The sequence below is a fragment of the Pituophis catenifer genome, unplaced genomic scaffold, assembly GCF_029215685.1.
Source record: "Pituophis catenifer annectens isolate HBS135680 unplaced genomic scaffold, rPitCat1.0.hap2 SCAF_15, whole genome shotgun sequence".
Classification (NCBI taxonomy): Eukaryota; Metazoa; Chordata; class Lepidosauria; order Squamata; family Colubridae; genus Pituophis; species Pituophis catenifer.
The window spans coordinates 15,429,700-15,555,963 of record NW_027256895.1 but is presented as its reverse complement, the minus strand read 5'-3'; the positions used below and the strand labels follow the sequence as shown (position 1 = coordinate 15,555,963).

At 39.1% G+C, this 126,264-nt stretch overlaps 4 protein-coding genes and 1 pseudogene across 4 annotated transcripts; 3 read left to right on the top strand and 2 right to left on the bottom strand.

Moving 5' to 3' along the window:
• Positions 1 to 16,673: 16,673 nt before the first annotated feature.
• LOC139324424 (vomeronasal type-2 receptor 26-like) lies at positions 16,674 to 21,423 on the bottom strand. The gene is made up of 4 exons (XM_070954137.1): positions 21,004 to 21,423; positions 19,067 to 19,294; positions 17,807 to 17,933; positions 16,674 to 17,572 (listed from the first exon to the last, which is right to left on the bottom strand). Exons 1-4 carry the CDS (start codon positions 21,421 to 21,423, stop codon positions 16,674 to 16,676), a joined length of 1,674 nt encoding a protein of 557 aa, XP_070810238.1.
• An 11,970-nt stretch (positions 21,424 to 33,393) lies between these two features.
• On the bottom strand, positions 33,394 to 38,203 carry LOC139324671 (vomeronasal type-2 receptor 26-like). Its single transcript, XM_070954402.1, has 4 exons — positions 37,784 to 38,203; positions 36,670 to 36,897; positions 35,008 to 35,134; positions 33,394 to 34,289 (listed from the first exon to the last, which is right to left on the bottom strand). Exons 1-4 carry the CDS (start codon positions 38,201 to 38,203, stop codon positions 33,394 to 33,396), a joined length of 1,671 nt encoding a protein of 556 aa, XP_070810503.1.
• Positions 38,204 to 53,700: 15,497 nt separating this feature from the next.
• On the top strand, positions 53,701 to 60,949 carry LOC139324423 (vomeronasal type-2 receptor 26-like). Its single transcript, XM_070954136.1, has 4 exons — positions 53,701 to 54,120; positions 55,364 to 55,591; positions 59,635 to 59,761; positions 60,048 to 60,949. The coding sequence occupies exons 1-4, from the start codon at positions 53,701 to 53,703 to the stop codon at positions 60,947 to 60,949; spliced, it is 1,677 nt and encodes a 558-aa protein (XP_070810237.1).
• Positions 60,950 to 68,466: 7,517 nt separating this feature from the next.
• Positions 68,467 to 77,030, top strand: LOC139324422 (vomeronasal type-2 receptor 26-like; annotated as a pseudogene).
• Positions 77,031 to 100,145: 23,115 nt separating this feature from the next.
• Positions 100,146 to 105,153, top strand: LOC139324421 (vomeronasal type-2 receptor 26-like). Its single transcript, XM_070954135.1, has 4 exons — positions 100,146 to 100,565; positions 102,124 to 102,351; positions 103,447 to 103,573; positions 104,255 to 105,153. The coding sequence occupies exons 1-4, from the start codon at positions 100,146 to 100,148 to the stop codon at positions 105,151 to 105,153; spliced, it is 1,674 nt and encodes a 557-aa protein (XP_070810236.1).
• The last annotated feature ends 21,111 nt before the right edge of the window (positions 105,154 to 126,264 follow it).

Genomic DNA, 126,264 nt, shown 5'->3' with positions numbered 1-126,264 from the left:
AAAATTTGGGACTTACATTTGGATATATTTTTGCTAATCTCACGGGCGCTAGGTGCCATCTGTATAGCATTTTATATTGGTTTTCTTTGTATGTTGCCACTTTTGTTAATTTGTAGTTTCTATTTGAAATCATCTCCCATTCATCCAAATTTATATTATGTCCAATATTTTTGGCCCACGCTATCATTGGCTCTTTTACTACCTCTTCTGCCCTATCAAATGGTAATAAATAGTTATATAATCTAGATAGTACTTTTTTTTCTGGGCCTATCAGTAATTTGTCTAATCTGTTTGTTTCTTCTTCCTTATCTTTTTTGTACCTAGATTGAATTTGCAAGTATGGCCACCAGTCTATGTGTATTCCCTGCTCGCCTAGGGATTGATTACTTATGAGGTTTCCTTGGCTGTCTAGAAGCTCTTTATAACTAATCATTTTTTTAATCTCTAATGTATTTGGGTATATCATGGGTTCCATTGTCGATAGCCAGTTCGGGATTTTCATGTATTGTTTTCTTCTAATTTCCTCCCATACTTGTATTAATACTTCTCTTATCCTTTGTCTATGGAAATACGTTTTGGTCTTTTTCTTTTTGTCCCACAAGAAGGCGTGCCACCCTTTTTGTAGGTCATGCCCTTCCAAATTTAGGATTCTTTTGTTTCTTAAATTAACCCATTCTCTTATCCATACTAGGATGGCTGCTTTATAATATACTTTCCATGCTGGGAGTCTGAAACCTCCCCTACTTCTGTTGTCTTGTAATGATCGCAAATTAATTCTTGGTTTTTTCCTGGCCCAAATGAATTTCTTAATAATTTTGTTAATTTCTGTGAACAATTTTTTGTCTAAGATGACGGGTATTGTTTGGAATAGATATAATAATTTGGGCAGGATATTCATCTTTATCGAAGCTGTCCTGCTCAAAAGTGATAGTTGCAATTTCTCCCATTTTTCCATATCTAGTTTTATTCTTTTAACCAAAGGTGTATAGTTATCTTCTTTCAGAGCTGAGCATCTAGCTGATATTCATATTCCTAATTATTATTATTTTTTACTAGTTATAGGTCTAATTCCTTTTCTAATTCTTTCTTTTGCGTTTCTGTTAAGTTTTTGACCAACAATTTAGTTTCCCCTTTATTCAATTTAAGTCTGGTTACCTCTCCATACCTTCCTATTTCCTCCAAAATTCTCAGGCCCAATTCTAACAGTTTCTCTAAGATGAATACTACGTCATCCGCAAAGGCCTGAGTCTTATACTCCTCTCTCCTAATCTTTAATCCTTTTATTCCGCTGTTTTTCCTAATTCTATTTAATAGGGTTTCTAGTGTCAAGATGAATAGCAAAGGTGATAACGGGCACCCTTGTCTTACACCTTTCTTAATTTGAAATGAATTTGTCATATCCCCATTTATTATTACTCTTGCCCTTTGTAATTTATAAATTATTTCTATCATTTTCTCAAAATTGGTTCCGAATTTCATAATTTTAATTTGTTCAATCAAGATTAAGATTATCAAAAGCTTTTTGGGCATCTAAAAATACAAGAGCCATTTGCTTCTCCGGGTGGGCTTCATAATATTCGAGGGCATCCACAACTATTCTTATGTTATTCCTTATTTGTCTATTTGGTAAGAAGACATTCTGATCCGGGTGTATAATAGAATTTAATATTCTTTTCAGTCTTTCCGCAATTATGTTCATGAAAATTTTATAGTCTGTGTTTAAAAGGGAGATCGGTCTGTGATTTTTAATTTGTTTTTGGTCTGTACCTTCTTTCGGAAGTAGTGTGATATATGCTTCCCTCCACAATTCTGGTATTTTTGCTTCCAATAAAGTCTCATTGCATATCTCCAATAGTTTTGGTGTTATTATTTCATCAAATTTTTTGTAGATTTCTCCTGGGAGACCATCCGGGCGTGGTGTTTTGTTATTTTTAAGTTTTGAAATTGCCACTCTTAGTTCTTCGATTGTAATTTCTTTGTTTAGCCTTTTTCTCTCCTCCTCTCTGGTGGGGACTCTTCCTCCTGTAAATATTCTTCAATCTTTTCTATTAATACATCCTCCTTATTATAAAGCTCTGTGTAGTATTCTTGAGCAATTTTGATTTTGTCCTCTTCTTTATTTTGTAAGTTTCCTTTCTTGTCTTCCAGTTGTTGGATGATCTGCCTTTCATATTCTTTCTTTAATTTATAGGCCAACCATCTGCCCGTCTTATTTGCGTTCTCGAAATAATATTGTTTGGATTATCTGAGTTTATTTGCCATTTCCTCCTGGTCTAATATATTCATTTTATGCCTCAGTACTGTCAATTTCTCTTTGACCATTTTGTCTCCTGGGCTTAGATGGAGTTTCTTTTCCATGTTTCCAATTTCTTCTTGGAGAGTGTTCTTGGAGAGTGTATCTTCCATTTTTCTTTGTTTTTATGTGCATTATAAATTATTGTTACCCCCCTTAGGTAAGCTTTCATCGTATCCCATAGGTTAGTTAGGGAGGTTTGTTGCTTTTTATTTTCTTTGAAAAATAATCTCAGTTCTCCCATTATCTTTTCAATATATTCCTTCTTCTTCCTTTACGATACTTGTAAATTTAGTCTCCATCTCCTAATCTTCTTTCTTTTTGGGGCCCTCCATTTTGCTTCCAAGGGATTATGATCTGTCCATATATTGGGATTAATTTCTACTGTTTCCAATTCCAATCCTAGTTCTTTATTTGCCCATAACATGTCTATTCTGGACCATGATATTTGGGGGTTGGAGTAAAAAGTGTACTTTCCCTCATTTGGCTGTAGGGTCCACCAAATATCTATCAAATTTAATTCTTCTATCATGTTGAAGAAGGTTTTAGGTAATTTGTCCCTTTTTTAAATTGTCTTTGCCACATTTATAATCTTTTTCTGTATCTGGACAGGATTTTGGAGAGACTTAGTGCGGCCACATGTTTATTGGACCCGTGTCCCTCCTGGTTGGTACTGGCTTTCCGGGAGGTTACACGAGGCTGGCTCCAGGGCATCATTAATGCTTCGTTGAGTGAGGGTCACTTCCCCACTGCCCTGAAAGAGGCGGTGGTGAGGCCTCTCCTCAAGAAGCCATCCCTGGATCCGGCAATATTGGCTAACTATCGTCCTGTCTCCAACCTTCGCTTCATTGTGAAGGTTGTTGACAGTGTGGTCGGGCAACAGTTTCCGCAATTCCTGGAGGAAACATCCTATCTAGATCCGTTCCAGTTGGGTTTCAGGTCTGGGCACAGCACAGAAACGGCATTGGTCGCGTTGGTGGATGATCTCTGGAGGGCTCGGGACAGGGGTTGTTCCTCTGTTCTGGTCCTATTAGATCTCTCAGCGGCTTTTGATACCATCGACCATGGTATCATGTTGCACCGGCTGGAAGAGTTGGGGGTGGGAGGCACCGTGTTGCGGTGGTTCTCCTCCTTTCTCTCCGACCGGTCGCAGTTTGTGTTGGCAGGGGGGCAGAGGTCGACCTCGAGGCCTCTCATCTGTGGAGTGCCGCAGGGATCGGTCCTCTCGCCCCTTCTGTTCAACATTTATGTGAAGCCACTGGGTGAGATCATCCGTGGCTTTGGGGTGAGATACTATCAGTACGCTGATGACACCCAGCTGTACATCTCCACCCCAGGCCACACCAACGATGCCCTTGAAGTGATGTCCCAGTGCCTGGAGGCTGTGCGGATCTGGATGGGGAGGAACAGGCTCAAGCTCAAGCTCAACCCTTCCAAGACTGAGTGGCTGTGGCTCCCGGCATCCCGATATAGTCAGTTGACTCCATCACTGACTATTGGGGGCGAGTCTTTGGCCCCCACTGAAAGGGCTCGCAATCTGGGAGTCCTCCTGGATAGGCAGCTGTCTTTGGAGGAACATCTGACGGCTGTTACCAGGGGGACCTTTTATCAGGTTTGCCTGATTTGCCAGTTGCGGCCCTTTCTCGATCGGGATTCCTTGTGCACAGTCACTCATGCTGTGACTCTGTGGTTTCTTCCCCAAACCCCCGAAACTTTAACCTTAGATTGTCTATTGTTGACCTCATCCCATTTCTAAGAGATCTGTAAGAGGCATGCATAAGCGCACCAGCGTGCCTACCATCCCTGTCCTACAGTCTCCATTTATTTGTATCCATTTCATGTATTCATAGTTATGTTTATACTTATATCTGTTATCTAATACATGCTTGACAAAAATAAATAAATAAAAATAAATAAAATAAATCTGAATGTCTTACAAAGGAAATCCAGGTTCTTCATCTGTGGGCGGGATTTCAAATCCAAACAATTCAGAATGCATGAATGTTTGAAATGTTATGACACCAAGGTTCAGTTGTCCAGTCTTTAAGTATCTAGGAATGGGAAGAGGTTCACTGACCTGACATCGAACAAGAGCAAAGCTGTACATTATCTGAGACTGCAACAGTACCAGCACTGGAATCTTAAGCGTCATTTCAAGAAGCTGCCTGCTCAACTCTTCTTGTAATTTAAATATCCCTGAGCAACTTTTCTCTGAGATGACAGAGCATAAAGTATCAGGAAAAGATCTGATGAAAATTGGGCTTTCTGCTGTAGCAGCTCACCAAGATATAGGGAAGATTCTTTGTGTTATTTAGTCTTAGTAGTCTTGCCAGTAGCAAACAGAATTCCACTGAGAACTCAGAGAAGAATTTGATAATGTTAGGAGAGTAATAGGCTAGGATATGGCATGATAGGATAATAGGATGTGGCAGATAATTTCCTATTCAGAGCTGCATTTATCCTGGCCCAACAATTATAGATTAACAGGAGGCATCTGTCATCCATTAGGAGTAGTAAAACATGCAAATCCTAACACTGATTTCAATACTGATTTCAACTAATGGCCAGGAAGTGGATAGTAATGTCATATCCAGGTCACCCCAATTTTTAAAAAAAATTCAAATCCCATTTTTTATATCTGCCACTACTTTGCTCTTCCACTACTATTTCCACTATGCTCCTTGTATGTACTGCCACTGCTTTTAATCAAACATGTTATCACACTTCTTTTCAAAGCCTTTTTTTTTTAATTAAGGCTCCAATGATGTCATTTGTCAATTAGAAGGCATTCTTTGCATCAGTTAAGGCAGGCAATGATGCATGCAGTGAGGGATCTCTGCACTTTTACTTCCAAGATGCTTAAATTTAGAAGAAATCCATTTCTTCTAATGTAAAATTGGCTATGTCCTCCTGTCAAAATGCTTTCTAGCCACAATCCTTTGCAGGACAGGAAGGAAGTACAAGGGCTGACATTGTAGCGTAATGAAAATAATCTCACACTTAACACCACAAAAACTAAAAAACTTATAATTGACTTCAGGAGGAAGAGAGATGTACATTTACCATTGTACATAAATGGTGAGGAGGTGGAGAGGGTGGGTAGTTTTAAATTTCTGGGCATTTATATCTCGAAGGACCTCTCATGGACTATGAATGCTAACATGCTTGTGAAGAATGCTAACATGCTTGTGAAGGCACCGTGTTACGGTGGTTCTCCTCCTTTCTCTCCGACTGGTCGCAGTTTGTGTTGGCAGGGGGGCAGAGGTCGACCTCGAGGCCTCTCATTTGTGGAGTGCCGCAGGGATCGGTCCTCTCGCCCCTTCTGTTCAACATTTATGTGAAGCCGTTGGGCGAGATCATCCGTGGCTTTGGGGTGAGATACCACCAGTACGCTGATGACACCCAGCTATACATCTCCACCCCAGGCCACCCCAACGATGCCCTTGAAGTGATGTCCCAGTGCCTGGAGGCTGAGCGGATCTGGATGGGGAGGAACAGGCTCAAACTCAACCCTTCCAAGACTGAATGGCTGTGGCTCCCGGCATCCCGATATAGTCAGTTGACTCCATCACTGACTATTGGGGGCAAGTCTTTGGCCCCCACTGAAAGGGCTCGCAATCTGGGAGTCCTCCTGAATAGGCAGCTGTCTTTGGAGGAACATCTGACGGCTGTTACCAGGGGGACCTTTTATCAGGTTTGCCTGATTCGCCAGTTGCGGCCCTTTCTCGATCGGGATTCCTTGTGCACAGTCACTCACGCCCTCGTCACCTCTTGCCTTGACTACTGCAATGCTCTCTACATGGGGCTCCCCTTGAAGAGCACCCGGAGGCTCCAGCTGGTCCAGAATGCAGCAGCACGGGTAGTGATGGGAGCAACATGGCGCTCCCATGTAACACCGCTCCTGCGCGAGCTGCACTGGCTCCCGGTGGTCTTCCAGGTGCGCTTCAAGGTGTTGGTTATCACCTTTAAAGCGCTCCATGGCATAGGGCCTAGCTATCTGCGAGACCGCCTGCTGCTACCGACGACCTCCCATCGACCCGTGCGCTCCCACAGAGAGGGCCTCCTCAGGGTGCCATCAGACAAACAATGTAGGCTGGTGACCGCCAGGGGGAGGGCCTTCTCGGTGGGGGCTTCCACCCTCTGGAATCAGCTGCCCCCAGAGATAAGGAGAATCCAAGACCTCAGTGCCTTCCGTCGTGCCCTTAAAACCCATTTTTTCAAGCAAGTCAGGCTGGCTTAAGAAGAAATTTTTAAATGTTTTAATTGGTAGTGAGTTTTAATTGGGCCAAATTTATATATCTTTTAATTGTTTTTTTAATATTTGTACTGCATGTTTTTTTTAATTTTGGCTGTACACCGCCCTGAGTCCTCAGGGAGAAGGGCGGTATAGAAATTTAATAATAAATAAATAAATAAATAAATAAATAAATAAATAAATAAATAAATAAATAAATAAATAAATAAATAAATAAAAAAAGTCACAGAAGAGGCTGTACTTCCTGAGAATGCTCAGGAAGCTAAATCTATCTCAGCATCTACTTCTGTCCTACTATCGCAGCACCATTGATAGTGTCCTGACATACGGTTTTCTTGCATGGTATGGGAGCAGCTCTGTAGAGGACAAAAAAGCTCTACAGAGAATCATTAAAACTTCCCAGAATATTATCGGAGTCCAGCTACCAGCCCTATTGATAAGTGGGATGAGGATGAAATAAGAATAATAGCAACTGGTTAGTTGTGAGGGGAAATAGGAGGTAATAGTATTAGGTATGTTCACCACTTTAAATTATAAAAATAATGAAGGTAGATTTTTTTTAAAGGTAAAGGTAAAAGGTAAAGGTTCCCCTTGCACATATGTGCTAGTTGTTCCCGACTCTAGGGGGCAGTGCTCATCTCTGTTTCAAAGCCGAAGAGCCAGCGCTGTCCAAAGACATCTCCGTGGTCATGTGGCCTGCATGACTAAACACCAAAGGCTCATGGAACGCTGTTACCTTCCCACCAAAGGTGGTCCCTATTATTCTACTTGCATTTTTTAATGTGCTTTCAAACTGCTAGGTTGGCAGAAGCCGGGATAAGTAAGGGGAGCTCACCCCATTATGCAGCACTAGGGATTTGAACCACTGAACTGCCAATCTTTGGATCGACAAACTCAGCATCTTAGCCACTGAGCCACTCTATCCCCAAAAGCCCAAAGTAAATAAATAAGATCCATGTATTAAATATAGATGCATTTTAAATAAATCCACTGAAAACTGTGTCTTTTTACTGTATGGAATCTTTTCTTCTGGACACTGACCTTACCAAAGATGAGTAAAGTCCTTCATTAGTTTTCTATTTTTGCTTTAAAATAAACTTAAGATACAGATAATACTACAGACTAGTTACCTGTCCAAAACAATAGGGGTAGGGTAATTATAATACATGAGGAGACTTTCCTTAGCAGATTCAGAGCACTGTATCACTTAACCATGCTTTAAGAAGTAAATTGAACTAAATTGACTAAACAAATTATTTTGACTGATGAAGTTACTTGGATGAGTAACAAAATATCTCAGATGAACAAACTTTGGCCCAGTTGCCATGATTTAACCTATTTTAGATATTTTTGGCCTGGATGATTGAGTTTTCATTAACATATTGCAGTACATTTTGGGGAGAAACCCCTGCAATTAATGTGAGAAGAGTTGGTACATTCCAACAATTCTCTGGTACTTTGCCCAGTGGTGAAATTCATTTTTTTTTACTACCGGTTCTGTGGGCGTGGCTTGATGGGCGTGGTATGGCTTGGTGGGCGTGGCTCAGTGGGCCTGGCAGGGGAAGGATACTGCAAAATTTCCATTCCCACCCCACTCCAGGGGAAGGATACTGCAAAATCCCCATTCCCTCCCCAACCTGGGGGAAGGATATTGCAAAATCTCCATTCCCACCCCACTCTGGGGCCAGCCAGAGGTGGTATTTGCCGGTTCTTTGAACTACTCAAAATTTCTGCTACCGGTTCTCCAGAACCTGTTAAAACCTGCTGGATTTCACCCCTTACTCTGCCTAACTATTTTTTTTTATTATTCTGACTAGCAAAGTTACTTTGATGAGTACCAAAACATCTCATATTAACAAAGTTTGGTCCAGTTGCCATGATCCAACTTAGATACTTTTGGCTTGGATGATTGTGTTTTCATTGACAATACATTTTGGGGAGAAACCCCTGCAGTTGATGTGACAAAAGGTGGTACAATCCAATGACTCTCTGTGTCATGGCTGACTCACTATGCAGCCTGTTTGCAATCAGAAAATAATAATGGGAGAGAAGAAGGAAAAGATTAGAATGTGAGGATGGTCTGGGAAGGAAACTCTGGAATGCAAGCATGCCATCTGGAGGCCTAAGCCTGTTTCACCTCAAGGTCTCCAACTTCTGAGAATGTCCCAGGCAGACAGATTATTCTCAAAACAACCCAAGAGCAACTAATTGGTGGACAAAGGACCATGGGAGTAGGGGAGGCAAAAGGGGGTTTATTTTATGCTTTTCATGTGTGAAATCTTTAAACTGGCTTTTCTACTTCAGTACCCAAATGGTTTTTCGGTAAAGCATGGGTGTCAAATTTGCTGTGTCATGTTGCCATCACATGACATATCATGGCGTTATTTCTCTTTGTGGTATGAGTAACAAAATGTTCTATTCTCGAACAAGGCGGGTGAGAACGGAGCGAGGCCTGGTAACAGTTCAACAACTGTGTTGCAATATTTTCAGGATCAGACTCAATAAATTATATAAGAGTTAAGCGTTCAAATATATTTTCTTTTATTTACATAAGGCATTCTATATTCACTGAATATTCACAGATAGAAGCAAAGAAGAGAGTGTGTGCAGCTCCTTATATATACAATGGGCGGAGCTAGGTATGGGAGTGGTGAAACATGAATACATTAATAAGTGAAGAATAAATTAACCCCTGATATCCCGTTCATATACTACTTACATATTAGAGAATAAGGCATTTACATGTGACAAATCCCCCTCTAAATGCCGATTCGATATGCTACATCTATTACATTCAGATTCAGAACAATATAATACATATAACTTAGAAGTCAAGTATTTATGTTGTTTAGATGGCAAAGGCTTTGTCAATATGTCAGCTAATTGTTCTGATGTCTCACAATGCACTGCTTTAATAAATCCATCTTGAGATAATTGTCTCACATGTTTAAATTTTATGTCTATATGTCTAGATCTCTGTCCAATAGCGTCAGATCTAGACATTTCAATGGCTGCTTTATTGTCTTCATGCATGACAAAAGGTAGAGCAGGTTTTTTCCAAACATCAGAAATTAGATCATTAAACCATACAAGGTTATTTGCTGCTTTAGATAAACAAACATATTCCGCTTCTGTCGTTGAAGTGGCCACTAAATCTTGTTTGCCAGTGTACCAGTAAACTGGACAACCGTTTAGGAGAAATAAGTAACCAGATGTACTTTTTCTGCATGAAATGTCTCCAGCCCAATCTGCATCTGCGTAACATGTGAGTTTCGGTTCCTTGACATTATTAGGTTCTAACATTAAGCAGAAATCTAAAGTATTTTTTAAATATCTTAATATTCTTTTAACAGCTTCCCAATGATACATCGTTGGTTTGCTGACATGCCTGGACAATAAATTGAGGGGTAAAGCGATATCAGGTCTTGTCCAATTAGAAATGTAAAGAAGTGAACCTATGATTGATCTATAGAACGTGTTATCTTTGAATTCAGGGGATGATTCATCAGCATTTCTTAGGAAATCAGTTTGCATTGGAGTGTCACAAGGTTTTGCGTCATTTAGATTACATTTGTTCAAAAGTTCTATGATCTTATCTTTCTGAGAAAGCTTGAATCCCCTTCTAGTTTTACTAATTTGAACACCAAGATACTTATTTACTTTACCTAAAGATTTCAATGAGAAATGTTCATTTAACTTAGTTACAAATGTTTCTCTTCTTTCTTTATGTTTACCTATATATAAAATGTCGTCCACATAGATTAATACAAATTCTATGTAATCATTACCCTTTTTAACAAAGAAACAATTATCAGCAGTAGTAGCATTGAATTCCATGGTTTTAAGTACTTTCACTAAACAATCATACCATCGTTTACAAGATTGTTTTAACCCATATAGACTTTTGTTTAATAACCAAATCTCATCCTTATTTGTGTATTGACTGTGAGGTGCTCTTACATAGATTTCCTTATCTAATTTTGCGTGTAAATACGCAGTCTGTATGTCATACTGGAATACATCGAGATTGAGTGCTGATGCTACAACTAGAGCCGTTTTGACACTTTCAGTTCTTACTGTGGGGGAGTATGTGTCAGTATAGGCCTCTGGATATTTCTGTGCATAACCTTGTGCAACTAATCTAGCCTTGTATAGAGTATTGCCTCCCTCTAAATTTTTAATTTTATATATCCACCTAGTGCCAATAATTGTTTTGTCCTTTGGTGCAATTGCAGGTGTAAATACATTTAATCCTTGTAAACTTTCCATCTCTTTTGCCATTGCTAATTCCCACTTTTCTTTTTCTTTAGGAGGAAGTTTTAACACTTCCTCATATGTGTTAGGTGTCGTAGATTCTCCATCCATATGCATTATATAATCTTTGTATTTGTTTGGTATTTGGTTTCTAGTGTTTCTAATTGTTTTCTCAGGTTTACTATTATTGTCATGCAAATATCTTGCTTCCTTTTTTGTTAATGTATCTGTCTTTATTTTGTGTTGACTGTTTGTCCAAGTTTTAGTTTTGTTTCTATATTTGTGGTCATTTTGCTTTTCTACAGATTTTTTCTCTTGGGATTTTGTATCTGTGTTGTTGCTTGGGAATATTTCATTAAGATGTATTTTAGACCAGTTGGCCTGTTCATGAAACACAGCTGTTCTGGAAACTATAAATTTGTTATTATTATCAATGAATCTGTATCCTTTTGTACCTGTCTCATATCCCATAAATCTAAGTCTTCTAGACACATTTTCTCCCTTTCTTCTCAATTGTTTAGGTATGTGTACGTCTGCGGTGACTCCAAATATATGCATGTGTGCTAATTTTGGTTTCCTACTATACATCACTTCATATGGTGTCTTATTTACAATGCTGGACCAAGTTCTATTTTGTGTGTAATTGGAATATTGTAGGGCTTCTGACCAGAATTGTTTGCTCAAGCCAGCATCTTCCAATGTGCATCTAATCATGGTTTGTAATGTTGAGTTCTTCCTCTCTGCAATTCCGTTCTGGAACGCGGAAAATGGGCTAGATGTGTAATGTAACATTCCTCTGTCCTTCAGCCATTGGGAGAATTCCTTAGACATGAATTCACATCCCCTATCTGTCATTATTTGTTTTATTCTGATATTGTGTTGTGTTTCTACGCGTTTGTAAAACTCTTTAAATTTCTGAAAGGTTTCATCCTTGTGTTTTAATGTGTAAACAAATCCATAGCGACTATAGTCATCCACAATAGTTAAGAAGTAACGTTTTTTGTAAATGATTGAAGGAGTTAGTGGACCAACCAGGTCCATGTGTACTAAATCAAAAATTTTGTTAGTTGACCTTGTTGATTTTCTAGGCCTGGGACTAGTTTTTAGTTTTGTAGATTTACATACTGAGCATTCCAAATAGTTTTCACAATTTTTTATTTTAACACCTTCTGCGTGTTCAGTCATTTTCTGTACTACAGGAAAACTGGCATGTCCTAATTTCCTATGTAAGACATGAGCACACTCATCATGAATTGGCTTACCTATTTTTGGTTTTTTCTCATTATGTGTGTCCTTGTTATCGTGAGCTATTTTACATTCATCATTGTCACTGTTGCTAATGTTTCCATTATCTGGTTCAATACAATCCTCCATATTTGAATCAATGTTGTGTAACCATTTCTCCTTAGTTATTAAATAAGGTAGGCCTCCTTTAATCATTACTGTACCTATATCTGTTTTATTTTTCTCCAAAGTTGCTTTTCCTTTTGAAAACACAATATTAATATCTGAATCTCTGCTTAGTTTTATGGCACTTAATATGTTATGAGGTATCTCAGGTATCAGTAATACCCCCTCTATTTTTCCTAGACCAGGTAAGGTTACATTCCCTCTACCTAATACTTGGACCTTTTCTTGGTTAGCTACCTTTATTACAAATTTATCTTCTATAAATGAAGATAATATATTTTTATTATTAGTGGTATGGTTGGTTGCTCCAGAATCAATAAGCCAATTATTATCCTCAGTTTGCTGTATGTTAGTGTTGTCTTGCTTGTTTAGTCCATTTAGTGAACCAGATTTTCTGTCCTTTGAATTATCTCTACCCCCTCTATACTCTTTGTAATTTGGTGGGCTTCTATATCTATGTCTATCAATGGAAGACTGTCTATAGGTGTATTTGTTTCTGTGTTCTGACCTATGTCTTTCTTTTGTAATTTTGGGACAATCTCTTCTATTGTGTTCCCTGGATCCACAGTTGTGGCATCTGAATGTTTCATTATATCTTTCTTGGAAAGCTACTTTTCTATATGGTTTGTGTTCTATGTGATTGTTAGAGCGACTCTTCCTTGAATTGTCTTCAGCTATTAACTTATTGGATAGACTTTCTATGGATAAGTATCCTAGATTGATTGTGTCTAAATGTGACATATAATTGTTCCATGATGGGTCAAGTGAGTTGATGATAACACTTTTCATTGTTTGGTCTGAAATCACCTCCCCCCTTAAATGCAGTTCAGCTCTTATTTTGTTTAAAGATATTAAATGTTCACTTATGGAAACCCCTGGTTTTATCCTAGAAGAAAAGAAATCTTTAGACATTCTTGTGGTGGTAGCTACACTATCACTGTGAAACAAATTGAACATGCATTGAATAATTTCTGAGACAGTCAGATTTTGCTTAATGCGGTGATACATGGCAGGAGATACACTAGAAATTAATAAGAAAAATGCTCTATGGTGTAAGCAGTCTAACTTTAAAGTCCAAGGTCTTTTTGGGGGATTAGTGATGAAAAACAGTAAGTTTTCTTTCATAAAGACAACCTGGAGCTGCTGATACCATTCTTGTAAATTAATGCCATCTATTCTCAACTTTGGGAAGTCACTGGGCAAGTTTCCGACATTATTAGGTCCATTACTTACAACCGGAGGTAGTCCGTGGTCTTGTAAATGGTGGAAATTACAAAACGGTGTGGGAATGCTCACGATGAGTCTGCAGGGTCCTTTCGGCAACTCAAGTCTTCCTGGGCCGTCTGCGTAGTCTCGCGCATGCGCGTTGCTCATTTCGTTCCTGGAGTCGTCGTGAGAGGTTCTCGTCGTTGCGGCTCGCTCGTTCAGCTCCTCTTCAGATGAATCGGTCTCTGGCTCGACCTTAGGGGTTCTGACGATGGCGGTTGTTCTTTTTCTTCTCTTGAGAGAGTTAGTGCTTGCATCGGTCTGCGGTGTGGGACGATATTTGCAGGGCTCCCTTGGTTCAGGCGTCGGTGTTCTCGTCGTCAGGATGGGAGTGGGTAGATTTTGAGACGTTGGCTTGCTCGTCCGTTTTCTGGTTGACTTTTTGGTAATTTTTAGTTTTGGTCCAAATGCAGCAAAAAGCGTCTTCATTGCTGACTTTATTTGAGTATCTGTTGAATCACCTTCACTTTCTGATTCTGATTCTTCTGAGGTGTTTGATTTTTCTTTTTCGTTTTCATTATCTAGTAGTGCCTTTCGCGCCAGAAGTTTTGAATCAAATTTTCTGATTGGCTCTGCTTCGTTCACTCTGGAGGTCTGTTGAAACCAAGATGGCTGCCATTCAAAATTTTGCGCGGGATCACCGTTTTTCTTCTTTATAGCGTTCTTTTCTGTAGTCGTATCACTTACTATTTTTGAGTCTTTTGATTTTTCGGTAGTGATGTGCTTCTCTCTCGCTGCTCCGCTGTTTTTCAACATGTCTTGGAGGTTCGCGATGAGGCTTTCATCGTTTTTCTGGCTCTTTAACAGTTTTAATATTTCTGACCTGAGTTCGTTGTTTTCTATTTTAATTTCCTCTCGGTCATCATCTTCATCTATTATTTCTTCTTCTTCAGTCGTGTATTCTTCAGATTCTCTCGAAATTGCATTTGTGGACTCATCTATTATTTCTTGATCCGTTTCCATTTCTTTGCTGTATGCCCTGGTGTTGGGCCTATCTCTCTTAGACATATTTAAGTTTTTATTGAGTCAATTCAACCATCCTCTGCTACCAGCTTGTTGCAATATTTTCAGGATCAGATTCAATAAATTATATAAGAGTTAAGAGTTCAAATATATTTTCTTTTATTTACATAAGGCATTCTATATTCACTGAATATTCACAGATAGAAGCAAAGAAGAGAGTGTGTGCAGCTCCTTATATATACAATGGGCGGAGCTAGGTATGGGAGTGGTGAAACATGAATACATTAATAAGTGAAGAATAAATTAACCCCTGATATCCCGTTCATATACTATTTACATATTAGAGAATAAGGCATTTACATGTGACAAACTGTTTATTAGCTAACAATAACCAGCTAAGAGTGACTCGCTCTTATGCTAACAGCCTGAGTGAGCGAGTGGCTTTTCCCGTTCTGACAGCTCTTTTATATCCGAGTTGCCAAGTGGCTTAGCCAATCGCATAACGTCTTTCTCCTGCCGGCTGGTTGCATCTGCAATCAGATGTCCATCTTCTGCCATGTGTTCCACATCGAACGTAACACAAAACATCTCATATTAACAAACTTTGGTCCAGTTGCCATGATTTCACCTTTTTAAAAGATATTTAAATGGTAAAGACTTTGATAATATGAGCTCAAATCCCGTCTACTTTTTCTTGATCAGAGACAGGAGTGAATTATTATTCCCATCCTTCAGGATATTATTTCATTTTCCAATTTAGTCTGATTTCTGGAAATTCCTGGATTTCAATTTCAATTTAAAGGACCTTGGCGTCCTAGTGAACAATAACTTAAAAATGAGTTAGCAGTGTGCGGCAGCAGGCAAAAAAGCTAGTACAAGTCTTGGTTGTATAAACAGAGGCATAGCATCAAAATCATGTGAAGTATTAGTACTGCTTTGTAAAACCTTAGTAAGACCACATCTCGAATACTGCATCCAGTTTTGATCATTACATTACAAAAAAGACGTTGAGACTTTGGAAAAAGTGCAAAGAAGAGTAACTAAGATGATTAAAGGCCTGGAGACAAAAACATATGAAGAATGGCTGCAAGATTCGGGTTTGGCTAGTCTAGAGAAAAGAAGGACTAGGGGGAACATGATAGCAGTATTCCAGTATTTGAGGGGCTGCCACAAAAAGGAAGGGGTCAATTTATTTTTCAAAGCACTAAAGGGCAGGACAAGAAACAATGGATGAAAACTGATCAAGGAGAGAAGCAAACTGGAATTAAGGAGAAACTTAAGTGAGGACAATTAATCAGTGGAACAACTTGCCTCCAGAAGTTGTGAATGCTCCAACACTGGAAGTTTTTAAGAAGATGTTGGATAACCATTTGTTTGAAGTGGTGAAGGTTTTCCTGCCTAAGCAGGGGGTTGGACTAGAAAACCTCCACTCTGTTATTCTATTCTATTCTATTCTATTCTATTCTATTCTATTCTATTCTATTCTATTCTATTCTATTCTATTCTATTCTATTCTATTCTATTCCATTCCATTCCATTCCATTCCACTCCACTCCACTCCACTGTATTCTACTCTGGATTCCCTGGAGAGTTCTAGAAGTTGCTGGCAAGACTGCAAACACTGGAGGATATGGTTAATCATCTTCTAGATAATAGTAGTATACAGATAGCAAAAAAAAAAAAAAAAAATCTTCCAGATATGTCTGTGATATGTCAAATGATGAAAAGAACAGAATGGGAGGTCAAAATTAATATTTGGAACTAATTTCTGTCTTTCAGAGAAAAACATCATTGAACAAATAAACATAAAGGAAATTAGGAGAATAAGTTCTCTTTTTTTTAGAAGAAGCATAAACACTTCCATTAGTAGTTTAATAATACTGTATGCTTTCACGTAAGACTAGGATGTTTCTAAATTGTAAGAACTTTCTTTCTCTCTTTATTCTTTCTTTCTTTCTTTCTTTCTTTCTTTCTTTCTTTCTTTATTTATTTATTTATTTATTTATTTATTTATTTATTTATTTATTATATTTCTATACCGCCTTTCTCCCGTAGGACTCAAGGCAGTGTACAGTAAAGAAAAATATAGATACACAAACATCATAAAATTGCTAATTAAAATTTTTATTATAATATTAGATGGAGATATTTTCATAATCTTTATTTTCAAATTTAAACATAGTGCTTATCACGTAGAATTTTCAGCAATGTTCATTAAACAACTTGGAGATACTATTTCCTCCTCACTAGCTGTTCTCTTTTATTTAGTTCAGGACGTAAAATAATAATGTAACATTTGGGTAAAAAAATGCAAGCCAGTAACCCTGCGCTGGAGCCAAAGATGGAGAAGATTTCCACAGCCACCATGTGTTTGCCCTTGGTGCTCAGATAGGCTGGGAAAAAGGACAACCACACACTGCAGAAGATCAGCATGCTGAAGGTGATGAATTTGGCTTCATTAAATGTGTCAGGCAAGTTCCTAGCTAGGTATGCAACCATGAAACTGACTAGGGCAAGAATGTTCATGAAACCCAAAACACAGTAAAACATGTAAGTTGACCCTTCATTACATTCTAGTATAATTTCTTTATGCAGGGAATACATGTCAAAATTTGGAAATGGGGCAGAGGTTGCCAGCCAAATGACACAAAGAGAAGCTTGAAAAAAGGAGCAAGAAAAGACAATCGAAGTAGCCAATCTGTTTCCTACCCATTTCCTTATTCCAGATCCTGGTTTGGTGGCCATGAAAGCAAGAACTACAATGATAGTCTTGGCCAGCACGCAAGAAATTGCTACTGAAAATATGAAACTAAAAGCAACTTGTCGAAGGAGACATGTCAGTACTGTTGGCTGACCAATGAAAAGGAAAGCAGAAAGGAAGGAGAAGAGAAGAGAGGTGAGGAGAAGGTAGGAGAGGCTCTGGTTGTTGGCTTTGACAATAGGTGTGTCATTGTGCTTAATGAAGATAGCAAGCACAAGTACTGTCATGAAAGCAAAAAAGAATGCAAACACCAAAGATATCATTCCTAAAATGTCTTGGTAAGATAAGAAGGAGATCTCTTTAACAATGCATGCATTTTGATGGAAATTTGCATACTGATCTCTTGGACATGGGACACAGTCATCTGCATCTGAAAAAGAACATAATACATTGTTTATATTGCTACAACTGAACGCAAAATTACACATCTGAGACTTTATGTATTAGAATGTAGTGGAAACATGTCCGTCATATTCTAAGGTTTGAAAGTTTTAATTTTCAAGTGAAATGGGAGACAAAGAAGCTTGAATAATAGAGACAGAAATGAACCAACCAACACATTATATCTTATTCAATCAACAAATTCTGTTGATGCACATCTTACCCTCTTGTGCTGAAATCTTTTCTTCTGCACATGGAAGACAATCATAGCAACAGAACAGTTTCCCTTCTTTCACAGTTTTTCTTTGACCTGAAAGACAGTGATCATTGCACACTGAAAGGGGCTGAACCTGAAAGGATAACAGAGAAAAGGAGAATGCTGAACTAGGGTTATATATATATATATGTATGTATATATATTTGCCTCAAAGAGCAGCAGTATTTTATTATTCCACAAATCTATAGGAAAGATGGTAATTACCGTATTTTTCGGAGTATATAAGATGCACCAGACTATAAGACGCACCTACCTTTTTTGGTGAGGAAAAGAAGAAAAAGGAATCTCCTTCTGCCTCTGCCTCTAAGCAAATTTTGCCTCGTTGCAGCAAACAGCAAACAGCCTGCTTTACTTTATTTTGATTTTCAGCATAGATTGATTAGCACAAGGGGAAAAAAAAAATCTGCTCCAGCAATTTTCTTCCTTGCAGCAAGCAGCAGAGGCTTGCGCAAAGCAGCTGAGAGCAAAGCAGCTGAAAGTTGGGAGGCCGATCCAATCAATTTGTGCTAATTAGGCTGTGCTGAATCTGAAAGGAGCTGCTTTTTCTTGCTGTTTGCTGCAAGGAGTTAACTACTGGGAGGCAGAGGCCAAAGGGTGGGGGGAGTGGGTGGGCAGGGCTACAATCGGTGTATAAGATGCATCTAAATTTTCAGCCCCTTTGAGCGGGGGGGAAAGGTGCGTCTTATACTCCAAAAAATACAGTATAGATAAAAAAACATATATAGCAAACAAAAGTAAGACTTGGTTTACTTGTTTGGTATACTTTACTTTGGCAAAGTAAAGAATAGTGTCCTTCAGAGTGGTCAGGACAGACTTCCAAAGATTTATGAGACTTTCCATTGTTGTTGCTGTTGTCATGAGTGTAATATTAGTTAAAGTACTATTTCTTAAACTGATATAATAAACATTTGGAGTTTGGTGAACAATCTAACACTTCATGAAGGGAAGCCAAAGAGCTGAATAACTTGGGGATTTCTGCTAGAAGAAGCTTCTTCTTGTAAGCTTTGTTTTTCATGTTGTCTGTGAAGGGAATTAATTTCATGTAATAAATATTTGGGGTTTGATGAACAATCTATGACTTTGTGAAGGGAAGTTAAAGAGCTTAAGAGTTTGGGGTCTTCTCTGATAGAATGTGATCTTGGAATCTTTGCTTATATTAATGTTGTATTTGGAGGCACAATCACACAACAGATTCCTCCAGCCTACCTGATTAAAACTGGTGGGCCAAACAATGGCCTTCTCCTGAATGGTGAATTTCATTTCTTCAGATGTATGTACCTCTAAACTTCCAACTTTGACTCTAAGGAGGGACTGGTTTGGCAAGGTGATCCAGTTGATTATGTCAAATCCTGACACCAATTGCCCACTTTCATCAAAGGAAACAGGCTCCCCAGCATTATTGTTAAATGAGACAGTCCTCAGAAAATGATGCAACTCAATGAGAAAAAGAAACAAAGATGTTATAAAATTGACTAGACAAATATTTAAAGGACTTTTGGAAGAAAGAGGCCTACAATATTTTCTTGATTAGTTATTGTTTTTTGTCATAATATCCATAATATCCTTTAAGTATTATTTCAGAAGAATAGGATCCATTGTTCTGAATAAGCCCCAGGACACCCAGTAGAACATCAGTAAGATGGCACCCAAAGATGAACTGCTGACAGAATTCCTGAGGTAAGAGCGGACATGATAGGAAAATCAATTCGAGGAAGTGTCATGGCAAGACAAAACCCTGCATGGGAAGTTGTAAATGCTCCAACGCTGGAAGTTTTTAAGAAGATGTTGGATAATCATTTGTCTGAAGTGTTGTAGGTTTTGCTGCCTAGGCAGGGGGTTGGACTAGAAGACCTCCAAGGTCCCTTCCAACTCTGTTATTCTATGAATTCTATGAATACTTGATAACTAGCATTTCTCTCATGAGGTCTTCTTCTTCTGGTTCTGTTTCTTGTTCTTCTGGCAGCCTCACCCATTGTTATTTGAGATAGTACTCATGAGGTAGTTTTTTTTTTTTTTTTTTTTAGTTTTTAGAAAGTCTAGGATATTTCCACTTTTCCTCTTTCCTCTTCCTCTTCTTCTTCCTCCTCCTCCTCCTCCTCCTCCTCCTCCTCTTCTTCTTCTTCTTCCTCCTCCTCCTCCTCCCCTCCTCTCCTCCTCCTCCCCCTCCCCCTCCCCCTCCCCCCTCCCCCCCCCCCTCCTCCTCCTCCTCCTCCTCCTCCTCCTCCTCCTCCTCCTCCTCCTCCTCCTCCTCTTCTTCTTCTTCTTCTTCTTCTTCTTCTTCTTCTTCTTCTTCTTCTTCTTCTCCCTCCTCCTCCTCCTCCTCCTCCTCCTCCTCCTCCTCCTCCTCCTCCTCCTCCTCCTCCTCCTCCTTCCATCAGATAGCTGAAGTGGCAGACATTGGGAAGTCCTACCAATTGCTGAACCAAAAGGCAGCATGAGGCATTCATCATAGTAACACAACAACAGGCACATCGAAACTGTCTAAAAACATGACAGGATCTAAGGTGCAAACTATGCAGAGAGGACTCGGAGACAGTTCAACACATATTTCAGGTCTGTAAAATGAAGTCAGGAACAGCATACAATAAAGGGCACAACCAAATAGATGACATTGTGAACAGGAATATCTGCAAAGAGTAAGGGCTAGATCCTCCTAAGTCCAGATGGGAGACCCCACAGGTGGTGTGTGGAGTATAAGAAAGCTAAGATTTTGTCGGACTTCCAGATCCGGACAGATGGGCAGGTAGTAGTCAATCAACCAGAAATAATCATAGCACTCAAGGATCGAAAGACAAAGGTGGTGCAGAATGACAGCAACATCAGGAAAAATGAGAAGCTGGAGAAATACCATGGTCTGATGTTGGAACTGAAGAACAAAGTGATTCCAGGTGTAGTGGGAACACTTGGGGCTATGACGCCTAAGGTGGGAGAGTGGCTCCAATAAAATCCAGGAACTACATCAGATCTCTCTGTCCAGAAGAATGCAGAAGTAGAAAAAGCTAAGATATTGTGCAAGCATACCAAATTCCTGGCTGTCTGGAAGAGGACTCAAGATTGAAGACTAAACATATCACACATAATTGGGGGGGTGGGGGAAAGAGAGAGAGAATTTATAAAATACATACAGAAACTCAAAAGGATACCTGCCAAAATTCTTGATGGCGAAGATTCAGTTGACTTGTATCTGGCAAAACTGTGTGTTTCCTTTTGAATGAATACAGAGCATGCAAGGCATGTACCACAGCATAGACGGCATTGTAGATGGTGTAACTGTGGCTATTCATGTTCATGTCAAAAATCGAAGAAGGGAGAGTCTCTATCTTCTCCTCCCCAGTGCATAGACCATCAAAATTCTTCACTCCGCTGGAGTTGGGGAACGCACATTGAAACGCATCTTCCCAAAACTCCTTGAGAAAGCCATCTTCTTCATTGGTGGCCGGATTTCTTTCCCTAACAAAATCCTGAAATCCGACCAAGTCACTTAAGTGAACCACAATGGATATAGCACCATGAATGTAGTGTAGAGGCCAGTCCCTTTGCATAGAAGTGGAAGTGAAATCCATCTGGGCTATCATGATCCAGACTTTCTCGTTTTTTGATGGACCTTGATAAGAGAACAACAACCTCATAGTCAGCATAAATTCAGCTTGTACAATCACAGCAGACGCTATGCTTGCCATGAGAGTGTCGTATAGTTCATTTCCATCCTCTAACATATCAGAGAACTCATGAGTGTATGTCTTTTTGGGGAAACTTTTAATAAAGTCAAAGCAGATTCTTCTCTGGGCAAACATTGAAACCACAGTCGCTATAAACCAATCACCATCATCATAGTTCAGAGAAATCATCCCAATCCATGTCCACCCAAAATGTAACAACAATTGGAGAATTCCCTTGTATTGAAGCATATTGTTAGGGAACATCCATTGGAAAATGTCTCCATGATTATTTGTAGGTGCAGAACCATAGATGAGCTATAGAAGAAAAAATAACTGGAAGGTGTTAAAGTAATAAGCATGCAAAATTTAGTGACAGAATTGATGCATTGCATAAAGACAGTTTATAGTTTAGTGTGTAATGCTTTGCCTAGTCATTGGATTCATTGAACATCTTAATGTATCATGTACTTTTTTGTAATTTTGTATTGTTGTAGACAAAATAACGGACTGGGCAAGCTCTTCAATGCAGGAAAGAGTTTATTGCGCAAGGTTCAAACAGTCCAAAGACAAGAAAAGGGTCTGAATGCCGATGGCTTCTTCTGGCCATGTATTTATACAGTTTAAAGGCAAAAGTATTACAGAGAGTGATGCATTTCACATGTAGAAGCTACCCTTTAATCTATCTCTAGGAAAGACATAACAGCCCTGTTCCCACAGGCTCAGGTTTTCAGCTCCGGAGCTCAAGACATAATAAAAGGAGATAAGAGGCTAGAAGACGCCTCAAGGGCAATAAGGAAGCAGCACCCCTTATCCAGGGATATGCATGACATTTGGGATGCAATAAACATTAAACAACAGAATGTATCTGTTTAGGGTCAGTTTGCCCTTTTACAATTCTGTACCTACGTCAAATACCGTTTGTCATCTCAGCACCTTGGCACGGGAGAGGCACTTCTGTCTTGACCAAAGATTTGGATTTCTAATATTTGAGTTTTATCCCAATATCGAATCTTAGCCTGGCTCAGTATGAGAAACACAAATAGAAACTGACCAAAAGAAAAGCATGCAAGCTGGCCACAACAGACTTATGTTTTAATTTGTGAAGTGTTCATTATTTTAATGTCCTTAATTCTTTTGTTAGATTAGAATCCTTGTGAAAACTCAACCCTCGTGTTTTTTTCTCATTGAAATGAATGCTTTAAGTAAGTATCCCACAAATTAGTAACCGTTTGAGATTATAACCTCAACCTTCCTAACCTGCTGTTGGGAAGGAAGGAAGGAAGGAAGGAAGGAAGGAAGGAAGGAAGGAAGGAAGGAAGGAAGGAAGGAAGGAAGGAAGGAAGGAAATCTAAGATTCATTTGCATGGCTGGGGAGAAAAGGGGAGCATACCTCACCTGTTGTACCTTGTAGTTGCACAGAATATTTGCCATATCCAGAGAGATTTTTGTATAGGGTCCTCCAATGACAGCGACTTCATTGTTCTGGCCATCACACTTGTAATTGGGGATGAACTTGTCCTTTGTTGAAAGAAGCTCCAGTGCACCACAATAGGTCCAGCTTCCAATGAAGTTGCTGTTGTAAATGTGGAAGCCCAAGGTGATGTTGGGTAGGAGGTGAGGGTTTTCATTGATTTCCTTCAAAGCAAATTCCAAGGCCAGAATATGCTGATAGTTTTGTGTCAAGTACCTGTAAGATGATTATATGAATTCACTACTATCTTTTGGAATGAACTATGCATTGCTTTCCAATGACAATTGCTCTGGCATTTTTAAGCTGGAAGAGAACTATTGTGACACTTTTTTTTTTTAGCCTGATATCAAGTGACAGGAAAGATCTATTTTTACTTGTCATCTCAAAATGAGCCCTTGGAAATTGGAAAATTGTCCAGATCTAACATATCAACTTTGGTATGACCTAAGCATAGCTCATAAAATCCTACCTGTCCTACCTGTCAATAACTACTTCAGGTTCAACCATAACAATACACGAGCACACAATAGATACAAACTTAAAGTGAACCGCTCCAAACTCGATTGCAGAAAATATGACTTCAGTAACAGAGTTGTTAATGCCTGGAATGCACTACCAGACTCTGTGATCTCATCCCAAAATCCCCAAAACTTTAACCTAAGACTGTCTACTGTTGACATCACCCCATTCCTAAGAGGTCTATAAAAGGCATGCATAAGAGCACCAGCGTGCCTACCATCCCTGTCCTAATGTTCCCTTTAATTGTATTCATTTTATGTATTCAATTCATGCTTATACTTATATATATTATCTAATATGTACTCGACAAAATAAAAAAAACAAAACAAAAACTATGAAGCATATAGTTCATGCCCCTTAGATGTGATTTGTTTGTTTTTTTGACAAGTTTTATTGGTTCCCCCACCCAATACACACCCACATATTTTTTGAAACAGAGTATTAATCATATCATATCATATCATATCATATCATATCATATCATATCATATCATATCATATATAATTTATCATATCCAAATATATTTTACTTACTTACAGTTTCTGCCAAAGTGTTCTTTTTCCATTTTTGTTAATCAAATCTTAATTTTTCTATTCTTATTTCTATAAACAGTATCTTCTTTCACCCTCAAATTCTATTTTTTCTATTCTTAATCATATACATATACATTCCTTAACTTTATTTTTTATTAATTCACGTTTAAATATATTAAGATAAAGAAAGAGATGTGATTTCATTGGGAAAGTAAAGCCCTTTTTCTCAGAAGCATCTGAGAAAATAGACTATGATTTTGGAGAGTTTAGACAATAATAAATTAGTTCATATATAACTTTCCAGGGGAATCTCTGTAAAGATTGACTGATGGCAAAATAATATCAGAAAGTTAAGGGAAATTTAAAGCATAAGACTAGGAACCTTGAGAAATGAAAAGTAATTAAGTCAAGTTAAGTCAAATCAAAGGCAAGGCAAGTTTTCCTTAGGTGGCTTAGCTTTTGCAGATGATGGGAGCAGAAATTTTAGAGCCTACATTTTCCAGCATTGTAGCATAATAATATCACATTAATAAATGTGGCTCATGAAATACATTGACTAATGTTCAACAACCAGAGAATGTACAGACAGAGTCAGGATATTCACAGCAAGAGCAGTTCTTTTAACAAATGTAACCAATTAAAATGCCTTACAAAGGGAATCCAGGGTTTTCATGTGAGGGTGGGATTTCAAACAAGAGTGGTTCAGAAAGCATATAGATTTGGAACGTTATGACACCAAGGTTCAGTTGTCCTGTCTTTAAATATTTGGGAATCGGAAGAGGTTCACTGACCAGACATTGAACAAGAGCAAAGCTGTACATTATCTGAGACTGCAACAGTACCAGCACTGGAATCTTAACCATCATTTCAAGAAGCTACCTGCTTATCTCTCCCTATCTGTAATTTAAATGTCCCTGAGCAGCTTCCCTCTGAGAGGACAGAGCATAAAGTATCAGGAAAAGATCTGATGAAAGTTGGGCTTTCTGACTTTCTGCTGTAAAAGCTCTTCAAGATATAGGGAAGATTCTTGGTGTCATTTAGTCTTGATATTCTTGCCTGCAGCATCTAGAATTCCACTGAGAATTCAGACAAGAATTTGATAATGATAGTATTATAACAGGATAGGGTTTGGCAGGATAGGATAAAAGGATATGCCCAATAGTTTACTATTCAGAGTGGCATTTAACTTGGTCCCAAAACAATTACAGATTAACAAGAGATATTTGTTACGGAGAACAGTAAAATATGCAAAATGAAGACAAATCCTAATAGAGAAGGGAAAACTTTCAAGATTGATTTCAACTATTGGCCTAGAAGTGGATAGAAATGTCAAACCAGGGTCACCCCTTCAAAGTCTTTTTCAATCCTGCTCCCAAATTCTTTCTTTATATCTGCCACTACTTTGCTCTTCCACTACCACTATGCTGCAGGTGTCTACTGTCCCTGCTTTGAACCAAAAATGTTATCACACTTCTTTTCAAAGCCTTTTGTTAATTAAAGATCCGAACGATGCCATTTGTCAGTTAAATGGTATCCTTTGCCTTGATGAATGCAGGCCATGATGCATGCAATGACAGATCTCTGCACGTTTTCCTCAAAGATGCTTCAATCTCTCCTCCATTTCTTCTAAAGCAGAATAGGATCTGTCCACATTGTCAAAATACTTTCTGCCCACAATTCTTTCCAGGATGGGTGGATTGAGAATGACCATATTTCTATATAAGACTACCCATACATTTTTTCATATTGACTCAGATCTTCCTTCCTTCCTTCCTTCCTTCCTTCCTTCCTTCCTTCCTTCCTTCCTTCCTTCCTTCCTTAGCTCCCCTCCCCTCCCCTCCCCTCCCCTCCCCTTCCCTTCCCTTCCCTTCCCTTCCCTTCCCTTCCCTCCTTGACTATTCACAATCTTATTCATATTCACCCAAATATCTATTTCTTTTTTCAAAGTTATGGTACTTGGTTCTCCATCCCTGCATTTTTAGGAGGTCTTGAAAACCTTAATAACTAGAGTCGATCTTGATAGCGGATTTCGAGCCAGTCACCTTCTTTCTTTCTTTCTTCTTTATTTGATTTATATACCGCCCTACTCCCGAAGGACTCAGGACGGTGAACAGCTAAACGATAAAATACATAAATACAAAATTTAAAACAGAATAAAACCGAATTAAACAATTTGGCCCAGACAGATTTAAAACACCCCAATCATTTAAAAACAGATTAAAATTTTCATATTAAAAAGAAAAAGGGAAAAGATTAGGCCAGGCCTGCCTGGTGGAATAAAAAGGTCTTGAGAGCGCGGCGGAAGGTGCGCAGATCTGGGATCCTCCGTATCTCCGGGGGGAGCTCATTCCAGATAGTAGGTGCCCCCACAGAGAAAGCTCTCCCCTAGGGGCCGCCAGTCAACATTGTTTGGCCGACGGCACCCGGAGGAGCCCCTCTCTATGAGAGCGTACCGGCCAGTAGGAGGCTATTAGTGATAGTAGGTGGTCCCATAGATAACCAGGTCCTAAGTCATGGAGCGCTCTAAAGGTGGTAACCAAAACCTTGAAGCGCACCCAGAAGACCACCAGGAGCCAGTGCAGCTTGCGCAGGAGAGGTATTACATGGGAACGCCATGTCGCTCCCATTACCACCCGCGCGGCCGCACTCTGCGCCAGTTGGAGCCTCTGGGTGCTCCTCAAGGGGAGCCCCATGTAGAGAGCATTGCAATAGTCCAGGCAGGAAGTGACGAGGGCATGAGTGACCGTGCATAAGGAGTCCCGATCCAGAAAGGGACTCAACTGGCAAATCAGGCGAACCTGATGAAAAATCCTCCCGGTCACGGCCATCAAATGCTCTTCTAAAGACAGCCGTGAATCCAGGAGGACACCCAAGTTGCGAGCCCTCTCTGTGGGAGCCAATGATTTGCCCCCAATAGTCAGTGATGGCGCCAACTGACTATATCGGGACGTCGGAAACCACAGCCACTTGGCCTTGGATCGCTTGAGCCTGACCATATCCCTCCCCATCCAGATCTGCACGGCCTCCAGGCACCGGGACATCACTTCAAGGGCATTGTTGGGGTGGTCCGGGGTGGAGATGTACAGCTGAGTGTCATCAGCGTACTGGTGGTACTTCACCCCGAAACCACAGATGATCTCGCCCAGCGGCATAAATGTTGAACAAGAGGGGCGAGAGGACTGACCCTTGCGGCACCCCACATATGAGGGGCCTCAGGGTCAACCTCTGCCTCCCTGCCAACACAGACTGCAACTGGTTGGAGAGAAAGGAGGAGAACCACCACAACACAGTGCCTCCCACCCCTAACTCTTCCAACCGGTGCAGCATGATACCATGGTCAATGGTATCAAACGCTGCTGAGAGATCTAATAGGACCAGGACAGTGGAGCAACCCCTGTTCCGAGCCCTCCAGAGATCATCAACCAACACGACCAATGCTGTTTCTGTGTTGTACCCAGGCCTGAAACCCGACTGGAATGGATCCAGATACGTTGTTTCATCCAGGTGCTGGGGGAACTGTTGCGCAACCATGCTCTCAACAACCTTCGCCACAAAGCGAAGGTTGGAGACCGGACGATAATTAACCAACATTGCCGGGTCCAGGGAAGGCTTCTTGAAGAGAGGCCTCACCACCGCCTCTTTCAAGGTGGTGGGAAAGTCACCCTCACCCAATGAAGCATTTATAATCCCCTGGACCCAGCCTCATGTCACCTCCCGGGAAGCCAGCACTAACCAGGAGGGACACGGGTCCAATAAACATGTGGTCGCGTTCAGTCTACCCAGAATCCTGTCCACATCCTCAAGAGTCAGAGGATAAAACTCATCCCAGATAACATTCTCAAGACCTGCCTCAGTCATCCCCCCTGAAATGACCCAGTCGGAGTCCAGATCTTCCTGAATCTGAGTGATTTTGTCATACAGATACTGAATAAAATCCTCAGCTCTACCCTCCAAGTGGTCCTCCTGTGCTTCCTGGTGGAGCAGGGAGTGGGTCACCCTAAACAGGGCGGCCGGGCGGTTATCTGATGACACAATAAGAGCAGCAAAATAACTACATTTTGCTGCTTTTATCGCCACTAGGTAATTCCTAATATGAGATCTTACCAATGTCCGGTCCGATTCAGAAAGACTGGCCCTCCAACTACTCTCTAGGTGTCTTTAGCAGCACTTCAACTCCCTCAGATCCTCAGTAAACCAAGGAGCCAAATAAGATCAGCGCTGGATCAGAGGCCACAAAGGCACGACCCGATCCAGAGCTCCAGCGGCCGCCCTATCCCAGGCAGCCACTAGATCTCCAGTCGAGGTGTGTGCCAGAGCCTCAGGAAATGGCCCAAGCTCCATCTGGAACCTGTCAGGTTCCATCAGGCGCCTGGGGCGGAACCATCTTACCGGCTCTGCCTCCTTGCGGTGGGGTGCAGCGGTTCGAAGGTCGAGACGAAGGAGAGAGTGATCTGACCATGACAAGGGCTCGGTAACTATATCCCCTATCTCAAGGTCATTCAACCATTGTCCAGAGACAAAACCAGATCCAGCGTATTTCCCCCCATGTGGGTAGGGCCATGAATTAACTGGGTCAGGTCCATAGCTGTCATGGAAGCCATGAACTCCCGAGCCACCTCAGACATCTCACCCATGGACGGCAGGTTGAAATCCCCCATGACTATAAATCTAGGGGTGTCAACTGCCACCCCGGCGATGACGTTGAGTAGCTCGGGCAGGGCTGCTGCCACGTGGCAGGGAGCCAGGTATGTGATCAGCAAACCCATCTGAATCCTGTGACCCCATTTCACAAGGAGGGATTCACAGCCGGCCGTCTGGGGAACAGTGACCTTCTTTAATGATAACCGCTACCCCTCGCCCCTCCCCTGTGACCTCGGCTGATGGAATGTGTGGAAACCTGGTAGGCACATTTCAAAGAGGGGAACACCCCCCTCCTGGCCCAACCAGGTCTCCATAATACCTGCAAGGTCTGCTCCCCCCTCCTGAACAAGATCACAAATGAGGGGGGCTTTATTTACTATGGACCTGGCATTGCATAACATCAGCCGAAGGCCTGGGCCCTGAGGGTCTATGCAACCTGGGGAACGAGTGGAGCCTTTGGGGCCGGAGCATGCCACCGCTCGTAGACAGTGAGTGCGCACTCCCCTAACATGATATAGCCCCCTGCTCCCGCTGTATCTGCCCCTCCCACCTACTGTATTGATGTTCGAAACACTATCTCGCGGGTGGTTATGGGAGCAACGTGGAGTTCCCATGTAACACCTCTCCTACGCGAGCTGCACTGGCTCCTGGTGGTCGTCCGAGTGCTCTTCAAGGTTCTGGTTATCACCTTTAAAGCGCTCCATGGCTTAGGACCTGGTTATCTACAGGACCACCTGCTACTACCAATAGCCTCCCACCGGCCAGTACGCTCCCATAGAGAGGGGCTCCTCCGGGTGCTGTCGGCCAAACAATGTTGACTGGCGGCCCCTAGGGGGAGAGCCTTCTCTGTGGGGGCACCTACGATCTGGAACGAGCTCCCTGTGGAGATACGGAGGATCCCGGATCTGCGCACCTTCCGTCACGCGTTTAAGACTTTCCTATTCCATCAAGCTGGCCTGGCCTAAATCTTCTCCCCTTTTTAAATGTAAATTTTAATTTGTTTTAAATTATGGGGTATTTTAAATTCAGCCAAATTATTTAATTCGTTTTTAATTCATTTTAAATTTTTGTATTTATGTGTTTTATTTCGTGGCTGTTCACCGCCATGAGTCCTTCGGGAGAAGGGCAGTATAGAAATTTAATAAAATAAAATAAATAAATAATAAATATCTGGATGAGCTCTGACCCCCCCTCGACCCCGGGTCCCCCACCCCCCACGCCACGCTTCACAGCCAGACCCGACCCTCCCCCTTGTGGGTTATCCCCCATACCCACAACCTGAATTCCAATCTGACCCTGCCTCTCTCTGGAACTCCTTAAAAGTTTAACTAAAAATTTCGATAAAAAACCCCTCAACCCCCTGGTTTTCACATGCCACCTCTCTGGGTCCCAGAACCCATCATTGAGGTGGGCCCTCAATAGTGAGGAGGGCCACATCTGCAAGAGGGGGGAATCTCACAGTGCAAGAAGATCCGCTGTCGTGTACATCTCCGAGTGCAGCGATGGAGGCACAGAGCATAATCAGGGGTCTCAAAAAAGATGTAGCATGGAGCCATTGTTCCATTATGTACCACTGGTATCTCTACTGTCCTCCCACGACAGTAGGAGGGTCCTGACAATTTCATCCAATGGGAACGATATCCGGCCCACCCTCTCACGGCGGGACCCTCAAGCAGCCATGGATCGAAAAAGTACTTCTCCCAATGGCAAAATCATGATGCAATAAAGGCCCCCTCAGCAGTTGCATCATTTGGCTGACCCATGGTCGGAGGGAGAAGTCTGTCAGTCTGTCAGTCCGTGAGTCACGCTGGGGGCAAAGATGGAAGTCCTTGGCGTAGTCTTATACTCGAAGATCGTATCCGAGTAAATCCTGATGGAAAAGGGAAGGGGAAAAAGAGGGAAGGGGGGGAGAGAGAACCCCTTCAGTCAAGGGCAGATAATAAGCCCATTTTTGGCATACACAGTACCCGGGAGGGGGGAGGAGAGAAAGAGTTGGTATCCATGCAATGGGGAAACCCCTCCGTCGCCCACCAGCCCGAGGGATTGGAGGTCAAAGGTCAGTACTGACCGCAAAAAGAGTCAGGATCAGATTGCTGTGCTCGAATAAAGAGAAAATTTCCTTAAAGATCGGCAGTTTGGAAGTTCATTTATTTTGAGATAGCATCGAAACCTGACAGACGGTCAGTACTGACCTTTACCCCCCAATCCCTCCCTTTCCAATCCCCAATTCTCTGCTTCTCATTGGCTATCTTCCAAGTCACTTTCCTGATTCCTTTTTCGTCAGGTCACAGGAATGTCTCCCCCCTACCCATCTATGAGGAGACTGAATCTTCAAAGGGATTTAGCAGGCAAAAGTTCAGGCTTCTCCTCCCTTTTCTATGTCAGTTCTGAGACGCTGACAGTCACTACTTCAATGGGGTGTGCCGGGGCCCAAATTAATATCTGGGCCGACCACGCCACCCCCGCTGATGCCAACGCCACCATTCCCGGTTCCAAAGGGCCACTGAGGAGGTTTCCAAGTGGGGCAGATGGAATTTAACAGGCTGCCTGCCACTCACCGCCACACTGCCACCTTTGCCTTCACCTTCGCCGCTGCCACTACTGACAAGCCGCTGCCGACAAACCACCATAACATCACTCTCGGAAATGTCTGAGCGGTGGAGTGGCGCGGCCACAGCTCTCCGCCATCGCCACCAACTCCAAGCACGTCCAGGGGCAAGGGAGGTCCCAAAACCCTCGCTCCGAGCTCCACCGACCAAAACTAGCCGCCGGCAAAAGCCACCATGTCTCCGCTCTCGGCAGCGTCAGAACGGCATGGCTACAGCTCTCCGTTGCCGTTTCCGACTCCAGGAATGCCCAGGGGTGAGGAAGGTCTCAAAACCCTCACCCCGAGCCCATCCGACCGAACCAGGGGTCACTGATGACCAAGCGCCCCTGTGGTAAACCCTAAGGCCCTGAAAATGAGGACCCAGTTGTGGGGGCAATAAGCTGACTTTGTATAAATATACAAAAGGATGAAGGCTATTGCTGAGCACATTGTAAGCTGCCCTGAGTCTCCGGAGAAGGGCGGCATATAAATCAAATTTTTAAAAAAATAGCCTCCATCCAAGCGCAGCACTTACAATGCAGCCACCATCTTGCGCATGCTCAAACTTATTTACTTTAGGGTTTTTTTTAACCTCATAGGTTAGTTCTAGGTTAGATCTCTCCTTGATTAGTGTTGTGGGCCACCAGCAGCCTGCAGAGCTGGCAGCGGGGTTGGACAATGAGGAGGCTGGGGAGGACAATGGGCCAGTCCTGGAGTCAGGGGAAGACCCAGACGAAGGCTCTGCATCAGAGATAGAGATAGGACCAGGGCCATCTGGGAGCGATGCACAGGCTCCGGAGCCTCCAGAGGCAGATAGCAGAGAGGCAGAGAAACAGGAGGAGCCTGTTCCTAGTGCTCGCATGCAAAGAGCTTTCAGAAAGCAAGAGCAACTAAAACCAAAAGGACGACTTGGGAGTAAGGCCAGGAGATGATTGGCCCCTCCCAGAAGGCTTAAAAGAGCAGCAACGGCTCTTGGGATCTTTGTGGGAAAGCAATGTTGCTACATTTGTTTCTTGTCAGCATCTCTTGCTTCTGAACTTCGTGGGGTTTTGCCAAGAAAAGCCTTTGGCAGGGTGCCAAAGGAGACAAAGGTTGGTGATAAGGCCAAAGGACTGTTTATGAAGAATCTGTTTTGGACTTTTTTGGACCAGCTCCAGCAAGTACTGTTCAAGCCCGGTTGCTCCCTGGCCGGCTCCAGCAAGCACTCTTCAGGTCTAGATGGCTTCTTAACAGACTGTATCTGGCTTGCCTTCCTGGCACTCTCCCAGCATGAGTCCCATCACCTGATACCCATCTGTGCCCCCATGCACCCCGCTCTCCCTGCACATGTGGGGCAACTCTGAAATGGCATGTTGTGGCAATGTTGAACAGCATGCTGTCTCGGATATTGACACCCTCTCTGGTAGTTATCAGAGCCAAGTATCATTTTGGCAACAGCATTTTGGCATATCATGCAGCCAAACTGAATTCATTGCAACAGTAGAAAATCTTTCCCTTTTGAAGAATAGGATTCATTCATGTTACTTTTACCAGTCCCTGGAGAATTCAAATGAATTGATGAAGTATAGAGTTCTGTAATGTATAGTGGACTAGACATCCTTCTATTGACATGCAATAGTCATATTATCTTGATGAATACATTAAGTAGGAGAGTATCTGTCTACCTTCTCTGCATTCCATGGATAGTTGCTGGCTAGATAACAAATATTAAAGGACAAGAATAATCTTACATTGGTGATATATACATAGTGGTATAGAGAGAGCAAAATCTTCATCATATATGTCTGTGATATAATGTGACCAAAAGAACACATTATATCACGGACATAATGGCAGACTAAATTTAAAATTAATCTTTAGGATCATTTTCTGTCTTTCAGACACAAACATTCTTGAACAAGTATGCTGTACTCTCAATATAAAGAACATTAGAAAAATATTTCTTTTTTACAAAGAGCACAAATAGCTTAAACTATAACATGCTTTCACTTAACCCAAGGATATCTAAATTGCAAGAACTTCCATAAGACTGAGATATTTTCATAAACTTTATTTTCAAATTGAACATCTTGCTTATCACATTGAATTGTCAGCAATGATAAATAAAAACATGGAAATATTATTACCTCCTCACTAGCTGTTCTCTTTTATTTAATTCAGGCTGGAAAAGAATAATATAACATTTGGGTAAAAAAATGCAAGCCAGTAACCCTGCGCTGGAGCCAAAGATGGAGAAGATTTCCACAGCCACCATGTGTTTGCCCTTGGTGCTCAGATAGGCTGGGAAAAAGGACAACCACACACTACAGACGATCAGCATGCTGAAGGTGATGAACTTGGCTTCATTAAAGGTGTCAGGCAAGTTCCTGGCTAGGTAAGCAACCATGAAACTGACTAGGGCAAGAATGTTCATGAAACCCAAAACACAGTAAAACATGTAAATTGACCCTTCATTACATTCTAATATAATTTCTTTATGCAGGGAATACATGTCAAAATTTGGAAATGGGGCAGAGGTTGCCAGCCAAATGACACAAAGAGAAGCTTGAAGAAAGGAGCAAGAAAAGACAATCGAAGTAGCCAATCTGTTTCCTGCCCATTTCCTTATTTCAGATCCTGGTTTGGTGGCCATGAAAGCAAGAACTACAATGATAGTCTTGGCCAGCACGCAAGAAATTGCTACTGAAAATATGAAGCTAAAAGCAATTTGTCGAAGGAGGCATGTCAGTACTGTTGGCTGACCAATGAAAAGGAAAGCAGAAAGGAAGGAGAAGAGAAGAGAGGTGAGGAGAAGGTAGGAAAGGCTCTGGTTGTTGGCTTTGACAATAGGTGTGTCATTGTGCTTAATGAAGATAGCAAGCACAAGTACTGTCATGAAAGCCAAGGAGAATGCAAACACCAAAGATGTAATTCCTAAAATGTCTTGGTAAGATAAGAAGGAGATCTCTTTAACAATGCATGCATTTTGATAGAAATTTGCATACTGATCCCCTGGACATGGGACACAGTCATCTGCATCTGAAAAAGAACATAATACATTGTTTATATTACTACAACTGAATGCAAAATTATCGTATTTTTCAGAGTATAAGATGCACCTTACTTTTTAGGGAGGAAAATAGGGGGAAATAAATTCTGCCTACCAGTCCCAGCACATTAGTTCGCTCACTGGTTTTGAGGTTGGGACTGGTTGGGGCATCAGCTTCAGCACATTAGTTTGCTCGGTGGTTTTGAGGTTGGGGCTGGTTGAGGCTGTGCTTCTAAAGCACAGCTGATTGTCAGAGGAAGCAGCAATTAGAAAAGCAGGCAAAGCACAGAAGATCGCTTTGCTCATTTTGGGGCTGAAAAACAGCTTCAAAAGCACAGCTGATCCTCAGAGGGAACTCCAGTGACCAAAGCAGCAAAGTGCGGAAGTGGTAAGAGAAGGTAGCAGCTGTTCTGGGTAGCCATTTTGGGCTCTGCACGCGGTTACATTCGGAGTATAAGATGCACCCAAATTTTCAGCCTCTTTTAGGAGGGAAAAAAAGTGTGACTTATACTCCGAAAAATACGGTACACATCTGAAACTTTGTGTATTAGAATGTAGTGGAAACAGGTCCATCATATTCTAAGGTGTGAAAATTTTAATTTTCAAGTGAAATGGGAGGCCAAGAAGCTTGAATAATAGAGACAGAAATCAACCAACCAACACATGATGTCTTATTCAATCAACAAATTCTATTGATGCATATCTTACCCTCTTGGGCTGAAATCTTTTCTTCTGCACATGGAAGGCAGTCATAGCAACAGAACAGTTTCTCTTCTTTCATGGTTTTTCTATGACCTGAAAGACAATGATCATTGCACACTGAAAGGGGCTGAACCTGAAAGGCAAAGGAAGAAAAGGAAAATGTTGAATTAGATAGTGCCAATATGGGGGGTTATAGAAGACATTTTATTTTTGGATATCCTGCTTAGAGTCCAACAAGATCTTTCTTCAACAGCATCTGTTCAATTAAAGAGATTTTAAGTCAAGTGATGAATCACACATGAAAATAGTAATATACCTATCATGAATAAATAAAATCATCTTAAAGAACCTCTGGAAGATGTACAGATGGGAACTAATACAGAAGATAGTGTTCAGTTCTCTAGTTTATTTATTTTGCTTAATGAGAATCTTTTTAGAAACGTGTAATTTATTTTTTTGTAGCCAATGTTTGGGGAGAGCACACAAAATATAACCTCCAAAATCAAAAATCTGAGTGATTGATTGATTAGCTGCTAGAAGAAGTTTTGAATCTTATACACCACATAGATAAAGTCTTCTCAATGGATGATCCTTCACCACTATGGTTATTCAGATGTTCCAACAGGGCACTCATCACTATTATAATGAAGCCCAACAATCTTGCTGCTAGTAGCCCTCTTTTTACCTTTCCTTCCACCTATCCTAAAATTGTAAATTTATCAAAAAATGATAATTTGAGTCTGGTTATCTGTGGAACAATAGGTATAAATAAATGGTGATAGGAGGAAGCATTCAATTTCTAAAAAACAAAATAAAGAATTGGCAAACATTTTGGCTCTCAGCCCCTCTGGATCCGCCAGTGCTTTGCCGGGTGCACATGAACACACACGCACAAATGAAAGGAGGGATTCGATCCAAAACCCAGTTTAATGAGACCAACACAGCGGCGTACAGTAGGCACTGAGCTGCTAAGCAGAAACAAAGTCGGAGACGCCTTAGCTTCCCGCCCGTACAGTTTTATAGGGCATGGACACAGTTGAACTATCATCAGGCAATCCCTCACAGCTGTTACAGTCAAATCCGCCACTTGTTCTGTTCCGTTTGCCGTCGGTCACAGGCATGTGACGTCATTCTCCACCTCGCTATCATCTCTTCAGCTGCTGATGTACTTTCCCATTCCCGTTCCTGTAAACCCCCCCTCTTCTTATATCCCATCCATTACCCACTATTGGTATGCATGGTGTCCTAATGCAACCTCCCCCTCCACCGTGTTCCGTTGCTGGAATCCGTCTGTATGTTCCGGATCCTAAGGCAATATCCCCCCCCCCCTTTCATGATCTTCCATACCATCAAGGTGATGTGGTGTCTAGGAGTATTTGACACTCAACATTGGCAAACAATTGAACAATATCCTCCAAAGAGATCATTAAAGACCGCCAGGGTTTAAGGGCTTTTCCATACTTGGTGTTGCCATTATTAGTCCAATATTAATAGTAAAGTACTGTTTATTAAACTAATTTCATATAATAAATGTTTGATGAACAATCTAACACTTCACAAAGGGAAACCTTTGTTTGGGTACCCCTGCCATACAATATTGTCTTTGAATCTTTGCTTTCATTGCCATCTTTGAAAGGATGGTCACACAGCCAGGATCAACCAGCCTACCTGATTAAAACTGGTGGGCCAAACAATGGCCTTCTCCTGAATGGTGAACTTCATAGCTTCAGAAGTATGTACATCTAAACTTCCAACTTTGACTCTAAGGAGGGATTGGTTTGGCAAGGTGATCCAGTTGATTATGTCAAATCCTGACACCAATTGTCCACTTTCATCAAAGGAAACAGGCTCCCCAGCATTATTGTTAAATGAGACAGTCCTCAGAAAATGATGCAACTCAAAGAGAAAAAGAAATAAAGTTGCTATAAAATTTATTAGACCAAGAGCTAAGAGGACTTTTGGAAGAGATCTAATATTTTCTTGATTAATTATTGATTTTTGTCATAGTATCCATAATAACCTTTAAGTATCCTTTAAGAATACTAGGATTCTAGTATATAAGAGCTACTGATTGAGTTCTATAGAGGAATTATTGAATCTTTCATCTGCTTCTCCATAACTGTCTGGTTTGGATCTGCAACCTAACAAGACAAACACAGACTTCAACTGATAATTAGAACTGCAGAAAAAACAATTGCTACCAACCTGCCTTCCATTGAGGATCTATATACTGCACGAATAAAAAAAAAAGGCTGTGAAAATATCTACAGACCCCTCACATCCTGGACATAAATTGTTTCAACTTCTACTATCAAAACAACACTATAGGGCACTGCATACCAGAACAACTAGACACAAGGACAGTTTTTTTTTCCCATATGCCATCACTCTGCTTAACAACTAATTCCCACAACAATGTCAAATAATTTACTAAGACTGTATTACTATTTTTCTTCCGTTTGCAAAGGAGCTTCTCTTTGCAAAGGCAGCCTTTCAAAGGGACCTTTTGGAGGCTGTTTGAGAGGCTCTCTGTTTGGGAGGCTGCATTTGCAGCCTCCAAAAGCTCCAAAAGGGTCGGGGCCAGCACGTGGGTGGGACTACATTCGGTGTATAAGATGCACCCAAATTTTCACCCTCTTTGAGGGGGGGAAAGTGTGTCTTATACTCAGAAAAATATGGTACCTATCTGTGTACTTATCTATCTACCTAGCTACATGCATACATATATACACATATGTACATACATACATACATACACATACACACATGCTCAAAATGATACCTTCCATGATCCTTGCTGGAGAAGTTTCAGTTGACTTTTAGCTGACAGAACTTTGTGTTTCCTTTTGAATGAATATAGAGCACGCAAGGCATGTACCACAGCATAGACGGCATTGTAGATGGTGTAACTGTGGCTATTCATGTTCATGTCAAAAATCGAAGAAGGGAGAGTCTCTATCTTCTCCTCCCCAGTGCATAGACCATCAAAATTCTTCTCTCCGCTGGAGTTGGGAAATGCACATTGAAACGCACCTTCCCAAAAATCCTTGAGGAAGCCATCTTCTTCATTGCTGCCCAGATTTCTTTTTCTAACAAAATCCTGAAAGCCTACTAAGTCTCTTAAGTGAACCACAAAGGATATAGCACCATGAATGAAGTGCAAAGGGTAGTTCCTTTGCAAGGAAGTGGAAGTGAAATCCATCTGGGCTATCATAATCCAGACTTTCTCATTTTTTGATGGAACATGATAAGAGAACAACAACCGCATACTTATCATAAACTCAGCTTGTACAATCACAGCAGATGCTCTGCTTGCCATGACAGCGTCATATATTTCATTTCCATCCTCTAACATTTCAGAGAATTCATTATTGTATGTTTTTTTGGGGTAACGTTTAATAAAGTCAAAACAAATTCCTCTTTGGGCAAACATTGAAACCACAGTAGCTATAAAAGAGTCTCCATCTTCATATCTCAGAGATATCATTCCAATCCACGTCCACCCAAAATGTAGCAATAACTGGAGAATTCCCCTGTATTGAAGCACATCATTTGGGAACATCCAGTGGACAGCATCTCCTTCATTAATTGTAGGTGCAGAACCATAGATAAGCTGAAAAGCAATTGAAAGGTGTTACTGTAATAGGCATGCAAAATTTGGTAATGGGATTGCTGAATTGCTTAAAGACAGTTTGTGATCCATAGTTAGAGACAGTAAAACACATCTACAGAGAAATTATTAAGTCTGTCATCTGCACCTCTATAACTGTCTGGTTTGGTTTGCAAGCCAACAAGACAGACACAGACTTCAGAGGATAATTAGAACTGCAAAAAAAACAATTACTACCAACCTGTCTTCCATTTAGGACCTGTATACTGCACGAGTCAAAAAGAGGGCTGTGAAAATATTTGCAGACCCCTCGCATCCTGGACATAAACTGTTTCAACTCCTACCCTCAAAACGACGCTATAGAGCACTGCACACCAGAACAACTAGACACAAGTTTTTTCCCGAATGCCATCACTCTTCTAAACAAATAATTCCCTCAACACTGTCAAACTATTTACTAAGTCTGCACTACTACTGTATTAATCTTCTCATCGTTCCCACCACCCATCTCCTTCCACTTATGACTGTATGACTGTAACTTTGTTGCTTTTATACATTATGATTTATATTGATATTGTTTCCTGATTGCTTATTTGTATCCTATGACTATCATTAAGTGTTGTACCTTATGATTCTTGATGAACGTATCTTTTCTTTTATGTACACTGACAGCATATGCACCAAGACAAATTCCTTGTGTGTCCAATCACACTTGGGCAATAAAAAATTCTATTCTATTCTAAAACACATTGCAAATTCTCTGGAAATAGTTCTCCTTAAAATTCTTGATACCATATCCCCAAATAAACTTTCACTTTTGTCACTTCTCAATAAATACAAACAAACAGAAGCTCATGTTCAAGGCACAGAGGGAAAAACACAAAATGAAGAGTTATCATAATGGACAGAGAAGCTAGATTAATTATGGTTTTAATTAATTAAAAAAAGTAATATGCATCAGCTATTGATCGCAAATGTTTTTTCTAGTTTGTATGCTTTTCCTAGTTATTGAATTCATGGAACATACTGATGTATTGTATATGTTTTTGTACTTTGTATGAAAAATATAAATAGAAGCTGGCTAAAATAAAAATGTACAAGCTAGCCAAAACAGACTTCTCTGTTAGATTGTGTTGACTTATTTAATGTTCTTAATTGTTTTGTTCGATGAGAATCCTTGGGAAAACCTGACCTTCATGTTTTTCTCATTGAAATGAATACCTTAAGTACTCCATAAATTATTAATTGTTTGAGATTATAACCCTAACCTTCCTAACCTGCTGTTTGGAAAGGAAGGAAGGAAGGAAGGAAGGAAGGAAGGAAGGAAGGAAGGAAGGGGAAGGATATCTCACCTGTTGTATCTTGTAGTTGCTCAGAATATTTGCCATACCCAGAGAGATTTTTGTATAGGGTCCTCCAATGACAGCGACTTCATTGTTCTGGCCATCACACTTATAATTGGGGATGAACTTGTCCTTTGTTGAAAGAAGCTCCAGTGCACCACGATAGGTTGAACTTCCAATGAAGTTGCTGTTATAAATGTGGAAGCCCAAGGTGATGTTGGGTAGGAGGTGAGAGTTTTCATTGATTTCCTTCAAAGCAAATTCCAAGGCCAGAATATGCTGATAGTTTTGTATCAGGAACCTGTATGATGCATAAATTAACTCACTATTCTCTGTCAGAATGAATCATGCATTGCATTCCAATGACATTTTAAAGCTGGAAGAGAATTATTGTGACACTGTTTTTAGCCTGACAGGACAGGCCTATTTCCTTTTCATCTCAAAATGAAGTCCAGATCTTACATATCATATGAAGCATATAGTTCATGCTCCTTAGATATGATTTCATTTGGAAAGTAAAGCTCTTTTTCTCAGAAGCATCTGAGAAAATAGACTGTGATTTTGGAACCTTTAGACCATATTAAATTTCTTCACATTTAACTTGCCAGAAGACTCTCTGTAAGGATTGGTTAATTGATTGATTGATGGTAAAAGAATATCAGAAAGTTAAGGGAAAAATTAAAGTATAAGATTAGCAACCTTGACAAATGAAAAGTAGTTGAGTCAAATCATGCCAAGTCAAATAGTATTTCGATGACATCAATTTTACAGATAATGCAAATAGAAATTTTGGAACCTACATTTCCAGCACAACAATATCACATTAATAAGAAAACAATAGAATAACAGTTGGATGGGACTTTGGAAGTCTTCTCTTTCAATCCCCTGCTCAAGGAGAAAACCTGTATCATTTCATACAAATGGTTGTCCAATCTCTTCTTAAAAACTTCCAGTGTTGGAGCACCCATAACTTCTGGAGGCAAGTCATTCCACTGATTAACTCTTCTAACTATCAGGAAATTTCTTCTTAGTTCTAGGTTTGCTCTCTCCTTGATTAGTTTCTATCTATCCCTTCTTGTCCTGCCTTCAGTTACTTTGTGGCAGCCCCCTAGTAATAAATGTGGCCCAAGAAATGCTTTGACTAAAGTTCAACAACCAGACAATCTACAGAGTCAGGATATTCACAGCAAGAGCATTTCACTTAACAAATGTAACAAATTAAAATGTCTTACAAAGGGAATCCAGGATTTTCATGTGAAGGTGGAATTTCAAATGAAAGAGGTTCATAAAGCATATAGATTTGAAAGGTTATGACACCCAGGTTCAGCTGTCTTGTCTTTAAATATCTGGGAATTGGAAGAGGTTCACTGACCAGACACTGAAGAAGAGCAAAGCTGCACATTATCTGAGAGTGCAACAGTACCAACACTAGAATCTTAACCATCATGCCAGGAAACGGTCTCCTCATCTCTTCCTATCTGTGATTTAAATGTCCCCAAGCAGCTTCCCTCTGAACATAAAGTATCAAGGAAAGATCTGATGAAAACTGAGCTTTCTGATTTTCTGTTGTAACAGCTCTCCAAGATATAGGGAAGATTCTTTGTGTCATTTAGTCTTTTCAGTTTTTCCAGTAGCAACTAGAATTCCCCCTGAGAATTCAGAGAAGAATTGGATAATGATAGGAGAATAACAGGATAGGATGTGGCAGGATAGGAAAATAGGATATGGCAAATAATTCCTTATTCCCAGCTGTATTTAACCTGGCCCCAAAAGAACTACTGTAGATTATCAGAACATCTGCCATCTGTTGAAAGCAGTAAAATGTGCAAAGTGAAAACAAAGAAATAATACAGAGGAAGGTACTTCAGGATTTATTTCAACTAGAATAGAGTAGAGTAGAGTAGAGTAGAGTAGAGTAGAGTAGAGTAGAGTAGAGTAGAGTAGAGTAGAGTAGAGTAGAATAGAATAGAATAGAATAGAATAGAATAGAATAGAATAGAATAGAATAGAATAGAATAGAATAGAATAGAATAGAATAGAATAGAATAGAATAGAATAACAGAGTTAGAAGGGACCTTGGAGGTCTTGTAGTCCAACCCCCTGCTTAGGCAGGAAACCCGGCTCCACTTCAAACAAAAGGTTATCCAACATCTTCTTAAAAACTTCCAGTGTTGGAGCATTCACAACTACTGGAGGCAAGTTGTTCCACTGATTAATCGTTCTAACTGTCAGGAAGTTTCTCCTTAGTTCTAAGTTGCTTCTCTCCTTGATTAGTTTCCACCCATTGCTTCTTGTTCTACCATCAGGTGCTTTGGAGAATAGTCTGACTCTGATCTGTCCCCGTCCCCACACACACACAACACAGCCAGCCGAGGGTTAAGGAAACACTTTGGAACGCACCCAGTTCTTATCTCCCTCCTGGCAGCGATAGACACACCGTCTGCCAAGGGACTTTATTTTCACAAACAGACAGATAAGATACGAACGTTCAAGAAAGTCCAAACAGAAATAATATTCCTCCCAGCAGTTCCGGACGAGGCTTTAGTGACTGTCCAAGGTTTTGCTTTGTTCGTCACAAGGATCCTTTGACCACTACCCTCTATTATATAGTCTCTGGGGTGTGGTCCAGTGACTCAGTTCTAATCCCTAGCACGCCTCCTAAGCTGCTGCAAACGTTTATCACGCCTTCGGAGGCGTGCGTCCAGGAATGATGTCTCCTTATCACTCTGATTTGAATCAGTTGTGTCTTCTCCCTCGGCCGGCACTTGAGACAATGCCAGAGGGGAGGGGCCTGGAGAGGGAGGCCTGGCTGACTCCTCTTCCTCATGCTCGGAGCTTTCTTCCTCCGATGGGACAGGCTCAGAGGGCGGGGCCACAACAGACTCCCTCTTCTTTGTGGCAACCCCTGAGATATTGGAAAACTGCTATCCTGTCTCCCCTAGTCCTTCTTTTCATTAAACTACACATACCCAGTTCCTGCAACCGTTCTTCATATGTTTCAGCCTCCAGTCCCCTAATTATCTTTGTTGCTCTTCTCTGCACTCTTTCCAGAGTCTCAACATATTTTTTACATCGTGGCAATCAAAACTGAATGCTGTATTTCAAGTGTGGCCTTACCAAGGCATTATAAAGAGGTATTAACACATCACGTGATCTTGATTCTATCCCTCTGTTTATGCAACCTAGAACTGTGTTGGCTTTTTTGGCAGCTGCTACACACTGCTGGCTCATATATAAATGGTTGTCCACTAGGACTCCAACTATTGTCCTGGAAGGGGATAGAAATGTCAAATCCAGGTCAGACACACCCCCAAGAGTTTTTCAATCCTACTCTCACATTTTCTGTTTATATCTGCCACTACTTTACTCTTCCATTATCACCACAGTTGCTTTGAACCAAAAATGTTATGAGACTTCCTTTCAAGCCTTTATTTATTTTTATTAAAGATCCAAAGGATGTCATTTTCAATTAGATAGTACCTTCTAGAAGGAAAAAAAATAGATTAAATCCCCTACCCTAAACAATAATTGTGGAATCAATTGTGGAATTGATAACAATCTAGATATATTCCATTCATCCAACCTTTTAAGAAAGTAGTTGAAATGTCCAATGGAAAAGTCATATATTTCAAGAACAACATTCCATTCTATCTGATGCAAACAGTCACAACATTTATATTTTTCTGGTTTTAAGAAACAAATAATAATAGTCAACTGGTTTAACATGTTCATGAATTAAGACCTGAGTAGCCATACTTGGATTAAACCCAAAGATTTACTTATCGGATATTTACTTGGGATATTTGCAACATATTTGTTATATACATATGTAACAATAGAAAACAATTTCCCATCCCATTCCTGGTGATTTTCATGATGAAAATTGAAACAATAATAAATGTTTGTTTTCCTTAAGTACTGTGTAACATGTATTATTGTGACAAACCTAGAACTCAACTTGGATGAGTAAGCCAGTGGTAGATAATGCAAAATCTGCAGATTGATTAAATGAATCACCCTTCCCTCAAAAGCTCTCTCATACCCCAAGATTGGCCTCCTAAATTTTGATGAGAAATGTTCAGAATAACAGAATAACAGAGTTGGAAGAGATCTTGGAGGCCTTCTAGTCCAGCCATCTGCTCAAGCAGGAAAGCATATAGCATTCCAGACAAATGTTGTCCATTCTCTTCTTAAAGACCTCCACTCACAACTACTGTAGGCAAGTTATTCCACTGATTACTTGTTTGAACTGTCAGAAAATTCTCCTTAGTTTAAGGTTAGTTCTCTCCTTGATTAGTTTCCATCCATTGCTTCTTGTCCTGCCTTCAGGTGCTTTGGACAATAGGTTGACCTCCTCTTCTTTATGGCAGCTCCTTAGATATTGGAACACTACGTAGTCATGTCATCCCTAGTCTATCTTTTCATTAAACTAGACATATCCAAATCCTGCAGCCATTTATTATCCTCAAGTCCCCTAATTATCCGTGGTTTTTTTCTGCACTTTTTCTAGAGTCTCAACATTTTTTTTTATATTATGGCAACAAAAATTGAATACAATATTCCTAGTGTGTCTTTAGCAAGGCATTATATATATGTATATATATTATAAATAATTTTATTGGATATTTTACATTTTTAAAACCAATAACATAATAGAAAAAGACAAAAAAAATCAAAAAAGGAAAAAAAGAACATACACATACACCAAACGGTAAAATAGAAAACATAAATAACAACATTATATAATATTATACAACTTTCTGCATCGACAATTATCTTTACTTTTAAATTCAATCTTCCTAATCATTCTCTTATTCTTGTGTAACCATATTGAGCATTCTTATAAACAAAATTGTTAAATTGTTAAATTGTTATATATACTTACATCCTATTTATTAACATAGTCAATATTTTATACAAGGCATTATAAAGTGATATTAAAACTTCACATGATATTGATTCTATCCCTCTGTTAATGCAGCCTATGACTGTGTTGGCTTTATTGGCATCTGCAGCACATCGCTGGTTCATATTTAAGTGATTGTACAATAGGGTTCTTGCAGTTACTACTGTTGAACCAGGTACCACCTATTCTATTCTTACGCAGGTACCACTTATTACATACTTATGCATCTGTTTTTTCTTGCCGAAATGTAGAACTTTTTTTCTCCATTGAATTTTATTTTGTTAGATAGGGCCCAGTCTGTCTTCAAGTCTTTCAAGATCCTTCTGTATCTTAAGCCTATCTTCTGGAGTAGTGACTATTTCTGCCAACTTGGTGTCATCTGCAAATTTGATGAGTTCCCCTTCTATCCCCTTGTTTACTAAGACTGTATTACTATTCTTCTTCTCATCCTTACTAGTACCTATCTCTTCCCACTTAGGCTATATCCATGTTTCTTGTATCCTTACAACTTATATTGTTTTTATTATTTCCTAGTATGATTTGATTGCTTATTAGTATCTTATGACTATCACTAAGTGTTGTATCTTATGATTCTTGACAAATATATTTTATTTTTTCTTTATGTACACTGAGAATATATGCATCAAAGACAAATTCCTTGTGTGTCCAATCACATTTGACCAATAAAGAATTCTATTCTAAATCATTGATGAAGATATTTAAGAGTACTGGGCCTAAGACAGAGCCTTTTGATACCACACTGCATACTTACAAAAAATGAAATAAGATTCGTTTGGCATGATCTATTTTTAACAAACCCATGCTGGCTACTAGTTATAATTTATTTGCTTTTAGTTGTTTGCAGATCTGTTTTTTAATTATCTTTATTATCTATTATCTTGGTCATCCAGTTATAAATCCATGTGGCGATGATGCTGTCTAACCCACATTTTTCTATCTTATCAAGTAGTAGGTTGTTATCAAAAACTGATATTATCAAATATCAAAAACAGATATTCAAAGTTCTTGCTGGTTCCTGTAAATCAACTAACCAAATAAGATATATGAATATTAGACTAAACACTAAAACAACAGTGTGAAAAGATAGATGATCTGACAGATGAAAAGCACTTGTGTTCCTTCATTCTTCTTCTCTTCTTGGCCTGCCCCCATTGTCAGGACACCCTACCTGCCAGTCAGCAGTAGTTGCCCATCAAATGACAGCATCAGGCAGAAGATGAGAAGGAGGTTAAAAGTCAAGATGGCAGTTTGACAGCTCTCATTCCTTATAAAAAAGAGTCTGAATAAACAAAGCCAAAACCCAAAAGGCAAACTAAAAAGGCAAACTGAAAGACAGACTGTCCTGTTGAGGGGAGAAAATTAGAAAGGAGGCAGCAACAGAGAAAGCTGGGGAGGGACAGGCATTTATTTACTCTCCTCAGACTGGCCTGAGGGGAAAGTTTTTTAAGCCATTTCCATCATTCAGAAAAGGAAGAAAACCTAGAAGCCAAGGAAGACACCAACAGAAAAGATACAAAAAAAAAAAAGAATAAGAAGAAGAATAAGAAGAAGAAGAAGAAGAAGAAGAAGAAGAAGAAGAAGAAGAAGAAGAAGAAGAAGAAGAAGAAGAAGAAGAAGAAGAAGAAGAAGAAGAAAAGTGGGATAGTATAGACCAACATGAACAAAAATAAGAAAAACAAGAATAAGACAAATAGATAACAATAGTGGATGATAGTTTGGAAAAGTATAGACAGGATTGTGAGAGATCAGAGAAGGATATTGAAAGAAATGACAAGCCTTTCTACAACAGCATTAAAAATCAGAAAGAAAATTACATCAAACCCAACGGTCACCATGGCATCCCCCTCAACTCAACGGTCAATGGAAGGACTGACGAAGACAGAAAAATCCAAAGTAATTCCAACAATGCAGGCCATGCAATCCACCTTAACCCTAATACAGAAGACAATGATGAAGATGCAGGAGAAAATGTCCAGTAACCATAATGAATTGAAAACAAACATCCAGTCCTTGGACCGCAAAGTGAATGACATTCAAGATTCAATCCATAAAAATGAACAAAAAAATAAAGAATGTAGAAATCAAAGTGGAACAAAATAAAAGGAAATTGGAACTGGTAGACCAAAAACTGATGGCTCAGAATAGAAAACTTGAAGACTCTATTATACAACTGGAAATGGACTGGGCAACGTTCTCTAAGATTTCAGAATGTAACTGAAGGGAAAGAGGAAGATCTGAGACAGGTAATGGCAGAAATGATTGTAGAGGCCCTACAGAGGGACAAGCAAGAAATAATTACGGAATTGGATAAGGTATACCGGGTTCAGACAAATTATGCTAGAAGACATAAACTCCCAAGAGAGGTCCACATTAGATTTTCAAGGAAGAAAGTCTGTGACATCCTGTATAATATAACCAGAGAAGAACCAATGATATATAAGAGGAAGGAGGTTATAACGTTAAAACAAGTCCCCAGGAGAGTAAGGGAGCTACAAAGAGACTGATTCCTTGCCATGCATTTAAGCAAAAGAAATATACTATTTGGATGGACACTGCCGGAAGGAATGTTAATCACGTGGCAAGGGAAAAAAATAAAGATAGATAATCTAGTGACAATGCAAGACTTCCTAGACCAACTGATAGGAATGGAAGAAGAATAGAGTAGCAAGGAAGAAGTAGAGACGATAACTCAGGAAGAAGAAACTCCCGATCAACGAGACACTAAAGAAGGACCTTTGGAGAAGAAAGACACAGAAGAAAAAGAGAACAGAGACACAAAAGGAAAGAAACTAAGAACACAAAGGGCAAATAAGGGCAAATAAATACTAACAAGGGCAAATAAATACTAACTCCTTTTAGGAAGCCCAAAAAATGGATGATTGGAAACTATTATCGATTAATGTAAATGGATTGAATGAGACTAAAAAGAGGAGACAGATATTCACAAAATTAGCCAAACAAAACTCTGACATAATATGCCTTCAGGAGGTTCACATACAGAAACAAGATGAAAGATACCTAGAATACAGCAAATTAGGGAAAGTATATATAGCACTAGCAAGGGGGAAAAAAAGGGGGTGGGGTAGCAATATATATTAAGGGAGGGAGTGTTGCCGAACAAAAATATGAAGATCCCAAAGGAAGAGCATTAATGATAGAAATAAAGAGAGGAAATTTACCAATATTACTAGTAGCTATTTATGCCCCCAACAAATATCAGGGAGAATATTACAAAAAAATTACATGAATGGATAATTAAAATGGAATACAGGAATATTTGTATAGTGGAGGACTTTAACGGGATAATAGATTTTAATTTAATTTAATTTAATTTAATTTAATTTCCAATTTATATACCGCCCTTCTCCCTGAGGACTCAGGGCGGTGTACAGCCAAGATAAAAAACATAGAATACAAATATTAAAAAACATTTAAAAATATATATAAATTTTGGCCCAAAAGTTAAGAAATCACAGACTGAATAAAAGAATTTAAAAATTTCTTCTTAAGCCAACCCGGCTTGCTGGAAAAGATGGGTTTTAAGGGAACGACAGAAGGCATTGAGGTCATGGATTCTCCTTATCTCCGGGGGCAACTGATTCCAGAGGGTGGGAGCCCCCACCGAGAAGGCCCTCCCCCTGGCAGTCACCAGCCTACATTGTTTGGCTGATGGCACCCTGAGGAGGCCCTCTCTGTGGGAGCGCACGGGTCGATGGGAGGTCGTCGGTAGCAGCAGGCGGTCTCGCAGATAGCTAGGCCCTATGCCATGGAGCGCTTTAAAGGTGATAACCAACACCTTGAAGCGCACCTGGAAGACCACCGGGAGCCAGTGCAGCTCGCGCAGGAGCGGTGTTACATGGGAGCGCCATGTTGCTCCCATCACTACCCGTGCTGCTGCATTCTGGACCAGCTGGAGCCTCCGGGTGCTCTTCAAGGGGAGCCCCATGTAGAGAGCATTGCAGTAGTCAAGGCAAGAGGTGACGAGGGCGTGAGTGACTGTGCACAAGGAATCCCGATCGAGAAAGGGCCGCAACTGGTGAATCAGGCAAACCTGATAAAAGGTCCCCCTGGTAACAGCCGTCAGATGTTCCTCCAAAGACAGCTGCCTATCCAGGAGGACTCCCAGATTGCGAGCCCTTTCAGTGGGGGCCAAAGACTCGCCCCCAATAGTCAGTGATGGAGTCAACTGACTATATCAGGATGCCGGGAGCCACAGCCACTCAGTCTTGGAAGGGTTGAGTTTGAGCCTGTTCCTCCCCATCCAGATCCGCACAGCCTCCAGGCACTGGGACATCACTTCAAGGGCATCGTTGGGGTGGCCTGGAGTGGAGATGTATAGCTGGGTGTCATCAGCGTACTGGTGGTATCTCACCCCAAAGCCACGGATGATCTCGCCCAACGGCTTCACATAAATGTTGAACAGAAGGGGCGAGAGGACCGATCCCTGCGGCACTCCACAAATGAGAGGCCTCGAGGTCGACCTCTGCCCCCCTGCCAACACAAACTGCGACCAGTCGGAGAGAAAGGAGGAGAACCACCGTAACACGGTGCCTTCACAAGCATGTTAACATTCATAGTCCATGAGAGGTCCTTTGAGATATAAATGCCCAGAAATTTAAAACTACCCACCCTCTCCACCTCCTCACCATTTATGTACAATGGTAAATGTACATCTCTCTTCCTCCTGAAGTCGATTATAAGTTTTTTAGTTTTTGTGGTGTTAAGTGTGAGATTATTTTCATTACACTACAATGTCAGCCCTTGTACTTCCTTCCTGTCCTGGAAAGGATTGTGGCTAGAAAGCATTTTGACAGGAGGACATAGCCAATTTTACATTAGAAGAAATGGATTTCTTCTAAATTTAAGCATCTTGGAAGTAAAAGTGCAGAGATCCCTCACTGCATGCATCATTGCCTGCCTTAACTGATGCAAAGAATGCCTTCTAATTGACAAATGACATCATTGGAGCCTTAATTAAAAAAAAAGGCTTTGAAAAGAAGTGTGATAACATGTTTGATTAAAAGCAGTGGCAGTACATACAAGGAGCATAGTGGAAATAGTAGTGGAAGAGCAAAGTAGTGGCAGATATAAAAAATGGGATTTGAATTTTTTTAAAAAATTGGGGTGACCTGGATATGACATTACTATCCACTTCCTGGCCATTAGTTGAAATCAGTATTGAAATCAGTGTTAGGATTTGCATGTTTTACTACTCCTAATGGATGACAGATGCCTCCTGTTAATCTATAATTGTTGGGCCAGGATAAATGCAGCTCTGAATAGGAAATTATCTGCCACATCCTATTATCCTATCATGCCATATCCTAGCCTATTACTCTCCTAACATTATCAAATTCTTCTCTGAGTTCTCAGTGGAATTCTGTTTGCTACTGGCAAGACTACTAAGACTAAATAACACAAAGAATCTTCCCTATATCTTGGTGAGCTGCTACAGCAGAAAGCCCAATTTTCATCAGATCTTTTCCTGATACTTTATGCTCTGTCATCTCAGAGAAAAGTTGCTCAGGGATATTTAAATTACAAGAAGAGTTGAGCAGGCAGCTTCTTGAAATGACGCTTAAGATTCCAGTGCTGGTACTGTTGCAGTCTCAGATAATGTACAGCTTTGCTCTTGTTCGATGTCAGGTCAGTGAACCTCTACCCATTCCTAGATACTTAAAGACTGGACAACTGAACCTTGGTGTCATAACATTTCAAACATTCATGCATTCTGAATTGTTTGGATTTGAAATCCCGCCCGCAGATGAAGAACCTGGATTTCCTTTGTAAGACATTCAGATTTATTTTATTTATTTTTATTTATTTATTTTTGTCAAGCATGTATTAGATAACAGATATAAGTATAAACATAACTATGAATACATGAAATGGATACAAATAAATGGAGACTGTAGGACAGGGACGGTAGGCACGCTGGTGCGCTTATGCACGCCTCTTACAGATCTCTTAGAAATGGGATGAGGTCAACAATAGACAGTCTAAGGTTAAAGTTTCGGGGGTTTGGGGAAGAAACCACAGAGTCAGGTAATGCATTCCAGGCATTCACAACTCTGTTATTGCAATTTTTTGCAATCAAGTTTGGCACGGTTTACCATAAGTTTGTATCTATTATGTGCTCGTGCATTATTGTGATTGAAGCTGAAGTATTCATTGACAGATAGGACATTGTAGCAGATAATTTTATGAACTACGCTTAGGTTGGACTGAAGACGGCGAAGTCCTGTCTAAGCCCAAAATTTCAAATTTGGTGGCATAAGGTATTCTGTTACGAGCAGAGAAATGGAGGACTCTTCTTGTGAAATATCTCTGGACTAGTTCAATTATATTTGTTAAAATATAATCAGAGCACAGCAATTGCAATTGTTGTGAATAATCTGACTCTGTACTTGAACATTAGTCAATGTATTTCATGGCTCACATTTATTACTAAGGGGTTGCCACAAAGGAGAGGGGATCAACCTATCTTCCAAAGTGCCTGAAAGCAGGACAAGAAGCAATTGACAGATACTAATCAAGGAGAGAACCAATCTAGAACTAAGAAGAAATTTTGTGACAGAACAATTAATCAGTGGAATAATTTGCCTGCAGACATTCTGGGTACTCCAACACTGGAGATTGTTAAGAATAGATTGGACAACCATTTGTCTGAAATGGTATAGGGTTTCCTGCTTGAGAGGGGATTGAACAAGAAGACCTCCAATGTCCCTTCCAACTCTGTTATTCTGTTATTAATGTGATATTGTTGTGCTATTTTCAAAAACAATGCTGGAAAATGTAGGCTCCAAAATTTCCTTTCACATTATCTTCAAAAGCTATATAACCTAATGACTATTCGATTTGACTTGAGTAGCTTTCATTTGTCAAGGTTCCTATTCTTATGCTTTAATTTTCTCTTAACCTTTTGGTATTCTTTGCCCTTAATCAATCAATCAACCCTTATAGGGTAAAATATGAACAAAATTATTATTGTCTAAACTTCCCAAATACAGTCTATTTCCAAATAAAAACACATCTCAATGGCATGCTTCATAGTTGATATGTAAGATCTGGACAGTTTTCCCATTTCCGAGATTTCATTTAGAGATGGCAAGGAAAAATATGCCTGTCATTTGTCATTTGATGTCAGGATCAACAAAAAATATCTTAATAGTTCTCTTCCAGCTTTAAAATGCCAGAAAGAGAAAACTGTCAGTTACTTTAATCATCTTACAGGTACTTGACACAAAACTATCAGCATATTCTGGCTTTGGAATTTGCTTTGAAGGAAATCAATGAAAACCCTCACCTCCTACACAACATCACCTTGGGCTTCCACATTTACAACAGCAACTTCATTGGAAGCTGGACCTATCGTGGTGCCCTGGAGCTTCTTTCAACAAAGGACAAATTTATCCCCAATTTTAAGTGTGATGGCCGGAACAACGAAGTTGCTGTCATTGGAGGACCGTATACAAAAATATCTCTGGAAATGGCAAATATTCTGTGCAACTACAAGGTACAACAGGTGAGGCATGCTACTTTTTCTCCCTAGCCATATATATGAATCTTAGACCTTCCTTCCTTCCTTCCTTCCTTCCTTCCTTCCTTCCTTCCTCCCTCCCTCCCTCCCTCCCTCCCTCCCTCCCTCCCTCCCTCCCTCCCTCCCTCCCAAACAGCAGATCAGGAAGGTTAAGGTTATAATCTTAAACAATTAATGTATCGAGTACTTAAGGTATTCATTTCAATGAGAAAAAATGAAGGTCAGGTTTTCCCAAGGATTCTCATCAAATGAAAAAATTAAGAACATTGAATAAGTCAACAATTGACAAACTAACAGAGAAGTCTGTTTTGGCCAGCTTGCAGATTTTTATTCTTCTTTTAGTCTCCAAAAATTAGTCGGGGTCCTCTCTGGAACATCTCTCTCATCCTTTCTCCTTTTGTGGACTGAGATATTTTTACATGCTGGTTCTCAGCTGGCTCTCCCTCCTCCTTCCCAAGGTCATTTCCATATACCACTACATTGAGCCAAATTTGAGGTGCAGCTTACATTACTTATTTAATTAATTAAAACCATAATTGATATAGCTTCTCCCTTTATTGCAATAACCATTGCTCATTATTGTCATGATCATATTCTTATTTGTATTTTTGAACTCTTCTTTTTTCTGCTTTTCCTTCATTGTGCCTTGAGCGTGTGGTTCTGACTGTTTTTATTCTGAAGTGAAAAAGCAGAAGCAAATTTGGGGATATGACATCAAAAATTTTAAGGAGAAAAATTGTGTGCTTTACTGACTCTATCAACTGATCAAAGCATGGTTTTAAACTATCTTTACGCAATTCAGCAATTTCGTCACTAAATTCTGCATGTTTATTGCAATAATACCTTTCAATTGCTTTTCTTTCTTCAGCTCATCTATGGTTCTGCACGTACAATTAATCATGGAGATGTTTTCCACTGGATGTTCCCTAACAATATGTTTCAATACATGGGAATTCTCCAATTATTGCTACATTTTGGGTGGACGTGGGTTGGGATGCTTTCTCTGAACTATGATGATGGAGATTGGTTTACAGCAAATGTGGTTTCAGTGTTTGCCGAGAGAGGAATATGCTTTGACTTTATTGAAAATTTTCCCAAGAAGACATACACTAATCAGTTTGATGAAATGTGGGCGGAAGGAAATAAAGTTCATGACAAAGTCATGAAGAGCTTGGCATCTGCTGTGATTGTACAAGGTGAATTTATGCTGAGTATGAGATTGTTGTTCTCTTATCAAGTTACATTAAAAAATGAGAAAGTCTGGATTATGATAGCCCAGATGGATTTTATTTCCACTTCTATGCAGAGGAATTGGCCTTTACACTTCATTCAAGGTGCTATATCCATTGTGGTTCACTTAAGTGACTTGGTAGGATTTCAGGATTTTGTTAGGGAAAGGAATCTGGCCACCAATCCAGAAGATGGCTTTCTCAAGGATTTTTGGGAAGATGCATTTCAGTGTGGGTTCCCCAACTCCACTGGAGAGAAGAATTTTGATGGTATATGCACTGGGGAGGAGAAGATAGAGACCCTCCCTTCATCTATTTTTGACATGCAGATGAATAGCCACAGTTACACCATCTACAATGCAGTCTATGCTGTGGTACATGCCTTGCATGCTCTGTATTCATTCAAAGAGAAACATAAAGCTGTGCCAGATAAAAGTCAGCTAAATCCTCTTCATCAAGAATCATGGCAGGTATCTTTTTGAGTGTGTGTGTGTGTGTGTGTGTGTGTGTGTGTGTATCCCCTTCAACCTGTGAAATTGCTTCGTTGGAGAATATGACTGATGACACACCTTGGTGGGGAGGGGGAAACAGGGTCAGAGCCGGGACATAAATTAAGTGGGGTCAGAGTTGACTTGCTCTCAGGGTTCTAACCAATGCCCTAATTAAATCATGAGCTGCAAGCCAAGCTTCAAAAAAAAAAAAATCCAGTAATTTATTAGGAGCTTTATGTTGGCACGTTCCAAGTGAAGCCTACTCTGGCTTCCTCCCTCCTCCCCAAAGTGTGTCATCAGTCACATTCTCCAATGAAGCAATTTCACCAGTTGTATAGATCACTCCCCTCTGGCCACTGTGGGTAACCGTGGAGATGGCCTTGACAGAGAGGTGGCTGGAATGTGCTTTTGTTTTGACTGAAGTGCTCCCTCACTGCAGCTGCAAAGTTCATTTTCCCATTCCCCCCTTGCCTATGGCAAGTCAAGAGCAGGCCAGGGATGCTTTGTGAGTTAACATTGGAAGTCTTACACGATCTTAAGAGGTCAACTTTGGATATCATCTTACTGATGTACTCTGGATGCTCTAGGTCTTATTTTCTTAAAGGAGAAGATACATTTCTTCTGGATTCTTGTTTTCTTAAACGGAAGATGCATTTCAATGTGTATTCCCTAACTCCACTGGACAGAAGAATTTTGATGGTATATGCACTGGGGAGGAGAAGAGAGAGACCCTTCCTTCATCAATTTTTGACATGGATCTTAGGAGCTCAGCTTTGGGTACTATCTTTCCTTCTCTTAACGGGAAATGCACCTCCCCTTTAAGAAAACAAGAATCCAGAAGAAATGCATCTTCTCCTTTAAGAAAACAAGAATCCACTGTGCTGGAAAGACCCAGAGCATCCAGACTACAGCAGTAAGATGGTACCCAAAGCTGAGCTCCTTAGATCCTGTGGACTTCCACATCCAGACAGAGGAACAGGTAATACCCAATCAACCAGACATTTGGATTTTAGGAGTTCAACTTTGGGTACCATCTTACTGATGTACTCTTGGATGCGCTGAGTCTTGTCCAACACAGTGGATTCTTGTTTTCTTAAAGGAAAACTGATAGAAAGCAATAATTAACCAAAAAAATATTAGGGATTGCTTTTTTTCAAAAGCAATCCCCAAAGTCCTTGATTTAATCATTTTTATAATCTCTTTATTTCTTTTTCTATTTGAGTTGCATCATTTTCTCAGGACGGTCTCATTTAACAATAATGCTGGGGACCATGTTTTCTTTGATGAAAGTGGCCAATTGGTGTCAGGATTTGACATAATCAACTGGATCACCTTGCCAAACCAGTCCCTCCTTAGAGTCAAAGTTGGAAGTTTAGATGTACATACATCCGAAGAAATGAAGTTCACCATTCAGGAGAAGGCCATTGTTTGGCCCACCAGTTTTAATCAGGTAGACTGGATGTATCTGTTGTATGACCATCCCTTCAAAGACAATATTAAAAGCAAAGATTCCAAGACCATGTTCTATAACAGAGGTCCCCAAACTCTTTAGTTCTTTGGCTTCCCTTTGTGAAGTGTTAGATTATTCTTCAAACCCCCACAAAAATATTATGTAGAATTAACAAATAATACTTTAACTAATATTAGACTAATAACAGCAACAACAACAATGGAAAGCTCCTTTACCCCCTCTATTTGGGGGAACACTTTCAATATTGTTCTATTGTTTGCCAAAAAGTTTTCCAAGTCTTCCTTTCATTTGTTAGAAGTTGACTACTTACTATAGTCATTATTTATTTATACCTATTGTTCCCTTTTTCTTTGAAGATTTGTGCAATAATAAAACATTGCTACTGCTTTGGTCACTGAGCCAAGGTGGCACAGTGGTTAGGGTGCAGTACTGCAGCTACTTCAGCTGACTACTAGTTCAGCAGATCAGTGGATCAAATCTCACCGGCTCAAGGTTGACTCAGCCTTCCACCCTTCCGAAGTGGGTAAAATGAGGACCCAGTTTGTTAGGGGGCAATATGCTATTTAGTATACTGTCTTTGGTATAAGCCACCCAGAGTCCTCGGAGGGCGGGCGGCATAGAAATATGACTAATAAAAATAAAATAAAATAAAATATGCATAATAAAAATAAACAAAGAAACAATTCCATCTTAAAATAAGTTGCTAAAGAACCCAATACACTTATGCTAATAGAATTCTCATACCTACATATCTTACAGTATCAAAGAATGTCTAACTTTGTATTGTTACGTTTTAAACTCAAGTCAGTGTTGTCCCAAAGGTACTTTTTCAAAAGGAAACTGGACCAAGAAATGTCTTGGATGAGAAGCAAAACGTTTTCTTTTCTTTTTTAAAATAATTTTTATTAAAGATTTTTCAAAAAACAAAACAGACTCTTTAAACAATAGTTTCTTTCCAACAGTTTCGAAACAGTTAAACATTTCTTACTTATCCATTTTTCTCCCTTATTTCAATGTATCCTTTTTACATAGAAGTCTAATATTGATTTATTTACATATATGCATATAAATAACAGTGTACACAATTTCATTTCTACAAACTGCATTTTTTCTGTTTCCTCTTATTTGTTGTTATATTTCTACTGTTGTTATATTTCTACTCCTATATCTTCCTTATTTGATCTTTCCTTGCCTTTTACCTCTCTCATCTACCCATTCGTACCATTTCTCCCATACTATATAAGATTCTGTTTCCTCTTTTTCTTGTATCTCCTTTGTAAGTTTATCCATTTCTGCAGATTCCAAAACTTTTCTAATCAAATTATCTTTGGTCGGTATGTTATTGTTTTTCCAATTCTGTGTGTATATTATTCTTGCTGCTGTGATAATATGAATAATTAAATATTGTATTTTTTTTTCATAAAACCCTGGGAGTATTCCTAATAAAAATCTTTCCGGTTTCATCTCAATATGTTATTTGGTTATCTCTTCTAATTGTAATCTAATTTTACTCCAATACTGTTTGAGAAACAAAACGTTTTCAAAGATAAACAAGGAAGTCCAGTTGCTTCATCTCCTTTGGGACAGCCATGACCTGGATGACTGAGAATTTCCATACACATCAAGTCAGTGTTCCCATTAATCATGACTCAAAGCTGGCAGCCCTTCAGTTTCTTTTTTCAAATTTGTTGAGATGGGGAACTCATCAAATTTGCAGACAACACCAAGCTAGCAGGAATAGCCAACACTCTGGAAGATAGGCTTAAGATACAGAAGGATCTTGACAGACTTGAACATTGAGTGCTATCTAACAAAATGAAATTTAATGGTGAAAAAAGTAAGGTTCCACATTTAGGCAAAAAACAAAACAAAATGCACAGGTACAGCATATGTGATACCTTGCTCAGTAGTGGTGACTGTGAAAGGGATCTTGGAGTCCTAGAGGACAATCACTTAAATATGAGCCAGCAGTGTGCTGCAGCTGCCAAAAAAGCCAACACAGTTCTAGGCTGCATAAAAAGAGGAACAGAATCACATGAAATGTTAATACCACTTTATAATGCATTGGTAAGGCCGCACTTGGAATACTGCATCCAGTTTTGGTCACCATGGTGTAAAAAAGATGTTGAGACTCTAGAAAGAGTGCAGAGAAGAGTGACAAAGATGATTAGGGGACTGGAGGCTAAAACATACAAAGAATGGTTGCTGGAACTGAATATGTCTAGTCTTATGAAAAGAAGGACTAGGGGTGACATAATAGCAGTGTTCCAATATCTCAGGGGCTGCCACAAAGGAGACAGAGTCAAATTATTCTCTAACCTCTGCCCCCAGAAGTTGTGAATGTTCCAACACTGGAAGTTTTTAAGAAGATATTGGATAACCATTTGTCTGAAGTGGTGTACAGTTTCCTGTCTAAGCAGGTTGTTGGACTAGAAGATCTCCAAGGCCCCTTCCAACTCTGTTGTTCTGTTCTGTTCTGTTCTGTTCTGTTCTGTTCTGTTCTGTTCTGTTCTGCTCTGCTCTGCTCTGCTCTGCTCTGCTCTACTCTACTCTACTCTACTCTACTCTACTCTACTCTTTTCTTTTCTTTTCTTTGAAGAATTATGTATATGCATCACCATCCCATTTATCTTTGGGTATTCTGGATAATATTTTTATCATGGTGAAAATGATTCTAGGTAAGATTTTTCATTTTCATCATGATGAGGCATTGGGGGTAATCAAAGATAAGATGGCATCCACATAAGCTTTGTTCATTTGTCACATAAGCTTTGTCCATTCGTTTATTCTCTATGAATTTAATTTAATTAATTAAATTAATTAAATTTATATGCCGCCCCTCTCCGAAGACTCAGGGCGGCTCACAATACATTTTAAAAATCATTATAAAAAGACATTGAAAAATTAAAAAACATTAAAAACATTAAAAACTGATTCACACCATTCATGGCCGGATCTCGCCAGATCACAAGATCTGATCACAGATCACAAGAGCGAGATCAATGGCCCCAGGCCTGCTGGAAAAGCCAGGTCTTTTTGGAAGGCCAATAGGGTTGCATGCACAGCACATATAAAAAAGATGAGGTGTATTTCATAGTCACGATTAACATCTCAATAGGTTTTTTATCTCCCTATTAATGGTTTTGGTGACCTGAAATTTACAAGGGGTTCAATCTTCTATTCTCTTTGAAGAAAACTGAAAAGGCAACAATTCCATCCTGGTGTAATTGCTAAATGCTAAAGTCAGAAACTAGTACATTTAGGCTTATTGCTGAATATAAGGGGAAATGGCATCCTTTCAAAAGAGGAAGAAATATCAATAAACTGTGATAAGTTGATAACCCTCCTTATAATGGATAATTTACACCCCTCTCTTAGTGGTTTTAGAGAATCAACATATTGCCCCCAACAATTTGGGTCCTCATTTTAGCCACCTTGGAAGGATGGAAGGCTGAGTCAACCTTGAGCCTGGTGAGATTCGAATTGCCAAATTGCAGGCAGCTGGCAATCAGCAGAAGTAGCCTGCAGTACTGCACTCTAACAACAATGCCACTGTGGCTCATTAAGCAAAATAAATCAAGTCGAAAACTGCACAACATCTGTTGAATTGGTACCCATATGTTGACCTTCCAGAGGTTCTTTATAATGATTTCATTGGCTTTTGCTGGGTGTATTACTATTTACATACATTTTTATAAACATAACTGAACAAAAATCTATTTAATTAAACAGATGATATTGGACTCTAAGCAGGATACACGAGAATAAATTAATAGATTTTTATAGCCCCCTCCTTATTGACAATACCTAATTCAACATTTTTCTTTTTTCTCTTCCTTTGCATTTCTGTGTGCAATGTATGCATTAGTGACTAAAAAAGCTCTTTAATTGAATAAATGATGTTGAAGAAAGACCTTGTTGGAGTCTAAGCAGGATATTCAAGACATAATTAATGTCTTCTATAGCCCTCATACTGACAATACCTGAATTCAACATTCTCCTTTTCTCTCTTCTCGTTTCAGGTTCAGCCCCTTTCAGTGTGCAATGATCATTGTCTTTCAGGTCATAGAAAAACCATGAAAGAAGGGAAGCTGTTCTGTTGCTATGACTGCCTTCCATGTGCAGAAGGAAAGATTTCATCACAAGAGGGTAAAATACACATCAATACAATTTGTTGATTGAATAACAAATAAGGTGTTGATTGATTGATTTCTGCCTCTTTTATTCAAGATTCTTTGTCTCCCATTTCATTTGAAAGTTAAGATTTTCACATCTCACTATAGGATGCAGCTGAAGTTCAGATTCATCTTAACAGGGATCAGAGTTGGGAATGCAGAAGAAAATATTTTTTTTCCTATCCATTCTAAAAAACAAACAGGAATATAATTTTGATTCAGTTGTAGCAATATAAACAATGTAGTATTTTCTTTTTCAGATGCAGATGACTGTGTCCTATGTCCAGGAGATCAATATTCAAATTTCCATCAAAATGCATGCATTATCAAAGAGATCACCTTCTTGTCTTACCAAGAATCTTTAGGAATTATGTCTTTCGTGTTTGCATTCTCCTTTGCTTTCATGACAGTACTTGTGCTTGCTATCTTCATTAAGCACAATGACACACCTATTGTCAAAGCCAACAACCAGAGCCTCTCCTACCTTCTCCTCATCTCTCTTCTCTTCTCCTTCCTTTCTGCTTTCCTTTTCATTGGTCGGCCTACCATCCTGACATGTCTCCTTCGACAAGTTGCTTTTAGTTTCATATTTTCAGTAGCCATTTCTTGTGTGCTGGCCAAGACTATCATTGTAGTTGTTGCTTTCATGGCCACCAAGCCAGGATCTGGAATAAGGAAATGGGTAGGAAACAGATTGGCTACTTCAGTTGTCTTTTCTTGCTCCTTTCTTCAAGCTTCTCTTTGTGCCATTTGGCTGGCAACCTCTGCCCCATTTCCAAATTTTGACATGTATTCCCTGCATAAAGAAATTATACTGGAATGTAATGAAGGGTCGACCTATATGTTTTACTGTGTTTTAGGCTTCATGAACATTCTTGCCCTAGTCAGTTTTATGGTTGCTTACCTAGCTAGGAACCTGCCTGACACCTTTAATGAAGCCAAGTTCATCACCTTCAGCATGCTGATCTTCTGCAGTGTGTGGTTGTCATTTTTCCCAGCCTATCTGAGCACCAAGGGCAAACACATGGTGGCTGTGGAAATCTTCTCCATCTTTGGCTCCAGCGCAGGGTTACTGGCTTGCATTTTTTTACCCAAATGTTACATTATTATTTTACGTCCTGAACTAAATAAAAGAGAACAACTAGTGAAGAGGAAGAAATAATATCTTATTATTAGTTCTTTACTGAGCATCGCTGACAATTCCATGCATTAAGCAAGATGTTTACCTTTGAAAATAAAGTTTATAAAAATATCTCAGAATGTCTCAAAATATGGAAATATTTGCACTTTAGAAATATCCCTAGCCTTAAATGAAAGCATGTTATATTTTAAAATAATAATGCTCCTTTTTTAAAAAAAATCTTTTTTAAAAAAGAATTAATTTCTTATATATTGAAGGAGAGCATACTTGTTCAAGGATGTTTTTTCACTGAAAGACAGAAATTAATTCCAAACATTAATTTTAATTAATTTTAATGTGATTGATGATACACCTGTGGGAGGGGAAGTGGGGAAACAGGATCATGATTGGGGTGTAAATTACATGGGGTCAGAGTTGGCTTCACCTGGAATGTGCTGACATGAAGCTCCTAATAAATAACTGGATTTCTTTTGAAGTTTGGCTCGAGACTCATGATTTAATTAGGCCATCCATCAGAACCCTGACACTCCTATTTACTGTATTCATCAAGAAAATATGAGTATTGCATGTCAACAGTAGGCTTCTATAGTCCATTGTCTATTGTAGACCTCTGTAGTTCCTCAAGGAGAACATTCAATTCCCTAGTTACTTGGGAAGTCAACATGAATACGTCTTGTTCTTTAGAAGAGAAAGATTTTATGCTGCTGTAATAAATTCAGCCTGGCTTTAAAGTATGTGAAACTAAATTCAGTACCTGGTGGTACCTGGCTCAATAATAGTGACTGATGGGATTTTGGACTCCTAATGAAAAATCACTTAAATATAAGCCAGCCGTGTTCTGAACCTACCACAAAACCCAACATGATCTTAGCCTGCATTAACAAAGGGATAGAATGATTATTATTTGTATAGATAATGTATGGTGGTGAACTTACCTAATACTTTTTCCTATTCCTATTTTCCCCACAACAACTCTCTTATTATTATTATTCTAATTCCTTCCCCCTATTTAGTTAAAGGAAATACTAACCTATGAAGTGTTTGGGGCTGAGAGAAAATGACTGCCTCAAAGCAAGGGTAGATGTGGGGATGAAGTGCCAAATACTATGACATAGAAGAAAGAAATACTGTATTTTTCAGAGTATAAAACGCACCCCCCCCAAAAGAGGCTGAAAATTTGAGTGCATCTTATACTCTGAATGTAGCCAAAAATGTGAGGCATGGAGGAGGTGACGATCTGTGGCAATCCCTGCAACCTGGAACAACTGATTGGTGGTATTCCGGGAGGTTGATCCACCCACCAATCAGCTGCTTGTGCTGAATCAGGTTGCAATAATGTTATTTCTTCCTCTTCACTAGTTGTTCTCTTTTATTTAGTTCAGGCCGTAAAATAATAATGTAACATTTGGGTAAAAAAATGCAAGCCAGTAACCCTGCGCTGAAGAGCCTTGGTAGTACAGGGGTTTAAGGCACCCTGTTATTAAGCTGGTTATTAAGACCAGCTGCCTGCAATTACTGCAGGGTTCAAATCTCGCCAAGGCTCAAGGCTGACTCAGCCTTCCATCCTTTCTAAGGTAGGTAAATTGAGGACCCAGTTGTGGGGGCAATAAGCTGACTTTGTATAAATATACAAAAGGATGAAGGCTATTTCTGAGCACATTGTAAGCCGCCCTGAGTCTTCGGAGAAGGGTGGCATATAAATCAAATTAAAAAAAAATAATGTGCTGAAGCTGACCTGGGTGTTCGCTATTTGCTGCAAGGACTTTCAGAGTTTGCAGCAGCAATCACATCCAGAAAGCACACACAAGTAACTGATTCAGCAGGACTCAATAACTTCTCTTTATATATAATGTAAAATAAATATACAATACCAAAAGCGGGTTTTCCAACACATGCAAAACACAAGCAGAGGAGAGGAGTTTCAGTTTTAATTTCAGAGATCAGCACAGCATGCAGCTTTAGAACAGTTGACCTAAGCCACGCCCTGCTCCTTGCTGTCTCCTTGCTTGTTGCTCACACAGCAAATATTGTTTCAGTTTTCAAACAACCCCCAACTCTTTCACACACTACATGCCAGCCAGATGAATACGATGGATGCTGGTAGGCAGAGACAGGTTTTTTTTCTTATTATTTTCCTCTCCAAACACTAAGGTGTGTCTTATACTCCGGAGCACCTTGTACTCCAAAAAATATAGTAGATATCTGGGCCGATAAGAAGATTATGTGTTGTGTTATGTAGAAATAGCAGCATCCTTATTCCACCTATCCTGGAAAGGATTGTGAATAGAAAGCATTTTGACTTGTGGACATATCCAATCTTGCTTTTAGAAGAAATGGAGAACATATTTAAACATTTTGGAGTTAAGGTGACTAAAAGTGATATTTTCATAAAAGCATAATTTGATGTAACATGTTTAGTTTTAATTTGATAACAAGGTGGTGAATGATAATTATGATTAATTGTTAATGATTATAGATGATATAATAAGGTACACAGATGGAAATAATAACTGAGATTGAATTTAACACATGTTGGAAATGATTAATATTAAGAAATAGATGGGGATACATCTATTTCTGGAAGAGTATAGCTGGAAATAGTGGATTAATAGACAAACATATTGAAAGAGAAATTTTTAAAATAATCTAGCAGAATAGTAGTTGGAGTTATGGAGGAGAACATGCTGAAAACTCAGCCAAAATAATGTAATGCTGGAAATCAGCCAAATAATAGGTGGAGCTATGGAGGAGAATGCTGCAAATCAGCCAAAATAAAGCATGCTGGAAATCAGCCAAAATAAGAGAAAATGCTGGAAATCAGCCAAATAATAGTTGGAGTTATGGAGGAGAATATGCTGAAAACTCAGCCAAAATATGTTATGCTGGAAATCAGCCAAACAATAGGTGGAGTGATGAAGGAGAATCCTGAAATTAGCTAAAATAAACTATGCTGGAAATCAGCAAAATAACAATTGGAGGTATAGAGGAGAATACATTGAAGAATAATTATTAATAAGGGGTGAAAAAGAAAATATTGGGCGTAATTAAAATGAAATGAAAAACTTTGAGATGTCTGTGTAAAAGTTTAAGATTAAAAGATTGGATGAATTGGGTCTAGAAACTGAGAAAAATAGAAAGAAATTTTGATTAATAAATTGAAATAAAAATTGAGTTGTATACATTTGGAAATTAACATTTGTGGTGATAAAATTGTAAGATAAATATATAGATTAACAGATTAGACTGTTTTCGTGTTTAATGTTGATGTTAAAAGGAGCAATGGAGAACAATTTAGATAGAGTGGTATTGAATTTTGATTTATAATTGAATTTATAATTGAATATAAAAATGAGCTTTGTTTTAGTAGGAAATTAAGATGTATGATGAGATAATAGAAAGACTTAAATTAAGATGTTGGAATTTATGTTAAAAATATCTGTCTTTATTTGTAAAATTAGTTTACCTATTTGCGACCGGACCAAGACTTCGTTCTTGGGGGGGGAGAATTATATTTATGTTTGAAAAAATAAAAATCTTTTACCAAAAAAAAAAAACCCCACAAAACATTTTGGAGGGGAAAGTGCAGAATCCTGTCATTCTGTGCACCATTGCTTGCATTGAATGATGCAAAGTAATCCATCTAACTGACAATTTTTTTCTTGCCTAAGTGTAAGAGTTTACTTTTCAATGTAGAGAAAAGTAAAGTCTTACACTTAGGCAAGAAAAACCAAAAGTACACATATAGACTGGGTGAAACCAGGCTTAATAGCAGTAACTGTGAGAGGGATCTTGGAGTCTTAGTGGATAACCAGTTAAATATAAGCTAGCAGTGTTCGGCGGCAGCCAAAAAAGTCAATGCAGTCCTAAGTTGCATTAACAGAGGGATACAATCAAGATCAAGTGGGGTATTAATATCACTCTATAAAGCCTTAGTATGACCACATGTAGAATACTGCATCCAGTTTTGGTCACCACACTATAAAAAAGATGTTGAGAGTCTAGAAAAAGTGCAGAGAAGAGCAACCAGGATGATTAGGGGCCTGGAGACTAAAACATATGAAGAATGGTTACAGGAACTGGGCATGGCTTGTCTAGTGAAGAGAAGGACTAGGGGAGACATAATAGCAGTGTTCCAATATTTGAGGGACTGCCACAGAGATGAAGTGGTCAAGCTATTTTCCAAGGCTCCTGAAGGACAGACAAGGAATAATGGATGGAAACTGATCAAGGAGAGATTCAAGCTGGAAATAAGGAGAACTTTTCTGACAGTGAGAACAATCAACCCATGGAACAGCTTGCCTTCGGAGGTTGTGGGAGTTTCATCACTGGAGGCTTTCAAGAAGAGATTGAACTGCCATTTGTCAGAAATGATGTAGGGTCTCCTGCTTGGGTGTGGAGGTTGGACTAGATGACCTACAAGGTCCCTTCCAACTGTGTTAATCTGTAAATGGTATTGTTTATATCTTTAATTAACAAAAAGGCTTTGAAAGGAATTGTGATAAAAAAATTAGATTCAAAGCAGTGGCATTAGATACAAGGAGAATTGTGATGGTAGTAGTAGAGTAGAGAAAAGTAATGGCAGTTATAAAGAAAAAATATGGGGGTGTAACTGAAAAAAGTTTTGAGAGTGACCTGATTTTGACATTTCTATCCACTTTCAAGCCTTTAGTTGAAATCTATCATAAAACTTTTTTCTTATGAATTAGTATTTGTCTTCACTTTGCATGTCTTATTTGTCTCAGTGGATGACATGTGCCTCCTGTTAATCTATAATCGTTCTGAGGACATGTTAAATACAGGTCTAAGTAGGAAATTAACTGCCATATCCTATCATCCTATCCTGCCACATCCTAGCCTGTTACTCTACTATCATTATCAAACTATTCTCTGATTTCCTTGTGGAATTCTAGTTGCTAGTGGCAAGACGACCAAGGCTAAATGACACAAAGAATCATTCCTATATCTTGGAGAGCTGTTAAAGCAGAAAGGCAGTATATGGTTTGCATTATGATTCCAGTGTTGGTACTGTTGCAGTTTGAGATAATGTACAGCTTTGCTCTTGGTCAATGTCTGGTCAGCGAACCTCTTCCCATTCCCAGATATTTAAAGGCAGGACAGCTGAACCTGGGTGCCATAACCTTCCAAATCTATATGATTTCTGAACCACTCTCGTTTGAAATCTCACCCTCACATGAACACCCTGGATTGCCGTTGTAAGATTTTCAGAGGTGTTGCATTTCTTCAATGAACTTTCCTTGTTGTGACTAATCTGACTCTGTAGATTGCTTGGTTGTTGAGCATTAGTCAATGCATTTCCTGGGCCACATTGATTAATAATGTAATATAACTGTATTCCTTGAAAAATAATGCTGAAAAATTTCACCTAAAAACTACTTGACTTGATTTGACTTGACTTAATTACTTTTTATTTGCCAAGGTTCCTAGTCTTATGCTTTGATTTGACCTTAACATTCTGATATTCTTTTGTCATCGATTAATCCTCACAGAGATTCTTCTGACAAGTTATAGCTGAACTAATTTATTATTGTCCAAGCTTTCAAAAATCATAGTCTATTTTCTCTGATGATTCTGAGAAAAAAGCATTACTTTCCAAGTGAAATCACATCTAAGTGGCATGAACTATATGCTTCATAGCTGATATGTAAGTTCTAGACAATTTTCCTACTTCCAAGTCTTCATTTTGAGATGACAAGTAAAAATAGGCCTGTCCTTTCACTTGATGTCAGATTAAAGAAAAAAAAAAGTCTTAATAGCTTTTTTTTTCCAGATTTAAAATGCCAGATATAGAGAATAATGAGTTAATATCATCATCTTGCAGGTACTTGACACAAAACTATCAGCATATTCTGGCCTTGGAATTTGCTTTGAAGGAAATCGATGAAAACCTTCACCTCCTACCCAACATCACCTTGGGCTTCCACATTTACAACAGCAACTTCATTGGAAGCTGGACCTATCGTGGTGCCCTGGAGCTTCTTTCAACAAAGGACAAATTCATCCCCAATTACAAGTGTGATGGCCAGAACAATGAAGTAGCTGTCATTGGAGGACCCAACACAAAAATCTCTCTGGAAATGGCAAATATCCTGTGCAACTACAAGGTACAACAGGTGAGGTATACATACATACATACATACATACACATACACATACACATACACATACACATACACATACACATACACATAATCTTATATGTCCTTTCTCCCTCCCTCCCTCCTCCCTCCCTCGCTCCCTCGCTCCCCTCCTTCCTTCCTTCCTGGAACATACGATGTTACAGAGTGTGCTTTAAGATGCCTCTGCTAAGAATAATTTTCTTCCGAATCTGAAATTGTTAAAATACTGCAGCAATGAAAAAGGAGAAATGTGGTTGCTTGGGAAAGTCATCCTTGATTTACTTGCAATATAATTGAATTCCTGGCTTGGGCAGAGTCAAATACTGAGTATGAGATATGTGAGTCAGTCAAGACAAGAACCATGACCATAATTAATCTATCTTCTCGGTAAATTTTAATAATCATTGCTCAGGGACAAAAACAAAAATGTCAGGGTTCCAAGTAACACACCCAGTAAAAGAAGACTCCGAGGCTTGAGTTTCCTCAAAGTTCCATTTTATTAGAGATGTCATATTGGCACATCTGGGAAAACTGAATCTGAGAGTTTCCAGGTTTTCCCCACCCAAAAGAAAGTTCAACTCCCTGCCCAGCATCCACATGTCCATCACATGATCCAATCAGGCACCATACAAAATTGGAGGTGCCTCCCAGTCACCTTATGGCAGCTGCAGGGCAAGGTGGCCTTGTGTCTCTGAGAAAAGAATGTTATTTTGACTATATAACACCCATGCTCCATACAATTCCCCCCTCCCATAATCCCACAGTAGAAAATGTGGCAGGCCTGAAGGCCCAAATGTAAAAAATGGCTTCCAGGTCTGGCAAAAAGCTTATTTGGGGATGTGCTATCAAGAGAACAATTTGCCATGGAATTTGCTATGTATTGTACTAAATCTAACATCTGATCATTTTTTTTAAAAAAAACCCTATCTTTACACAATTCAGCAATTCTATCATTAAATTTTGTATGTTTATTGCAGCAACACCTTTCAATTACTTTTCTTTCATCAGCTCATCTATGGTTCTGCACCTACAAATAATCATGGAGATGTCCCTAACAATATGCTTCAATACAAGGGAATTCTCCAATTATTACTACATTTTGGGTGGACATGGGTGGGGATGATTTTTCTGAACCTTGATGATGGAGATAGGTTTATAGCGACTGTGGTTTCAATGTTTGCCCAGAGCGGCATTTGCTTTGACTTCATTGAAAGATTCCCCAAGAAGACATACAATAGTCAGGTAGCTGAAATGTTGGAGGACAGAACTGAAGCATATAACATTGTCATGGCAACCATGGCATCTGCTGTAATTGTCCAAGGTGAATTTATGATTATGAGATTGTTGTTTTCTTATCATATTAAATCAAAAAAGGATAAAATCCGGATCATGACAGCCCAGATGGTTTTCGCTTCCACTTCTATTCAAAAGAACTGGCCTCTACACTTCATTCATGGTGCTATATCCATTATGGTTCACTTAAGTGAATTGGTAGGATTTCAGGATTTTGTTAGGGAAAGAAAAGTGGCCACCAATCCAGAAGATGGCTTTCTCAAGGGTTTTTGGGAAGATGCGTTTCAATGTGCGTTCCCCAACTCCAGTGGAGAAAAGAGTTTTGATGATATATGCACTGGAGATGAGAATATAGAAACTCTCCCTTCTTCGATTTTTGACATGAACATGAATAGCCACAGTTACACCGTCTACAATGCAGTCTATGCTGTGGTACATGCCTTGCATGCTCTATATTCATTCAAAAGGAAACATACAGTTTTGCCAGATAAAAGTCAACTGAATCTTCTCCATCAAGGATCATGGCAGGTATCATTTTCAGTATGTATGTATGTATGTATGTATGTATGTATGTATGTATGTTTGTATATATGTACATGTACATATAAATGTATGCATGTATAATTTACATTCTATTCTCATCCTTATTGGTTGTGTGTGTCCTGTCATCTCCTTACTAGAGACCTAGAGTTTGTGGCGTTGTGCAGCATCTCAGCTGTTTCTGGCACTGTGGTCTTTGGGATAGAGAACTCTGATGTAATTCATGGGATTTTTTGGAGCCATTTTCTCAGTTTAAGATTCATTTTGGCCTTTTGTTTCCACATATTCCACAGTTCTTTTGTCACATCCTTGTACTTCTCCAGCTTCTCATAGTCCTTCTTTCTGATGTCACTTGGCATCGCTACGTCTATCACCACCACTGTCTTCTGGTTCTTGTCTAGTATCTTGATATCTATTTCATTGGCTACTACCAACCCATCTGTCTCAATCTGGAAGTCCCATAAAATCTTAACTTTCTCATTCTCCATGACTTTCTGTGGGATCTTCCATCTAAACTAGCCCTTATTCTATGCAGATGTTCCTGTACACACTGCCAGTTACTTGGTTTTGCCATTCAGTGCATGCTGTTCCTGCCTATATCTTACACTCCTACTACTATGTGTTGGACCTTGTCAAAGGCCTGTCTGCATAGTCTGTACCTTGGATCCTGTTTAATAATAATAATAATAATAATAATAATAATAATAATAATAATAATAATAATAATAATAATAATAATAATAATTTTATTTCTATACCGCCCTTCTCCCGAAGGACTCAGGGTGGTGTACAGCCTATTTAAAAACACAAGACAAACATCAATTTAAATTTGAAATTTAAAATTATTAAATAAATTTGGCTCCATTTAAAACCCCAGAAATTTAAAATACCCCAATTTAAAATTATCATGTCGATAGCCCGGCCTGGCGGAACAACAGGGTCTTCAGTGAACAACGAAATACCCGGAGGTCAGGGATCTTACGTATTTCCGGGGGCAGTTCATTCCACAGGGCTGGGGCTCCCACAGAGAAGGCCCTCCCCCTGGGTGTCACCAGCTGACATAACTTGGCCGATGGCACCCTGAGGAGACCCTCTCTGTGGGAGCGAACTGGCCGGTGGGAGGCTATTGGTGGCAGAAGTCGGTCTCTAAGGTACCCGGGTCCTATGCCATGGAGCGCTTTAAAGGTGGTAACCAGCACCTTGAATCGCACCCGGAAGACCACTGGGAGCCAGTGCAGCTCACGCAGGAGGGGTGTCACATGGGCACAACGAGTTGCGCCCATAACCACCCGCGCGGCCGCATTCTGGACCAGTTGGAGCCTCCGAGTGCTCTTCAAGGGTGTGGTAGATCCCTGCTTCTATGGTTCCCAATTAGGATTTCCCAATGTTTGACACCACAGATATCTGTTGAGAGCACATCCCTTGGAGGGTCTTCTATTGCCATGGCACTTGCTCTGATTGATTTTCCTGTCATGTCTCATGCTCCTTCAGGCATTCTCTCAGCAGCTCATCTTTGGGTGCCATCTTACTGATGTACTCCTGGATACTCTGCATCATGTTCAAGACAATAGATTTCCTATTTCTCCTAGTTTTAAAGGAAAACTCTGATAGAAAGCAATAATTAATCAGGAGTGGATTGGGGGGGGGTCTCTTTTTTTATCAAAAGTCCTTGTAGCTCTTTGTCTAATCATTTTTATAAAACATGTCTCTCTTTTTCTCATTGAGTTGCATCATTTTCTGAGGACTGCCTCATTTAACAATAATGCTGGGGACCATGTTTTCTTTGATGAAAATGGCCAATTGGTGTCAGGATTTGACATAATCAACTGGATCACCTTGCCAAACCAGTCCCTCCTTAGAGTCAAAGTTGGAAGTTTAGATGTACATACGTCTGAAGAAATGAAATTCACCATTCAGGAGAAGGCCATTGTTTGGCCCACCAGTTTTAATCAGTTAGTCTGGATGAACCTGTTTGCAAAGTAAACTATGTCAAAAAGTAAACCAAGTCTTTCTTTTGTTTGCTACAAATTGAATGTTTTCTATAATTACCATCTTTCCTGCAGATTTGTACAATAATGCAATACCGCTGCTGCTTTGGTCATATATGCATAATATAAATAAATATATTTTCAGGTTGATACCCTAAAATAAGTTGCTAAAGAAATCAGTGCATTTATTCTAATGGCATTCCCATACCTCCCGATTTTACATTATTATACAAGTATACATTATCAGGTTTTGTCATTATTCTATGCTTTACATAGTACTTATATGTCCCCAACTCATGAATGCTTCAGTACAGAAATCCATTCAGACTGGATAAATTTAGTCAAATGAATTTTGGAAAGAATAGAATAAAGAAAACAAAGGACAAGGGAACCGTGATCACTTTCATCCAGTATGAGAAAAAGCTATCATCCTCATCAACAGTACAGTAGTGGCCAAAATTTCCCAAAACCTTGTATTTTCTAAAACTAGCTAATCACGCCACTTTTTTTGTTTTTGAGTAGTACCATAAAATTATATATCAATGGAAAGATAATTTACTCATGAATGTAATGCAATATCCCTTATGAAGGATTTGCTATTAGAATAGCAGTTCCAGTATAAAGAAGAAAAGTGAAACCCATCGAAAAAATGATACCAAAATTATCGCCATAGAAAAAATGAAATATACAAAAATTATCACCATGTCAGTTAATACTTAGTTGGGTAACCTTTAGCATGAATTACGGCCTTACAACGTCTTCCCATGGAGTGAACCAAGTCTTTTAGTTCTGCAGTTGTTATAATGTGAAACCAAGGTTGAATGATTGCTTCTATTAACTGGGTTTTATTGCTGGGTCGCTTCTGACTAACAAGTCCATAGATTTTCACAGGCCATTCCAGCAGTGGAATCTTGAAACTCCAAAGAAAAAAAAGAAAAAGTGGTGTTACTTCCTTAAAAATACACTTTTTCCAAAAGGTTTCCACAATTTTGGCCACTACTGTACTTGGATAAACCCAAGTCAACACACTCATTTTGGAGTTTGGAGGTATATGACTTATGCTCTTCCCAAACAGTGACTGCAAAGAGCTAGAATTCTCATTTCTAAAAAAGATTCTCATTAGGCAGAATAGAATAGAATAGAATAGAATAGAATAGAATAGAATAGAATAGAATAGAATAGAATAGAATAGAATAGAATAGAATAGAATAGAATAGAATAGAATTCTTTATTGGCCAAGTGTGATTGGGCACACAAGGAATTTGTCTTGGTGCATACGCTCTCGGTGTACGTAAAAAAAAAGATACATGCAAAATTTATTCAAAATAAGCAAAGTACAGAACTGCACAACATCTTCTGTACCAGTTCCAATCTGTGGATTTATCAGTGGTTCTTTATGAGGATTTTGTTGGCTTTGTGTAGATAGATTGCTGTTTTCTTGCATGTCTTATGTATATAACAAGAATTAATTAATTAATTAATTAATTAATTAATTAATTAATCTCTTCTACATATCTCTCTCAACATTTAAATTAAATGTTAATTTAATTTAACATTCTGACCCATGGTGGTGTAATGGTTAGAATGCAGTACTTCAGGCTACTTCTGCTGACTGCCATAGTTTGATTCCCTCTGTCTCAAGGCTGACTCAGTGTTCCATCCTTCTGAGTAAAATGAGGAGCCAGATTATTGGGGGCAATACGCTGACTCCAAAAACTGCTTAGAGAGGTCTGTAAAGCACTGTGAAGTGGTATATAAGTCCAAGTGTTATTGCTATTCCCCTTTTCTCTGTTCTCCTTTCAGGTTCAGCCCCTTTCTGTGTGCAATGATCATTGTCTTTCAGGCCATAGAAAAACCATGAAAGAAGGGATGCTGTTCTGTTGCTATGACTGCCTTCCATGTGCAGAAGGGAAGATTTCAGCACAACAGGGTAAGATATGCTTCAATAGAATGTATTGATCGAATAAGAAGTAATGGGTTGATTGGTTGATTTCTGCCTCTATTATCCAAGATTCTTTGCCTTGCCTCCTATTTCGTTTGAAAGTTTGAAAGAATACAATGGAGCTGAAGTTCTAATTCTCCTTACCAGCGATCAGAGTTGGGGGTGCAGAAGATGTATGTGATCCTTTTTTTTTAATCCATTCAAATACACAAAATCTCAGACCATAATTTTGCTTTTAGTTATACCATTCTCTCCTCACTACACGTTATCCTGTCTGTAGTTCAACATGCAGCTAAACCCCGTCCAACCAGACCATGTATGAAGATCTTGAGGCTTTATTTCAAAACAGGATGAGGTCAAATAGCGATGCTATATATGGGATATAGATTTTGTCTTCAGAAAAATGTGTGTCACAGATTAAGTCGGATTCTTCTAGATGTTTCTGTTGCCTCAGAACGTTACAAAATGGAATATGGCTTTTCAGGATGTAAGGGTTCTCTGTAGGGTCAAACAACATCAAACCAATTTCCAAACAATGAAAGATTTGTTTTTGGATACTAGATGGAGCTCAAGACATGTTAAAGAACAACAGGAATAAAAACACTCAAATTATATGATGGAGGCATGACATATATACAATGTCATATCTTCTTTTTCAGATGCAGATGACTGTGTCCTATGTCCAGGAGATCAATATTCAAATTTCCATCAAAATGTATGCATTGACAAAGAGATCTCCTTCTTATCTTACCAAGAATCTTTAGGAATTATGTCTTTCGTGTTTGCATTCTCCTTTGCTTTCATGACAGTATTTGTGCTTGCTATCTTCATTAAGCACAATGATACACCTATTGTCAAAGCCAACAACCAGAGCCTTCTCAGGGCATTTATTAATCCCATGTTTGGCTCTGGGACTAATTACCCTGGTTCCTTTTCCTTTGACCTGACAAGGATGATTGGAAAAAGAATAAAGTTCACGTAGTTCTGGTTCAGGCTCGTGCATTTCTGTGAAAAGTTCCTTTCTGTAGGTGACATGCAATGCTGCACCACTGTCCAAAGTCCACAGGAGTCGTCTGTCGTACTCTGGTTGAGGTTGTGGATCATTGGTTAAAGCCAATGTGGTGAGTGGAGTTTGTGGATCACGCCGGGGACCATGATGACCTTGTCTTCCGCCTCTGCCTCTGCCTCTGGAATCTGTTCCTCTGGGCTGGTACGTGATGGGAGCTGGAACTCGTTGGGGACAATCCCGGGTGGCATGTCCCATACGGTTGCAGGTGTTGCATCTTGGCATCCTTGGAGCGTAGGTCCTTCCTCGGAAGGGGCGCCTAGCTGGAGCTTTTGATGCGGGTGGTCCTCTCAGGTGTGGCGTGGCCAACATGAATGCCTCTTCTTCAATTAAAAGTCTACAGACATTGTCCACTGTGCGTTGAACAATAGGGACTTGGTTAGTTTTTGTAACAGCATCTTTCCATTCATAATTCAAAGAGTTAATAATGATGCTGATCATTTGAATATCTTCAATGTTATGGCCTCTTTCTCTCAATTCTGTTCTCAGACTTTTCAGTTTGGTCAAATGTCCTCCAATTTGTTCACCAGGTTTCAATCTCGAACCGTGGAGTTCAGACATGAGTAAACATGAAGATTCAATTGAGATAGGCCTGTAGCAATTTTCCAATTCAGCCCAATTTGTCGGGCTGTTGTATTTGGTGGAAAAGTGACCTGCAGTTCAGTATCCATGGACATCAATAATGTTGTGCGAGCTCTTATCTCTAGATCTCGTATTGCATAAGTCCAAGGTTGAGCAGGAGGATTAAAAACCATAAAATGAGTGCCTTCTCTAAGAAGCAATAGTGTAATCTCACTGACCCAGGCTTTGTAATTGTGTCCTGACATTTTTAGTTTTGACTCACCAGTTAGTGGAGAGACAGAAAATGCCTGGTAAGGAGCCTGCACTTGATATGCTGGCTGTGCTGGCAGGAATGCCTGTGGTATTTGCTGTGCCTGTTGTGGACCTAAAAATGGTCTTGGTTGTGCCATTGGAGGTGGGCCAGGAGTGGCCCTATTTGCACTTGTGGCTGGGGCACATATGCAGGCATTTGTAGCTGCTGTGGCTGATGCACTGGAATCTGCTGTATTCCAGTTGCCATTTGTGCTTGATCTGCAATATTGGCATGACCTGCTGGAGATGCAGTCATTTGCCTTTGCTGCATAAAGCGTGCCTGTGTTTCTTCTAAAAGGACACCAACACCACCAGGGGGTGTTTGAGTTTGGGCTTGTGGAAACACTTGTGGCATTTCAGCTTCCTGTAGTAAATTACTTTTGCCAGCAGATGGTGCTGCACCTTTAGCTTTGGGCAGCCCAGTTACAAGAAATGATTGCGTGGCAGGTTTATATGTAACTTGATCAGGGAGACTTTCATGTGACGTATGCAGTGCTCTTTGCCTTAATTGGCCTGACACAGAATCCACCAGGGGGAGTGTCTTTGGCTCTGGAGAAGAAGGCAATATGGCACTTTTTGAAAATCTTAAGTTATCTCCCTTATCTTGCTCAAGCATAGATATAGCCATTTTTGCCTGGGATAGCTCCTGTTCATAGAATTTTATACGGTCACGAAAGGCTTTCATAGCCAGCTCATCCAGGGTGAGCTTCGAGCTTCGAGGAGAATAATGAATTGTTTCTCTCTCTGCGTGGGAGTAATTTTGCTCAGCAATTTGCTTTAGCCTTGCATCGAGCGTTACAAATTCAGAAGGTTCTGGGAAGACAGGTTGAGAGCTGGCATAATTAGAAGGGGGAGTTACTGACCTCAGTCGTAGTGCTTCTCCTTCAAAAACAGCTTCTGTGTTATCTCCCTCCATTTCTGTTCCCACGGCTTCTTCTTGTTCCAGGCATGTGGCTGTAGTAAGGGGCTGGAAATCTGAAAATCTCCTGTCTGCCACCTCTTCGTTGAAAAGATCAATCAAATCATTTACGAAGAGTAGTCTTGGTTTCACTTTGCCTTTTTTCTTCTGTTTCGGCGTCTTAACAATATAATTAGCGTACCTCAGTAGCTAAAAACTAATTGCCTATGCGCTCTTATCAGAAATAACAAAACAAGGAAAAAAGCCATAAATCAACCATCCTCTGCTACCAGTTGTCAGGGCATTTATTAATCCCATGTTTGGCTCTGGGACTAATTACCCTGGTTTAATTAGAGGAGATGAATCGAGGCTTATTCCTTGTTGCAATATTCTGAAAAAGAAACGCGAAGGAAAGTTTCTAATAAAACTCATTTATTTGTTATAAAGAAAATAAAACACCTCACTAACTAAGAAAAGTTAATTGTTACATTTTTGAAAGTAATTCTTGCCGGCTATCTCAGCCGTACCTTGCTGGAAAGAGAACAAAGGAAAAAGTGTGAAGGAATGTGGGTGGATGGACATGCGTAGTAGCTTCTGATAACAATTCTTGGCAAGGTACGGAAAGTCTGATAGTCCAGAAATGAGAAGCTCAGCTGGTAAATAAAATAACGCAGTGACAAGCCTCTCCTACATTCTCCTCACCTCTCTTCTTTTCTCCTTCCTTTCTGCTTTCCTTTTCATTGGTCGGCCTGCCGTACTGACATGTCTCCTTCGACAAGTTGCTTTTAGCTTCATATTTTCAGTAGCAATTTCTTGTGTGCTGGCCAAGACTATCATTGTAGTTCTTGCTTTCATGGCCACCAAACCAGGATCTGGAATAAGGAAATGGGTAGGAAACAGACTGGCTACTTCAATTGTCTTTTCTTGCTCCTTTCTTCAAGCTTCTCTTTGTGCCATTTGGCTGGCAACCTCTGCCCCATTTCCACATTTTGACATGTATTCCCTGCATAAAGAAATTATACTGGAATGTAATGAAGGGTCGACCTATATGTTTTACTGTGTTTTAGGCTTCATGAACATTCTTGCCCTAGTCAGCTTCTTGGTTGCATACCTAGCTAGGAACTTGCCTGACACATTTAATGAAGCCAAGTTCATCACCTTCAGCTGATCTTCTGCAGTGTGTGGTTGTCTTTTTTCCCAGCCTATCTGAGTACCAAGGGCAAACACATAGTCGCTGTGGAAATCTTCTCCATCTTTGGCTCCAATGCAGGGTTACTGGCTTGCATTTTTTTACCCAAATGTTACATTATTATTTTACGGCCTGAACTAAATAAAAGAGAACAACTAGTGAAGAGGAAGAAATAATATCTTATTATTAGTTCTTTACTGAGCATCGCTGACAATTCCATGTGATAAGCAAGATGTTTACCTTTGAAAATAAAGTTTATGAAAATATGTCAATCTTATGGAAGTGTTCGCACTTTAGAAATATCCCTAGTCTTAAATGAAAGCATGTTATATTATAAAATACTAATGCAAGTGTTTGTACTTTTTTTTAAAAAAAAGAACTAATTTCTTATTTATTGAAAGGAGAACATCCTTGTTCAAGGATGTTTTTTGACTAAAAGACAGAAATTAATTCCAAACATTAATTTTAATCTCCCTATTCTATTCTTTTAGTCACTTATCATATTGCAGACATGTCTGATAGATTTAGTTTTGCTATCTCTATACTATTACTCTCCAGAGGAAGATAAACCATGTCCTTTAGTGTCTGTAGTCTGGCCAACAACGCCTAGCCCTCTCCAGGTAATCCAGATAAATTAAAAGAATATATAATCCCTGGCCTGCTCTCGAGTTGCAATAGGCAAGGGGGATGGAAACTGACAAAGCAGCACAGCAGCCAAACATTCCAGACATATCTCTCTCAAGGCTGTCTCCCAGGGTTACCCACAGTGGCTGGAGGGAAGTGGTCTCTACAGCCCATGAAATTGTTCCATTGGTGAATGTGATTGATGACATACCCTGTGGGAGGGGGGGGAGAAAGGAAACAGGGTCATGATTGGGGCATAGATTATGTGGGATCAGAGTTGGTTTCACCTGGAACATGCTGACATGAAGCTCCTAATAAATAACTGAATTTCTTTTGAAGTTTGGCTCAAGGCTCATGATTTAATTAGGGCATCCATCGGAACCATGACACTCCTATTTACTGTATTCATCAAGAAAATATGAGTATTGCATGTCAACATATTTTTTAATATTTTTTAATTTTTAATTGGTTTGTTATCTTAAATTGGGGCCAAATTAATATATATCCTTTTAACTGTTTTTAATATTTATATTGTATGTTTTTATCTGGTTGTACACCGCCCTGAGTCCCTCGGGAGAAGGTGTGGTATATAAATTCGAGATAAAATAAAATAAAATAAAATAAAATAAAATAAAATAAAATAAAATAAAATAAAATAAAATAAAATAATAAAATAAAATAAAATAAAATAAAATAAAATAAAATAAAATAATAAAATAAAATAAAATAAAATAAAATAAAATAAAATAAAATAATGAAATGAAATGAAATAAAATAAAATAAAATAAAATAAAATAAAATAAAATAAAATAAAATAAAATAAAATAAAATAATAAACAGTAGGCTTCTATAGTCCATTGTATATTAGAGTCCTCTGTAGTTCCTCAAGGAGAACATTCAATTTCCTAGTTACTTGGGAAATCAACATGAATACATCTTGTTCTTTAGAAGAGAAAGGTTTTATGCTGCTGTAATAAATTCAGCCTGGCTTTAAAGTATGCGAAACTAAATTTGGTACCTGGTGGTACCTGGTTCAATAATAGTGACTGATGGGATTTTGGACTCCTAGTGAAAAATCACTTAAATATAATCCAGCAGTGTTCTGCACCTACTACAAAAGCCAAAAGGTACCCCTGCCTCAAAGTCCCCTATCCAGGGGGGCATGGCTTGCAACTTGGTGGAATGATGCAAACTTTGGGGTTCTGGTGTGAGTGTTGATATCTCAGCTGTTTTGGGGGTACATACGGGACCATAGATGACCTGTAGGATCAGTGAAGAAAGGGGGCACAGGCTGGTGTGGACAGGGAATCCGCAAATTCCCTGTAACGCCAGTGAAGAGCCTTCGACTCTACAGCTAGGAAGACAGCCATTGAGAGCTGTCACAAAACCGGAGCAGTCACGAGTGAAGGGAAAGAAAGGGGAAACAAGGCACAACATTTGGGTGAGAAAGAAATTGCTGTCTTGGAAATAAGACTTCTACTTTTAAATAGATAACCTGAACTGTAAAATATTGATTAGAACAAAAAGGAACAGCAAGAGCGAAAGGGGACGAAGTGGATATCTGGCTACATCCCCATTAGTGGGGATTAGTGGTGACAGAAGTGATGGCCATGAATAAGGGCCTGGTGGCTCAGCAGACTGATAGCATTGTGATTAACACCAGCTGTCTGCAATTACTGTAAGTTCGAATCTCACCAGGCTCAAGGTTGACTCAGCCTTCCATCCTTTCTAAGGTAGGTAAGTTGAGGACCCAGTTTGTTGGGTCAATAAGCTGACTTTGTATTTTGTATAAATATACAAAAGTATGAAGGCTATTGCTTAACGCATTGTAAACCACCCTGAGTCTCTGGAGAAGGGCAGCATATAAATCAAATTAAAAAATAAAAAAAAATAAAAAAAAGCTAATTTTCTTTTTTTATTATTATTAAAAAGTTTTATCAAATATTACAACAATTTTCCCCGTCCCTCCCCCCTTCCCTCCTCCACCCACCACCCATCCCCCATCCCCCCTCTCCCTCCAACCCCCCTCCCCCCACCCCGGACTTCCCAGAGCAAATACAAGGTATAACATTTAACAAACATAAACTAAAATATGCTAACTTTCTGTAGGCTCTTAATTCCCTCTTGCTCTCTAACTCCCCTTTTCAAGTAACAAAACATAATTCAAAAAGAAAAAGTTGATTTCATTCATAAGCTATTTGAAGCTTTTTAGTCTGGTATTTGTTTTGAATATAGTCAATCCATCTTCTCCATTCCGATGTATATCTTTCATTTGAATGGTCCTTCAAATACGCTGAAATTTTGGCCATCTCTGCTAAGTTCACTACTTTTAGTTTCCATTCTTCAATAGTAGGCAAGTCTTCCTTCTTCCAATACTGCACCACCAAAAGTCTGGCTGCTGTTATTAAATTTAAAATCAACTTAATCTCTATAACAGTATAATCTGTAATTATACCTAACAAGAAGAACTGTGGAGTAAATTTTATCTTCTTTTTGAGAATATTTTGAATAATCCACCATATTTTTATCCAAAATGCCTTAATTTTTTTACATGTCCACCTTATATGATAATACGTGGCATCATCACATTCACATCTCCAACACTTGGGTTGCACACCTGGATACATACAGGCTAGCTTTTTAGGATCTAGGTGCCATCTATAAAACATTTTATAAAAATTCTCTCTTAAATTTTGGGCTTGCGTAAACTTCACATTTCTAACCCATATTTTTTCCCACGTTTCCATCATTATTGGTTCTTCAATATTTTGTGCCCACTTTATCATACAGTCCTTAACTAACTCTGTTTCTGAATCTATTTCTACCAATGCATTATACAACCTTTTTATATGCATTTGACTTTGATCTCTAATCTGTTTTACCAAGTTCTCCTCATTTTGCAGAAAACCAATTTTCTGATCTTCTCTCCATCTAGCTTGCAACTGTACATATTGAAACCATGTTTGAATTATCCTTTCTTCTCTTAGTTGATTCAGAGATTTTAGTTGTAGTATACCTCTTTCCTTGTTAAGAAGCTCTTTGTATGTAATCACATCTTGTTTTTGCTCTATACTTATATTCTCTATCGCATGTGTGGGTATTGCCCACATTGGTAACTTCTCGTTTCATTTATACTTATACTTTTTCCAGACACGCAATAAAGCATTCCTTAATATGTGACTTTTAAAAGTCTTATCCACTTTCTTATCATACAGTAAATAAGCATGCCACCCGTAAACCAAATCATATCCCTCAATATTCAATATTCTTTCTTCTGTTGAGTTCATCCAATCACTCATTGCTGATAGGGCAGCTGCCTCATAATATAGTCTTAAATTGGGCATTTTGAGACCTCCTCTTTCACGTATATCTTGCATTATTTTTTGTTTTATTTTCGGTCTCTTCCCTGCCCAGACAAAATTATTAATACCCTTCTGCCATATCTTCAAATTTTCATCTTTTTTAAGTATTGGTATCATTTGAAAAAGAAACAAAAACTTAGGCAAAACATTCATTTTTACTGCTGTTATTCTTCCAAACAAGGATAAGTGTAATTTTTTTCCAATTTTCAATCTCTCTCTGTACTTTTTGCCACAATGGATCATAGTTAAGCGTGAATAATTTCGCATTTGATGTCATAATATAAACCCCCAAATACTTAACTTTTTTTACTATTTCAAATCCTGTTAATGTTTCTAATTCATCTTTTTGATTTGTAGTCATGTTTTTAGTTATTATCTTCGTTTTCCCTGCATTTATTTTAAATCCAGATACTTGCCCATATTGCTTAATTATATCCATTAAACCTACAACCGACTGTAATGGTTGGGTTAAAGTAACAACCAAATCATCTGCGAATGCTCATACTCTGTAATCATACTGCCTAATTTTAATTCCATTTATTTTGTCTGACCCATGTATCTTACTCAACAAAAATTCCAAAGTCAAGATGAACAATAATGGAGGCAAGGGACATCCTTGTCTTGTTCCTTTTTCTATATTAAAAGTATCTGTTAAACTACCATTAATTATTATTTGCGCTGTTTGTTTCTGATATATTGCCTTAATAGATTGTGTAAAATATTCTCCAAACTGCATCTTTTCTATTATTTTCAATAAAAAATGCCAATTCAATCGATCGAATGCTTTCTCCACATCAAGAAATATTAGCACCACAGGGATTTGGTTGTTCTTCCCCAAATACTCTAATAGGTTAACCACTTACCTTACATTACTCTTCATTTGTCTACCATTTATAATTATGAATTATTAATTCATAATAATAAATTATTAATAATTAATTATTAATCATTATGAATCATTTGTTGCATGACTGTCATTAACTTGTTTGCTAGTATTTTAGCAAAAATCTTGTAATCTGTATTTAAAAGTGATATAGGTCTATAATTTTTTGGCTGAGTGTGGTCTTGCTCCTCCTTTGGAATCAGAAAAATAAAAGCTGTCCTCCAGGATGGGGGTACATCTCCTCCAGATTGGTAAATGATGTTGGTAAATAACACTTTGAGTGGTCCCACCATTTCTAACTGCAAGTGTTTATAATAAGCAGCTGTCAAACCATCTGTCCCAGGGGCTTTACCCACTTTCAACTGCTTAATTGCAAGCATGATCTCTTCGGAAGTTATTGGTTGATTTAAACCCTCACTTTGCTCTCTTGTAATTATAGGAATATTCTCTTTCTGTACATCTATACTTTGAATTTTATCACTAGCATACAACCTCGTATAAAATTCTAAAAATGCTTTTTTAATCATGTTTTGCTGATAAACCTCTTTACCTTCGTATTCTATTTTCTCTATGGTCCATGACTTTTGTTTTTTCCTTAACAGATATGCTAACCATCTCCCTGGTTTATTAGCATTGCAAAAAGTATTATGTTTAGCATATTGCAAATTCCATCCAACTGGACTATGATCCGTTAAAACTCTTGGGCAGATCTTCATCTTCTTCACCCTAAAAAAAAAGATCATTAGTAATTAATATGAAATCAATCCTAGAAAAAGTTTGAGAGAAACAAGTAAAAGTTTATCAGAGAAAAAAGTAAAGTCTTTTTCTTCAGAGTTCCTCTCTCTCCAGATATCTCTCAACTCCATATCATCCATCATTTCAAAAAACAATTTTGGCAATCTAGCACGCATTGAGATATTTTGCAAGAGCCCCTTCTTATCTTTTTTAGTGTCCAAAACTCCATTCCAATCGCCCAATAAAATGCATGATTTGTAATCCCATTGTAGTAACTTGGAATGTAAAAGCTTATAAATTTTTTCCTGTTGTTGGTTCGGTGCATATACTCCAATTAAAAGTATTTTTTCTCCTTTTATTAAAAGTTCAATTGCTATAAATCTTCCTTGATCATCTGCTTCAATTAATTTGGCAATTAAGTCTTTTTTTAGGTGTATTACTATACCGTTCTTCTTCTCGGGAGCAGATGTAACAAAATGTATACCTAACCTTGCATTTTTTAAATATTTTTGATCTTTACTTCTAATATGAGTCTTTTGTAAACAGATTACATCATTTTTAAACTGTTTCAAATAATGAAATATTTTTCTCCTCTTTTGTGGTGAATTTAAGCCATTAACATTCCAAGTCAGAAATCTAGTTGCCATTCTTGGCCGCCTGAAGCTTTTGGAGCATCTGCTGGAAATCTCCATGCATTTTACTTTTTGGTCTTGCTCCTCCCACTGCTTCTGTTTTTGTAGTTTCTTGAATCATCTGTAGTTGCTGCAATCTTAATTCTTCTTGATGCTTGGCTGCCGCTCGGGTCTGTCTTTGATCCTTAGGTTCTTCTATTTTGTCGAATACCTCCAAAGCTTGAGCAGTAGTTGAAAGTTGTATTAAATCTTCTTGAGTGATCAAAGCTCCCCTTTGGGCCTGTGCCAGCGATTCTTCCTTCTCCCCCTTTCTTGCCCCCTCTGCTTCCGTCTTCCTTCTAGCTTCTGGGGACTGTGGGCATCCAGCCTTTAGTACATTGGTGTAAAAATCTCTTGCCTTCCACACTGAGTTAAGATGATATCTTTCTCCTGAATAGTTCACCACTAGTCCATCTGGAACCTCCCATCTGTACTGTATCTGACAGTTTCTCAGTTCTTCCACCAGAAAGGCATAATCCCTTCTGGCTCTCAACATTTTGGGGGGGGATTTCTTTCAGTGTTAAAACCTCCTGCCCCTGCACTTGAAGTTTATTTTTAAAAGTGACTTGTAATATTTCATTGCGTATTCTCCTTGTTGTAAAATAGACTACAATGTCTCTTGGTAGATGTTTCTGTCTGGCAACCCATGAATTGACACGGTAAATTTGCCATTCAAGATTTGCTTTTTGATCTCCCATTATCTGTGCAAATGCTTCTGAAAAGATCTCTCTCAAATTCTCTTGCTTATTTTCTTTGAGGCCTCTTTTTCTCAAAGCAAATTCCATATCTCTATATTATATCATTATCACATCGGCCTCTGCTCTTTCCATCTTATTCTGGACCTCTTCCATTTTATTTTCCAAGTTCTCATTAGACTGCTTAATTTCTTCCACTTTTTCATCTATTGCTTCAATATGGCCTGCCAGATCTTGAACTGCCATGATAATATCTTCTCTAATTTCTTGATTTTGTTTTTGAATAATCTCTTTAATTTGAAATATCTCCTCAGCAACATCTCAAATTTTATCCTCAAACACCAAAGTATTTTTTTTTTCAGTAACAGAGGCTTGTGTTTTAAGGGCTTCCTGCAACATTTCAAGTGTTAATATTGGTGGTTCCATTGGAACAGAGAGAGATTGCAATTTAGACATTTGAGCTGGCGAGCTCCCAGCACTTTTGGGACAATAGTCTTTATTTGTTTTGAAGCCATTTTTAGTTTCCAATTTAAATTTATTTAGCAGCCAGAACAACAAATCCACCAAATCCAAAACTTCCCAGTCTTTAAATAATATCAATCCTTTTTTAAAAAATCCCTGCTGTAGTCTTTTTAGCCTTTAATCTTCTTCTTCTACTTCTTTTTTTTAAAGCAAAAATCTCTAATTTTGAACAGGGGCTACCAGCGCTAAACGAAACTTTCCTTTTTAACTTTCGCTTTCACGCCCCATTAAAACTCAATCACCTTGGTTTCACTTTCTCCCCTTAATGAGTCAGAAGGAAGTAATACACATTTGGAGTTAAAGTTCAGTACTTGCAAATCTGATCTCTCCTGAGTTTGCTTAGCCTGCTTCCGAATGATGTTTATTCCAAGCGTTGTTTGCAGGGGTGGTTGCGGCGTCTTCTTCTTCTTAAAGCAGAAACGTCCCGGATCCGGAGCTCTGTGGGGCTTCTAGGGAGCTCTCACCCTTCGAGCCCCAGAATTGTTCCTGGGGCTCCTTGGGGAGCTCTACCTACGCCTGTCTGCTCTCTTCCTCCCCTTTTCCTGGGGAGAAAGTTTTCAAGCTGCTAGACAGCTGATTTGTGCTGTTCTAGCAGCTTTACGAGATCACGGGGCTGGTGCTCAAAAAGGAGCGTCTTTGGCGCCTACGGTGCCACTGGAAGTCCTAAAAGCTAATTTTCTTAAAGTATATGAACTGATTTTGAAAGCAATGGAAAGCAGATTGGGCAGAGTGAATTTAGATTGAAATTCGGATGAATTTTGGACTGTAAATTAGAAACCGGAAAGATCTAAGTCAGAATGAATAGACTTTAGATCAGTGAAAATAAGTTGTGAATGTATACAGTGCCATCTAGTGGTGGAAAAAAATCCCCTCTTTTTTTTGGAAGTGTGGAATGAACAAAAAATGACCTTGAGTAACATTTGATATAAACTGTCTTATGACTTAGTGGGAGTAAAAGAGGAGAAGGGGAAGAAGAAAAAAGATTAACAACTGAATAATTGTTCAAAGACTACTTTGTTGGAATTGGTTTTTTTTCCTGTCTATACATATTATCTGCTGTTATATTATTTTTGCTGACTGTTTGGAGTGAAAATTTTTGGATCTTTTCTCTCCCTTTCACCTATTTTTTTGTTCAAAACCTGAAATGTGTAAAAGCTAAAATTTGGATATTGTACTTTTCTTTTCTTTTCTTTTCTTTTCTTTTCTTTTCTTTTCTTTTTCTTTCTTTCTTTCTTTTCTTTTCTTTCTTTTCTTTTCTTTTTTTTTTGATTTTTGCACTTCTTGACATTTAATATTTTGTATTTGGGATAATTATTCTTTTTTTCTTCTACTTATTGTTTTTTATTGCATTTTGATAACTAGATTTTTATTTTTTATTCCGTATATTTTTTCTTTACTCTCTTTTTTACAGTTTTGTTTTTTATATTTTTTGACTGACCTTCAGACTTCTTGCTTTTGTTTTTTGATTATTAAAATTTTTTGGCAGTTGGTGTTTTTTTTTTTCCTTCCACTGCCTGGATTTGCTTTTTCTTTCTTTTCTTCTTCTTTTTTCTCACTTTAGTTTCCCTTTAGGGAAAACATTAGTGCTTGGTTTTGTTAATACCATTTTTTAAAAGTATGGATTAGGGTATCAAGAACCAGAAGATCTGCAGTGACCAGGATGATCAAGGTGGATTATAAGTATTGATTTATGATATTTGGATTATAAATTGGGCGATTTGAAAGTAAAGACCAAAATGAAGAAGCTACCATAGCATTTATCATCACGATCAATAACAGCAGCAGAAACAACAATTCAACAAGACAAAACCAACATGGAATTAAAAAGCATGATACAGGCAATGCATGATAATCTTAAGGAAATGAAAGAAATGATAACAGTGGAAGAGAAAGCAGAAGCAAGAGAGAAAAAGGTGGAGGAAATGGACTATAGGCTCCCACTACAGATAAAAGCCAGGAAAAGACAATTATACAGCTTGAGATGGACAAGGCAGACTTTTATTTAAGATTCCAAAAGATAGAGGAAGAAAAAGGAGAGAAGCTACCAGAAAAAATTGCTGAAATATTAGCAGAAATTATGAAAGAAAGTCCAGAAAAGATAATTAACGAGATAGATGAAATTTACAGAATATATACAAGATATACGATGAGGAATAATCTACCTACCCATGTTAGATTTACCAAAAATAATGCTGAGAACAGAGATTTTGCAACTTATGAGGAACACAATGATACAATATAAAGCTACAGATATAGTGGCATTGAAACAAGTTCCAAGAAGAATGAGAGATCTAAGAAAAGAATACCAATTTTTGACGAAACATTTGATTAAAAAAGGAGTGAGTTTTAGATGGCTGATACCAGAAGGAATCTTGGTGAACTTACAAGAACAAAGGCACAGATTGGATTCAGTAGAAAAGGCAGAGCTATTTTATCGGCAATATACAGGTGAAACTCGAAAAATTAGAATATTGTGCAAAAGTTCATTTATTTCAGTAATGCAAATTAAAAGGTAAAACTAATATTTGAGATAGACTCATTACATGCAAAGCGAGATAGTTCATGCCTTGATTTGTCATAATTTTGATGATTATGGCTTACAGCTCATGAAAACCCCAAATTCACAATCTCAGAAAATTAGAATATTGTGAAAAGGTTCAATATTCTAGGCTCAAAGTGTCCCAATCTAATCAGCTAATTAAACCATAACACCTGCAAAGGGTTCCTGAGCCTTTAAATGGTCTCTCAGTCTGGTTCAGTAGGAATCACAATCATGGGAAAGACTGCTGACCTGACAGTTGTGCAGAAAACCATCATTGACACCCTCCATAAGGAGGGAAAGCCTTAAAAGGTAATTGCAAAAGAAGTTGGATGTTCCCAAAGTGTTGTATCAAAGCACATTAATAGAAAGTTATGTGGAAGGGAAAAGCATGGAAGAAAAAGGTGCACAAGCAGCAGGGATTACCGCAGCCTGGAGAGGATTGTCAGGAAAAGGCCATTCAAAAGTGTTGGGGACTTTCACAAGGAGTGGACTGAGGCTGGAGTCAGTGCATCAAGAGCCACCACACACAGACGGATCCTGGACATCAGCTTCAAATGCTGTATTCCTCTTGTCAAGCCGCTCCTGAACAACAAACAACGTCAGAAGCATCTTACCTGGGCTAAAGATAAAAAGAACTGGTCTGTTGCTCAGTGGTCCAAAGTCCTCTTTTCTGATGAAAGCAACTTTTGCATCTCATTTGGAAACCAAGGATCCAGAGTCTGGAGGAAGAATGAAGAGGCACACACTGCAAGATGCTTGAAGTCCAGTGTGAAGTTTCCACAGTCTGTGTTGATTTGGGGAGCCATGTCATCTACTGGTGTTGGTCCACTATGCTTCATTAAATCCAGGGTCAACACAGCCATCTACCAGGAGATTTTGGACTTCATGCTTCCTTCCGCAGATGAGCTTTATGGAAATGCTGACTTCATTTTCCAACAGTACTTGGCACCTGCCCACACTGCCAAAAGTACCAAAACCTGGTTCAATGACCATGGGATTACTGTGCTTGATTGGCCAGCAAACTTGCCTGACCTGAACCCCATAGAGAATCTAAAGATGAGAGACATGAGACCGAACAATGCAGAAGAGCTGAAGGCCGCTTTAAAGCATCCTGGTCTTCCATAACACCTCAGCAGTGCCACAGGCTGATAGTATCCATGCCACGCTGCATTGAGGCAGTAATTGATGCAAAGGGGGCCCAAACCAAGTACTGAGTACATATGCATGCTTATACTTTTCAGAGATCCGATATCATCCTATGTACAATCCTTGTTTTATTGATTTCATGTAATATTCTAATTTTCTGAGATTGTGAATTTGGGGCTTTCATGAGTTGTAAGCCATAATCATCAAAATTATGACAAATCAAGGCTTGAACTATCTTGCTTTGCATGTAACGAGTCTATCTCATATATTAGTTTCACCTTTTAAGTTGCATTACTGAAATAAATGAACTTTTGCACGATATTCTAATTTTTCGAGTTTCACCTGTATAGAACAACAAGTGAAAGTGAGAGAAGAAGTGAGAGAAGAAGAAGGGGCAAGCTGCCAGGAAGAGAAAAGAGAACAACTAACAGAGACAACCAAGGAACAAGAGGAAAGAGCATTGAGAGAGGGGGCAAGAGCAAAAAAGATAAAAGAAGAAAGAGAAACAAGAGTGACTAGATCTACTAAACAAATAAACAAGTAACAATGGAAGAAGAAAGAAGTAAAAGTAATATCAGCAAATATAAATGGACTAAATTCAGTAATAAAAAGAAGAATATTCAACAAATTAGAAAAATTAAAATTAGAGATTATATGTTTACAAGAAGTTCACATTAAGAAACAGCATAAATATCTATTGGAGCAAACAAAATTGGGAAGACTATACACAACACTTGCCAGTCAAAGTAAAAGAGGGGTAGCATTATACATTAAAAAAAAAAATCAATCCAAACAGATCTTTAAAGATGAAGAAGGAAGGATACTAATGGTTGAAATAACTATGAATCAGAAAAAAAACATTGTTAGTGGCAATATATGCTCCAAATGATATTCAAGAAGAATATTATGGGAAATTACCTAAAAAAATAATAGAATATGAATACGAAGAGAAATGTATATTAGAGGATTTCAATGCAATAATAGACAATGAGTTGGACTATAAACCTACAAAATTAAATAAGAAGATAAGAAAAAACATTGCCAAAAACTTTTTTACAATGATAGATGAATTAAGTCTACAAGATGCTTGGAGAAGAAGCCATCCAAAAGAAAAGCAGTATACATTCTAATCAAATAGGCATCTGTCGTGGTCAAGAATAGATATGGTATGTATGTCAACAGAATTAATAGCTAAAATACAAGAGATTGATATTGGAACAAATGTATGGGCAGACCACAATCTAATAATAATGACATGGAAAGGGGAAGAAATATGGAACAGCAATCTTAAATTGACAAGAGCAATAAGCTATAAGGAAAATCAGTACAAAATGCTGTATAGATGGCATTTAGCACCATCTAGAATTGCAAAGATCTATCCGAATGCAAGTCCCAAGTGCTGGAAATGTGGCCACCACCAAGGTATCTTCTACCATATGTGGTGGACGTGTCCGGAAGCGAGGAAATTCTGGAAAAAAATACAAAAATGGGTCCAAGAAATATTAAATGAGGATATTAACTTTCTACCTGAAATCTATCTCCTGGGAGTGCTAAAACGGAAATTTGTTAAGGAAAAGAAATATCTGATTATTCATATCGTCACAGCTGCTAGACTCTCCTATGCCAGTTGCTGGAAAGAGAAAGGATGTCTGACTGAGGAACAGATAGTCAATAAAGTATTAGACTGTGCAGAAATGTGCAGATTAACATATGTCTTAAATGGAAAGGAAGACTCAGAATTCTATACGATCTGGGATCTGTGGTATAGGTGGTTGAAAAATAAATGCAAAAGTTAACCCTCATTAGGACAATGTACAATTATTAATTAATCTATATATTATTGTTGTATTATGTGTTCAATTTTACAAAATTTACGTATAAATTGTATAATACTTAGATAATTGATTAGATTCCATATATGTAAATATACAAGATGACTACATGTTGCCGAACCGTAGAGTTTGAAATGTAATATATTCTTTACTCACTAAAATTTCATAAAAAAAAAAAAAAAAAGGAAAGAGGAAAAAAAGAAAAATGAGATGGACATTAAATCAAAAATTATTAAATGAAAAGAATTTCCAACAATATATGGAAAAAGAATTGACTTTCTTTTTTAAAGAGAATAAGAAAGAAGATACATCTTTACAAAATGTGTGGGATCCTGTAAAGCATACTTTAGAGGATTGGCAATGACATATTTAGGAAAACAAAATAAGCAGAACAGACAAATGCAAAAGAATTTAGAGGAAGAATATAAGAGATTAGAGAGGGAACTACAAAAAAACCACACACGACAAAAAGATTAAAAATTTGTTGGAAACATAAGATGAATTTAATGGAAAATGAAGAATTGGTGAATAAAATAAAAGCTACAAAGCAAAAATTTTTGTAGCTTTTATTTTATTCGCCAAAATGCAAATAAACCAGGAAGATGGTTAGCATATAACCGTGATGGCGAACCTATGGCACGCGTGCCACAGGTGGCACGCGGAGCCATATTAGTGGGCACGCCAGCTCAGCTCTGGGGCGCATGCGCGTGCCAGCCAGCTGATTTCGGGCCTTCTGGGCCCACCAGAAGTAGGGAAACAGGCTGTTTCCTGCCTCTGGAAGGCTTGGGGGTGGGTGGGGAAGGCCCGTTTTTCTTTCTTACCTGGCTCCAGATCCCCTCTATTTATCTGGGAAGGGCGAAAACAGCCTTTCCCACCCCGTTGGAGGCCCTATGGAGGCTGAAAGGGCCCATTTCCCGACTCCCGGTGGGACAGGAAGTGACTTTTTTCCTGCCCCTAGCCTCCAGAGACTCCTAGAGAGGCTCCTACAGACTCCTAGAGAGGCTCCTACAGACTCCTAGAGAGGTTCTGGAGGCTGGGGACAGCAAAATGCTGTCCCAGCGAGAGTTGGGAAATGGGCACTTTCAGCCTCGTAGGGCCTCCAAGGGAGTGGGAAAGGCTGTTTTGTCACTGCGTTCTTGTATTTCCCAGCTGAGCTTCATATTTTTGGACTAATAGACTTACTGTAGTTTGCCAAGTTCCTTATCAGTATTTTTATTGTGCATGTCCACCCACATTCCTTCATTACTCTCTTTTCCTTTGTTCTCTCTGCCAGGAATGGTCCGGCAGAGGAATGCTGCCAAGATGTAGCTAATTAGATAGATAGATGTTTTGTTACTTTTTACAAATAAAAGAGTTTTATTAGAGAATACTTCTTCGGGTTTTATTTCAGAATATTGCAACTTGGAGAAAGCCACGGTCCATCCTCTAATTAATGGTGAGATTATCCCAGAAGCAGAATGGGATTAATCAATGCCCTGACATGTTTTCTCCCTTCCCAGATACACAGAGAGGATCTGGAACCAGGTAAGAAAGAAAAACGGGCCTATCAGGCCATCATGTGCCAGGAGCGGGGTGGAGGGGCATGTGCATGCATACGCGTGGGCACGTGCATGTGCGACCCTCCCCCGCCCCCCCCCTCTCCTGGCACGCAATGGCAAAAAGGTTTGCCATCACTGGCATATAAAATGAAAAAAGAGAAAGAAAAGAAATTAATAAGTCAATTAATAGATCGAAAGATATGTTATAAAAGTGAGGAAAAGAAAAAGATAATTGATAAATACTACAATAGATTGTATCAACAAGAAATAATAGAAGAAGACAAGATAGAACAATATTTGAAAAAAAATGGAACTGCCTAGAATCCCAGCAAAGTTTAAAAAACTATTAGAAGAAAGAATATATATGATGGAACTAATGAAGGGAATTAAAAGACAGAAAATGGGAAGATACCCGGCCTGGGTGGATTACCAGCAGAGGTATCTAAAACCCTACAAGATGTACTAAGCAGTGTGATGCTGCAAGTATTTAATGAACTACTACTTAAAGCTAAAATTCCAGACTCCTGAATAGAGGCATATATAACTTTAATACCAAAAGAAGAGGCAGATCTGCAACGTATAAAGAATTATAGACCGATATCTCTATTAAATGCAGATTATAAGACTTTTGCATCAATCATGGCTGAAAGATTAAAAAAAACTACTAAACGAGTTTATACATGTGGACCAAAATGGCTTTTTACCAAAAAGACAAATTAGAGATAATATGTGAATTATATTAAATACATTAGAATATTATGAATTTCATTCAGAGAAACAAATAGCGTTACTGTTTTGGATGCACAAAAGGCATTTGATAACATGAATTGGCAATTTATGATAAAACAGCTAAAATTGATGGATTTTGGAGACAGATTTATAAATATGATCCTGTTGTGGCTCCGTTGCCTGAGCCTGGGCTATCAACAGATGCAGACTCTGAGAGTGAGGGGGAGGAGTTGGCAAGGCCTCCCTCTCCAGGACCCTCCTCTCTGGCAATGCCTCCGGAGGACACCGAAGGCCAAACGATAGGCTCAGAGCCAAGCACGTCCCTGCAGCCACAGGTGGACAGCGACGAGGAAGATAAGTGCTGGCTGGACCCTTGCCAGAGGCTCAGGGAGAAGCGTGCGCAGCAGAGGGGAAGGCGTGCCAGAGATTAGCTGAGTCACTGGACCACACCCCACAGGGTATAAATGTGGGTGTGGTGGCTGGTTCAGTCTGTGACGAGCAAAAATTGGAAATACTTCATGATCTCTGCTTTACTGGACTTTGCCTGCTTTATCGGACTGCATTTGGATTAAGCTTTGTTTTCTGTGAGTAAAGTCTGAATTGGCAGCTAGCCACTGGTTTGCTGCCAGCTTTATCATCAAAGAGTTTTGTAGTGTGGCTTATTAACTCCGGGCCGTCTGTGGGTGTGTGTGCGTGGTACGGGGACAGAACAGATCCAAACTACATAGAGAGACCAAGCGGCAAAGGTGATGGTAAATGGTGAAATGACAGAGAAAATAGATATTAGAAAAGGAACAAGACAAGGATGCCCTTTATCTCCATTATTATTTGTATTGACATTAGAGGTTTTAAATAGAAAAGTGAGAGAGGAAAAGGAAATAAAAGGAATGAGAATCAAAAAAGCAGAATATAAACTACAAGCATTTGCAGATGATTTGGTGTTTATCATGGAAGACCCAATAGAGACAGCACCAAAATTATTAGAGCAAATAGAAGAATATGGGAAAGTAGCAGGTCTGAAAATCAATAAAGATAAAACAAAGATATTAGTTAAAAATATGAGAGAAAATCAAAAAAAGAAGATGACAGAGAAACTGGACATTCAAATTGTGAAGAAAGTGAAATATTTGGGCATTTATCTGACATCAAGATGTGCAACACTCAAGGAAGACAATTAAACTGAAAAAACAAATTGAAACAGACCTGGAGAAATGGAGAAACTTGCAATTATCACTAATGGGAAGAATAGCATTAATAAAAATGAATGTATTATCAAAAATATTATTTTTATTTCAAACTATACCAATAAAACTGGAGAAAAAATATTTTGAAGAGTTGAAGAAAATAACATGGAAATATGTGTGGCAAGGAAAGAGAGCAAGAATCAACATAAAAATGCTATAAGATGCAAGAACTAGAGGTGGGGTTGGCCTACCAAATTGGGAATTGTATTATCAAGCAGCAGCGTTAACATGGATTAAAGAATGGATTTCATTGAGGAATACAAGACCCATGTATCTCTACATGGGGCTCCCCCTGGGGTGCACCCGGAGGCTCCAGCTGGTCCAGAACGCGGCCGCGCGGGGGATTATGGGGGCGACGAGGCGCTCCCATGTGACACCTCTCCTGCGCGAGCTGCACTGGCTCCCGGTGGTCTTCCGGGTGCGCTTCAAGGTGTTGGTGACCACCTTTAAAGCGCTCCATGGCTTAGGGCCGGGGTACTTACGAGACCGCCTACTGCCACCAATAGCCTCCCACCGGCCAGTACGCTCGCACAGAGTGGGCCTCCTCAGGGTGCCGTCCGCCAGACAATGTCGGCTGGCGACCCCCAGGGGGAGAGCCTTCTCTGTGACGGCGCCCACCCTCTGGAATAACCTTCCCCCAGAGTTACGTATAATAACAGACCTCCGGATTTTTCGTCGGGCCCTGAAAACCTATTTATTTCAACTAGCTGGGCTGGCTTGAGCTAAATTTTAAATTGATTTTAAATTGGGTTGTTTTAATTTACGGCCAGAATATTTAATTATTTTAATACTGTTTTTTAAATTTTGTATGCTTTGTTTTTACTCAGGCTGTGCACCGCCCTGAGTCCTATTTGGAGAAGGGCGGTATAGAAATTTAAACAAATAAATAAATAAATAAATATTGACTTTGGAGGGTCATGATTTACAATTGGGTTGGCATGCCTTTTTATGGTATGGGAATCAAAGGATACATGGATATTTCCAAAGACATTACATAAGAAATGGTTTGTTATCAGTGTGGGAGAGAATGAAAGAAAAACATTATCTGAATATACCAATGTGGCTTTCTACAATAGAAGTGGTGACATACCCAAATATTGTGAATATGGGGAATATTGTTAGATATAAGGACATCTTGACAGATCAGGGAGAACTGAAACAAAAACAAGAACTAGAGAGTCAAGGGATTGAGATAGATTTGTATACAAGACTGCAAATACAATCAAGATATGAAGCAGATCGTAGACAATATGGCTTTAACTTGGGTAAATCAGAACTGGATGAAATATTGACAGGAACAGATGAGAAAATGATTAAGAAATTATATAATTATTTATTGTGGATCAGACTAGAAGATGAAGAAATAAAAGAAACAATGATAGCATGGGCAAAGAATTTTGGATACACCATAGAATTGGAGAAATGGCAACAACTTTGGGAAAGAAACTATAAATTAACAATGGCAACAGCCTATAAAGAAAATTTGTATAAGATGTTTTATAGATGGCATATGACACCAGAAAGATTAGCTAAGATGTTTAAAGATAAATCAGCTAAGTGTTGGAAATGTCACCAGTTGCCGGGATCATATTATCATATGGTGGTGGAAGCAAAACATTATTGGGTGAAAATACAAACATGGTTAGAGGGAATGTTGCAGCAACATATAGAGTTAAAGCCAGAAATATTCTTACTGGGAATTTTACCAGAAAATTACAGTAAAGAAGATACATATTTGATTATTCACATAATAACAGTGGCTAGAATTGTATTTGTACAAAATTGGAAAGCAGATAAAATCTTGTTGGAAGGAAAAATGATAAAGAAAATTTTAGAATGTGCAGAAATGAATAGATTAACATTGAGAATAAAAGATAAAGAGGAGTCAATATATTTCAAGACATGAGAAAAAATTTATGATTGGTTAGAAAGGAAATATGAATAAGGGTATAGAGATAAAATAGATAGAGAACAGATGGGAGAAAACAATTAAAAAAATAGATACCCAAATGATGCCAAGTAAAAGGAGGAAGGGGAGGGCGGGGATAAAAGGGGAAAAAGTGAGATATTATAAAAATGTAAACAAATGATGAAATAAAAATAAATATTAATTGAATAAGAAATTGAAATGAGAATAAAGATAATTAGAAAATCAGGGCTGCTCGAATACCACTTTAGATTGAACTGAAAAGGGAAACAACAAGAGAGAGGGGAAGGAGTAGAGAGAGAGGAAGGGAGAAGAGAGGAGAGGAAAGGAGAAAGAAGAAAGGGAAGAAAGAGGAGGAAGAAAAGGGAGGGGAAAGAGTAGAAGAGAAGGTTAGAAGGGGGGAAGAAGAGAGGAATGGGGGAAGGGAAGTGGAAGCCTAACTCTCCAATGGTGTAATTTTAATTTGAATTTTAAACGGGGGATTTTAACTGTTGGGCCAAATTGTTTAATATATTTTAAAATTGTTTTTAAATTTTGTATTTTATGTTTTTTACTTATGGCTGTTCACCGCCCTGAGTCCCTCAGGAGAAGGGCGGTATATAAATTTAAATATTAAATTAAATTAAATTAAATTAAATTAAATTAAGTAGGAAAGAGAAGGAGAGGAAGAAAGAAGAAAGGAAGAGGAGAAAGAGGAAGGAAGAGAAAGGGAGGAGAAGAAGAAAGGTTGGAGTAAAGGTAAATGGTAAAAGAGCAGCCCCGAAAAAGTAAAAATGAAAAATGAAAGTTAAAAGATAAGATGAATGAAAAATGATGGATAAATGACTGTACGTGTAAATGTGTTTATGAGAAATAAAAATAAAAAACTTTTTTGAAAAAAAAACCTAGAAATAAGGAGAACTTTTCTGACAATGAGAACAATCAACCCATGGAACAGCTTGCCTTCTGAGGTTGTGGGAGCTTCATCACTGGAGGTTTTCAAGAAGAGATTGAACTGCCATTTGTCAGAAATGATATAGGGTCCTCTGCAAGGGAGGGGGGTTGGAGTAGATTACCTACAAGGTCCCTTCCAACTGTGTAAATCTGTAAATGGTATTGTTTGTGTCTTTAATTAACAAAAGGCTTTGAAAGGAACTGTGATAAAAAAAAATTAGGTTCAAAGCAGTGGCATTAGATACAAAGAGAATTGTAATGGTACTAGTAGAGTAGAGGAAAGTAGTGGCAGTGATAAAGAACAAAATATTAGTGTGTGACTGAAAAAAACTTTGAGGATGACCGGAGTTTGACATTTCTATCTACTTTCAAGCCTTTAGTTGAAATCAATTATGATTTTTTTTTTCTTATGAATTAATATTTGTCTTCACTTTGCTTGTCTTATTTCTCTCAGTGGATGACAGATACCTCCTGTTAATCTATAATCATTCTGGGGACACATTAAATACATACTTATTTAAATAAATAAGTATGAAATTTTCTGCCACATCCTATCCTGCCACATGCTAGCCTGTTACACTACTATCATTATCAAATTCTTCTCTGAGTTCTCAGTGGAATTCTAATTGCTACTGACAAGACTACCAAGGCTAAATGACACAAAGACTCTTCCCTGTATCTTCGAGAGCTGTTAAAGCAGAAAGGCAGAAAGCCCAATTTTCATCAGATTTTTTTCCTGATATTTTATGCTCTGTTCTCTCAGAGGGAGGCTGTTCAGGGACATTTAAATTTAGAGATAGGAAGAGTTGAGCAGGCAGCTTCTTGAAGTGATGGTTAAGATTCTAGTGTTGGTACTGTTGCAGTCTCAGTTAATGGACAGCTTTGCTCTTGGTCAATGTCTGGTCAGCGAACCTCTTCCCATTCCCAGATATTTAAAGGCAGGACAGCTGAACCTGGGTGTCATAACCTTCCAAATCTATATGATTTCTGAACCACTCTCGTTTGAAATCCCACCCTCACACGGAAATCCTGGATTCCCTTTGTAAAATGTTAAGATTTGTTGCATTTCTTCAATGAACTTTCCTTGTTGTGAATAATCTGACTCTGTAGATTGCTTGATTGTTGAACATTAGACAATGCATTTCCTGGGCCACATTTATTAATATAATATTACTATATTCCTTGCAAAAACAATGCTGGAAAATTTAGGCTCCAAAATTTCTCCTCAGATTATTTGCAAATGTCACCTAAAAACTTGGCTTGATTTGACTTGACTTAATTACTTTTTATTTGTCAAGGTTCCTAGTCTTATGCTTTGATTTTACTTTAACATTCTGATATTCTTTTGTCATCAATCAATCCTCACAGAGATTCTTCTGGCAAGAAGAACTTACCTGAACTAATTATCTGAACTAATTTATTATTGTCCAAGCTTTCAAAGATCATAGTCTATTTTCTCTGATGCTTCTGAGAAAAAGAGCATCAATTTCCAAATAAAATCACATCTAAGTGGCATGAACTATATGCTTCATAGTTGAAATGTAAGTTCTAGACAATTTTCCTACTTCCAAGTCTTTATTTTGAGATGACAGGTAAAAATAGGCCTGTAGTTTTACTTGATGTCATATTAAAGAAAAAATGTCTCAATAGTTTTTTTTTTTCAAATTTAAAATGCAAGATATAGAGAATAGTGAGTTAATATCATCATCTTGCAGGTACTTGACACAAAACTATCAGCATATTCTGGCCCTGGAATTTGCTTTGAAGGAAATCAATGAAAATGCTCACTTCCTACCCAACATCACCTTGGGCTTCCACATTTACAACAGCAACTTCATTGGAAGCTGGACCTATCGTGGTGCCCTGGAGCTTCTTTCAACAAAGGACAAATTCATCCCCAATTACAAGTGTGATGGCCAGAACAATGAAGTAGCTGTCATTGGAGGACCCAACACAAAAATCTCTCTGGAAATGGCAAATATCCTGTGCAACTACAAGGTACAACAGGTGAGGTATGCTTCCTTTTACATATACATATACATATACATATACATATACATATACATATACATATACATATACATATGCATATGCATATGCATATGCATATGCATATGCATATGCATATGCATATGCATATGCATATGCATAAATATACATGTAAATACACATAATCTTATACATCCTTTCTTCCTCCCTCCTCCCTCCTCCCCCCTCCCCTTCCTTCCTTCCTTCCTTCCTTCCTTCCTTCCTTCCTTCCTTCCTTCCTTCCTTCCTTCCTTCCAAAAGAAGATTAGAAAACTTGAAGTTATAATCTCACCCAATAAACAATTCATGCGGTACCTAAGGTATTCACTTCAATGAGAAATTGAAATTGAAATGATCACACGGATTAGCATCAAATGAAATAATTAAGAACATTAATGTAGTCAACACTTGACAAATTAACACAGAAGTCTGTTTTGGTCAGGTTGCATGTTATTATTTTGGCCAGCTTCTACTTCTGTTTTTCATATAGAGTACAAAAACATATACGGTATGTCAATATGTTCAGTGAATCCAATGACGAGGCAAAGCATTAGAAACTAGAAAAATATCTGGAATCAAATATAAGTAGCTCTAAGGGAACATAGGATGTTACAGAGTGTGCTGTAAGATGCCTCTGCTAAGAATAATTTTCTTCCGAATCTAAAATTGTTAAAATGCTGCAGCCATGAAAAGGAGAAATGTGGTTGCTTGGGAAAGTTATCCTTGATTTACTTGCAATGTAATTGAATTCCTGGCATGGGCAGAGTCAAATGCTGAGTATGAGGTATATGAGTCAGTCAAGACAAGAACCATGACCATAATTAATCTAGCTTCTCTTTTAGTTTTAATAACCATTGCTCAGGAACAAAAACAAAAATGTCAGGGTTCCAAGTAACACCCCCAATGAAAGAAGACTGCGAGGATTGAGTTTCCTCAAAGTTCCCTTTTATTAGAGATGTCATATTGGCACATCTGGGAAAACCCGAATCTGAGAGTTTCCAGGTTTTCCCCACCCAAAATAAAGTTCAAGTCCCTGCCCAGCACCCACAGGTCCATCACATGATCTAATCAGGCACCATCCAAAACTGGAGGTGCCGCCCAGTCACCTCATTGCAGCTGCAGGGCAAGGTGGCCTTGCGTCTCTGAGAAAAGAATGTTATTTTGACTATATATCACCCATGCTCCATACAACACTCCCTCCCATTTTCCCACAGTAGAAAATGTGGCAGGCCTGAAGGCCCAAATGTAAAAGATGGCTTCCAGGTCTGACAAAAAGCTTATTTGGGGATGTGGTATCAAGAGTTGTAAAGAGAACAATTTGCCATGCAATTTGCTATGTGTTGTACTAAATCTAACATCTGATCAACTTTTTTTTTAAAAAAAAAAACTATCTTTACACAATTCAGAAATTCTATCATTGAATTTTGTATGCTTATTGCAGCAACACCTTTCAATTGTTTTTGTTTCTATAGCTCATCTATGGTTCTGCACCTACAAATAACCATGGAGATGTTTTTCACTGGATGTTCCCTAACAATATGCTTCAATACAAGGGAATTCTCCAATTATTGCTACATTTTGGGTGGACATGGGTGGGGATGATTTTTCTGAACCTTGATGATGGAGATAGGTTTATAGCAACTGTGGTTTCAATGTTTGCCCAGAGCGGCATCTGCTTTGACTTCATTGAAAGTTTCCCCAAGAAGACATACAATAATCAGTTAGCTGAAATGTGGGAGGAGGGAACTAAAGCATACAACATTGTCATGGCAACCATGGCATCTGCTGTAATTGTCCAAGGTGAATTTATGATTATGAGATTGTTGTTCTCTTATCATGTTAAATCAAAAAAAGATAAAATCTGGATCACGACAGCCCAGATGGTTTTCGCTTCCACTTCTATTCAAAAGAACTGGCCTCTACACTTCATTCATGGTGCTATATCCATTATGGTTCACTTAAGTGACTTGGTAGGATTTCAGGATTTTGTTAGGGAAAGAAATCCGGCCACCAATCCAGAAGATGACTTTTTCAAAAAATTTTGGGAAGATGCATTTCAATGTGCGTTCCCCAACTCCAGTGGAGAAAAGAATTTTGATGGTATATGCACGGGGGAGGAGAAGTTAGAAACTCTCCCTTCTTCGATTTTTGAAATGAACATGAATAGCCAAAGTTACACCATCTACAATGCAGTCTATGCTGTGGTACATGCCTTGCATGCTCTATATTCATTCGAAAGCAAGCATACAGTTTTGCCAGATAAAAGTCAACTGAATCTTCTCCACCAAGGATCATGGCAGGTATCATTTGCATCATATGTATGTATGTATGTATGTACATGTATGTGTATATCAGTGGTGGGTTGCCCCCCCCACGTTCAGACGCGGGAACCAGTAGTAAAACCGACGGGAAGCTTCGCCCACTGACCTGGACATCATCAGGAAGTTTCTGTGCATGCACGCCCGTGGTCCCATTGTGAACCGGTAGTAAAGGTAAGTAGAACCCACCCCTGGGGTATATGTATATGTACATCAGGGGTAGTAGTCACTTACCTTTGCTATTGGTTTGCAAATGTGCGCATGTGCGCCTCCTCCACGCATGTGCAGAGCTTTTTGTGCATGTGTAGAAGGACAAAAATGGGCCGTGATGACATCCGGGCGGGTGGGCGGAACCTCCCACCGCCGGCGCTACTGGATCGCGCGATCTGGATAGAACCGTCTGAATTTCCTGACTGATATATGCATGCGTATATAATGCATGCATGTATAATGTACGTTCTATTCTCATCCTTATTGGTGGTGTGTGTCCTGTCATCTCCTTTCTAGAGTCCTAGGAGTTTGTTGAGTTGTGCAGCATCTCAGCTGTTTCTGGCACTTCACTCTTTGGGCTAGAGAACTCTGATGTAATTCCTAGAATTTTTTGGAGCCATTTTCTCAGTTTAAGATTCATTTTGGCCTTTTGTTTCCACATATTCCACAGTTATTTTTTCACACCCTTGTACATTTCCAGCTACTCATAGTCCTTCTTTCTGATGTCACTTGGTATCACTATGTCTATCACCACCACTGTCTTCTGTTCTTGTCTAGTATCTTGATACCTATTTCATTGGCTACTACCAGCCCATCTGTCTGAATCTGGAAGTCCCATAAAATCTTAACTTTTTCATTCTCCATGACTTTCTTTTTTTTATTTTATTTTATTTCAAATTTATATACCACACCTTCTCCCGAGGGACTCAGGGCGGTGGGATCTTTCTGTGGGATCTTCCATCTAAACTAGCCCTTATTCTATGCAGATGTTCTTGTATACAATGCCAGCTACTTGGTTTTGCCATTCAGTGCATGCTGTTCCTGCCTGTATTCCTACTACTATTATGTATTGGACCTTCTCAAAGGTCTGTCTGTGTAGTTTGTACCTTGGATCCTGTTTAGTGTGATAGATCCCTGCTTCTATAGTTCTGGTGCCTGTCCTTGTGCTGCTATGATCAGAGCCTTTGGTCCAGCCCTTTCCAGCTACTAATAGGATTTCCCAATGTTTAACATCTCAGATATCTGTTGAGAGCACATCCCTTGGAGGGTCTTCTATTGCCATGGCACTTGCTCTGATTGATTTCCTGTCATGTCTCGTGCTGCTTCAGGCATTATCTCAGCAGCTCATCTTTGGGTGCCATCTTACTGATGTATTCCCAGATGCTCTCAGTCATGTCCAGGACACTGGATTTCCTATTCTTAAAGGAAAACTCTGATACAAAGCAATAATTAATTAGGAGTGAATTGAGGGTCTCTTTTTTTTCCAAAAGTCCTTGTAGCTCTTTGTCTAATCATTTTTATAAAACATTTCTCTCTTTTTCTCATTGAGTTGTATCATTTTCTGAGGACTGTCTCATTTAACAATAATGCTGGGGAGCCTATTTCCTTTGATGAAAGTGGCCAATTGGTGTCAGGATTTGACATAATCAACTGGATCACCTTGCCAAACCAGTCCCTCCTTAGAGTCAAAGTTGGAAGTTTAGATGTACATACGTCTGAAGAAATGAAATTCACCATTCAGGAGAAGGCCATTGTTTGGCCCACCAGTTTTAATCAGGTAGTCTGGATGAACCTGTTTGCAAAGTAAACTATGTCAAATAAGTAAACCAAGTCTTTCTTTTGTTTGCTACAAATTGACTGTTTTCTATAATTACCATCTTTCCTGCAGATTTGTACAATAATGCAATACCGCTGCTGTTTTGGTCATATGTGCATAATATAAATAAATATATTTGCAGGTTGATACCATAAAATAAGTTGCTAAAGAAATCAGTAAATTTATTCTAATGGAATTCCCATTCCTCCAGATTTTACATTATCATAAAACTATACGTTGTCAGGTTTTGTTATTATTTTATGCTCTGCATAGTACATGCATATGTCTCCAACTCACGGATGCTTCAATAGAAATCCATTCAGACTGGATCAATTTAGTCAAATGAATCCTTTTAGTCAAACGAATTTTTGGAAAGAACAGAATAAAGAAAAACAAAGAACAAAGAACATTTTCATCCAGTATGAGAAAAAACTAATATTCTTATCAACAGTACTTGGATAAACCCAAGTCAACACATTTATTTTGGAGTTTGAAGGTATATGATTAGTCCTCTCCCCAAACAGTTTCTCTTTAGGCAAAATAAACCAAGTAAAGAACAGCACAACATATTCTGTGCCAATTTCAATCGGTTGACTTTCCAGTGGTTTTTTATGATGACTTCATTGGCTTTTTGAAGATAGATTGCTGTTTTCTTGCATGTTTTATATGCATCAATGATTTAAAAGCTCCTTCATTGAACAGCGGATGTAGGAGAAAGATCTCTAACAAGGGTACACAAGAATTAATTAATTAATTAATTTGTCTCCTCTATAGCCCCCACTTTAACAACACTTAATTTAACACGCTGAGCCATGGTGGCGCAGTGGTTAGAATGCAGTACTGCAGGCTACTTCTGCTGACTGCCATAGTTTGATTCTCTCTGGATCAAGGTTGACTCAGTCTTCCATCTTTCCAAGGTCAGTAAAATGAGGAGCCAAATTATTGGGGGCAATATGCTGACTCTGTAAACTGCTTAGAGAGGGCTGTAAAGCACTGTGAAGCGGTATATAAGCCTAAGTGCTATTGCTATTCCTCTTTTCTCTGTTCTCCTTTTAGGTTCAGCCCCTTTCTGTGTGCAATGATCATTGTCTTTCAGGTCATAGAAAAACCATGAAAGAAGGGAAGCTGTTCTGTTGCTATGACTGCCTTCCATGTGCAGAAGGGAAGATTTCAGCACAACAGGGTAAGATATACATTAATTATATTTGTACATTGAATAAGAAGTAATATGTTGATTGGTTGATTTCTGCCTCTGTTATCCAAGATTCTTTGCCTCACCTCCCATTTCATTTGAAAGTTAAGATTTTCACACCTCAGAATATAATGGCACTGAAGTGCTAATTCTGCTTACTAGTGATCAGAGTTGGGGGTGCAGAAGATGTATGTAATCCTTTTTTCTATCCATTCAAATAAACAAAATCTCAGACCACAATTTTTCTTTTAATTATACCATTCTGTTCCCACTACACGTTACCCTGTCTGTAGTTCAGCATGCAGCTAAACCATATCCAACCAGATCATGTATGAAGATGTTGATGCTTTATTTAAAAACAGGATGAGGTCAAACAGCAATGCTATATGTGGGATATAGATTTTGTCTTCAGAAAAATATGTGTCACAGATTAAGTCAGATTCTTCTACATGCTTCTGTTACCGCAGAACGTTACAAAATGGAATGTGGCTTTTCAGGATGTAAGGATACTCTGTAGGGTCAAACACTATCAAACCAATTTCCAAACAATGAAATATTTGTTTTTGAATACTAGATGGAGCTCAAGACATGTTAAAGAACAACAGGAATAAAAATACTGAAATAATATGCTGGAGGCATGACATATAAACAATGTAATATCTTCTTTTTCAGATGCAGATGACTGTGTCCTATGTCCAGGAGAGCAATATGCAAATTTCCATCAAAATGCATGCATTGTCAAAGAGATCACCTTCTTGTCTTACCAAGACCATTTAGGTATTGTGTCTGTGGTGTTTGCATTCTCCTTTGCTTTCATGACAGTATTTGTGCTTGCTATCTTCATTAAGCACAACGATACACCTATTGTCAAAGCCAACAACCAGAGTCTCTCTTACGTTCTCCTCACCTCTCTTCTCTTCTCCTTCCTTTCTGCTTTCCTTTTCATTGGTCAGCCTACTGTACTGACATGCCTCCTTCGACAAATTGCTTTTAGCTTCATATTTTCAGTATCAATTTCTTGCGTGCTGGCCAAGACTATCATTGTAGTTCTTGCTTTCATGGCCACCAAACCAGGATCTGGAATAAGGAAATGGGTAGGAAACAGATTGGCTACTTCGATTGTCTTTTCTTGCTCCTTTCTTCAAGCTTCTCTTTGTGCCATTTGGCTGGCAGTCTCTGCCCCATTTCCCAATTTTGACATGTATTCCCTGCATAAAGAAATTATACTGCAATGTAATGAAGGGTCGACCTACATGTTTTACTGTGTTTTGGGCTTCATGAATATTCTTGCCCTAGTCAGCTTCTTGGTTGCCTACCTAGCTAGGAACCTGCCTGACACCTTTAATGAAGCCAAGTTCATCACCTTCAGCATGCTGATCTTCTGCAGTGTGTGGTTGTCATTTTTCCCAGCCTATCTGAGCACCAAGGGCAAACACATGGTGGCTGTGGAAATCTTCTCCATATTTGGCTCCAGCGCAGGGTTATTGGTTTGCCTTTTTTTACCCAAATGTTACATTATTCTTTTACATCCTGAACTAAATAAAAGAGAACAGCTAGTGAAGAGGAAATAATAATTTCAAGTTTTCTACTCAGCATTGCTGAGAACGCCATGTGATAAGCAAGATATTTAAATTTGAAAATAAAGTTTATGAAAATATATCAGTCTTATGGAAATTCTTGCAATCTAGAGATATCCTTTGCCTTAAGTGAAAGCATATTTTATGTGATTTATGCAACTAATTCTGCTACTTATTTACTTATTGTTCTAATATATTGACTATAGCATATTTGATCAAGGATATTTTGCATCTGAAAGATAGAAATAATTTTAAATTTAATCTGCCTATTCTGTTCTTTTGGTCACTTATCATATCACAGACATATCTGAGGAAGATTTTTCTCTCTTTATACTACTACACTCCAGAGGAAGATTAACCATGTTCTGAAAGACAGAAATTGATACCAAAGATTAATTTTAATCTGCCTTTTCTGTTCTTTTGGTCACTTATCATGTTGTAAACATACTGTCAGCCCTGAAACCATTTTGGAAATCTTCAGGGCTGCCATAGCAAGGCCGGTTGCAGCTGTGGGAACATGAACTGGGAGATACAGATAACTGGGGGGGGGGGTGAGTTGTAGCCAAAATAACATTCCTTCCCATGGGAGCCAAGGACATCCCCACCAGGTATTTGGAAGGTGTGGACCAAAGACAGCAAGAGGAGGACTGTGACCTGATTGGACCATGTGATGAACATGTGATCTGGGGGCAAGAACTTTGGGTTTTGATTTGTGTGGGGAATACCTCGGATCCTTCAGAGTCAGGTTTTCACCAGCTGTGCCAGTATGGCATTCCTAATAAATTCTTACTTTGAATAAACTCCAGGCCTCAGTTTTGAGTTCGTTGGGTCTGTTACTTGGAACCCTGACACATACCTGATAAAGGTAAAAGTTCCCCTTGCACATATGCGCTAGTCGTTCCTGACTCTAGGGCATGGTGCTCATCTCCGATTCAAAGACAAAGAGCCAGCTCTCTCCAAAGACGTCTCCATGGTCATGTGGCCAACATGACTAAACACCAAAGGCACACGGATCACTGTTACCTTCCCACCAAAGGTGGTTCCTATTTTTCTACTTGCATTTTTTATGTGCTTTCGAACTGCTAGGTTGGCAGAAGCTGGGACAAGTAATAAGAGCTCATTCCATTACGTGGCACTAGGGATTCAAACCGCTTTCAATTGACAAGCTCAGTGTCTTAGCCACTGAGCCACTGTGTCCCATATACTACGTATATACTACTCTACAAAAGAAGATTAACTATGTGCTTTAATGTCTGTGGATACTTTCAGTCGTTTGGGTCATGGTTTTTTCAAAGGCATTTTTTTTTTTCAAAATGCAACTGGACTTTCTTTGTTTTTCCTTGAAGAAATTTTACTTCTCATCCAAGAACCTTCTTCAGTTTTCAAAACTGAAGAAGCTTCTTGGATGAGAAGGGAAACTCCCAGAATTCCTGAGCCAGCCATGTTAGCTCAGGAATTCTGGGAATTGAAGTCCACAAGTCATAAAAGGGCCATAGTTGCCCACCTCTGCCGTAAAGCAGAGATATAACCGTATGTAAGTCTAAGTGATATTGCTAACTTTGAGTGCTATTGGCATTTTCATATACATAAATGAGCTGTTTGAAGAGAGGAAAGCTCACAACAAGCAATAAATCTGGAAATGTATAGACCAGGGGTGTCAAACTGGATTTCTTCAAGGGCCAGATCAACATTGTAGTTCTCCTCTGTGGGCCAGTGAGGGGGCTGGGGAGCGGGGGGGGGAATGGGATGGTTGCCTCCTGCAGCACCCTGCCACCCAAAATGGGGAACAGTCTGCCCCATTTCCGATCTGAACGGCTTCCTGCAGCACTTTACCGGCCAAAAGTTTTGCCCTCCCTGGCCTCCAGCAACACTCTGCCAGCCAAAAATGGGCCACGCAGAGCCCCAGGAGGCCCCTGTCTGGCCTGTTTTCAGCCCCCGTGGCCTTCAGCAGCACTCTGCTGGCAAAAAAACAGGCCATGCAATGGCCCGTGAGGCTTCCATGTGGCCCCTTTTTGGCCAGCAGAGTGCTGCAGGAGGCCAAAAACGGGTCACATGGGTGCCTCACGCATCCCGTGGCAGAGGCACTGCGGGCCAGTCGTTTGATATTTCCAGGTTGGCCCCATAGGCTGGATTTAAGCACCCCATGGGCCTTGAGTTTGACACCCCTGGTACAGACTGACAAATGGACACAACTTCAGTGTAGAATTTAAAGTGGATCTTCCATGCACATTCTCTCTCTGTCTCTCTCACACACATAATCTCTCTAAAATTTCAAACTTGTTAATTAAAAAGTTATTAATGCTGTATGTTTATGAGTTGAGGTTTCCTGATCTGTAAAGGAAGGATGGATGGATGGATGGAAGGAAGGAAGGAAGGAAGGAAGTACTGTTTACTCCATGTTATGTGACCTTTACATTTGGATTTATTCTAGGTCTACTATGCCCCAGACTTGACAAATGCAACAATATCATTTATTTGTACTTTTCTCTTCAGTAAAATTATAGCACACTATAATTCTCCATGGATAAGTATATCCTCTGCAATTATTTACCTAACAGAGGACTAGTGATCTCATTCTCCCTTCCCACCTCACCGCATCACAGCCATGGAGTATTGCAGTTGCTGAAAAGAAAAAAAAAATGACTTTCCAAAGCATCAAAAGGCAAGACAAGAAGCAATGGTTGGAAACTAACCAAAGAGAGAAGCAAGCTAGAACTAAGAAGAAATTTCCTAATGGTGAGAGCAATCAACCAATGGAACAGCTTGCTTCAGAAGTTGAGAGTGCTCCATCACTGGAGGCTTTCAAAAAGACTGGGCAACTATTTGTCTGAAGTGGTATAGGGTCTCCTGCTTGAGCAGGGGATTGGACTAGAAGACCTCTGAGGTTCCTTCCAACTTTATTTTTCTAAGTTTTCATTTGTAATATCCTATTTATAACTCCTACACTCTTAAGAATTGGAAGAGGAAGAATATGTTCACGGATTTGATCACTGCTTTGAAGTTAGTTTGAAGTCTTAGCTTCAAGAAACTAAGTGAACGACTTCTAAAATCAAGACGTGATGGTTGGGGAAGGTGTTCTGAGTAACAATGGAAGACCTACTTGATTTGTGTCTCAAAGCAAAACCTTCATACCAGGCTATCCTATTTGTAGCCACTTTATTAGCAGTGCTTCCCCTTAGGGTGGGCAATGTTGCTGCCAGAAGTAACTGCATTTTGGATGGACTTTTCCAGCTTCCTCAACAGAATTATCAGGCTGGAGACCTCATCATTGCAGGAATTATTTCTCAGAGCTTCTTCATTGCTAGTCCTATAACTTTCACAACACACCCCACTTTTCAAGAGTCTGAAGATCACCTGTAAGTGTTTGTGTTTTATTAGGATCATTATTCCTATCAGCCTTATAAATAGTAGACATATTCTCACACAGCAGGATCTAATGGGTGTTAGGTTCAGAGAAATGAACAATGCCATCATAAGCTTTTCTTTTCCTCTGCCATGTGACTTAGAATAACTTTATTGTCACTTTGAATGTACACTAACTGGCATACAGTAAAATGAAAATTTGTTGCATACAGCTCTCAAAGGATCACCATCTCCAATATACACTACATAAACATGACAAAATGAATACATACATACATACGTACATACATACATACATACATAGAAAATTATACATATACCCACATATATTATATGACCCAGAGAAACAACACAGTCTAGTTCAGATGTATACATATACATGGTGAGAAAAACGAATCTTGTAAGTTTACCAGACAGATGGCATAGAGAACAAAGCAGTTACAGATTCTGGTAGTCCTGCTAGAAATATTTCAAAACCTCCTCCCAGAGGGGAGCAACAGAAACAGATGGTGAAGTGGGTGTGTGGGGGTCTCTAACAATGCTTTGAGCTCTAAGCACATAGTGCTTATAAGCAATATCCTGAATAACAGGAAGCGAGCTTCCTATAATCTTCTCCGCTGTCCTTATCACTCTCTGTATGGACTTTCTATCTGAGGCACTGCTGCCACCAAACCAAACAGTGATGCAGTTTGTTAAAACCCTCTCAATTGTGTCTCTGTGGAAAGTGACCAGGACAGAAGGAGAAAGATGTGCTCTCCTCATCTTATTCAGGAAATGCAGATGCTAATTTGCACACTTCACTAAGGATGATGTGTGGAGAGACCAATTCAAATTGTTAGTTATCTGCACCCCATACTTAATACTGTTGACCACCTCTACAGCTGCAGCCTTGATCCTGAGTGGAGTATGACTATGCTGGCTCTTTCTAAAATCGACAATGATCTCCTTTATTTTATTAACATTTAGAACCAGGTTACCTTTATTGTACCAATCCACCAGAACCTTCACCCCTTCTGTTAGAGAAAAATTATTTCTCTATAGCTGTGCCTATTGATGGCTTTTGGAATGTACAGATGCATGGGCCAATCAGAGGGCAGCTAGTGTGTTTGAATCTCCCGGGCCCTCCCCTAACTGTCACAGTTAACAGTGAAAAAGGTGATTCTTAACAGAAACCCTTGCTCTTCAGTTTGGTGTTCAGTCTGCTCTTCTGTCTAGTATTGTATTGTCTTATAGGATCTTCAGTTAGATAACTGTGAGCAGTTTGAAAGTCCATCAGAAGAGCAGTTCTGTGGTATATTGTGGTATTTCTTCTGAGGAAGAATATTCATAGATAGCATAGCTTATAGAGAATAGATATAACTGACAGTATAATTTATAATAGTAACAGTGATGCTTATTAATTGTATATATATTATTATGTTTTTATTGTGTAAATAAAAACATTTGCTATAGGCTGCTTCAGAGGCTCATTTGTTTAAGTAGAGTTTCATAGGGATAGAGGTTCACGGTTTATTGATTTATTAACCTCCACAACACCTTCCCTATAAGCATTTTCATTGTCATCCCAGATAAGACCCACCACTGCCATGTCATCCGCATATTCCACAATATGATTCATAGCAGATTTGACACAGCAGTCGTGGGTCATCAAGGTGAACAGTAGCGGATTCAGGACTCAGCCCTGTGAGGAACCTGTACTCAAGGAGTTGGAAACTTTACACACACTAGGGCCTATCAATAAGGAAATCCAGTGGATGATGAGACTCATGTGGCTGATGAGATTCCCTGCAATTTTTTTTTTCTAGAAATGCTACCAAGGTTAGGGAATTGAAATGAATACAAAAATTAACTTGAGGTTTCACTTGTGTAGGATTGGTACGGATGTCTACTCTGTCACTTTTAAAAACTGTTGTGTAATGTTCTTGCACTATATCCACAGTGTGATATAGTAATTCATTATTCATGCATTTTAGCTCATAGAGTTACTATTCATAGGTATTCCACCTTAGAGTTCTGCTTTCCTTGGAAACAAGTCCAAATATGCAGTGTGCCAATGCAATCCTAGGTTACATTAACAGAGGGATAGAATCAAGGCCACGTGAAGTATTGATACCACTCTATAAAGTCTTACTAAGATCACATTTAGAATATTACATCCAATTTTGGACACTATATTATTAAAAAAGATATTGAGGTTCTGGTAAGAATGCAGAGAAGAGAAAGATAATTAGGGCCTGAAGCTGATACAGATGAAGAATGGTTGCAGGAATTGGGTATATCTAGTCTAGTAAAGAGAAGGCCTAGATATGTGATAACAGTGTTCCAATATTTAAGTGGCTGCCACAAAGAAGAGAGCATCAACCTATTGTCCAAAGTACCTGAAGACAGGAGAAGAAGATAGAAACTAAGATAGATAGATAGATAGATAGATAGATAGATAGATAGATAGATAGATGGATGGATGGATGGATGGATGGATGGATGGATGGATGGATGGATGGATAGATGATAGATGATAGATAGATAGATAGATAGATAGATAGATAGATAGATAGATGGATGGATAGATGGATGGATGGATGGATGGATGGATGGATGGATAGATGATAGATGATAGATAGATAGATAGATAGATAGATAGATAGATAGATAGATACTAATCAAGGAGAGATCCAACCTAGACCTAAGGAGGAATTTCCTGACAGTAAGAACAATTAATCAGTGGGTCAACTTGCCTCCAAAGTTGTGGGTGCTCCATCATTGGAAGCTTTTAAAAAGAGACTGGACAGCCATTTGTCTGGAATGGTATAGGGTCTCCTACTTGAGTAGGGAAGGGACTAAAAGACTACAACTCTGCTATTCTGTTATCTGTTATTGTTTGGCGTTGGCAGATAACTTTTTGGTCTGGAGGCATCATGAGTCATTGTTCCTAACTGATGTTTGTTAAAACTCCAACCTTCAAATTTATACGGAATACCTTCTCCTAGCGACAGCATCTCTTTCCAGAATTTTTCTAGGATGACATTAGCAAATGGATACTAATCTCAGATTCTGTACCAGTGTTGTAAAAAAAATATTTTAATTTCAGTATAATATACATAGGCGCATGTAATGGCTGGGAAGTATTTTCTGAATTGTATCATTTTTTTTTTCTTCTTAGTATAAGCATTGTGAGTTAGAAGAAAAAATAATTATCATTGCAGGATATTTGTTCAAATTTACCAGCACATCCTAGCCTTGGAATTTGCTATAAAGGAGATCAATGAAAATGCTCAGATCTTACCAAATATTACCCTGGGTTTTCAGATCACAGATAGCAACTTCATTCCAAGGGGGACCTATCTGGCTTCAATGGCCGTTCTCTTCACTAAGGACAGATTGATTCTGAATTACAAGTGTGGCAAGGAAGTGAATGCAGTGGCAGTTATTGGTGGACCAATTCCTGATGTCTCTATTTTCATGGCCAGAATTCTGAGCACTTTCAAGATTCCCCAGGTAAGGAGGAATGTCTTGATGCATGAGCATTCAATTACCTACCTCCACTTCTACCTTCATCTCCACCTCTATCTCCATTTGCAACTCCATCTTGATCTTGATTAGGAGATTGGAGGCTAAAACATATGAAGAACAGTTGCAGGAACTGGGTATGTCTAGTTCGATGAAAAGAAGGGGTGACATGAAAGCAGTGTTCCAATATCTCAGGGGCTGACACAAAGAAGAGGGAGTCAAGCTCCCCAATTCTGTCCTAGCAGTGTCACTGCCTGAAAGAGCAACAAATATGCAATTTGGAAAAAAGTCAAAATTAGCAGAAACCATTTCAGAGAGTCTGTGGGATGTATTCTCTGCAGTCATCAAGAGGGAGTTAACTTTGATTGGAAAATAAGAAGAGAATATAAAAGGATGGAGGCTAAAACATATGAAGAATGGTTGCAGGAACTGGGTATGTCTAGTTTAATGAAAAGAAGGACTAGGGGAGACATGATAACAGTGTTCTAATATCTCAGGGACTGCCACAAAAAAGAGGGAGTCAAGCTATTCTCCAAAGCACCTGAGGGCAGGACAAGAAGCAATGGGTGGAAACTAATCAAGGAGAGAAGCAACTTAGAACTAAGGAGAAATTTCCTGACAGTTAGAACAATTAATCAGTGGAACAACTTGCCTCCAGAAGTTGTGAATGCTCCAACTCTGGAAGTTTTTAAAAAGAGATTGGATAACCATTTGTCTGAAGTGGTGTAGGGTTTCCTGCCTAAGCAGGGGGTTGGAACAGAAAACTTCCAAGGTCCCTTCCAACTCTGTTCTTCTCTTCTCTTCTCTTCTCTTCTCTTCTCTTCTCTTCTCTTCTCTTCTCTTCTCTTCTCTTCTCTTCTCTTCTCTTCTCTATCCTATCCTATCCTATCCTATCCTATCCTATCCTATCCTATCCTATCCTATCCTATCCTATCACCACCTCCATTTGCAACTCCATCCTTTTTCTAACAAGAGAGATGAAGATTTGTTCCGTTTCACTTCAACCAACTCTCCTTGTCCTCTTATTATATTTTTATGTAATCCTTAATCTCTCCAGCTTTCATATGGCTCAGCTCTAGTGCTGAAGGAAAAAAACCAAGAAGTTTTCTTCCACCGAATGTTTCCAAATGGGAATTATCAGTACAAAGGGGTCTTGCAATTGCTGTTGCATTTTGGATGGACATGGATTGGCGTGATTTTTCTAAATTATGAAAATGGAGAAAGGTTATTATGGAACGTGCTCCCTATGTTTTCCCAGAGTGGGATTTGCTTTGAGTTCATACAAGAATTGCCTGCCATAGATTTCTCAACCGGCTTCGGAAGAATTATAGCACGTTTTTTGGAAATATACAAAGTTGTGGTCAATGGTACGGTAAACGTTGTCTTCTTTCATGGAGAAATTCAGAGCATTCTGATGTTGAGACTGCTCCCATGGGTTGCAGATATTGCGAGGTTACCAAAACAGAAAAAAGGGATAGTCTGGATTATGGTAGCCCAGGTGGAATTCACTTTCCTTTCCTTTCAAAGATATATGCAAATTGATATCCTTCATGGAGCTTTCTCCCTTGCAATTCACCCCAAGGAGGTGGTGGGCTTCCAAAGATTCCTTCGGATGAGAAAACCTATCTCAGAAGTAGCAGATGACTTTATCAGAGGATTCTGGAAGGAAGTCTTTCTGTGTTCTTTCCCTGATTCCTTCTCAGGCGGGACAACTAAAAGGATCTGCACTGGAGAGGAGAAGCTGGAGTCGGTTCCTGGTTCTGTGTTTGAAATGAGTATGACAGGCCATAGCTATAGTGTCTACAATGCAGTCTATGCTGTGGCCCATGCATTGCATGACATGCAGTCTTCAAATTGGAATGGTCCAAATCAGAACCTTCAGAATGACCAACTATGGCAGGTAATCTCTTGAAATCCCTACACATAATGTCACTGCCCCTGCTTAGTCAAAGCTCTGTTCTCTTCGTAGTATGATGAAACTGAGAAGTAAAATAACTTTCTGTTCCCATATAGTGAGTCTTTAGGTGTAAGGTAAAGGTAAAGGTAAAGGTAAAGGTAAAGGTAAAGGTAAAGGTTCCCCTTGCACGTATGTGCTAGTCATTCCCGACTCTAGGGGGCGGTGTTCATCTCCATGTCAAAGCCAAACTGTCCAAAGACGTCTCCGTGGTCATATGTCTGGCATGAATAAACACCAAAGGCGCACGGAATGCTGTTACCTTCCCACCAAAGGTGGTCCCTATTTTTCTACTTGCATTTTTTACCTGCTTTCGAACTGCTAGGTTGGCAGAAGCTGGGACAAGTAGCGGAAGCTCACCCCGTTGCACAGCACTAGGGAGTCGAACAGCTGAACTGCCGACCTTTTGATTGACAAGCTTAGTGTCTTAGCCACTGAGCCACCACGTCCCCTTCTTTAAGTATAGTGAATTCAAATCCTGGTTTGACAGAATTCAAATCTCCACAGGAGCTTAAATCCTAGTAAAAACTTGAACATACACTACTAAAATAACCAATAAAGGCTATATATATATACACCTGACAAGTTTTAGAACAGGGGTGTCAAACTCAATGTGCTTAGATCTGGCCTACAGGACCAGCCTGGAAATAGCAAAGACCAGCTCACACTGCCTCTGCTAGCAAAAACAGGCTTTGGCTGGCAGGGTGTTGCAGGCCATCCCATCTTCTCCCCCCCATCTATACACACACACACACACACACACACACACACACACACACACTGGCCCACGGAGGACAGCTACAATACTGATCTGGGCCTCCAAGAAATCCAGTTTGAGAAGAACAAAACTGATTAAATGGTACATCCTAATGATCAGTAGTGATAACCAGGGATGGGCTGCTGGGGGTTCGCAGGGGTTCAGGAGAACCTCTAGCTAAGATTCTGTGCAGTTTGGACAACCCCCAAATCCCACTCCTGGCTGGCCCTGCCCAGGAGTCCCCATGCAGCCCATTTTGGATGCAGGTAAGTGCAGGGCACGCACGGAGTCTCAGGGCAGGCAAAAAATGGACCTACCAGAAGTTTTGCCCTCCCAGAGGCTCGAGGAAAGCCTCTGGAGTCCATGGAAGGCAAAAATGCACACCCCCCTGCCATGGTGCAGGAGGCCGACTATGCCACGCCCACCATGGCCACTCCCACCCAGCAACCAGGCAGAGAACCCCTTGCTAAAATTTTTGAAGCCCACCCCTGGTGATAACCAGTGTAACGGTGACCTTCTGTTGTCACTCAACCAGCAGGTGCCCATTGGAACACAAGGTTTTTTAAAAAATGAGGGAAAAAAATATTACAACATTTAATACAAGCTCTATCTCTGGAATACTGTGTATAACACAGTGATGCAAATACAAAAGGGTCTACGATTTCCATGTATATTCATTCATCATCTCTCCTTACGGTCTTTTAAAGGCGCTCATGTTCTAAATCTCAATGGATACTTTTCTGTCTCTGCCTTGTCTTTTCATTCATATTTGAAGTACAACAATTGATCAGTTTAGGGTCATATTTCATGTGAGCAATTCCGAAGTCAACATGTATATTTCTGCAACTGGCAAGACAGAGAATAGAGAAAATAAGGCATGTGAGTTATGTCGTGACAATATTTGGAGTTGATTAATATGTAGATAGAACTGGTCTGATAAACAAAGATAAGGAACAGGTGATATAATCTCAGAGACAACTAGTTATATTTTGATATCTCATCTAAGGGTTGGGATGGAAAGGGTGTCAAAAATAGATCTTCAAGGAGACATAAATTGGACCCATGTTTAGAATGCTGGACCTATCTACTTCTTCTGCAGATATCAATTACTTAAACCAGATAAACTCATACTTTACATTGGTATTACAGAAAAGTTAAAGAATTTATTCACTTATCCAGCTATTGAATGAATGCTCCAAAGACCATTTACCATTGACTACGCAGTCTGAGTGTAATGGGACATCCTGCCATATGGAGATGCTTAATTATTAAAACTATGCATAAAGAAATAACTACAGATATGTATATCCTGTAAATGATCAACTCTGTATTAATTATCAATGACCAATGACCAATTTGTGTGGTTTTTTTTTTAAAAAAATGAGTTTTTCTATTTCAACTTAGCTCCATCATTATCTAAGAAGAGTCTCATTCAACAATAATGCTGGAGACGAAATTTCCTTTGATTCAAATGGAGAATTATTGGCTGGATTTGATATTATCAATTGGATCACATTCCCAAATCTGTCATTTAACAAGATAAAAGTAGGAAGGGTGGATCCCTTTGCTTCTGAAAATAACTGTTTCACAACTTTGGTAGATACTTTCACATGGCCCACTGAGTTTAATCAGGTGAGGATGTACTTTAGAACTTTAACTTTAGAATAACTTTATTGTCACTTTAAATGTACACTAATCAGCATACATTAAAATGAAATTTCATTGCATACAACTCTCAAAGGGTCACCACCTCCAATATTCACTACATAAACATGACAGACAGACAGACAAACAAATAAATTATGCATATACCCACATAAATACAATATACATATACACATAAATACAATCGAGAGAATCCAGAGATATTTTATGAGAAGAGTCCTCCATTCCTCTAACCGCAATAAAATACCTTATGCCACCAGACTCCAAATTTTGGGTTTAGACAACTTAGAACTATGCTGACTTCAGTCTGACCTAAGCATAGTACATAAAATTATCTGCCACAATGTACTTCCTGTCAATGACTACTTCAATTTCAACCACAACAATACATGAGCAAGTAATAGATACAAACTCAAGGTAAACCATTCCAAACTCGATTGCAGAAAATATGACTTCAGTAACAGAGTGGTCAATGCCTGGAATGCACCACCTGACTGTAGTTTCTTCCCCAAACCCCCAAAACTTTAACCTTAAACTGTCTACTGTTGACCTCACCCCATTCCTAAAAGGTCTGTAAGGGCATAAGTGCACCAGCGTGCCTACCTAATATTCTTTTTTTACTTACTCTTTTCATGTATTCAAATTATGTTTCAACTTTTACCTGTTATCTTATATATGCTTGACAAAATAAACTTATGATTTATGACTTATAACCACATATATTATGACACAGAGAAACAACACAGTCTAGTTCAGATATATACATGTACATGGCAAAAAAAAAATGAATCTTGCAAGTTTACCAGAATAGGGAACAAAGCTGTTACAGAATCTGGTAGTCCTGCCAGAAATACTTTGAAACCTCCTCCCAGAGGGGAGCAACAGAAACAGATGTAAAGTGGGTGTGTGAGGTCTTTAACAATGCTTCAAGCTCTAAGTACATGGCTCTTATAAGCAGTATCCTGAATAACGTAGATGGAACTTCCTATAATTTTCTCTACTGTCCTTACCACTCTCTGTATGGACTCTATCTGAGGCACTGCTACCACCAAGTCAAATAGTGATGTAGTTTGTTAAAATGCTCTCAATCATGCCTCTGTAAAAAATGGCCAGGACAGAAGGAGAAACTACTCTACAATAGTTTATTGTAGAAGTACTGAAGTAGTTCTGTCTATTCCCTGAATTATCCTAAACAATAGAAGTTCTAACAGTCTCTTTTATGCATAATTTTCTTGACAAGTGAGGCTAAGTAAGGCTTCATTACCTCACACACAAAGACACTGACCAGGGCCTAGGACAATTCAGCATAGCCAACTCATGGTGCGACAACTTGCTACAGACAACTCGTCACAGACAACTCACTGCAGGTTAAGAGTTACACTAATATTGAAAAAATTGTGGAATATAAACATTTAAAAAGGATGCAAAAAGAAGGACAAAGTAAAATGTGAATGACATAAATTATTTTTTTAAAATTATGTTAAATACTTACATTGAATTGTTGAATTGCCCTGCAGTGAATTGTCCCATGGTGAGTTGAGCATGGCGAGTTGGCTGCGGCAAGTTGGCCGTACCAAGATGTCCCATTCAACACTGACATTTGTCAAAACAGAAACTTATATCCTTGCTCCTGACCAATCAATATGATGGATATTGTTTAGAATATTTAGAAATATTTGCTAAAACTTAATATATCTTCTGCTTTCTTGACCCACAGATCCAACCTCTTTCTCTGTGTAACAATAAATGTAGCCCTGGATATAGAAAATCCACAAAGGAAGGGAAGCCATTTTGCTGCTACGATTGTCTTCAGTGTCCACTTGGGAAGGTCTCTCAGCAGTAGGGTAAGAAATGTCATGGAACTAGCTTCCAGAGTTTATTGCTTGTCCTTTGCTTAAAGTTTTGATTATGATTCCTCAATGTAGAAGACTCAAAGCAGGTACATTAGATTATAACATCTCAAATACAATGCAGATTGTGAATTTTGAGAGTTGGAATCCCAAATATCAAGGAAGGGTCCAAAATCTTCTGGGCAGTGGAAGTGGATTAAATATAAAATAATTTTAAAAATCTGATGAACTTTATTCTGTGAAATCCAGAGAAGAATCCAGAGATAACTTATTTATTTATTTTCTTGTTTGTTTGTTTATTATATTTACAGTGTATCCATCTCCCACATAGATTGATTCTCCAAAGAGTAATGCAGTATTACCTCACATGATTAAATATATGGAGTACTTTTGTTAAACTAATATATTTTTTGCAATGAGTTTCTATTTTATGAGGCATTATTTTAAATTGCTCAATGATTGAAATAAAGAAGAAATGAAAAATATACTTTCTAATAGTTTTTTTACTAATTATTTATTTATTGTGTGCCTTTGAGTCAGTCTTGACTCCTACTTAGTGGTTAGCCATTGTCTCGCTTCTAAGGCTAAGACAGAATGGCTGGTTCAAGATTATCTAGTGGGCTTTATGCCTAGGTAGGACTATAACTCACAGTATTCCAGTTTCTAGCCTTGTTTAATTACTTCTAATAAAAATAAGAAAGACTGATTCAAACAGATAAATCTATCTATCTATCATCTATCTATCTATCTATCTATCTATCTATCTATCTATCTATCTACCATCTATCAACTATCTATCTATCTATCTATCTATCTATCTATCTATCTATCTAATCTAATCTAATCTAATCTAATCTAATCTAATCTTTTTTTCCTCCAGACTCAGGTGATTGCTCCCCGTGTCCAGAAGGTTCCTATGCAAACCATAACCAGGATTCATGTATCCCTAAAGATGTACACTTCTTGTCATATAATGAACCCCTGGGAGTTGTTTTAGTCATGCTTGCTGTCTGTTTTTCTTTCATCACAACTTGTGTGCTTTGGATCTTTGTTAAGTGCCAAGATACCCCAATTGTCAAGGCCAACAATCGAAACCTCACCTACCTACTCCTCATTGCCCTCCTGCTCTCCTTCATTTGTGTTTCTCTGTTCATTGGTCATCCCAGCAATGTGATGTGTCTCTTTCAACAACCTGCTTTTGCTATCATCTTCTCTGTGGCAGTCTCTTGTGTGTTAGCCAAAACCATCATTGTGGTCTTAGCTTTCATGGCCACCAAACCTGGATCAAACATGAAAAAATGGGTGGGAAAAAATTTGGCAAACTCAATTGTTATTTCTGGCACCTTAATTCAAGCCATGATTTGCACTGTTTGGCTGACAACCTCTCCTCCATTTCTTCATTTCGATGTACACTCCTTATCTGAAGAAATCATCTTAGAATGCAATGAAGGTTCAACTATAATGTTCTATTGTGTCCTGGGATTCATGGGGTTGTTAGCCACAATTAATTTTATGGTGGCTTTCTTTTCTAGAAAATTACCTAACAGTTTCAATGAAGCCAAATTTATTACTTTCAGTATGTTGGTCTTTTGCAGTGTTTGGTTGTCTTTTGTTCCAAGTTACATAAGCACCAAAGGAAAATACACAGTGGCTGTGGAGATCTTCTCTATTTTGTCTTCTAGTTTTGGATTATTGGGCTTCATCTTTTTCCCCAAGTGCTTTATCATTCTGATGAGGCCAGAACTGAATGACAAGAAGCAACTCTTAAAGGGGAAACATTAAAACAAGTCAAAATTGATGACCCCTCTGAAGGAGATATAGAATAGAATTCTTTATTGGCCAAGTGTGATTGGACACACAAGGAATTTGTCTTTGGTGCATATGCTCTCAGTGTACATAAGGAGAATAAAATACATTCCTCAAGAATAAAAAGATACAACACTTAGTGATAGTCAAGACTAATAAGCTATCAAATCGTACTAGGTAACAAATAAAAACAATATAATTGAAAGATACAAGCAACATGGTTATAGTAATAAGTGGGAAGATATAGATACTAGTAAGGAAGAGAAGAATAATAGTAATACAGTCTTAGTAAATTATTTGACAGCGTTGTGGGAATTAGTTGTTAAGCAGAGTGATGGCGTTTGGGAAAAAACCTGTCCTTGTGTCTAGTTGTTCTGTTGTGCAGTGCCCTATAGTGTCTTTTTGAAGGTAGAAGTTGAAACAGTTTATGTCCAGGATGTGAGGGGTCTGTAGATATTTTCACAACCCTCTTTTTGATTCGTGCAGTATACAGATCCTCAATGGAAGGCAGGTTGGTAGCAATTGTTTTTTCTGCAGTTCTAATTATCCTCTGAAGTCTGTGTCTGTCTTGTTTGATTGCAGAGCCAAACCAGACAGTTATGGAGGTGCAGATGAAACACTCAATAATTCCTCTGCAGAATTGCATTAGCAGCTTTTTGGGCAGTTTGAGCTTTGTGAGTTTGTGCAGAAAGAACATTCTTTGTTGTGCTTTTTTGATGACATTTTTCATGCTAGGTGTCCATTTTAAGTCTTGAGATATGATAGAACCTAGAAATTTGAAGGCCTCTACTGTTGATATTGTGTTGTCTATTATTGTAAGAGGTGGTAGTATAGGAGATTTTCTTATAAAATCCACCACCATTTCTACAGTTTTGAGTGTATTTAGCTCAAGATTGTTCTGGTTGCACCACAAGGCTAGTTGTTCAACCTCTCATCTGTATGCAGATTCATCATTGTCTTGAATGAGACCAATCACTGTTGTATATATGTGGTTAAATCCCATTCCATAAGAGAGGCATTGAAATGAAATTGTTCTTAAGTCTGTGAATAAACACCTTGAGTCATAAAACTGACTCCAAACAACCGATTAAACTTACTCCTATCCCCATTTCTCTTCTTCTTTAAATTAAATCCCAACTGGAGTGATATTGAGGCTTATTCTTTTTTTTATAACCAACAGCTATGTTATTTACTTGGTTAGAAAGATTAGAATTTTGATTAATTTACTCTAAGTTATTTTTTCTTATTTTATATTTTACCAATAATATTCTTATTTCAGAAACTTTTGATTAGACTATACACTTTTTCTTTACACCATTAATAATGAGCTTTATTCCTCCTCATCTAAGTTGTATCCTTAGATTAGCTCAAACTTTGTTCATACTTAATAATATGTGAGAAGTTATTATTATTAAAGGAACTATTCCCTACCAACCTTTGCAGCTTGGCAGCCTGTTTGGGGGAGAGGGGAACTGGACTGCACGAGTGGCAGGTATGCATGCATGCATGCATGCACACAGCCCTTCTGTGAGTGGTGGGTGGGTAGGCACATGCACACAGTCCTTGCACTAGTCATGAGCCAGTGCAAGCAGGGGGCTGGTGTGCATACACTTGCAAAGACAGATGCACATTGCACACTTACGTCTCTCAAGGCTGTATCCCAGGGTTACCCACAGCAGCCAGAGGGGAGTGACCTCTACCACCCATGAAATTGCTCCGTTGGTGAATGTGATTGATGACACACCCTGGAGGAGCGGGGAAACAGGGTCATAATTGGAGCATAAATTACATAGGATCAGAGCTGGCTTCACTTGGGAACGTGCCGACATGAAGTTCCTAAAAAATAACTGGATTTCTTTTGAAGCTTGTGTAGCATTCATTCTGGCGGGCTTCTCATGGGAGGTCCAGTTTAGGAAAACACAGGACAAGTGTTTTCTCGGGATGAGAGAGCAGCAAACAAAAGGCTACAATCTCTTTTATTAGTTATCCAAATACAGCGTCATCAGAAGGCGTTATTATGGCTACACATCTCATATTACATACAAGAGATAGGAAAGCGATAGGAAAGATGCAAAAGCGAAACTTAACTCTGGCTGTTTGGTACCAGTTACTACCAGGCGAGAGGCCCATCTCCTTTATCTGATTCTCAGGAATGTTTTTACAAGGAGATAGGAGATGTCTCTGCCTTTGCAGGCACAGCCTATGTTAAGAACAAAGAGAGAATGAATAGGGCCCTTCAGAGAGTATCCATATGAACCCGCTTTTCATAGTTTGATTATTTCGATGCTAAGCTCCATACAAGTGTCCAACCAGTTAAACTGGTCTATACATGTACTATGGCCACTGCATTCCCACAAGCTTGGCTCGAGACTCATGATTTAATGAGGGCATCCGTCGGAACCCTGACACAATGAGCATCAAGCTTGCCAAAGATTTATTTGCTGTTCTTCGAAAGCCCTTTTGGTAATCAAAATGAGTCTGGAAAATGCTGTTAGTCAGTCAACTCATTCTCTGTCTCTGTCTCTGTCTCTTTCTCTGTCTCTGTCTCTGTCTCTGTCTCTGTCTCTGTCTCTCTCTCTCTCTCTCTCTCTCTCTCTGTCTGTCTGTCTCTCTCTCTCTCTCTCTTTCTCTCTCTCTCACACACAGAGCATTTGAGCCCTTTGAAGCCTGGAGGTTTATCTGTGTCATTAGGGTCATCTGAGTGGTGCAAATCGGTGTCCTTTCAACAATTCCAAGAAAGCTGCACACCAATTTGCACCACTCAGGCGACCCTGATGACACAGATAAATATCCAGGTGACCTTAACAACCCACTAAAAGAATGCAAATGTCCAGCTGTCTGCAAGGAGTATAAATCCTTCCATTTCCCACCGTCCAGTCCAAGCTGAAGAAGTTTCTTGGATGAGAAGCGAAACATCTTCAAAGGAAAGCCTGAAAGTCCAGTTGCCTCTTGAAAAAAAAGCACCTTTGGGACAACACATACAAACATGCACACCCACACCCACATACACACAAAAAAAACCCTCATACATCAGCTATATTCATCTGCTCAATAAATAAATGCCTATGCATATCTCATCCTTCTCTTCCTGAAGCTTCAGAATTATAGCAGATTTTTTTCCACTAAAATTTCATGGCTTTTCTACAACAAAAGTACACCTAAGATTCACTAAACATGTTTATTTTTCAGTGTTGCAGAGAATTCTTGGAACCATTGACTCCTTTGTTATTATTAAATTAGCTATAATTATTGTGCCTTCTATTTCTCGTCTTTGGGGAATTTGAGTGACTGTATGCAAAAGCTATACAGCGAAGCTGGGGGAAAAATTATAAATAGTCCTTATTCTTTTCTCAGCATGTGCTTTAGGAGCACCCGATTCTGAAATCTTCATCTCCACTTCTCCTTTCTCTCTCTCTCTCTCTCTCTCTCTCTCTCTCTCTCTTTAATTGGCTGAGAATGTCATAAAAGTATGTCTTCTCTCTATTAAAAATATGAAATATGGAAGTATTACTACTTTATGGATTCATGTTACTCCCCCAGGTAGCCGGGAGGAACACTGCTATGCAGTGTTTCATCAGAGACCCTATTCCTATACTTCACAAGTATTACGAACCAGGGGATCTTATAATTGGAGGCATCATGTCCCAGATTTATGTATTTTCAGAGGCCATGAACTTTGACAGACATCCATTTCAGGGCTCTCCGAGTGGTCTTATGTAAGTACCTAGACTTGAGAACAAAACAAACTATATCAATGGATACATTATTGTCTTCATTTGGCTGTTGCGCCTAATGTTTCCATAATACTGCATAAACAGAGGGATAGAATCAAGATCACATGAAGTGTTAATACCACTGTATAATGCCTTGGTAATGCAACCCTTGAAATACTGCATACAGTTTTGGTCGCCACGATGTAAAAAAGATGTTGAGACTCTAGAAAGAGTGCAGAGAAGAGCAACAAAGACAATTAGGGGACTGGAAGCTAAAACATATAAAGAACGGTAGCAGGAACTGGGTATGTCTAGTTTAATGAAAAGAAGGACTAGGGGGAGACATGATAGCAGTATTCCTATATCTCAGGGGCTGCCACAAAGAAGAGGGAGTCAAGCTATACTCCAAAGCATCTGAAGGCAGGACAAGAAGCAATGGGTGGAAACTAATCAAGGAGAGAAGCAACTCAGAACTAAGGAGAAATTTCCTGACAGTGAGAACAATTAATCAGTGGAATAACTTGCCTCCAGAAGTTGTGAATGCTCTAACACTGGAAGTTTTTAAGAAGATGTTGGATAACCATTTGTCTGAAGTGGTGTAGGGTTTCCTGCCTAAGCAGGGGGATGGACTAGAAGACCTCCAAGGTCCTTTCCAACTCTGTCATTCTATGAATTCTATGAATACTTGAGAACTAGCATTTCTCTCGTGAGGTCTTCTTCTGGTTCTGCTTCTTGCTCTTCTGGCAGCCTCAACCATTGTTATTTGAAGTAGTTCTCATGAGGTAGGTGGTTTTTTTTTTAGTTTTTAGTTTTTAGAAAGTCTGGGATATTTCCACATTTCCTCCACTGCAGTTAATAAAGGCTGCTAGCATGAATATTCTCTAATGTCTGTGCTCAGAAAGCTAAACAAGGTCAGGCTTGGTTGTAGTTTAATGAGGGACTTCCAACAAAGGCAAGACCTGTGAATTAGGCTTCAAGATAAATAGCAATATAGCAATAGCACTTAGACTTATATACCACTTCACAGTGCTTTTACAGCCCTCTCTATGCGGTTTACAGAGTCAGCATCTTGCCCCCAAACAATCTGGGTCCTCATTTTACTGACCTCAGAAGGATGGAAGGCTGAGTCAACCTTGAGCCTGGTGAGATTCAATCTGACAAATTGTAGGCAGCTGGCAGTCAGCAGAAGTAGCCTGCAGTACTGCATTCTAACCATTGTGCCACTACAGCTCTAAATCATAACCCAGAGTTCAAAACATTGCCTTCAAAACCAGTTCAAAACTGGTTTTCCCAGTTGCAATGTATGGCTGTGAAAGTTGGACCATAAGAAAGGCTGAGCATTAAAGAATTGAGGCCTTTGAACTCTGGTGCTGGAGAAGACTCCTGCAAGTCCCTTGGATTGCAAGGCGAACAAATCAGTCAGTCCTAGAGCTGATTGACCCTGACTGCTCTTTAGAAAGCCAGATCCTGAAGATGAAATTGAAATAGTTTGGCTACCTAATGAGAAGAAAGGACCTACTGGAGAAGAGTCTAATGCTGGGAAAGATTGAGGGCAAAAGAAGAAGGTGACAACAGAGAATGAGGTCGCTGGATGGAGTCGCTGAAGCAGTAGGTATGAGCTTAAATGGACTCTAGAGGATGGTAGAGGACAGGAAGGCCTGGAAGAACATTGTCTAAGAGGTCGCGATGAGTCGGACATGACTTTGAAACTAACAACAACAACAAAACAATGCCACACAGCAAGTTGATAAAGTCTCCAATGAACATATTTATTGTTCAAGCTTTAATGCTCTCCTCTTTGGCTACTTGGATATCTTAGTATCCTAGAGAATTTAAAAGATAACTCTCTCATTAGGCAAGAAGCCCCATCATCTTTCTAAAGGGGAACATTGAGAATGTGTTTTTTTTTAAGGCTTAGTTTTAGGATTACAATTAAGCTATCAGAATTTTTGAAGATCCCCCCCCCCAATCCTATATTCCATATAGCATGCTTAGCTTGGGAAGGTTTGGTCTGGAGGTGAATAGATTTAAGTAGACTTACAAGACATGGGCCACTTTGATACACTTTCTTAAACACCTTTAGAAAGGAAGTATAGTCCACGTCCTATTGTGAAAGCATGATTATATTGCACTATGCCATTCTCATTGCAGGATACTGATTCAGACTTACCAACACATCCTGGCTTTGGCATTTGCTGTAAAGGAGATCAATCAAAGTCTCCAGCTTTTACCCAATATCACCTTGGGCTTCCATATTTATAATAGTCATTTCAAAGCTCGCTGGACCTATCTTGCTTCATTGGAACTTCTTTTTAGGAAGGGCCAATTCATCCCTAACTACAAGTGTGATGCCAGGAATATTTTACTAGCAGTCATTGGAGGTGCTCATTCACATGTCTGTCTTCACATGGCAACCATCCTGTCTGTCTTTAAGATGCCACAAGTAAGATCAGATTTTTTAAAAAATTGAGTTGGAAAATCTTGGGTGCC

What these genes read in the sequence shown, in the direction of transcription:
- LOC139324424 (XM_070954137.1), bottom strand. Translation starts at nt 21,423, where the DNA reads ATGGATTTCACTTCCACTTCTATGCAAAGGGACTGGCCTCTACACTAC. An exon ending in GGCCCACCAGTTTTAATCAG is followed by an intron (nt 17,934 to 19,066) that starts GTAGGCTGGAGG and finishes TTATCCTTTCAG; the next exon opens with GTTCAGCCCCTTTCAGTGTG. An exon ending in AAAGATTTCAGCACAAGAGG is followed by an intron (nt 17,573 to 17,806) that starts GTAAGATGTGCA and finishes GTTCTTTTTCAG; the next exon opens with ATGCAGATGACTGTGTCCCA.
- LOC139324671 (XM_070954402.1), bottom strand. Translation starts at nt 38,203, where the DNA reads ATGGATTTCACTTCCACTTCCTTGCAAAGGAACTACCCTTTGCACTTC. An exon ending in GGCCCACCAGTTTTAATCAG is followed by an intron (nt 35,135 to 36,669) that starts GTAGGCTGGTTG and finishes TTTGCCTTTCAG; the next exon opens with GTTCAGCCCCTTTCAGTGTG. An exon ending in AAAGATTTCAGCCCAAGAGG is followed by an intron (nt 34,290 to 35,007) that starts GTAAGATATGCA and finishes GTTCTTTTTCAG; the next exon opens with ATGCAGATGACTGTGTCCCA.
- LOC139324421 (XM_070954135.1), top strand. Translation starts at nt 100,146, where the DNA reads ATGGTTTTCGCTTCCACTTCTATTCAAAAGAACTGGCCTCTACACTTC. An exon ending in GGCCCACCAGTTTTAATCAG is followed by an intron (nt 102,352 to 103,446) that starts GTAGTCTGGATG and finishes TTCTCCTTTTAG; the next exon opens with GTTCAGCCCCTTTCTGTGTG. An exon ending in GAAGATTTCAGCACAACAGG is followed by an intron (nt 103,574 to 104,254) that starts GTAAGATATACA and finishes CTTCTTTTTCAG; the next exon opens with ATGCAGATGACTGTGTCCTA.
- LOC139324423 (XM_070954136.1), top strand. Translation starts at nt 53,701, where the DNA reads ATGGATTTTATTTCCACTTCTATGCAGAGGAATTGGCCTTTACACTTC. An exon ending in TTCATCAAGAATCATGGCAG is followed by an intron (nt 54,121 to 55,363) that starts GTATCTTTTTGA and finishes TTTCTATTTGAG; the next exon opens with TTGCATCATTTTCTCAGGAC. An exon ending in AAAGATTTCATCACAAGAGG is followed by an intron (nt 59,762 to 60,047) that starts GTAAAATACACA and finishes TTTCTTTTTCAG; the next exon opens with ATGCAGATGACTGTGTCCTA.